General features: G+C 43.9%; 2 protein-coding genes across 3 annotated transcripts; both read right to left on the bottom strand.

The window, feature by feature from the left end:
* Positions 1 to 7,518: 7,518 nt before the first annotated feature.
* On the bottom strand, positions 7,519 to 84,549 carry PLB1 (phospholipase B1). The gene is made up of 59 exons (XM_058802287.1): positions 84,501 to 84,549; positions 81,106 to 81,143; positions 79,944 to 80,007; positions 79,408 to 79,466; positions 77,975 to 78,006; positions 77,045 to 77,088; positions 75,994 to 76,078; positions 75,465 to 75,516; positions 74,237 to 74,323; positions 73,684 to 73,746; positions 72,313 to 72,395; positions 71,446 to 71,455; positions 69,870 to 69,926; positions 69,101 to 69,205; positions 67,579 to 67,668; positions 63,887 to 63,949; positions 63,004 to 63,084; positions 61,464 to 61,530; positions 60,717 to 60,775; positions 59,562 to 59,635; positions 58,022 to 58,065; positions 57,080 to 57,188; positions 56,153 to 56,204; positions 54,241 to 54,321; positions 52,686 to 52,751; positions 51,891 to 51,991; positions 49,106 to 49,187; positions 48,405 to 48,509; positions 47,693 to 47,788; positions 47,137 to 47,208; positions 46,427 to 46,486; positions 45,976 to 46,036; positions 45,194 to 45,252; positions 43,335 to 43,402; positions 42,343 to 42,386; positions 41,000 to 41,108; positions 37,102 to 37,153; positions 36,883 to 36,963; positions 35,741 to 35,806; positions 35,185 to 35,285; positions 34,290 to 34,371; positions 33,716 to 33,820; positions 32,202 to 32,297; positions 31,042 to 31,113; positions 29,369 to 29,440; positions 27,123 to 27,183; positions 26,364 to 26,422; positions 23,856 to 23,914; positions 22,618 to 22,661; positions 21,283 to 21,382; positions 19,877 to 19,928; positions 17,654 to 17,734; positions 16,568 to 16,633; positions 15,908 to 16,002; positions 14,665 to 14,746; positions 13,280 to 13,384; positions 12,123 to 12,218; positions 8,595 to 8,669; positions 7,519 to 8,105 (listed from the first exon to the last, which is right to left on the bottom strand). The coding sequence occupies exons 1-59, from the start codon at positions 84,547 to 84,549 to the stop codon at positions 7,884 to 7,886; spliced, it is 4,395 nt and encodes a 1,464-aa protein (XP_058658270.1). The 3' UTR covers positions 7,519 to 7,883.
* Positions 84,550 to 101,317: 16,768 nt separating this feature from the next.
* On the bottom strand, positions 101,318 to 118,259 carry FOSL2 (FOS like 2, AP-1 transcription factor subunit). 2 transcript variants are annotated; one of them, XM_058801836.1, is made up of 5 exons: positions 118,100 to 118,259; positions 112,019 to 112,273; positions 111,389 to 111,436; positions 108,382 to 108,489; positions 101,318 to 106,907 (listed from the first exon to the last, which is right to left on the bottom strand). In XM_058801836.1, exons 1-5 carry the CDS (start codon positions 118,196 to 118,198, stop codon positions 106,398 to 106,400), a joined length of 1,020 nt encoding a protein of 339 aa, XP_058657819.1. In that variant the 5' UTR covers positions 118,199 to 118,259; the 3' UTR covers positions 101,318 to 106,397. The 2 variants fall into 2 exon arrangements, with proteins under 2 accessions (XP_058657819.1, XP_058657820.1); XM_058801837.1 differs by lacking the exon at positions 111,389 to 111,436.
* Positions 118,260 to 144,179: the final 25,920 nt, after the last annotated feature.

Genomic DNA, 144,179 nt, shown 5'->3' on the forward strand with positions numbered 1-144,179 from the left:
GAGTCAGTGGGAAAAGCTTACCCAATCACTATGGTCACACACATGCTCCAACTGCTCCAACAAGTACACTGCAGGGTTTCTTGCTGAAGATGGCTGCTGATAATTTGGTTTTAGAGCTACACACTGCTACTGTCGGGCAGCAGGGATGATGATTGTGCACAACAGTGGTTTTGGTCTGTGGTCACTCTCATAGCTAGCAAAATTACTTGGTACAGACAGATCATGTTGATAAATACAGGAGTAGCTTAGCAGTGAAGCTGCCTCTTAAGCACTTTAAATAATAGCTTTGCATTTACTGGAACTACTCAAAAGAAACAACTTTTCCTTCTCCTCAGACATGCTGATGATTTAGTGTTGGTTCCCATTCAAAAGTCAGGATGGCAATATAAAAAAAATCAAAAGGTTCCAAATCAGTAATATTTTTCAGCTGAAAAGTAAGTCAAAAGGCAGACGTCCTGTATTGCTGAATATTCTGAAACTAAATAGCCTTTGAAATAACATTCTGAAATGAAAACCTGCACTTCAGGTCCAGTTTTCCCCATCATTTTTCTTTCATCAAGTAAAAAATGAAAGACAGACCAACAGCACAAGAAAAAAAATCTCAGTTTCATCAACCTAATTTCCTCTCAATAGGAACCACTTTTTTCTGTTCTGGAGGACACACCATCAACCATGCAAACAGATCCAGGATCCCTAAAATTCCTGACTCTTCCTACTCTACTCAGTGGGCAAGGATCCCTTCAGAGCTTGGTGCAACCTGCAGCCCTGCACCTTGCAGGCTGGAGGTGGAACCTGCAGCTAATTACTGGGTGTGGGAATGCAAGTGGGAGCACGATGGGAGGGAGGGCAGTGAATTTTCCCTGTCTCCCTTCCCCACCCCTACTGAGTGCCCCGGGTTCCATCACAGGGCTGCCCAGTGTCTGTGTGTGAACATGGAGCATCGGGGCAGACCCCAGCCCCAGGGGAGTTCCCTGCTCTCCATCCCTCTCTCCCCCCGGAACAAACTGCCAATATTTTGCAATATTTGCATTCAATCTGTGGTGAAAAATAGGCGTTAAGCTGGCACAGCCACCAGTCTCTCTGTGTTGGTGATCGAGTGATAAGTTGAACAGCGCTTACACAACTGGGCTGTGTCTGTGCAGCCAGGACTGCTGAGTTTAATCTCCTGCTCAGTCACTGACTCATCACATAGCCTGGAGAACATCATTTCACCTCTCTCCACATAAATGTCATCATCTTTAGTTGGGGAGGTAATAAGGCTATCTCACAGGAACGTTAAGACACACAAATTACCATCATGAATATTTGTAAAATTCTCCAGCTGATGCTTTGACAAAGGCAATACGTTTTTTGTTGTTGAATAAGTAACAGCGAGGGGAATGTCCTAATTGTCAGGCTGGCTTATTTACTTACCTGGTACCAGAGATTTCTGGCAGTTGTGACAAAAGGATGTCTCAGGTAGGGGAAAGGGTGAAGAGATTGTCTGACTCCTGCAGTAGAAGCAGCAGCAGGGAAAGGTCAGCTCAAGCCACAAAAACAAGTACATGATAGATAAATGTTGTGTCAAAGGCTAAGTGGCATTTGTGGCATTTTCAGCTCAGATGCACAAGCAGCTTATGTAGATGACACAGTGATGCAATAGGTATGTCTAATCCTGTTATCAATGTTCCCCACAGTGCCATGTCATTTCTTCAGAGTACATGCTGAACTCTGCTTTTGGACTTTAGAAGCATTTAGATACCTGAAGTTCTGCTTTTGCACCTTCCCACAGGTGCCGTTTCTCTTGCCTACAGTGAGGATCTCAGTGTCTGTCCTCCACCTGGGGCTGTCTGGGAAGCACAGCCTGGCTATGTCAGCACCTCTGATCCCCAGAGGGTCTGGGATGAATCCTCAGGGACAGACATGATTCATGCAGTCACTCAGTTTGGCTGTGGTATGTTTAGTAGCTGCTGCAACCCAGGACCTAGAGGCTGTACTTGCAGACAGACAAGGTTTCTGAGGGTTCCAAAGTCTGTGCTGAAGTAATAAAAGATGGTTGCTGAGAGAGCTAAGGAGAGAGACATCCTGGAAACTTTCAAAAGATGCACCCTTGATCTTTGTTGTCTAATCTATCCCAGCTGTGTTCTCCCCACTCACTCCTAACTCCTGTGTTTTTCTTTGATCTGAAAACCGATTCAGAGGATACCTGTGGGCAGCCTGGCAAGAGCAGGTAAATCCCTCGTGGGTGGAGCAGAGCTGCTGAACCAGGCAATTCCTGTGTCTTTAACCAGTGCAAGAACACAGATCGTATCTTCTGCCTCATCCACCCACTGTGAAGCCCTTACACAAGGCCCATCTTCCCTGCTGCTGTTGAACTGAACCGCAGCTGAGCAACCCTGCTTCACTTTGGGATTCTCTCCTATCACTACCTAAGCCCATTGGGGCCCTCAGGTGGTGCTTTCCATCACCTAAACAACACCTAAGCCCTAAAGGGCTTTCCTCCATGGCTAGTTTTTAACACCAAAAGAAATTTTTATAAAATCCTTGATGGTTAAGATAGAGATACTTTGAAGGTATCATGCTCCTTTTCTTCAGAGCCATAATAATTTTACAGCAATGAGAAAGCACTCTTGGACATCTGGAAGCAGCTGTCTTCTCCAGCTGAAATAACTTACTCCAGTGGCAGGAATTCCTGACTGCCTCTCACAGAACCATGTCCCTGTAGCACCCCTAGTCCAAAGGGACTATTAAATCCTTCTTGCAAGGAAGCAGAAGGCCTGGAAACTAAAAGCACACTACCACAGAAAAACATTCATGGATCCCATGCTTCATCCAACAGAGAACATTTGCACACTTTCATACCCAACTTCTACAAATCCTGCTGAAGGCCTGCAATTAGAGAAAACCCATGCAGTTCAGCAAATGATGTTTTCTCAGTGAACTTAATGCAGTAATGACTTCATCATGAGTGACAATTTCATAGATCACAGAAATGGAAAGACATAAGGAAACTTCCTATAGCCAATGAGTGGTTCCAACCACCCCTTAAATAAGCTCACCGTGTTAAATAGGATTTATTTTCTAAAACTGCTCAAGTCGTGTGGTTTTTCTGTCTTTTGCATTGGAGTACTGTTCTCTCCAATGGTCAGACCAGATTTTTTTTTTGTTTCTGCTAGAATGGCCATCAAAAGCATCTAAAGTCAACAATTTTCAAAACAAGCATGAGAAATCTACCATTCTCAGAAAGATGGGGAAACATCTGATATCCACCAAAGTTAAGTGGTGGCAAGGACACTTAAATGGAAGATATTCAGCAAGTGCTAAGATAAAACATGCCAGTCTTTCTTCCTCCTTCTTCCACCACCTCCTTTTTCAATACAGACTCCTGGACTCCTGCTGGAGATGCTTCTCAGGTCCATGGTTGAGCAAACCAGGTACTTGGAACAGAATTTGTTTTGACACAATAATTCGCAGGAGCATCCCTCCCTGTGTGCTCAAAGATCTATGATACCTAGAAAATTTGTTTTATTTAAGTAATATAGAAACTACTTTATGAATAAACTTTTTTGTCCTGCTGGCCCCAAAATCCCAGATACCCTCCTTCTGAAAACAGAAGGGGGTGCTTGTGGGGGGAGAAGAGCAAGCATTGTAAATCTATGATCCTCCGATAGCAAATTCTTTAAGTTTTCCAGGAAGCATAAATCACAAATATGAAGAGCTGTAAAAATCCAGAGCTTCTCCTTTCTTTAGGTGGAGTTGTTTCACCTCAGTGATTTAACAAAATATCCCTCAAAGTAACAAAACTCTTGCCCAGCTGTCCCAGGCTATCACATACTGCCTAGTTGTTAAAATGACATAATTTGTCGTTAGCACATCTCACCACCTAGAAGGTGGTGGGAGGAAACATTTAGCAATCTGCAAAGCTGTGCTAAATTCTCTGCAGATGTTTTTTCTGAACTTTCCCTCTCTTCTTTAAGTTCACTGAACACCTAAACTGGATTTTGGGGCAAACTGACCCAAGACCTTACAAAGCAGAATGCAGGCACTGTACCATGATGAGAGGAAGGTCCATCAGCAGCAACAAAGAAGGCCAGAATTTAAACTCCAGAACTGCTGAGGCTGCAGGCAAACGTTTGCCAACACTTGTCAGGCTTCATCTCTTCCCTGTTTGAAGAACAGATTATTTCTCAGGACCAGGGAACAGTGTAATATTTACTCCGAATGTCCTTCTCAACAACCTGAGCTGTTGGCCAGTACCCACAAAGGTCCTTTGGATAGTGACCACTCATGTGGGCTGAGCTGTGGCTCTTCTCCAGGGGAAGCATTTATAAAGCCTGTTTTCTCAGGGTGTTGGAAAATCACAAAGAAGAGGTTCTTTTCAGTGGTGGGCAAGACCACCACTGGCCAAAGCAAAATCCTTGGCTAAAATGGCATCCAATTGATCAATTTTTCCATAAAGATTTAAAGTTTCTTCTAAGCCTCTCCTCTTGAGCTTCAGTAGGCAATCTGTCTATTCAGCATCCACTGAGGCAAACCGCCATGAGGACATTTGAAACCAAGGGCATGTCCTTACAGAAAAAAAAGGAGGAATGGACAACTGACAGATAAGATTACTTCCTGATTTAACATGATACTGAATGCAAAGTATCCAGACCTAATTGGTTGTCATTCATTCCAGATCCATGTTACCTTAATAAGCATGGAAGGAATGTTCAGCAGTAACATCTTCACGGAAATGATTTTGCTTGTGGAACAGCTGCAAACTGCATCTTTCCTGATCTATTTTTTTAATGCCAGTGCATTTCACCACATACTTGAGTCTACAGAAGAAAGATGCCAGAAGATACTTCCACAGACTAAATAAAAACACGCCAGTTCCTCTTCCAGCTCCTACTGTATTTGTGCATTAAAGAGACACCAAAGCTACAGAAAGCAGGGGAAGTCTCCTGTTGCATTATCAGAACAGAGTCAATAAAATTTAAGATTGATGGTTTCCTGGTTTCCAAAAGCATTATTAAAGGCAGCATTCCTTGCAGGGCTAAATACTGCAGGGAACTGCAGCTCACCATTCAAAAGCAGAATCACCCAGGCTCCTGCACAAGAATTATTTCCACTCTAGAATCCTTCAGGACAGAGAATGAGCTAAGAGCCATCTTTCCTCTCACTTCCCAATGGGCTGCCCTTCTTACAATTTAAGTTTTAGAAGCTCAGAACAAAATTTAGCTTTCTAAGTGAGAAAAGCGGACATTTAGTTATTCTAGCAGGGGGCACAAGCATGAAACCCAAGAAGCACTTGTACCCATATCTAGGCAGGACAAGCCTGATGTGAGAGACTGCAGCATTTTGTAACTCTAACTCATGCTCCAGGACTCCCATGCATGCAGACATTATTTGGAAAGGCAAATCAGTTCTGAACTACTGTTCTTGAGTTTCCTTTGAAATACCTAGTACTGATGAAAGGTTCTTTAGAGAACTATTATCTTTTTACTTCTTCCCAAGCCAAGAGTTGTATGAGCAGTGCTATCAAATTTCCCAGTAGGGAAGACAACTCACAAGAACAACATTCAGGGATGAGATATATCCAGCAGCCTTTGGCTATTTGCTCAGCTTCCTCACACATGAGGCTTATATTTTTCTGAGGCATATATTTTTCTGAGGCAATGTGTCTGAGGCATAGATGCTATGGAATACACTGAAGTCTTGTCTCTTGGTTGGAGGTCATGCTTGCTTCCATTTCCCAAGCTAAATAAATTCCAGGTAGGTACTTAATGAGGCACAGTTAAGACAGGGATGGGAAGAGCAGCCTTGTGCTGCACTGGAACAAGATGCAACTGCCCCTGGTTCACATTCTAAATATATTCCCATTTTGCGCTGCATGTAGAGCTCACAGACACTTTTATTTATGCAGGTAAATAAAATTCCTACTATTAACAGCCCTACCTTTGAGAGCAGATCAAAGAACAGGTGACTGCAACTACAGCCCCTGAAACCTGACTATGTAAGTTGTACTCTGCCCACCTCTTTTTATCTTAGCGAGGACACTGACAGAAGTGAAATGGAAGAAGTCTGAACACCTTCTGCATGCAAAATAGTAAATTTAGGAAACCCAGAACACTTTCTTCTGGGAAGCATTATAATTTTCTACTCATTTGCATTTCAGGAGTGGAAACGTAGTACACATCACAAAAAATTGCACCAGTGCAAACCTCACTTTGGCTTCAATAAAATTAAAAAGGTTATGTATTTAACATAGGAAATAAGAAAGATATTGGGAAACAAGATCATGCAGATCTTGTGAAGAACCTTTTGTACTCATAGATTATAAGAATTGGACTGGAGGTTTAAAACAAGGAAAGTCTAATTTCCAAAAAGGATGGTCTCTGAACTCCTGATTAGAATTTAAAAAACAAAACAAAACAAAAGGTGAAAAACAACTTTGCAAACTCTTCTGTGGATAATAAGCATGGAGTCTCCAGCCTGGGAGACCTGAACACAAGAAAAGGTCCTATGAGAAGGGTTAAGCCAAGCTAGTTTGCAGGTACAACATTTTTACTTACTTACTAGATACTAGTTAATAAATCCATCACAAAAAGACTCATTCTGAAACCAGCTCCCATGCAGGGGAGGGCAGGAGGATACAAGACTGTCCCTGGGCTATTTAGCCCTGGAGGAGAAGTGGCAGATACAGCCCAGCTCTGACCCAGTCCCAGATGGAAGGAGCCTGGAGTCAAAGGCAGTGCAGAGTTATTCTATTTGTGCTGCCCAGCACTGCACCAGGGATACCATATGGATCCAAGTCATTCGGAAACCAGTTTAAAGATGTTTCCATGGCATTGTACTTGCCCATGAAGAATCACTACAGCACCTTCAACACAATGGTCTTGCTGGAATATAATATGAGAAATTGCAGCTGCTGTTTATCTCAGTCACATCTCACTATTGGAGAATACCAGGTTGCAATCACAGACTTGTCTCTAACATTTTAAATGGAGGTTTATAAGAGAAAAGGACAGATGCACAATTAAGAAGCAAAGATGCAGGAACAGATGTTCTTGCTTTGTGCAATTGAGTAATATTCATGAAACAGAGAATTGGACCCCAGAATGAAAAATCTTTTAACACTTTGTCCTGGTTTCAGCTGGGATAGAGTTAATGTTTTGCATAATAGCTGGTTCCGTGCTGTGTTTAGTATTTCATATGAGAATAATGTTGATAATAAATCAATATTTTAGTTGTTGCTAAGTAGTGCTTACTCTAAAACAAGGACTTTCCACTTCCCTGTCCTCTGCCAGCACAAGAAGCTGGGAGTGAGCTTGGCCAGGATAGCTGACCTGAGCTGGCCACAGGGATATTCCATGCCGTAGAAAATCATGCTTACTATATAGAGTGGGGGAAGAAGTCCAGGAGGGGCTGATTGCTGTTCAAGGACAGGCTGGGCATCAGTCAGTAGGCAATGAGCAATTGTAGTGTGCAGCACTAGTTTTTCTTGAGTTTTATTCCTCTCTCTTTTTTGTTATTTCCCATTTAATTTCTATTATTATTATAATTATTATTATTATTACATTTTACTTTATTTCAGTTATTAAAACTGTTCTTATCTCAGTCCATGGGTTTTACCTTCTTCCAGTTCTCCTCCTCATCCCCATGGGGGGGACTGAGTGAACAGATGTGTGGTACTCAGTTGCATGGTGGCACAAAACCACAGCATTACTTCGAACTTCATCCTCCACTGACTGGTCCACAGAATATAACTCTAAAATACATTACTGATCGATGTTATTTGACACAAAAATCCCTGGGCAACCAAGAAGCTTCATTCATATCCAAGAGGCTTTTTGTTTTGCCACTCTCTGAGTCACAGCAGAGAGCAGCCTCATCAGAGAAAGATGTTTGTTCCACTTGTGTTACAGAGGGGTTGTTTTCACATTGTTTTCTGTGAGAGCCGTACGTTGGTGCTTCTTGGTTCCTGTTCGTGACACAGCCCAGCCCAGTAAAGAACCCACCAGGACCCCAGCTACTGCAGTCACAATGACAGCCCAGTAGGGGACTGAAGATTCTGTGTTCTCCAAGTTGACATCTGAATTTCCAAATCCACTGTTTCTTCGCGTGAAAAGAAAAGGTTTCTCCTACGAAGGGAGAGCAAAGGCTTCATTGACCACAGATCACTCAACAGGCAGCATTCCAAAAATATGCCACTGTCCCTTCTCAGAGAAGAATGGTGGATCTTTAGACAATCAGCTGGTTTTGCCTTCTCTCTATCTTAGCCCAAACCCTCTCCTGCTCTATTGTCTGAAAATTTCAAGAACACAAAAAAGAAGCCACCTCAGAATCACGAGTGGTGGCATCACTTCCTAATTTGCTTGCTGCAAACAAGCAAATGGAAATACAACAGACTCATTAGAACTAGCTTTAATGAAAGGCTTTCCATTGCAGTGAGGATAAAGCTTTTTGTCTTAAATCTTAAGTAGATTTCCCTGTCTGTAACAAAACAGGAAAATATATTTTAGTTATTTGAAACCTTCACAAAGGTACTCTTTTAAAGAGCTCTAGCAGTGTGAAGAAAGGAGGAAAAAATAGAGGTAAATAATGGAGAGAGCACCTTGACCTTTACTTACAGGGTTTGGACACTTGAGTTTTGATCTGTCATGGGTAAAGTTGTTGTAAGTCTGCTTTTCACCAACTGGCTCCAGCTGAAGAAGAGAAAAGCAATGTTAAACTTAATGATGAATCTTTTCCTTCTCAGACTCTCTTGATTCAGACAGTTATAACTTCTTACCCAATTTTTGTTGCTTGCAGGAACAAAGAAGTGTGGTAGAAGGAGCAGAGGAAAGTTTGCAAACATTTTAACAGTTGTGAACAGAAGACGTTGAGAATCTGATGTACTGGCTGCAGAATAACTCCCTCAGAAGCAAGGAATAGGAAAACTTTTCTTCCTTTTGCATTGCTCTGAATACAATACATTTTAATATTCAGCTAAAGCAAAGTGGTTCACTATTACACCCAGTTCTGCCATGTACTTGTCTCAAACGGCAATGGAAAGGAAAGGAAAAAACCCACATGACAGATGTTAGACATATTACTTAGCACATTACTTACACAAAGGTGCCTAGGTGTCATGGTGATGGGAGTTACTTCAGAAATTACAGAGTTACAGAGAGAGGATGGGACAATTTAACCTTTTCAGTCTGCACTCAGACAAGAAATTCCCTGGGAATTTTAGCTGAGGCTGGCTTCACAATCTTGCAAGAAGTGAGTTACAGAGAGATTTTTATATTATCAGTTGGCATCTAAGTTGCAATAGCTGACCATAAGGCTCACCCTGAGCCCATTTCCAACCCAACATAAAATGCGCCCAGGCTCATAGCAGGCAGTTGTGCTTGGCTAGCAGTGCACATACCACTGGTTGCCATAGTTAAGCTTACAAGTAGAGGCTTGCTCAGTCGTGTTAACTGAAGTGTTTACAACTGTTGTATGGACATGCCTGAAGTAATGACTACAAGATTGGTCCACAGAGAACTGCAAAGTTGTCATCCAGCACTTCTGGGAATACATCACAGAGGACGGCTGTTGCTTCTGCTATTGTCCATACAGGCATTTACTGTCCTCAAGGGATTAAAGTGTCAGCTGCATACTGAAGAGAAACAATAGAGCAACAAGACCCACACGACATGGAAAAAAAAAATTATCGAGAAGATTCTCATATGGAAACACTGAGAATACTTTCTCTCTCTTGTTCATTTTTAATAAAAAAAATTAAAAAACAGAAAGAAGCTTGCAAAGACTGAAAAATAAAAATATACGAGCCACAGAAAATATAACCAGGGAAGAGAAGATTACAAGCAGAACAGTATGCCAAGTTTTGCTGATTGTTGTAGGGTCCTGATGGACTCTTTTATGACTCCTAATCACTTGGCCCACCCACCAGCTAATGCAGTGAAGACTGAATTTGGTAGGTTTTTTTGTACTTAAAGGGAACAGCTCTGTTATTTGTACGATGTGTGGCTCATATCTTGCAGCATTCTGCCTGAGGTGCAACTGGTTATTTGTAGATAATTGTAATTCTTCCCATGCCAGGGCACTTGGTAAGGATTCTGGCACAGAGCCTAGACAAAAGATGATAAAATGCAAAATTCTGTAACCACCCATGCTTACTTATCTCTATGCAATCTGTTCTTCAGGAGCATTAGCTTCTGGGCTTAGAAGATGACACTATCCTCAAGTCCATGAGCATACAGGACAAGTTCTGGAAGAAACCCACAGCTCCTCTAGAACATGTGGCAAGCATGGAGGCAGAACACAAACCAAACCCTCTGCCCACGTCTCTCTTCACCTCGGCCAAACACCTGAGAAGGTGGGTTTGGGACCAGGGGAAACCCCTTAAGACTACAGACTCCTCTGAGCTGAGAGAGCAGGAGCACATTTTGTTTTGCACAAAGCCAAAACAGCAAAGAACATTATGGCAAGGGAGAGACTGTAAGCCATCCCAGCCCCTGCATACCCCCACAGTGGCCAGGCACAGTCTGGCCCTTTATGTGCACTGACAAGAATCCGTGTCATTTGGCCCTACGCCTGCAGCCTGCCGAGCTTTTCAGGGAACAGGGAAACAATACAGCCTTACAGTAAGCCTGCACAGCCTTGCCGTACAAGGACTGCAAGGGAAAAGCAGGGATGTGTTACAAGAACTAGATTTAAATAGTAAACAGTAATGTCTGCAGTTGGCATAGGCCAACAGATCTCTAAGGGAGGGAATAGTTGTGCTTTGCATCAGTAAGAACCTGATCCCTGCCACTCAGTAGAAAGCTTTGTGTCAATATCCATTTATGCGTAGGAAATGAATGACAGTCTGGACAGAATAAAAAACCTCTGGTGGCATAGGAAAAAAGACTGATGGTGATTCAGGAATGAGTAATGGCCAATAGGAATATCACATGGCAACAGAAACCCAATTTAAGACTGCCATATGCCCAGGTACGGTCCCCTTTTTTCTTCTTGAACCCCTCAGCCATGCTCAATTTGAATTTTTCTACATTTGCCTGGGGTTTCTGGCCCACCATTAGCCCAGTTTGAGCTATGAAGCAGAGTGAAGCCTACCAGCCTGCTGTCATCTGGAGTCCCAGACAGGGAAACCTGATGGAAAACAGGCAGATTTGCTGTGTGTGCACAAATCAATTACACCAAGCATGTGCTTGCATTGTACATTCTATAATCCTGGACCTACAGCTCATATGCTATGCTGGGCAGCTGCACAGATTCCTGCCCTGCATTTTCCAGTCCTTATTTTCAAGCTCATTCTGGGGTATCCTCTAAGTTTCTTACCTTGCTCAAACTTATACTTGGACCGAAAAGAAATTCCCCTCCATTTATGTTTCTTACTTGTGCAAACCAGGATGCAGGATTCCTGCCAGCACAATGTATTTGGCTACTGGTGTTTAAAAAACAAGGGGAGGAAATGTTGCTGTGGCATAAAAATGCCATGATCTTCCTTCCAATGTGGGGAAATGTTTCTGAAAGCAACTTTGCCCTTGGAATTATCAAGTCTGGCATGCACCTCTAACACCTTCTTCCAACACTATTCAAAAGCTATTAATTTCCCCCAAAATGACAGATGGAATGTGACTACAAGCATCTCAAGTTTGATTTCAGCCACCCATTAGTTTCAGTGGCTCTACTAAAACTGCCTCAGATACAAGAGTGGGTGGTACAACATGTCCACACTATTAACGGCAGCAAAAATTCACTCACATATAGGTTTCCCTAATAAATATAACAGAATTCAGGGAAGAAGGGCAAGATAATTGAACAGACATTTTCAGAAAACCTACAGAACTGAATGTTTAACTAGGCTGACTTTTTGTTTTAATGCAAGTTATTTACCAAATCAGAAAGGAATTTTTTGTTATACTAAGACTATTGAGAATTCCCATTTTGAATGAGCAAAGACTTACACTGTTTCATGCAATATTATCACTTGAGATTACATTGCTAATCAATGCAGAGTGAGAAGAACCTAGAGTTGAGCAACCCCCTCTTGTTAGGATATCAATTTTATGTCTTGCTTACTCTTTTGTTTCGGACACCTTTCTCATGATCTTTTTAGATACTGCTACCACAAACACATAGGGATCTAAATTGCAGCCTCTTACCATATTGTTCCAGAGAGCCATGGCCATCTCAGCATAGCCTCTTACACTGAAATGAGAGCAGTCTGCAGCAAAGAAACTCATATCTGGCTTGCTAGTCTGCAATAAAAGCAAAAATTATTTCTCAGCAAATTTCAATCTTTGAGATCTGACATATAATATCTAATAGTGTATTGTACTTGATATACCCACTTCACACTTTTGATACCTTCCTAAAGGCAATATGGTCACATTTTCACACTGGGAATAAACTTAGGTGCTCCAAACTACGAGCTGATTACTGCACCTTGAGACCTTCTGTGTAATGCAGCCTGCTCAACTTCACACAAAAATTTTCATAACAAAACTAAACTTATCATTAAGCCAACAGTCACAGCTGCTACACAGACCCTGCCATTGACCCACATTCCATTTTGTACAGAACTGATAGAAAAGTGCTTATTATTGCTTTTTAAACTTCTGTGACTCAGACTTACAACATTTCAAGTGTCGAAATTTCTTTTGAATTTCAGACAACAATAAAAACAGTGGGCTTATCCAACTGTGGTAAATGTCTCTTTAATGTAGGGGGAATTTGCCTCATCACTATCTGTATGGTGACCATTGGTTGACCTTTTCAGTTGACCGAAAAAAAAAGGGGGGCATGGTATGAAAAAAGTATCAATACTATGCAAAACTGGGTTGTTTTGATGAGGATTCATGCTGGATATTTGTATCCTTAACCACACAGCATACATAATGCTAAGGCTGGAGAAAAGAAGGAGAATCAGTGTTTGGTTCAAAGGCTGCTTCCTGTTTCCATGCTTGGATGAGTCAGAGACTCAAGTGCTGGTCTCCATTTGAAGAAAACCTGAACACATTCCATAACCTAAATCGGGAAACTGTGGTGAATGCTAACCAACCTCCTCAACAAGGGAAGCAACATGCAGTTCAGAAGAAGTCAGAGGGTGCCTTGTTTATGGGTGCATGCTATGAATGTTTCCCAAAACCATTTTGATTCACAGGCAGGACTGTGAATCTTCTTGCGAGACTTCCCGTCTTCTCCTCCCTCACTCTTACCACAGATTCCATGCTGTGCCACTAGACTGTGCAGAGAGGAAAAAACAGAGTCTTGTGGCATGAATCTTACTGGCTTAAGAGAAATTAAAAACAGGACTCACACTATCCAGGGGCAGCAAGGTGTTCCGGAAGAACGGCTGGATGACAACAGCGAAGTCTTGCCGCTGTTCGTACCGACCGCTGTTGATCAGCTGCAGGGCTTCAGCCTGCGTGTAGTGTAATCAGCGAAAACACAGGAGTTACTTGCAAGGATCATCCTACATTTGTCAGCTAGCAGCAACATGCAGATTAAACATCTTTCAGTGTAGGAAGCTGTAAATCGTTAGTGTAAATCCAGCTAAATGTTATAAAGCAGTCAAGAAAAGGGCTAAGAAAATAATTTGGTTCATGAGATTTTCAAGAGGAAAATGCACAGAAGCTGCATTAATTCAAACAAAAAAAAAAAGTAAAAAATACGAAGTTACTAATTAAAAAAAAAAATAGTTCAAACCTTACTTATAGAAACCAAAACTGCACAATTGCAATGAGATTAAAATTTGCAGAAAAGTATAAAAATAAGGAACAAGGTCAACATTTTTAGACGTGACAAATGAGTTCAGAATGCCAACATGAGGCTGAAGTGCACTTGGTTTTTCAGGAAGGTGTGCTTGAATGCAAATACTGCTTAAACACTGAAAAATTACCTGCCACTTTCAAAAATTATGGTCACAGCCATTTATACAAATAAAAAACCCATCTTATTGTAACTTGCCATCTTATGGATATAAATGCTAATGATCCTGGTCATATCTCAAAACATTCCTAATCCCTCTCCCTTTGTTAAGGAAAATGACCCCTCTAGTAGGCTTATACAAGCATTACCCAGGGTGAATTTTTTGAGCTTTGTCAGATTCATTGCCAGAGCCAGAGTGGAGAACATTATGTGATCTGATACAGTGATGCCTGTATTCATAAGAACATCGATGGAAAAAGCTTCTGCTCCAATAGCTATTTATAGCCTCTGGTAATTTTGAGTGAATCTTACGCCTGAGGCTATGAAAAGTTACTTTCAGATAGCAAGCTGGCCCATGGTTGATTTAGTTAATTTCTTCTGCTAAGAGTAACCACAAAACAGCTGATGCAAGGTCATTTGTCACTCTTGCAGTGAAAGGTTAATTCACGTGAGCTACTCATTGGACTCATAAACACATATCAACAAAGCAGCCATCATTACTAAATCCTTTTTGGCTGTTGAAACAGCAGCTGGAAACAGAACTGGTCTCCATCTGCATGCAGCTCAGAACCAAGGTCATCAGAAGGCAATGTGGAAAGTCTTGCACTGCTACTAACTGGTTAGCTGGGTATGGTTTTGATTAGGCTGTAGCCAAGTTGTTTTCCAGTTGTCCCTCTCTGTACTGCTGAGAATATGCACGACAGGAAGGGCAGTGAGGGAAGCAATATAACGAGACACAAGTGAAGATGACCATTTACAGAATCAATGCATTACCTGAAAATCTCTGTTAACTCTCTTAATTTCTTGTAATTCAGAAGAATTTTCCTCTGGGTTTAAGAAACATGGGCAAACTTTCCTTCAACAAAAGAAATACTAGAATTAAAAGCCATTCTAGAATAGTTTATTCACAGTTCTTTGGCACTGTGTGTCTGCTTCAAGAAGCTCAGGATAGGTGCTCAAAGCTCACATGCAGAAGGGAGAGCCACCTTGGTGGCTTAGAAATGGACAGATATTTCACAAAAGAAAAAAATTTTACTGAATTACTTTTCAAAATGAACACCTACCACAGGCAGAAAGAGCTGCAGGATCTGTAACTCTTGAGTCAAACATGAAAAAAGTGTTTAGTGTGCCACACATCAGCAGGAAATCACGCGTGTTAAAATAACAAGAAAACCCACCCTATGAATGGGCTTACAGCAGAGTTTCAGACATCTGGGAGTGTAAAGTTAGAAAAGACAAATTTTTATTTAGTCTGAGCCCTTGCACCGCTCTGTCTTATTATGTTACCTTCATAACAAGAGGTAATAACTTGTGCTTCACTGAAATTCATCATCTAAGAATGTGCTTGGAATAAATATGAAGACATTGAGCAAGACCATCAATTCATTATTTTCCCTTCCAGTGTGTTCCTGTAGTTAATCACTTGTATTTTTAAAAATCTGTGCCTAACTTAATTGGAATTCATTTGGCATCACCTTGCAACTACTGGTCTTTGTTATACCTTTCTCTGCAAGACTAAAGAGCCTTTTCACATCCATTCTGATGCCTTTAAAGACACTGCTGCTTTCTAAAACAAGTCTCTCAACCTTTTTTGAGTTAAGATTTTGGTCCCCTTCATTAGGTGTGAGAAGCAGTTCCTGGCTATGCTCTGCTGTATGCATCCCAGCCTGCACCAGAGGTAATGCAGCACTGGATGCAAAGACAGGAATCAGGGATGTCAGCCTGTGCTGCTGACCAGCAGACAGCTGGGTAAAAAAAGCCTTCAAAGTTCAGCAATCATATGTTGACTTGTGCTATGCCATGCTGCTTTACAGGTGAGAAGTGAGAACTCTGCTATCTACAGGTGCAGGTTTTTAGTTGAAGTATTGCAAGAAGTAATAGAAAGTTGAGAGGTGCATCAGGTAAAGGAAGCAATGCACGTAGCTTGGAAAGCTCAGTGGGGATGTCCTGCTGTAGAAATTGAGACCGAGCCAAAAAAATATCACTTTATAGGCAAAGAGCTGTTTTGCTCACTTACTTTGCTGCCAAGGCACACTCTGAAGAGCTTGCTGCGATTTGACGCAGTCCAGAGAACTCCAGCATCTCCACCATGTTGATAAAGACTCTTGGGAGCTGTGAGGATTATAATAACCAGACATACAGACATGTTACAAATAACAGAACATGATACCACTACAAAGAGCAAGGAGTGCCATCCGTGGGTCAGGGAGTCAGTGCAAACTGCACTGCCTGAAGCCAATGGCATGTGCAAGGATGATGGATAAAAGGAGGGGGAGGGAGGGAGGGAGACATACACTGGATGTCAGCCAAAAGAATTCCAGCAGCTAGTACAAACTAGCTGAAATGCTGCTTCACTCCCTGGGACATTTCCATTGGCTCTAGGGTAAATGAAACTGTTCATGGCTGGTTTAGCCAAAAAAAGTGGCTGTAGGGTCATGGTATGCTTGGCCCACAGCATAAATATTGTCAAACACACAGTTTTTCTGAAACTGCAGCTCTCTTTCTCAGGGCATTAGCTAGTACAGTCATTGAAATGCAGCACTGGAGAACAGTCTGACTCCAGCTATTTGAAAGATGACCTTGTATGAAACATAATCACTGACAGTCCATCAGAGGTGAGAAAAACATCAGTATACTTGCCAGGAACATAGCTTGCTAGGGTATCTTAAAAGCTTACCTCCTCATAGAAAATATCCAGGGTGTCCTGAAGGTGCTTTATATACTTTTGCACTGAATAGGTTTCCTATTAAAAATAAAAAAAAAAAAAAAAATTAGAAATTGAGTCATTCTTTTTCAGGAACCAACAAGGTGATCTCTGAGAATCTATACCAACTTGGTGCTCCTTTTTTCTTTTGTTGGCAGATATATTTCCAGATCAAGAAGTTTACTGGAACATGTACAGAGGTTATATAGTGCTCATGTTTTTATACCATTAATATATTCCTCTGATCTCTGTAGAAAATCCTGAGGTATCTTGGCAGAGCCTTTCCTTGATAATGACTATATTGACCACATTTTTGGATTTTGGGTTGTTTTTTATGGGACCCATAGCAGACTGATTTGCCTTATGAACAGAAGATTTTTTTTCAAACTGCCTATCTGGAGAAACTGATATGAAGGCAGTCAGACCTCACAAAGCCCATAAGCAAAACAACTTTGTGACTGTAGCTATAGAGGGGTAGCTGTGGGGAAAAAGGCTCTAGGCAGCAGCCTGTAAAGGAAAGAGCAAAACAGAGAACAGTGCCTGGTCATTTCAACAAGCTGGGGTACAGACCCCCAGTCTGTGCCACACAAACAGTTTCAGAGGGAATGACCACTGGCAGCTAAAGAAAAGACATGTTTTTCAATATAAACTGATGTTATTATTTTGGGTGTCATTTTGAAGCAAGAATTGGGCATCCCCAGTAATTATTGTGTGGGTATGTTTTCCAGAAGACTTCACTTGTGTCCCCTCGCATGCCTGAGACACCACACTGATTACTTTGTCTAGTTAAGCAGGGAGAACTCTTCAGCCTAATCTTTGTGTTTTGTTCAATATGAGCAGGTTCCTAGTACTCAAATAATGCATTTCTCCAGAGCTGCAGTGCTCCTGCATTAAAAGCTGTGCACTTGTTTCTGATACAATGAAGATGAAAGGGGCAGGACTTCTTAGTGCTTCTTAAACAAAGAGGAACTTGGGCTCCCTGAGAGAGAAAGGCTATGTTTCCAGGGCTGGTCACCTGCCAAATGCCTGGATGAGCATGCCTAATTCAGAGATACAAACCTTGTCCAAGCAGTACTGGCATAGGTCAGTGCCTCCAACAAGGATGGTAATCAGTTTCCAGTCTTCCTTGAAGTTAATTTTCTAGTGGCACATAAAATAAACAGATTGCAGCATTTGTTGCTTAGGCATGTAGAGGTAACATTCACAAATGGGGCTAAATGGGCACAGACAGTAGGGCAGAACAAAGGAGGTATGCTGAGTTAAGCTGGCAAAAGAAAAGCATCTCTCCAGGGGGAAAATCTCAACTGTTTGCTAGTCTACTGCAATTCACCTTGGCTTCTGTAAGGAAATTCCCTTCAGCAGACAAGCTCTGTCAGGGCAACCAAGCACAGCAATGTGTCTGTGGCAGCAAGCATCCCTAAATGAATGTCAGCTCCAGAACAGGGGTGGACAGCAGAGATTTGCCAGCCGTGGCTGCACACTGCAGGCAGCGTGGGGATAAAGCCATGTGGGAATGGAGGCTGGAGTGACTCATGTGGCTGTGGAACTGGAGATGCTGGGGATCCCTGCCAGCTGGGCAAGAATTACCCCGGGCCAGGAGGGGCAAGGGGTGCCCCAGGGAACAGACAGCTGGATTAAAATAGAAGAGTCCAGGAGGCTGGTGACTTCACTGAGCTCATATAAGGGCAGCTGCAGCATCCACGTCACCACAAGCTAACAATAGGCGCTGCTGAGAGCTGGATCTCATCAAAACATTTTGTAACATTCAGTACAAAGAAAGGAATCAAAGGCAACTATTTTTAGTGTAGTGCATTTACATAACAAACATCTGCGAAAGGATCCCACAAATAGAGGGAGGGCCTGGGAATCACCCAGGTCTGAATTCTCCTCTTTAACCAGCAATTTGCTCAGAAAGACTTTCATGAAGAGGCAATGTTATGGCAGGGATACACCCCTCTCCCTTTTAAAAAAAAAAAAGCATAAAAAGCTGTGAACAAAACAAAGCAGACAGCCTCTCCTCTTCTATTCTATTGAAAAGCCAAGCCAGCTCTCTTCACTTTGCCAAACAATTGGCAATGCAGAGTAACTGACAGTGGGGTGAGCATGCAGCATCCATCAAGAGTTCTGGCATGGAGAGCCACATGCTTTGACAAATCCTGCTTATTCAGTGCCTTCCTTTTCCATTCAGTCTGAGCCAAGGAGCACCTGACACTCCCGTTCCCTTAGAGGGAATGCTCTCCCTGCACCAACAGCTCACACCCAGACAGTCATCCACTCAAATTCAGCCAGCCCTCAGAGCAGGGCAGCCTTGGGTTTCTCAGATTTCTTCCCCTTCCTGCTTTTGATGCCCTTTGTTGCCCTCAGTGTAGCTGGCACAGCAGACTGGTCCACAATGCTAGATCCCCTACTAATTCTCTAAAAGATTGCGGTATGTCACAGACATCTTTTATGGAAAATCCTTTCCTTAGGATTTTTCCTCCTGAGAAGCTGAAAGACCTCAGGAACAAAATGTAAACATTGATATCTGCTGCTGTGGAATGCAACAGGTGGATCTTTGATTGGCCCATGTTGGTTGTTTCTAATTAATGGCCAATCACAGTCCAGCTAGCTCAGACAGTGAGTCCAAGACAGCTGCCTTTGTTATCATTCTTTCTTATTCTATTCTTAGCTAGCCTTCTGTTGAAAACCTTTCTTCTATTCTTTTAGTATAGTTTTAATGTAATATGTATCATAAAATAATAAATCAAGCCTTCTGAAACATGGAGTCAAATCCTCATCTCTTCCCTCAACCTAAGACCCCTGTGAACACCGTCACAGTGGTGTGACAGAGACTCATCCATTCCTGAGGTTTCTGGTCACCAATTAATTACTTGCCTGCTCAAAACCAGACTTTGAGAGGGCTTTTTCTCTGCAAAGACTTCATAGTCCTTCTTCCCAGTGTTGTGAATATTGTGACTCACATTGGTCTGCAGACCTACCTGCTTCAGCAATTTTACACTCAGCCTTTATGACCTTCACTTTGAAGGCTGCTGCTCAACAAAGCAATCCTGTGATCTTACCAGAGCCTTCAGATTTCTTCTCTTCCTCACTACCATCCTTACATCTCTAGGCTGCACTGCAGCCTACATTAGGGGTAATTCATCTGGCACATTCATCTTGGAAAGCACAGCAAGGACTTTTCTTTCATCAGTAAAGCACTCTTCATGACTGAAGCATCCCATTAATTACAGACATCTCCCAGAGACCCTGGCAGCATGGAGGTGTGGCCCAAATCCCACTCACCGAGCTGCTTCTCATCAGCTCCACCAATGCACGTGCCTGGGCTGGCATATCACTAGGAGAGAGAACAGAAGGTTTCAGATGTGTGCTCCAAAAGCACGTCACCTTCTCATTGCAGGGGATCTCAGGATCAGCAGAAATCAGAATAAGGAAAGTGATCCCTCAAAAAGCTGAGCAAACACTGAAGGACCAAGTTGCACAAGTGAATAATCTGATCTGAAAAGGCTTCAGTTGGGATGGCTGCCAAGTGGCAGGCAATTGGTATGAGTTCTTCCCATCTCAGACTTGGCCTTGGTACATTTTGTTTGGGAAAAAACTCTAATGCCCGGATGCACAGAGACATTGAGTTACATAACTTGCTTCAAAAATCTAGTGGGGGAGTTTGGTGCTGACACAAAAGCTGGGCACCTAACCAGCCTTCCTGATCCAGCTTGTCTTATGGCTGGAAGAGAGTGCTTGTATTGTGGGACTGCCAGCCTTGAGAGTCCCAGTCCAGCTCTGGACAGGATGCAACATCCACGGGCCAAAGCACAAACCATGCTGAGACACCAGCTGGAAATGAGCTCCTGATATAGTAGAAGACGACTGTGCTTGAGCTAATAAGCCCTGCCTCTCTCCAGCAACTACACAAATGCAGTTACATTATTTGGATTCCTAGAACCATATTGATCACGCTGAGTCAGCTTTGCTCAGGGAACCTATGAAATATTTAGCAGCTATACAGGCTTTGATAGTTATCCTAAATCTCTTTTCCAGCAGATTTAATGGTTGTTAAAGGTGTCACAAAAAGCTTTGGAAACAATTTTGTGAGTATTCATGGAGCAGGCACAGTGTAACCCATAAAAATCCTTACATGTTTTGGTTGTTAACAGACTAGAAGATTTTTTTCTTCAGGAACAGAAAAGAGTTATTTCCCAGCTGCCTTTTTTTTTTTCCCTTTGCACTGCAAACAGGGATAATATTTTTAATGCTATTAAGGTAGAAGTGGGCTTCTATTTGTTAGTTTCAGACACATTCTCTAGAATTCAAGGATTAAAAGAGATGCTCATGAATTTTTTCCTCATTGAAGATATTGCCTGACAGTGAATTAGGAAGCTGTACACTGAACACTGGGCAGAAAAAGGTACTGCTTCAATTAGAAGCATAACTAAGGAATTGGCTCAAAAATTATGGGCAGAAATAAAATAAAGAAAGGAAGCTTGAGTCAAATTTAGAAAAAGATAACAAATAAATCCCCCAAATACCAAGTTGAATTAAAAAACCAAGACCCCGAAACTCACAATTGAAAACATCAGATCACAGAAACATGCTGAGTACCAGCAGGTCACCAGCATTACCTCAACCCTGTCATGCATCTCAAAGGTAACCTGCCAGCCCATCACTTCTCACTCCTTTGGGATTGTCCTTACCGTGCTGCAGCATTTCTCTCTGCAACGTTGAATCCAGCTGTTTCCTTAGAGCTGCCAGTGGAGAAGCCAAAGATGTTTGGATTGAATTTCTTCAAGATGTCTTAAAAGGAAAACCACAGTGTTTAACCATTCACAATACAGCCAGCAGTGTTGCCTCCCTGCAGAAGCAGGAGCCAACTGAGTGGTGAGAATACAGAGCTGTGTTTTCCCCTCATTCACTGTGACTTACAGGAACTAGAGACACACCTGCTTTGGAGACTCTAGTTACTGTCCAAATTTCATCACTGCCATTATTTCTCTCCATGGGCCTGAGGAACCAGGGCCTGGTGGCCCAGGAGATGCATTTGCCCAGGTGGATCTTGGGCAAATCTCCAGTCTTGAATTTATCAGACTATTCGTGGTTACTTTCTTTCTCGTACCAGAAGCAGATGCCCTGAATATGGCCCTGTACCTCTCCCTCCCCCAGCTAGATAATAATATTTGTGGCAGAGAAGTGAATTTTTTTCATTTTCTAGATTTCACTGAAACTTTCAGTGGGAAAGCATGATGTCTGAAAACTGTGGTTGTTACTGTGTCCATAGTACTGCTGTCTGAAACCTCTTTACAGAATCTCATTTATAATGCATAAATGAATTGTGCCTTCTATTTTTCTTCAAACACAGTGAAATGCCTGGTACAAGGCAAAGGCAAAACACATCAGATTTTTTACTGACAATGTCAGGTATTGTCAAAGTGTTCCACAGCACGGATCACGTACAAATAGAGCAGCCATTGTAAACCAAGTGCCTTCCAATTTATTGTCACATTGATCACTTAATGGTTTCTATGGCAACTACAGGCCCAATTACACAGAACACTAGGGCAAAAATTTATAGTACTTCTAGATTTTTTTTTTGCCACTGCTATGTAGCAACTTGAAATCATCTGGAAGAACCACAACTTTGTCAACAATCCTGGCTAGATGGACTAGTAATTGTTTCATAACCCCTCATATGTCCACAGACCTTACAGTCAGTCACTGGAAAGCACAAAACAAAACATGAGAGGAACAGGTCTGCCATGAACTTTGGTCACCTTCAGCACACTTACTCCTAATTTTTTGCCCAAAAGGATGATACAATCACATGCAGATCCTGTGATGTGGAGGGGCTGAAGCAACTGTACAGGTAATCAGGTCAGTCTGGATCTCAGCTCTCACTCCCATGAACTGCTTATACCCACACCAGATGGACATCCCTACCATTTTCAAGGAATTACCATTTCCAGATGTTTCCTAGCATCTACTTAAACCACTTTCAGTGTAATACCCAACTTTTGCTTTTCTAGGATACTCACTGGGTAAAGTAGCCTGGATCTCCAGAGTGTCATCACCCCCAATACTACAAAGGGAAAGAACAAAATCACCCACTAGGGTTAATCCTGCAGCCATCTGTCTTATTGTCACCACATGTGGTTGTAGCAGCCCAAGAAAGAAAAAACAACCTCCCCCCTCCCTTCCCAAAAATACTTGCTTCAAACAGGAATAAGGAGATAAACCACAGGAATTCAGGGAAAGTAGTGAAGGGATAACTCACATTAAATAAAGCAAGGCAGTGCTAAGATAGAAGCTATGCCTTCAGGCTGGGAACAGACCATATTGGGAGAACTGATTTTTCATCTGGACATGCTGGGATACCTACCACAGAAAGGCATATTTCCTCACTAAAGCTGCTCCACGTTACCTCACTGAAACTACATTTGCACACAGTTAAGCATAGGAGAGACTGCATTAAATATTCATTAACTACCTATTTGCAAAGCTGCAATGCTGATTACATAGAGCCTCTGCCTCACCATTCAAAACTTGTCTGTGTGCAGAGCCAACACACTCTTACACCATTTGTAAGCCCCTCCTGAAAGTATCCATGCCTGCAGACACATGCAAGGGGATGAAGAAAGAGCAAAGAGGACAATGTATACATGCACACACTTATCAACCATATGTGTGTCCATAGGGAGCAGGCAGTTTCCTTCCACTCTAGCATGGATATTGAGCTCCACATCCTCTGACATGCATTGTTTGCCCACTTTGCAATAGCAAAGGTGTTTGGAACATCTTCACTGAGTATGTATGCACTGCTCTTGCCATGTTCATGCCAACTCACACTCACTCAGACCTTCCAGCATTACATACTGCAGTAGAAAAATCACAGCAACATTTTAAAAAAGCTCCAGACAGACTGACAAAAGGCTAAAAGGTACTGTGTCACAGGACCACGCTTGTAGCAATCAGGCTGGGTTAACACATACACACACAAAAAAAAAAAAAAAAAAAAAAAAGGAAAAGAAAAGAAAAGAAAAATAGAAGCAAGAAAAAGCCCACAAAAACAAATACAACCCACCCACCGTCCCAGGAATCCCTCCTATCTATTCTCTTCCAGCCCTGACTCTTCCAATCCTTACCAAGCAATACTTGCTGTCAGCATCCTTCCCCTGAATTTACATATACAAAGATGTAATTACACAGCCAGGTGACCCACAGTTTTAACTGCGTGGACAAAAACAGATTTTAAAAAAAGAGCATTTTCACTCACCTCCAGGAGAGTCCCCTCCAGTCTGTTTGTAGGTCTGGTACTTTGGCTCCTACTGCAGTCTGGGAAAGATGGAAATAACAATTGATAAAATACTAAAAGAAAAAAAGCCCTATGAGTTTAGGTAAGATAGACATCATGTTTTGAAAGTGCTGAAACATTCTTTTAGCATTACTCTGCATTCAGCCAAGCTTTTGCAACATCCCAGCTTTAGCATAAGTGGTCTGTGTCCTTATTCACCACCACACTCTGGCCTGTGGGCAGCCCTGCATCTCCCATACTCCAGTTTTCTGTACTTCCCCTCATATCTAGATAACAGATCATGGAGCACCAGAGATGTAGTCCAGCCAGAGGATGTCAGATTGTAAAGTCAAGGACATAAGGCTTTAAAGCTGCTAATCACACTGTTTTAGCAACCCAATGGGACCATGACTAACATCAACGGCTTTGTATTTGTTTGGATTTTTTTCTGATGGAAAATGTTTCATCCTGGCATTTCCTGAAGAAAGATGACTTTGAGAGACTTACTAATCCAGGAAAAAAGCCCCAAACACTGATGAAAAATCCCCATCCAGTTTTAGCTGTACATAAATCAGAGAAGCTGCTTTTTAATCTGCCAAGAAAACAAATCTTTGGTGTACAATCCATTTTTCCTCTCCTGGATCCAGTCTGCTACTTAACACACAGACTCGATGAGGTGTAGACAGGATTTTTTTTTGCCACTAGAGATAAGCATGTTGGTGTATCTACTCCTTGGTTCTAGAGAAGACAGACAGATGAATTCTAACCAGTAACATTAATAAATTGTTCAATGTTTCATTAATCTCCAACCATATCTAGATTGAGACAGCCTTTCTTCCTGTACTGTGAACTTTCATGTCCTTCAAAATTAAATAAATACATAAGACCTCTGTGCTGAATTTGGGTTGCTCACAGGATGGGGACAGACCTCTAGCAAGGTCAGTACCGTGACACTCATTCAGGGCAGCAAACATGAGAAGGGGCTCTTCTGCAGCTTTAGAGTTTTTTAGTGGTCTCACCAACTTCTGTATTCTTCAAAAAGCCATGGCACCAGTTCAGCCATAAACACTGGCTGCATTCAGGGATCTTGTGAGGAGTACCAGGAGGACAATCCATGCCTTTGGGGGACCTTGCTGCTGCAGTCCCCCTGTGCCAAGGATGGTTACCCCGCACAAAGTGCATGAGGCTGCTGTGGGAGGTGTGAGTGTGTGCACACATGTGGGAAACACTCTGCCACTTTTTCTGGCCCCCCCAAATAAATCACTCAATAAAACTCCCAAACACACCTTGCTGTGGCAGTGGCAACTGGTAGGAGCTGCATGAATAACGGCATCATGAGAACCTGCCTTGCTCAGCTCTTGAGACAGACACCTCAAGCATCATAACCTGGCCCCTATGACTAGGGCTTTCAGAGATATTTCATATATTAAAAGAACTAATATTTTAAAAATAAGATATATGTGCTAGTGCACAGGGGAGGAAATAAAACTATTAATTTTAAGAGTCATGGCAATGGACAGGAGGGAGACTTGTAGGGCTTTACTGATTTCTTCTAAGAAAAGCTCAAAGCTTGGCAGCAGAGGGAAAGCCAGGATTACATCAGGTCAAGCAAAATCAGGTTCAGAGCTAATGAGAAGGTGCATGATGCATAATGAAGACACGCACACCTGCTTGCAAGATAAGCCTGATCATTTAAGGGCTTCAGACCCTTCAAGTCCCTCTGAACTCAACAGGAACAGAAGCTGCTAGAATGAGCACTGGTTTAGTTCAGGAGTTAAAATTCATGGAAACTGTTGACGCAAATGTTTGCTTTCATCCCATGCCAGAACAATTCTGCAGGGCTGTGTAATTCTAGAACTTTTTCTCAGAAAACTTCAGTGCAGATCTGCAGTATTCCCTGCTATTCCTCTCTGGGGCCTTTCTGGGGTTTTTTTGTGCCTACTTTTTGTTTTAAACCTCCATTTCTTAGTACTTGAAATACATCAGAGCTGTAACTGGAAGATATCTAGGAAGGCAACCCAAGAAGCAAAATCTGAAAGCAAAACTCTGAAATACAGAAGTATCAGAATTATCTCAAGTGGGAAGCACTTCATTTTGCAGTCAATTATTTCCATGGGAGTTTTCAGCAAAATGTCTTCTTGCTTCAAAAATATCAACTGCTTTCACTTCTTTTTTTTTCATGTCAGATGAGACTAATCCTATAAGACAGACACTTCCCTTTTCAAAAACACTTGGATAAACTGTATAGAATAGAGAATGGGATCCCATTTCAGTTCTGGCCTGAACTATTCATTACTGGATTACACAATTGCCAGTGCCACTCATATCCCTTCAGGCTATTTCTTTGCAAAGGGAACCAGGTAGATGAGTTTTGCTTGGCCAAGCCAAAGCAATTTGCTTTCTATCTGATGATGCCTGATGTGACAAAGTCTGGGTAGAAATTGAGAACTGCTCTTCTCATTGTAAACATGTGAATCCAGCCATACTCACAGTCAGGGAATCTCCAAGTGCTGCTATGGCTTTGATGTCAGCAGGCCGTAGCTCATGGACTAAAAAGCAGTAGGAGAATAAAAGCAGGATTACCAACAACTGACAAAATACTGTCTAATAGAATAAATATGCAAGTCTTAGGTTCCAATCTGATGGCATTTTTGCAGACTTTTAAGGTAGAAAAAGCTTCAGGTTCTGTGTGTCACCTAGGCAAAAATGTGTAACTTCTTGCCTTTGCTTGCAACAGTGCATTACACTAACATGGAAAGAAATGGAACTTCAAACAGCTTAGTAAAAAATGAAAACAGACTAGATATGTTTACAGATGCATGCATTCAACCTCTCTTAATTGACTTACAGGTCTGAGTCATAGATCAATATTTCCTATTAAATATCTCCCAATAAAATCATCAAACTGCACACAGCACTTGCAGTGCGCTGCTTATCAGAGCACATTCCAGCTTGCTAAGTCACTAACCCTCCTGGGCAATTTTAACCTGCCACGTTGCTGTATGATGAATGATGTATAAGATACATGCATACAATAAATGTGATCACATTTATCCACAGAGACATACCTGCTGTCATGCAGAACTCACTGAGAATGGCAAGACTGACTTCTTCCCTTTGCTGCTAAATATATCAGCTTTTATTGTTTACTTTCCATCTAGGATGTGCAATTTCAACATCTTACTGCTTTTAGAAACAAAAGATTAAGTTTTTCCTATGTATGATTTTAGGTTAGGAGTTCTTTCTCACCTGATGTTGGGACAGGACTGGATGGAGTATGACCAGGACACGACAGTTCACTGCCCCAATTCTGAAATGAGAAGTTACAAAATGGTTTCATCTTGTAGCTAAAAGATAATGTGGAATTCATATATGGTTTAGTTGTACAGTGTAGGGCAAAACCAAGTTAAAACACAGATCCTAGTTTGGTGCCCGTGTAGCTCAACAGTCTTTTACACCTCTTCGTGGAACACTATCCAAACAATCATTACTTCTGGTGACATTTTCTAGCCAAAGCATAAAACTCTTCCAAAAGCAAAACATTGCATCTTATATTTCCTATATTTCCCTCTCCACTGCATACAAATTTTGTCCATGACCTGCAAGGTGGGGTCTCCAGGTTTGAAATCTTGCTCTATCTCAAAACATATCAGATGTAAAAGCAAATAAAGATCAACAATAAAATCCCCTACAAAGTTATCATGTTATACTAATGTATTATATTATTAATGCATTATTATATTAGCTGGTAAAAAGTTTGAACATAAGTCCTAAGAAGAGGAGTTGAGGGAACTGGGGTTGTTTGGCCTGGAAAAAAGGAGGCTCAGGGGAGACCTTATCACTCTCCCACTGTGTGAAAGGAGGCGGGACAATGCAGGAGTCTGTCTCTTCTCCCAGGCAACCAGTGAAGGAACAAGGGCAAATGGACTCAAGTTGCACCAGGAAAGGTTCAGGTTGTATATTAGAAAAAATTTCTTCATGAAAGAGTGGTCAAGCATTGGAAGAACCTTATCTATTCTATTATTACATTATTGTTCCCCATGTACTTTGCCAGGAACCTATTCTTTCCCTAGAAACTTTCAAAAATTGCTTGCTTTTACTGAATATAAAATTTGAAAAAACTTCAAAGCTTTAAAAGTTCCAGTAAAGAAAACTGTTAGGCTCTAAATAATTGTACCTTACCATATGTTTTTAGGTGACATAATAGTTATTATGTCACCTAAACTCCACCAATTGAAGATATTGAATCAAACACACATTGCAGAACACCTTAGTTCACCAGCAGAGAGAGCTGATGAATGTCTCTCCTTGCTTTTTGGTAACAAGCAACCATATTAGCCAAGAAGGCAGCAAGGGAAAAACTAGAATTGCTCCAGTGGCCAGCCCTTGCAGGAGCAATGACAGCTGTGTACACAGATCAAAAGGCCTGCCCTGCTAGAAGCAGATCAGGATTGGGATGTCCTGAGGTCCCCTCCAACCTCAATTATTCTGTGACTGCACAATTCTACCAGAGTAAAACTACATAGACCAGTGGTCTTCAGAAAGCATGGCTGCTGTTAAAAAACATCATGACAAATTCATCTGTTCCTGTTATAAAGATGCTGGAATATGCTCCACTGTCAACCACTAAAGTCTGGTTGCAGAGGCTAGAAAGGACAGATAGGCTTATTTTTAGATCAGAAAGTGTTGCTTTACTCTCTCTCTACTTCTTTCCTTTATCACTTCAAAAGCTGCTGCTGTTAAGATTCAGTGGAATTACCTATTAAAGCATAACTCTAGCTTTACCGATAAAAATCCCATATCAGTCCTGCAATCCATGACTTGCTAAGACAATACCTGCTGTTCTTTGTGACCATCATGGCACACAAAGACTTTGGTAATTGGGTTAGTCATGAGCTCCCCAAGTATGTCAAACTAACCCAGTCCATTCTGACTGCCAAGCAAATAACTGCTCCATTTCTTCGAGTCCTACACACAATATCTGTTTCTGCAGTTCATTGAACATGCCTCATGACAGTTGCTCAATCATGGTGGAAATGAAGCCCCTTTGAAAATGGGACTCCTACCACCTTTGTATAGGGTCACACATCCAATATGTAAAGGTGACTGCCCTCTACAGGTTAAGCTTACTTGAATGTAACAAAGAACAGTGCCTCCAGAGGAGAACATCTAAACATTCCTTAGATTATTTGGGGGTCAGGATTCTAAAACAGCTTCTCCATACTGTGAGAAACTTGCTATCTGAATTAATTATGCATTCCAGCTTACTTACTTTGGTTTCAGTTTTGATATAATTGCACCATTAATATAATTAATTTTGTTTGGTTTTTAGGAAAACATTTGTTTACACAATAAAAAGTGCAATGCAAGACAGAATTCTCTTTCCAAAAAATGGTAATAGTTTATATAATCTATAAATTCAGGATTATGTGTTAAGAGATGAGATGCAACTTTACACAGTTTGCCTAAAATGCAGCAAAATGTGCAACAATTACCTCTATTGGCTCTCTAGTGGGCTCCACAGGTGTGTAGTTGCTATTCCTGTACGTTCCCAGGAAGGGACTGTTCTGGAGAAAGAGGAAACAACACAAGAGAAATAAGAGAAATTGGGCAATAAGCATATGGCACAAACTATAGCAAGTGATATCAAGGTATCATATAACCAAGAAAGTAATTGCCTAAAATATAAAATTGGAATCTGCATTTTGAAACCATGCTTCTTCCTTAAAATTAATAAACTTTGTGTTTAGTACCTTAGCACAAAAATTACATGTACTAGATGCCAATTGCAGTTTAATATTTTCCTCTCCTAACATTCCAGATTAGACTTTATTACAAGTTTAGTCCATTCCATTCAGAAGGTGCTGATGTAGAATCTAGACAAACCTGGGCAGATCTTCTGTGTCAGCAGCAGGGAGATGAAAGATTGCTTACTGAAAAGCTCATTCTTCCCTCCAATGGAGGCTGTAGAGATTTCATTGTTATTTTTGTCCTCTACTAATGCAGCATGCATTCAGGAAGACATGCACATCATACAGGCTAAAAAAATTCACCTGGAGGCTCACTTACCTCAATCAAGAGAAACTCCAGCATTTGCATAAAGAAGTCTTTAAAAGCACTAAAATTAGAAGGCAGGTTTTTATGGTACTTAAGTTTGCCTCAAAACAAATAATTTTCCATGGCTACTGGCACTTTTATCAATGACCTTTTCATTGCATTTAGATTTACTAAAGGCTTGCCATTTCTGCAAAACAAAATGGCCATATATCTTTTCAAGGGATATAAAACTTTTCTTTGCCTACTTCTGAAAAGCAACGTCTTTGAATAAGAGTAAAGGAAGGGAAAGAAGTACAAAATCCACATTATTTGGCAGTGAAGTTGTTGCTGAGTTCATTTAAGCTGCTTGGAAAGAATGCTGGGTAAATGAAATAGGATCATTTTGAGCAAATCAGAGGACTTCTGAAATATGCTAGTTAATAACTCAGAAGATTTTCCTTGTCTGACAGGATGGACACAATATGGACAAAAGCCTCCTGCATAACTTGAATGTCTGCCTCCAGACCTAAGAGAAATCAGAACTCAGCTCCCTGATCTGTTCAATTCTTTGGCCTTCTTGTTGAAACTGCTGAAGAAAGGGAGCCAGTGACTGCTGCTTGCAGCAGTCATTTCCACGTGCTGGTACCTAGCAACTGTCCTGCAAGTTCAGCAGCTTGTTGTGTAACTGCAGGAGCAGCTTCCAAAGAGTCTGAAGTATTCCTCTTATGGATCAGGCCAGGAAAGCCAACTTGACACTAATCCAAGACATGACAGATTCTGAGTTTTCAAAGCTGCTGTGGTGCCCAAACCTCATTGATTCTGATGGGAAAATTAATGCAGCATGTTCTGTTGTTTGCTGCTTGAGCTGTCTCTGTACTTCACAAACAACAAAAGACAACATCTGCTGTAGCTGCAAACACACCAATCAGCACATTGTCAATCAGTATTCACTGCACAGCAAAGTGGCCATGGGACACCAGTGCAGGTATATGAGAACACCTGCTCTCTCAGAGGTAAACGGAACAAAGCTTGAAGTAAGCTTATTCCAGATAGACCAAATCCCTGCTCTCTGCAGCAAGCACAAGCAATACAGCCTCCTGACAGCCAACTTCCAAAATGTGGGTATGTTTACCTGAGCTGGACAGCCAAGGACGATGTCAGCTGAGAAATCAAATGAGTCAGCTTTCTGGCCCACAGGCTGTAACTGGAAACAAAGACAAAAGAATCTATTTTTTAACCCTGTCAGCTCATCTTAAATTTGTAAAACAATTCTAATTAAAAAACTCCAACATAAATATACCTTTCAAATCTATATAAAGGTGCCTGTATTTACAGACCTAGATTTACAGCCAAGGTTGAAATGCATCTACTTCTCAGAAAGAACATGGCAACCGCAAAACAAAAGAGCAGTTCTAGAAAGAAGCTTAAAATGGGAAGTGGAAAGCTACAGTGGTTCAGTTTAAACTCCTGGAGGATTTTGGCAGGCACATGAAGTACCTTGGAATTTTGCCAGACAGCAAGGTCAATAACTTTCTTCTCTTGCACAAAAGACATTAAGAGTCCCTCCATTTTTTATAGCTAAGCTGCATGATGGCATCTCCAACAAAAGGTTGTTTATGTGTAGAAGATAATACCAAATCTAATTAGAGGTACTGCTTGATGATTGCAAGCAATCATGTCAGCTGTTAAAATATTAATGCAAAGTATATGGAAGTTACTATTCAGGATCCAAGATACTGCTGCTGACTGCTGGGTACTCCTGCACTGCATTGCTAAGTAAAATGAGTTTGCTTAAGCAATCTTTAGTGACTCATCTTTATTGAGCTTAACTCATTTCCAAAAGTAGTAAAACTGAACTGAATTAAAGCCACTTTAATTCCTAATGAGACATTAACAACACAGGGATTTAAAACAAACGTCTCAGTAATCAGTTTAAATTGACAGATGCAGTTACAATTCTTTATTTGGTGGTTTCCCATAGCAGCCCATAGAAACATCATCCTTATTAAGAGCCATTCTGCCTTGCATAAAAACAGATGAAGAGGACTTGAAGTCACAAAATGACTGTGATCATGCTCTTGGAGCACCCCTCTCCTCACCACACACTTTAAGAAACAAGAGGTTCTAGGCAGAGAGCAGTGCCAAAGCCAGAGGGTATTTAACTAGTTAAGGAGAGACAAACCCAAGGTCCAGAGTTATTCAGGCCTTAATTGCAATGCTTATTTCAGAGATATTTTAATGGCAGTCAGGTCTAGGTGAAGATCTCACTGTATGCAGAACCTGTCAGCTTACCACAGCATTCCACAGAGCCCTGGCAAGCTGAGAATGGCCTTTCTGGCTCGGATGGAAGCAGTCAGGAGAAAAGTAGGAGACATCTGGTTTCTCTTTCTACAAATAAAAGCATAAAGGACATATGAGTGTAGAAAATCCCCACACTTCCAATTTGGAGTTGCTGAGGCCAAATCAGAACTAGCAAAGAGAGATCCATGCTACTTGCTCTCCCTGCTCTATTGCAGAAAGGCTTTCATTATCTGGCAACACAAACTGTACTTCAGCACACCCATGAACTACCAGAAACACTTAGCTAGAGATGATTAACCACCTCCATGGGCAGATCCATCCAGAAGCAGTAAAACCACAATTTTCAATTATGGGTACAGTTCCTCTTCAAGTTCTGCAATGAGTTCCTCTCCCTTGTTGTCATTAGAACTGGAACTGCATGCAACATTATGCTCTACAGCACCTCCTGCAAAGCTGTGAGTTTTGAAAGGATCAAGAAGCAAGTAAGTGTTTGGTGGAAAGCACACCAGAGTAGTCTCCTTTCTAAAAAAAACCTGTACTTTAATACAGGGTTAATACAGGTACTGGAGGATCTGGAGGAAATGGAGTTTGGAAATTTGTCTGTCACATGAAAACTGAGATTAGGGTCATGCATGACTGAAACAAGTATTTTTGGTCAGAGCAGTTCTTCCTCAAAACTTGACAGGTTTTTTTTCAGTGTGTTTGGACTTGCTTTTTAGAGGACTGCTACCAAAATTTGCATCATATATTTTGCCATATTTAGAGACAGAGTTTTCAGTTCAGGAACATCTGAATGTTGTGTGAGATAAGAAATTGAAAGAACATCCTGAACTTCTTAAAATCTGAACTAATGCTTGTGAGACTACAAAAAATGTTCAGAAATATTTTGCTTAATAATCGCTGCTCAGTATTTTGCTCCAACTCCTCTCAGCTCCAGGTACATATGAAAACGTTTCACCTCTAGTGAAAGTTTGAGTCTTTTCCTAGATTTACAGTTACTGGAACTTGCCATTCAAGGAACTGAGATATACATCAACATATGAACTACATAAAACTTCTATGAGATCATAGGTAAGGTTCCCTTTCTGTTAGACACAGAAAAAATTAGTTATGTGGCACAAAGGGGAGCTGATGCCATAGTCCTCACCGAGCAATGTGGCTATGTTGCTTTAAGAAGTGCAACTTAATAACTTGGTCTTTTGTTAATCATGTTTTATTTTCAGGAAGAAAAATATTTTTGTTATTTTTGTACTTCAAAGAACATACTCAAACACAACTCTTAAATCAAGTTTTGACTCATTTTCCAAAACAGCTATTGATATTGACAGAACAATACATAAAACTAAGAACTGCTTACTATATGAAGAAATCTGTTGTACTACACCAAAACCCAGCAATTTCTCATAAGAAAAGCAGAACAAAATGAAACTATTTTGAATACAGTCTCTGTAGGTAAGATACCCATCCTTAGTCCTTTAAATGCAGAAATCACCTTTAGATCGTACCTGATCAAGAGGAACCTTCAGATTTTGAAGGAAAGGCTGGATGACAACTGTGAAATTTTCATGAGTATCATATCTGCCAGACTCTATCAGTCTCTGAATGCCAAGCTGCAAGAAACAAAAACCCACCAGCAATACTTCAACTACAGCTCTGCATCAAAAACCACCAGCAATACTTCAACATCTCTGCATCATAACTATTTTCTTTGTTTGCATTTTCTGAGAGCACTGGAATCAAAAGGAAGTTTTACTCATGAACTTAAATAGCCACAGCCATTGACAAAAGAAGGCTGAGATGCTGCAAAGGGGCTGAGAAGGTTGGAACACAATGCTGAAACTGTTTGTCAGGGACAGGGTTTTGGTGACTAAACTCCCACCAATTAACCTCTACTAGGAAACATCATTTTTCTGAAGACCTCTGCTGCTAGTTTTGGTCACATGATAGGTTTTGATAGCATCAAATGAGCTCTTGCTGAGTTCATAGTTTGGGTAAAAAACAGATATGATATATTGCTAGGTAATCAAGAGCTCACCTCTACTGGAAATAAAGTAACTGCACCACTTTTAATAGTCATACCTGGTAAGCTTTGATGGCGTCTCTCACCATTGTGAAATTTTCTGAGTTTTCTTCTCCTGTGAGAACACAGCTACACAGATAACTGTGGGGGAGGTCAGAGGAGAAAACAGGAACAAAGAGAGTCAACCATCTGATAATGCAGAGACCACCCTTTGTCATGCAATGCCCTCATGACATGGATGTAATAAGGGAATCTGTACAATCGCGTTTCTGTGAAAACATCTTATTGTCCTTGCTATTGTAATTTCAAGCCTTAATCTTATTTTCTACTGCACATGAATGATACTACTTTAAGTAATTTTGGTTTCACACCCAGATATATCAAAGTCGTGCACACTGTGTAGTTTGTTTCATTAATTTCACCCTGGCATCCAACGGCCCTGCAGACTGGCAAAGGTGCACACCAGAGCCCCTGGGGAACTAGAAAATAGTATTTTGAAATGTACTGCCTGTTTTACTTCTGAGCTGACACCTTTCCAATCAACAATTCCTTTTGCATTCCCAAGACAGAGAATTTGTCTCTGTCTAAAAGGTCAGCAAAGAATGCAAATTACCCATTGCGCTAAAGCCTCTGAAACAGGGGAAACCTGTCTACTCCTCAAAAACATCACAAAAAAAGGCTTGCAAATCTAAATGTTTGTGCACTTCAACCCCATCTTGAAGAACCCTGTCTCATTAACTTTAACCCTAACCTCTGAGGTGTACATTATGTCCAGTTCTAGACATGGAAAACAGGTCAAAGCCAAGAGAAGGAAATGCCATCAGGCAGGGTGATATCAGCACTGCATGGGAAGGAAGTCCACAGGACTGTGCTGCTACCTTTAAACAACAGTTCAAATTATGAGAGAAGCACAAAATTAGAACACAAACAGGACAAAAAGAAGTCAAGCCTTACTCTGCCAAGTAAGTGGGGCACTGAACTGAAGGGTCCACAAATAACTGTCTCAGAACGGTGATGTCCTCCACATCAACCAGATTCACTAGAGCTTTTGGAACCTGAAAGATAAGGTTTGGTTTAGAAGAAAATGACGGGTTACACAGCCCAGAGTGCATTTATTTTACCCCAAAGTCCAGTTATTTGACACCACTTCCCTTTCTTCACCACTGGAAGGATAAAAAATTTAAAAGATTGAAAAAGCAATAAACTCCCCCAAATCAGCTTTTGATTTTTTTTTCCCCACACCATAGCTCAATTTTACTATCTGTCATTTCAGACTGCATCTCACTACTGCAGATAGATAAGACAAAAGAAATTTTTTTTTGTACAAGTCAACAGCATATGTTTTGTACCAGAATGCAAAAAAAAAAAAAACAAAAAACAAAAAACAAAACAAAAACAAAACAAAAAAAACACAAAAAAACCCAAAAAAATCAAACAAACAGAAGAGCTAGCATCAGTCAGTCATGTCTCAGTGTGAGCTAGAATGCTGGGATAATTTCACAGTACTTGCCTCCTTGTGCAGAATATCAAGAGTTTCTTGAATCCTTTTGATGTAATTCCCAGCTGAGTAGTGATCCTGATAGAAACAGAAGAGATTACTGTCAAATGGAGACACAAGGAATTTAGGTTGGGAGGCTGGAGAATCACATTAATTCACTTCCTTTTCTGCCCTACCACACTGTGGTCAGTAGAATGTTCTTGCTTCTTTCTACAGACTGGGGACTCTAACATAGCAATTAATCCAAAACATAGGGAGGCTCGGTGAAATTTTGGATTTAAAGTAAATCTTGTTGAGTAGCAGCATATTTAACCCAAATCCACTGGGCCCTTCATGTAAAAATGCAGGAAGGAACCCAATCTGAATGCATGCTGAACAGCATAAACCAAGCAGCCACAAGCATGCTCACAGCCAGCTGATAAGCTCTCATAAAATTACGTGAAATCATTGCTAGTCAAGGTCATAGCTATAAATAAGGCTATAAAACTTGGCAGCAGCAGCAAAGAAGCCTAGCAAGGCTCCTGCAGAAGAAGCACATTTCTCAAGCACAAGGGGTTGCAGGAGAATTGAAAATGCTCATAAGAAGTGAGCATATTAAGGGCAAGAGAGTGAAAGGTGGCCTCTCCCTGCCGCCTGCCCACTCAGCTCCCATGACCTCCTTATGGCAGCCCTAAAGGCTTCTCCACAATCCAGAGAAGCATAACATTCAAATAAGACTGCAGCAACTCCCCTCACATATACACCTCAGCAGTCCTAGCACCTCCCCACACTGTGAGTTATGGTGTGATGACAATTGCAGGGTGGCACCCCTTTGAACTACCACTGCCATTCTTGGATGCCTAAAGAGGCCAAGCTAGAGCAGAGCAGTTACCACATCAGAGGAGTGAGGCATTTCTTTCCTTCCCTTTTTTGCTTACGGTCACAAAACAGTAGCCAAAGCAGTGGTTCTCATCCTGGAGTAAGCCAGAGAAAACAAAACCATCCTACTCTGCTGCTGGTAACTTTTTATATCAGGGTATTGCCAGCAACAACCCCTGTCAAAACACACAGCAGCCCACGTATAACTCATGTTATCTCTGTGAAGGCTTTATGATTTCCCTTGAGGTGTTTCTGCAGTGACAGCACAGCTGGAGATAACCAGTGTCACTACTCACAGGGTCTTTGCAATAGATGCACAGGTCGTTGGCTCCAATGTGCACTGTTATGAGCTTCCAGTCAGCATTGAAGTCAATTCTCTGTGCAATAAAGAAGAAAATAACGAGTCTGAATTTCTTTACCTTTGTGAGATGCACATGGTGTCATTGCAGGTGCATCTGCTGTGTGAAGCAACGCCTATTCATGCTGTAAATTTGAAGGCGTCCCAGACTACTTACCTGATCAGTTTTCATAAGACTCACAAGACTTCTTGCTTGGGCTGGCAAGTGCCTGGAAAGAAGGAGAACTAGTGAGTGAAAGTAACACCCGCATTGAGAGATCAACATGGCCATGCTTCAGACATCTTAAATCAAGTTGACAGATATCAGAAAGGCTGAGTGAGGACACAGTACAATACTCATGTTGCTGTGATCAGATTACAGGTTCACATCTTGGAAATAAAATCAACATCAAATCAAACTTGATTATATTATATTATTGACGAATACAGATTTCACTCAAGTTCAGCAATTAATCTGGAACTGTAAGTTTAGCTCCCATAACAGTGCTTAGCACCTAAAACAGCTGAAAAGCCAAATATGGCAACAGTTGTAAGCTGAGGGCCTCTGTAGAGCCAGGCTGCTATTAACCTATTCCTTGTAGACTAAAACACAGGAATCCCCAGTCCCAAGCCTTAGCTGACCTCTTGAGCAACATATCCCTGAAAAATGTAGGTTTCAGAGCTCACTGTGCACACCCTCCTCATTTTTGGAGCTTGCACCTACAGCACATAACTGTACACTATGTGTACACAACTTTTCCAGGGTAATTAAAAATCCAAGAAACCTTCAAGGTTACTCAGACAAATTAAGATGACAACCTTGCTGTTTTCCAAAAGCCATGTGAGTACTCTCTTTCTCTTTTTTCTCTACACACACATATATATATATATACACACAGACAGATAGGATAGATAGATAGGATGGATTAGATAGATAGATAGATAGACAGACAGATAGATATCTAAAGTGCAATAAGTTTTGTGCTACCTAGGTTGAGTGCTTCAGCTTTATTTGCCCTGACAGACTGGTCTTCAAATATGCAAAAAAAAAAAAAAAAAAAAAAAAAAACAAAAAAAAACCAACAAACCCCAAAAAAATCAAACAAACAGAAGAGCTAGCATCAGTCAGTCATGTCTCAGTGTTAGCTAGAATGAGAAGAGAATGGGGTCAGAATGGGGTCAGAAAGCAGTGACCTTCCAGGCAGGTCTGTGGTTCAGAATGAGCTGCATCTCCCTCCAGGCTCTTGTTAGAGACACTGGCTGTCTGTCATTTTTGGGAGCATATCATCTGATATTAATAAGCATGACACTTGCTTTGTATGGCAACCAGAGTTTAGGTCCCCTTTGCAAGGCTTTGTTTACTGTAGGAAAAAGAGAGGTCTCTCACCACCCCTGTCCAGCTGAATATTGATCTAACACTGGCATGGGAGCAGCTGCTGAGGAATGAGCCCTGTCATACATCTGCTTGTGCACTGCGTGCATGTAGTAGTTCTTATCACCATTACCCTTGTCCAATGTCATAACCTACTTATTTATATCTATCACAACCCACAAGTGGTCACAGTTTCCTTCTGCTCTTACTGTGGAAACCCCTTAGCTAGACATCATCTGCAATATTGACACAGAGGAAAACTCCACTTATTGATCTGATGGTCCACAACATATTTGATTTCTCATACAGTCAGTGAGGTGCTGATGCATCCTGAGCCAATGCAGTCAGCAAGATCCAATAACATCTTGAATGAAGTAGTGCCAGCAATGATCCATTCTTGAACTGCAGTTTCAACCAAATTTAGATCTTGACCAATGGAAACAGTTTGCTAATGGGAAATACAGATATTCACAATTCCTGTCACCTGTTTTCTCCTCTTACTCTTAAATTCTTAACCTCCTTTTTTGTTTCCACATGAAATTAGAGACCTCAGCCAGGCTCTGCTTCAGCAACATTACTCAGATCTATCCTTAACTCTATCATGTTGGCAATTAATGCAGATAGGTTTAGGAACATTTTGCTGTATGAGATCTACATTACTACATTTTCATCTAGTTCAATAAAGAGCTCTTCAAAGCAGCCATGAATTTAAGTTTAAGAAACCCTTACACCTGGTTTCTATAAGCTGGTAAGGCTGCAAAAAAATCTGATTTCAGAAATGTCCCAGCACCTCTGGAACGCACTTTCCAGATAACCATAAAGCAAGGCAGACCAGGTAACAATTCTTAAATACCAGCATTAGCTAGTGGACGTTTTTTGCCCTGTGAATCACTGAAAAATGGATGGTTTTGGCTGATGAAGAATAAATGTTGAATTGCATCATCATTCCAGGTCAAATATCTAAAGCAGGAGAAACGTTTCCTTATGTTGCAATACATTTCAGTTCTTGACTAGGAAGAATTCATCTTCTCAGCTACATCAAGAACCAAAACATTATAGGACATAGCCCCAAAAGAAGTGTTTGAGAGCTCAAGAATAGTATTTTACAGGACTTTACTTTTGCACAACTTTCTGCAGAGAGGTATGAGACAGAGAAACAACAGAAGACAAGCAGAAATCTGGCATGATTGTTGTCTGTGTCTCCTTGCTGAACATTTACAAAACATGGTTACAAAACAAAGACAGCTCAATTTCATCATGCTTATCCAGCCCAGTCACTTGCAGGGGAAGAGAGAAGACTAATTGGTATCGATGAAATAGGCAATTTTCATTAGACTAGCATCCATCAACTCATTTCAGACAGCTAACAAATAGCTGTTTAATAGCAATGCCTCAGCTGCTGATACAAGCTGCCCTAAGTCATAATGGTGACTTAAGTGGTTGTGTATCCTGCTTCAAGTCCTCCCACTAAACCTTTTTGGGATTTAGCTGATAAAGAATATGAGACAGGCACCTCTCTCATACTTTCATGCAACAAGCAAAAACTGGAGGTAATGTGGATACATGCTGCATGGAGTATGTTAATAAATTCTCACTGATGGCTGAAGCACATTTCACTGACATACACAGTTACATTCGTTCATCACCAGATAAAAAATGCCTTCTTTCAGTTCTGTGGGGGCTGTAGGATATAGCAGGGGACCTAGCAACCTATTTCTGCTAGGAAATCCAAGTATTTACTGAGATTACCAGAATGAATCAGAAGTTACACAGGGCCTACAGGAGCGCAATAAAATAACCTGATAAATCCTAATAATCTTTGCTTAGATACAGCAAACACAAACACCTCTCTTGGCTTCTGAAGTTCACTTCCAAGACTCCTTTGGGAAGCAAGATGACTTTTTCTTTAAACAAACAAATTAAGGTCTGTGTAATAGCAACTCACAATGTCAAATCCAGGCATGGTCTGCCAGATTCTGTGCCCAAAGTATGACTGAATTCAAGCAGCCATCTGCTTTGTTAATTAAACAGCACTGACTTTGAATAAGTATCCAGGGATTTCTAGGATAAGCAATATAGCAAAGCTCAACTCATGCAGCTTCCCAGGTGTGACTAAAAGCAAAGAGCCAAATTCAGGTGACTGCAATGCATTACAATCCCTATTACATTGGCAGAACTGCCTCCAACTGCACCAGGTCTGCAATGCACCAAAACCCATGGATGACCATTAGTAATCCTCTTTTCTTAAGATTCTAGACTGGTTTTTTCCCCATCTCTCTCCTGTCCTTTCCTGCTTGCTTATCCAGAAATCTGAGGCCAGAATTACATAAGACTTCATCTGTTTTACTCCCAGTTTCTCTTATCAATTCATTACATGCTTAATTTATAAAATCATTCACTTTCTCAGAGATTTACTGACTGATAAATAGAAAAATGAATAGATGTTGAACAGGAAGAGTAGAAACCTCCCAACTGTTTCTGCCAGTTTCTTGTTTCTGGATTTCATAAGGAGGACAGTTAGTTTCATTTGAAAGCTCAGCTATGAAATAAACCCATACGTTTAACATGTTTTGAGCCAATTTCCACTCTAACTCAACTGGTTCTGCTTGCTCTTCAGAGCAAGTTGTGACAGCACATGAGACAGTTGAAAGGCAATTAGATGAAGCATCCATCACCTACAAATGTAAAACAAAAAGCTACATACTCAGCCAGTGCTCCAGGAACTGCCTGGTTAAGGAATGCATTGGAATCATTCTCATTCCCGATACCGGTTGAGTAGCCCGTGATCATAACATTGAACTCTCGAAAGATGTCTGAAAAACAGAGGTGGCTATGAAGGCAAAAAGATTCCAGCTGTTCCCTGCCTGCAGGGACTAGAAAAACACACCAGCACTGACACAGTTTTGCTCTCTGACAGGACAGCTGCTGCCGGTCAACTTTGATGGATTCACCAAGCGGTGGGGAGAGGGGTCACCACTGCAGTGACTCAGACAGCAGCGTGCTTGCAGTGCCCTGCACTGGCACCAGCAGATAAGATGAGCAGAATTAGGGAGTACAGTGTACAGTTCTCTCTCATTTTGTAGTGGTTAAAGCCTAAAACAAAATTATCAGTCACATGATGTTGACTTTGTGAAGTGAGTGTGAAGGGTCCTTCCGCCCAGCTGGAGCTGGTTTTCAGCTGAAGCATCTGGGTCTGCTTCACTGCTGTGCAAAATCTCATACTACTGACAAATGTAAAGAACAAAGCTTCAGGTGCATGGCTCTGATGAAGTTACACCACGTTCTCCATAGTAGTTTCCAAAAGGAAGTTGGCAGAGTAACTTACAGCTGAGAGTGAACATGGCCACATTGTAAATTATAAAATCTACTTCAATCTCAAAGACCGAGTTTAACCACATTTTAGTGAGGGCTTTTATCAAATGTAATGGGACTCAATTAATCAATTAATTGCTTATTCCAATTATATTCCTGTTACATTCTGCTTAAAATAATGGTCAACACACAAAAGAACAGTTTACTGGCCCTCTTCGAATGGAAGTTTATTACTACAGCTGATCCAAACTGAAAGTCATGTGGCTCTACATTAGCAATAGCCTGAGCTATGTAAAGTTGCAAGTTTCAGTGAAGAGAAATTTAAAATTATTCCCTTCAGGTTACATGTATGAGTAGGCAGCTTTATTTACCAAAGAGGCCTACCCTATGCAAATATTTATTTTGGAAAATTGTGATACAATATTTATTAAAAGCAAATGTAAAGTACATCATGACCAAGGACATAGCAAGGTTATTTAAAAATTCAAATAATACTCACCAAAGAATTGAAAAGGGAGAGGGAAAAGAAAGTAAGGGAATTTCTATCTGTTCTCATCTTCACTGATGAAGGCAACCTTTTATTTTTTAATTGTAGCATACTGTTTCTTGTAAAGGTTCTTGTTAATTACATTAAGCAGCTTTGAGATACTTATAAGCTCTCTATAAATCTATCAGAAATTAGTCCCCTGCATCTCGTCAATCTTGCCATTTATATCTAGCAAAGCATTTACTTACTAGGTAGAGTAGTCACATTCTCCAACGATTCATCTCCTCCGATACTAAAATGAGAAAGAAAAATCCCAGTCACTCACCTCTTATCTGGACACAAGCAACAAACAAAGTGAAAACCTGCCACACATCATGGGGAAAAGCAAAGGGTTATTAATTTGGTAACTATCATTCTATCAGAATCCATGGAGACAGCAGAAGTGGAAGTGCTATTGGGGAGAACAGGTAAGGTTTCAGTGGTGAAGATACTTGTCAGAAAGATTTACTGCTCTTGCAGATGTACAGGGATACAGTCAATCTTTTATCAAGTGGCAGAAAAATGTCTGACATAGCTTCATACTCAAATGCTTAATTCATACTTAAGTACTGCAGACTAGAAGGTCACCTTTGAGGCCTACCCCAGCCTCATGAAGCCCCTCTAAGGCAACACCAAACACAGACAACCCTTGAGTGACAAGAGAACTTCAGCAGTAGCTCCTCACTCCTCCTGCTTTCTGCACAGGGATATATTTCTCCAGGTTCTGTGCTGACAGGACATACTGAGGCCATGCTCCAGCTTACACAGAACTGCTTCAGTCAATATCAACAGAACTACACCACAACAGCAAAACAATTTAGTCTTTTATGACTGTGTGCTGCTATATGTGGCAAAAGCTCTCTGGCCAAACAAACTATTTTCCATGACACTACAAAAGTTCAGAAATAGAAAACTTTGAGAAGAAGTCCTAAAACCAACCAGTTCTGACTTGTTTTGTAGATTTCCAACCTGACATCCCAACATATAAATACAAACTGTTGCAGGCAGCCAAAAATGAAAGCATGAGAGAGATCAAAAAGATTGCTTAAATTGTTGAAAACATTTTCTGTAAAGCTCCCCTTATGACAAAATCTTGATACACCTTCAAGAAGTGCTACCCTGAGAAGTAACCTTTTTTTCAGCTTTCTGACAGCTGAAAGACCCAAAACACATCTCTTCATCACCTTGGCTGAGGACTTACCTCCAAGACAGTCCCCGGTATTGAGTGACCACATCCTGGAGGGTATCTGAGGCAATTCCTGAACCAGCCTGGACATAGTTTTTCATTAACCAGATGAAATTAAAGCACAATTACTAATGCAATAGTAACTAGTAGTACAAGTACATAAACAAATACAATTTACTAATTTAAATAGAATTACATAGTTTTTTAATTTACTTTTTAATTGAGTGGATGTCTTCCAAAGCTTTAAAACGTGCCTGACTTTTTCCAAACCTTTATCCTGAAGGATACAACAATACCTTTCAAAATTATTTAAAAGAATCACATTGTATACATGACACAAAATGTATGATGGAGCTGTGGAACATAGACATGGGTCTACATGAGCCAAATAACTCTTTTACAGTTGCATTAGTCAACAGTGATGAAAACATCTCAATCAAACACACAAAATGGCTAATGATATGAAACACTACATGAACTCAGCAGAGAAAAGAAGCATGTATCAGAACGGAGCACCATAATTCATACATACCAGTTTGAAAACCATTGTGCTAAATTGAAAGATTTACAGCAGAACAGGAGCAAGGAGGAAGCACTCTCTACACTTACCCCAAAGAAAGAGGCAAGCTAGCAACTACACCCCTCATAAAATAGAATTCATCAGCAGAGTTCCTGACAGCTGTGATTGTATAATTTCATTCTAAACCTAAGTGCATGTTAGTACTTGAGTACAGTACTAAGCAGCCTATTTGCTGCTACCTTAGATTAAACCACAACACTACATTTCCTTCTATGTATAAACTTCCTTGAAATAAATGGAGATTGGTGCTCAGAATAACTATGTACAAGCCAAGTGCAGCTCTAAGACAGCAATACACCACTGCATGTTCTACGAAAGCAGATTCTATTCCCAGCTCCTACAGTCTATACTTAGAAGAAGAAACACTGCAGGGCCCTAGATATTACAATGCAGCAACCATGACCATATACAGAATGTATTTCTTTTATTAATACTGCAGGTTTACATCAAAATGCTTCTATTTATTTCAGTAGCCTCCTGTGTGTAGGAGTTGTAGCACCATGTCTGCCAGAGAGTTGTAAAGGGCTCACGGTTTGTACACACAATGTGTTTGTTGTTAAGGCTCAGATTCAGAGAAACCTATGCTCCCATTACATCCTTCTGTCTAGTGTTTCCTTTGACTAGTTGTAGGATTTCAATCTTTGACCAATATGAAAGTCATAACTGTAATATAGGATGTCTGGATTTTGAAACACATTCCTTCTTGACCACCAAAAATAATCATCAGCAGCAAGAATTGTATCATGATCAAGAAGCCAGTTAAGAGTTAAAACAGGCACAATAAAATGACTGAATATCTTTTGAAGGGCATTTAGTCAGAGGGCTCTCACACCATACTTCCTTATTTCACTAATGCTAAAATTATTAAAATGCTATTATCCAAAACCATTTAGCTGCATTCTGTTCCTGAAAGAACTGAGGCTGAAAAACAGGCTCATCAGTTGATTCTTATGCAGAAAAAAACTTTGAAAAGCACAGTAACCTAAGCCTTGCGCTATATCCCATTAATTTCAACAATATCTGATCTCTTCTGCCTCCAAGCCAGCAGAATACCTAGGCACCTCTTTAAAGTTGCCTGTGTTTTTGCTCAAGTTCAAAAGCATGTGAATAGATGTGTGGAGGAAATGGAGCATTGGAAGACTGACACCTACTTTCTTAATCTGGCTGCTAGATCTATTATAATCCATGAATCAACAGATCTTTGGTTCTGGGTACCACAGCTATTTCCCCTCCACCTGAGCAGGCACATGTTTATAGTTTTACCAGGAGAACAGTAAAAACACTTTCTTCTCACCGTCAAAGAATCCCCAAGGGCTGCTACAACTTTCACATCAGCTGGCTTTAGGGAGTGCACTGCAAAGGAAACAGGTACAGTAGAACCTGGTTAGGAAATAGGTATTTTTTTTCCTCTATTGTGTATGTGAAATATTCCATTGTCATTGTGATGCTCTGTCACATTGTTTTTGCAATACCCAAGTGATAAGTTAGAAGTTCTTTCCAGCTCATCTCCTGTGATTGTAGCACCAACAAATGCATATTATTCAGTACTTCAATGGTTAACATTGCTACCAAAAAGACAGGAGAGCAAGGAGCAAATAACAATAGGTGGCAAACAATATCCAGCACCAAAGTGAAGGTAAAACAATGCAGAATTACACAAAGCAGGAGCAGCACACTAAAGACTTCAAAAGACTAAGGAAAAGACAATATGAAGTTATTTGAAAAATCGAATATTGCTAAATTCCAGACTAACATGAATGAAGCTGTGTTTCCAGTTTCTTTCCATGACATTTAGGTGGAATAGCTTATAAGCTATGTCAGCACTCAAATCTGGATTTCATCATAAGTTATGTTGAAGTCCTCCACTGTCAGTTAGTTCAGTGAAGCTACTTATTCAGGATGCTACCTTGCAGGACAGTGTGGCATTGTATCTGTTAAGCATCTGCTGAAAAACATGACATCCTCTCTGGGCAATGTTTTTCACAGTCCAGCAACCATTTCAACCAAAAATTAACATCCATCTTGAAGGACAGCTGAAGGTAATTCAATCTCTTAACATAAAGCAGGCAAGACTACCTGAAGTTGCAGGAGGGGAGGATGGAGACCTATCCTCACACGGCAGATGGCTTCCATAATTCTAAAGAGAAAAAAGAAAGGTGAAGAGCACTTGGCTAGCAAATACAGTCAGCAGAAACTAGGATCTTCCCAGCAGAGGCCAGGTGGATAAACCAGAGCCTCTTCAGCCTCTAATTAACTAGACAGGTCTTGGTTGCTCAACTCAATAGTCATGTTCAGTATTGCTCAGAAGAGTGCAGCACCCTGTACTGATAGCAGTGCTGTTTGAGCACGTGTTCTTACAGGTGTTTTCTGATGCATTTTGTCTAACTCAGGGAGTACTTCACTGCTCTGTGCCATGCACTCAGCACCCCAAGCCCCTCTGGCCAAAGACTGATTTCCCCTGTGCTGCAGAACATAACTCATTTGGTTACCATACAGGAACATATGGGATGGTGATGCTGACACTTACTGCAGTTTGGTTAGGGTATGTGTAATTACTGTTCTTGTATGTCCTCAGGAATGGCTCAGCCTACAAAACAAGGCAATCTGAATCAATGCAAAGCAACAGAGGAACACATGGAGATTTCCATTCCCCAAACTTTGGCTCTCAGATGTCTGTAGATGATTAGCAGCTTGATAAAAATAAAACAGAGGGATTCAAAATAAATAAATTAATAAGTGAATAAATAAATAAATGAAAGGCCTTTTAAAAATCTGTATAGCAACAGTGTAAATCTGGGTTATATTTTTAAAACAGAAGTTAGAGAATACTCTCAGGACCCCATTGTGTGTGTCTCACAAGAAGCTTGTGGCCCCCCCACAAGGTATTCCCAGTTAATCCTGCAGAGCTATCCTGACTGGTACCAACACTGCTCTGTTTCCCTCCACTGAAGCTCTGCCATTCAGTGTGGATACTTGATGATCTCAGGTAGGCCAAACACCCTTCCCTTGTGTTCTGGCCAGCTGTGATGTGTGACTCTGAGGAAGCTGACTCCTGTTTGCCCTCCATCCTCTCCTGGGTGAGCTCTCATGTTGCTCTTGGTGGCACTGGCACAAAGTGTGGGAGGAGGAGCAGATCACCCTCACAGAGCCAGAGCTCCAGGCACTGGGTAAAGGCTCCCACAGACCCCCAGCCACTCCCAGCACCTCCACAAAAACACAGACAGCCTTGTAACTTACCTCAGATGGACATTTGAGGACAAGCTCATCATCTATCTTCTGACTCTCTGTCTTCTGCCCTACAGGCTCCAGCTGGGGGGAAAAGGGGATGCACAGAGGAAAAGCAGATGAGTACCAGAGAGAAATGGGTGATGCTGTGCTGCCAGTTATTGGAAACCACCTCTGCAGCACAGCAGGACAACTGCAGGGCACAGCAAGACAACTGCAGGGCACAGCACCACTGCTGGCAGCTGCCCATGCACTGTTTCCTTGTGTGCTGAAGAGGCTACTTCCCACACACCTGGAATGTGGCCTGCTGGTCATTGTGCCTGACAGGTGTCATCTTCCCAGGAGACACAGCCTGAACATACCCAGCTTTAACACACCCCGAGATTTACTGGTTTGATATGACTGGGCTAACAGTTCAGGTGGTCTTTCTTCATATGATCACTCTTTTCCTTTGTAAACACAATTCAGAAGAGATATGGCTACCTAGTAGATCTGTGGGGCATTTTTGCTGCCAAGGGCAGGATGAAGTGAACAAGGAGAGAGCAACACAACCTCTAAAAAATCTTACCATGTTGTTCCACAAAGCACGTGCAGCCTGGGAATGAGTCTTTTGGCTGAAGTGGAAACAATCTGGGGCAAAATATGATTCATCTGGCCACCCCTCCTAGAAAACAAGATCGGTGCTTTTACAGAGGCAGCAAATACGCAACAAGCTATGTGTTTTGTCTTCTCTCCTCCAGTGAGATAACAAGGCCTCTGAGGCAAACAGAATTAAACCAGGCCAGGGAAAGTTAGTAACTCAGAACTAAGAAGCCTTTTAAAACTCTTTAATACACTATTCCCAAAGTAATAAGGAATACACTGTGACTCTGAGTACAGAATATCTGGGCAGAGATATCAATTTCTTTATTTCCCCTGACATTTATACATTACAGTGCTTTGAAACATATGGGTTTTCTTACCAAAGGTCATTTACCAAAGTACTGTAAAGGACTTGATGTATAGGGAATGTAGAGCAAGTGCTTCCTGATGAAGATTTTGACCTAAAATATCTACTTCATGGCTGTCCAATTGCAGTGCCCCAAATCAAGGTCTGTACTCCTGTTGCCCAGTATCTCATATTCCATAAACATTTCTTGCAATTTTGGATGGTAACTGAATATAATAATTAATTACTATGTCAGGAAACTGCTAGCTACATTTACAACTAAAACAATTTTGACAAGTCAGTGGCATTGCACCAGGATTTGATGTAGGTGTGGTTTTCTTGTTAGTTTTACCTGTGTTTTTGGCATTTCAATATTAGTCAGAAATGGCTGCATAACCACAGTGAAATCATCCTTTGTGTCATACCTTCCACTCTCCACTAACCGGCGGGTGCCCTCCTAAAGAGTAAAAGAAAAGTTGTCATGGTTCCTTCTTCTGTGTTCAGCTCATCAAGATGAACACCTCACCCAGGGGCTGCCCCTCCCTCCTTCCCAGCTTGTGCCAGGCAGCCAATGCAGACCCTTTTTGAAACACCCATCCCGGGCTTCTTTACAGAGAGGCAGCCTGGGGATGCCTGCCTGACTGACAAGGACTGGCAGCCTGCTCAGGGATTAGGTTTTCTGTCAAAAAGATGTCCTTCCAGAACTACCAAAGTGTTTTTGGTTTGGCTGACACACTGTGCCTGAAAACTTGTTCCTGAGTTAACATGTTTTTTGACTTAACCTGATTTTCAATAACATAACTGATCAAAAAACTCCTGTCTCCCTGACATATTCTACTTTCTATGGCTCTGTAACAATTATTCTTCTCATCTGTTTTGTTGGTTTAATGAAAAAGAATTTTAAAGATCCTGATCCTACTTTTTATAATCACAACTACAAATACATCATTAAAATAAGTGGAAACTGTCTCCCACTTTCAAATTAGCCCACCTGTGGTCCCTTGATCAACAGAAGGATGATATTAAACTTCTAACAAATGCAATGTGCCTTACCTGATACATTCTGTTAAAGTAGATCAACTTCTTTAGCTCATTGGAATTGTTCTTAGGGTTTATGACACAAGGGCACAGCATCCTGTGGGATAAGAGCATTGCACTGAGATTTGCTCTTCCTTTTCCCCCCTTGCTTCCAAGCTGATAAGCAGCAGGATTAAAAGCTCTGAGAGGGATTTCTTTGAAAGGCCATTGAATGAGAGCATTACCTCTCACCTCTGAGTTTCTTCATAGCCCCAATTCTTGAGCAGAAACACATTTATTAGGGATGAATTAATGAACAGAAAGCGAGGAAAAGCTTCCATGCTAGCAAAAGCCACACTGTGTGCCCATGGCAAGGCTTCAGCACCAGGAATGATCTCTGTGAGGAGGGGCCAGGGCTGCCTGTTCTGGACACAGCTCCAGCAAATCAACCACAGGGTATGGCTGAGCCCCTCAGCCAGACTGGTGCAGTCTGTGAAAATCTACCTAAGAATGGGCAGAAAACACCAGAGAGAGAGAGAGAGGAGAGAACAACAGCAGGAACAAGCAAGAGGTGCTCCATGGCAGAACAGGCATCCTGGAAGCACAGCCAGGATGCCCATGTGTGTAGGACTCATGTGGGAGTACAGGATAAGAGTGAGCAGGAAGGAGGGCAGAGAGAGACCAGATCCAGAGCCCAAGCCATGCCTGACTGAAGGGGCTGAGTGTACCCTGCAGCAGTAACAAGGGTGGGGGGAGAGATGCTTGGAGAAAGGTTGAACCTGAGAAGGAGGGAGGACAGGTGCTTTAACTGTTCAACTTCTTTGTTCATTCATTTTTCCAATACCAGAATCAATAATTAAATGTTTATGCTCATGGACAACAAATACAATTAAGTTCCCCAAATCAGGTCTGTTTTGCCTGCAACAATACTTGGCAGGTGGCTTCCTGGTCTTTATTTTGATCCATGAATTTTCCTGCTCATAGTCCTTGTTTTCTCCCCATTGCTGGGGTGGGGTGAATGAGCAGCTGTGGGAGTGCTTGGCTGGCACCTGGGCCAACCCACCCCAAAAAACTGTTCACAAGAACACTTGTGCAACATGCTTTGCTTCAGCAGAACTGTGCAAGCATCCTTCAAGATGGAAGATTTGTTGCCACAGATTCATTCTAATCAGCTGAGAGTCAGAGGTTATAGTGTGTACCACAGCAAGGCTGGTAGAACACCAAAACAATCACCAGGACTGATGCAGAATTCTCCATGCTTAGAGAGCCATTCTAACCTGAGACATTTTAAGATTCTGTGAACTCATGTTGGCCACCTTTATCCCTCCCCTGAGGTTTTGATCTTTCTAGCACATGGATATTTTTGGGATGTTCCATCTTCCTGGGCATGCCTCATCACTACTTCAGAAATCCAAATTAGAAGAAGGACTCTTTTCAAATATCCTGACAGTGTGACCACAGTAAAGCATCCCTGAGAGAGCTCTTAGAGAAATACCTCCTATAGAGATGCAGTTGATATATGTAAAATATGCACAGATCTCTACTGTGTCCCAACTTGTCTTAATGGAGACCAGCTAACAAAAGCTTTTACTTCCACAATGCATCAATATGAGAACAATACAAATCTAAAAAGTGTTTTCAGAAGTTCCACAAACACATGTTAGGCAACATTAGTAGACACATATTCTCTTTAGGTTGTTTGCTACTCTCAGAATAAAAAGAAAAGACTTTCAAGATCAAAATCCTCCTTAGGGTGGTTCTTCTACTCAGTAGAATGGCATTTGTTGTCCCACATGGGCTCTGCTTATCACCCTGTAAACTTGGCTTGCTGCCAGACAGGCAAATGTGAAATTTAGCATGGCACCTGAAATAATGTGGAAAGATCACAGCTATTGTGAGACAATCTAATCTTAAAGGCTTTGCTAACTATCCTTGTCCTATGATTAGGGCCTTGAGATACCTGTGGTACCTGTGTACTCTATCCAGTAACCTTTGTAAAAATAAATAAATAAAAATTTCAAAAGAACTACAACTGGGAGTACCAGCACCCTGAGTTTCAAACCCAATTTTCCACTGATAGCCACAAGGAAGGCACAGCAAGAGGGTTGCATCTCTTCTCTCCTGCAAAACCAGTGGCTGCCTATATCCACAGGACAAAGTTATTCTCCTCATCTGTCCAGAAAAGCAGAGACTTGCTTTTCTGAAAACAAGCAAGTCTTTCCAGAAGCAACTCCAGGGGACAATGCTGTATCCCATCTGAGTCACCAGAAGTCCACTCAGGGTGCAGGCCTGACACCTCAGTAGTGGACTAACACTGATCTGGAAAGGATTGTTGAGCCACAAAGCAATAGGTGGCGCAATGAAGCATCCAAAACATCTGCTTAAGACACTAATTAGAGATAAAACTAATCATCAGCAATGAGATTACAGAGACTGAAAACTGCAGAAGGGACAGGGAGAGTTTTAAGTGCAGAAAAGTAAACCTGTAAACACAACCAGAAAACCTTGTATCTTAGTGTCTTCTCTATGGTCACCAAAGAGTGCCCAGCTGAGCTTTCTCTTCTCTGGCTTGAGCTCACTTGCATGGTAAGTGTGGAGCCAAAAGTGGCACCTTCATAAGAAACAATAACAGCAGGGCTCAGATACAGAGACAGCTTCTTCTAAGTGCTGTGCTGAAACCAAAATGTAGGGACAAGCACAGGGAAAGATGTTTGGTAGTCTGAAATATGAGATCCTTTTCCCTTTAAGAAAAAACTGCAACAAAGATGTTGCAGCCCTCTGTGAGCAGCAATGAGAGCTGTAACATAAATGATCTGCAGACCTCATGATCAGCTTTGGGCAGCTATTGTTCTTCGATTGATGCAGCTCCCGGAGCTTTGGAATGTAAAGCATCGTCACCAGGTTCACATATGCCCGTGGAACCTGCAAAGAGGACAAACAAATCCTTAGCAAACTCCTGCAGCACAACAGAGTGTTGGTTTTGTCCCTACACAGCCACAGCAGGCCTTGGTAGCAGCCTGCTGATTCAAGCCTTGTGTATTATTTATGACAGAGGTATTCAAAGTACTTTCTCAATAATTAATTCCCAACACAAGCAATACTAAATTACAGCCCCTGCATGCACTGCCTAGTTCTGTTCTAAAGGTTGAGAGCTGGTCACTTGAAAATGATGGCTTCAAAAAGGTCCAAACAAATTGTTATAGGTCTCAGCAACACCCAGACACCTGCTAACTCTTCAAGTACTCTCATCATTCTTCATGAGGAATATCAGAATCTCTCTCTTAATGACCACAAAAATATACTTATTTGCAGTTTAAAGACAAGCAAAGCATTTTCCAATCAGTTAATAATGTTTGCTCCACATTGTTATAATGTTTTTTGATATTATTTGTCCACAGCACATCAGCTAGATCTGTGAACATCCTTATTCCTTTGGTAAAAAGCTTCACCAGTTCTTTTTGCCTTTCACAAAGATTTTCCTGTAAGCAAACACTTCTGGATACAGCAGTACTCTGCAGATGAATGCAAGGAAATAAATTCTTAATCAATTATGAGTGACTGCTTAGAAACAGAACAGAAAATCCCTGCTCCAACATACTAGAAAAGTTTGTTTTACCTCTTTGTGAAGTAAGTCCAAAGCTATTTGTATATTGTAGGTGTAATTTTCAGGAGAATAGCGTACCTGTTAAAGCAAGAGGGTTGTATTTTATTATTAGTTTACTCAGGCAGGGACAAGAATGACTAGCTGGAGTCTCTCACAGTAGTGTTTATGTTTCTAACTCTTGAGTCAAAAGTAACAGAGTCATAGGCAAAATGATCCTGTCTCTGCTTTTCTTCCTTCCCATCATAGCTATCTCACTAGCAAGAAAAGAACTAGCAGCCACTGGATATCAATGAGGATGAAAATTCACAGGGTTTTATCAAACATCACAACATCCTCAATTCCTAGGCTTGCTTGGGCTGGTCTTAAAAGCTCAGCTAACAACTCATTAACAGGGGCCATATATATGGGAGAGAATAGTTGGTGTAAAAGCAAGTTAATTTTTGCTGTATGGAATATTAGAACATGTCTCCCATATGCTCCTTGCCTGCCACAAATAATGACTGGCAAAACTTATGTGTTTAGCTGGGAATGAAATCACTTCATATACTTGTCTTTCAGTGCTAAAATTTCCTTGATCCATTTTAATGGTGTAAACACTCTAACTTCATTGTCTTAAGTAATCCAGCACTTATTTTTTCACTTGTGGGACTACAACAGTCACATAAACTTTCTTATGAGAAATGCCTTATTTTCAGCCTTTTTTCTGTCTCATTTAATTTCACGCAGAAGTTGATTGAGAGCCCCACTTGCCTACTCTATAGAAGCAGACAGCTCAGATCCCTTATTCATTTCCTAAGTCACAGCTCAGCAAGAGTTCTGTGGTTGGCACTATTTGTACTTGTGCCACACAAAGATTGTTGTGATCCTTGGATGCACACACGCTCTCCTTGCCACCCACCCATCATGTGAACAAGCACTTTGTGTTTGGGTTGACAGCAGAAGGTAGGAATGCTTAATTTCCTCCTTCCTTGTTTTATAACCATCTTACTGTGCTGCTTTGCTGTTCTTCCTCATCCAAAATTAATCATGAAGGATGACAAGTATGTGCTCAACTGCCTGTGAGTAGGTAATCCTCACCACTAAGTGAGGAGTCTGCCACAGCCTTTCACCTCCCCTACAATCACACATACCAAAGGCTAGATGTATGCATGTTTTTTAAATATATATATATATATATATATATACTACATTATATATCATAGAATTAGCATGAGCTGGCATTTCCCATAGCACTGAAAATATTGAGAGTACCAAGTAAGACTAAGGAGTGTGACAAGGCAAAGAGGAGTAAAAAACACTTGGCATTTTATCTACAGGAGGTAAAGTCACTATGCAACAAAAAGTTATCCTAGCTAGCAGCAAAACAAGGTCTCAACAATTATGTCATTTACAGGTGTTCTAAAGGCATCTCTAACACTATGCTGAGGAACCTGAAGGTCTCAGCACAGTTGCATTCCAGAGCTGCACAAGTTTTTGGTCTCACCCCCCGAGCTCCTCCCTCTCACCCCCAGCAATGCATAAAGACCTCGTGGCTTGACTGGCCCAGCTCCTGCTGCAGGGAACTTACTGGATTCTCGCAGACACTGCAGAGGTCATTTCCTCCTATGAAAAGTGTTATGAGCTTCCAGTCATTCTGAAAATCTATTCTCTACACAGAGAAAGAGATGGAACAGAAGTGTTTAATTAAAAAAAGAAAAGGAGGGAGATGCCAGCAACATACTAAATACAAATTTCCCATTTTCAGAGTACGTGGCTATCGTTCCCTAGGCATCCACAACAGAAACAAGTTTGTAGTCATGACTGAAGATGTAGAAACTGCTGTGATCTAAACCAAAATTACAATATCAATGGCATCAAATTATTTGCTTCAGTAAGGTGTTGCTCAAAACCTATATGTATGCTTTTCTTAGTAATATCTTGTGCATACAGAGTGACTCTTCCTGCAGTCCTAGAAATATATCTTCATACAAAAATTATGGTATGTGTTTTACTGTGTGATAAATAATGCAGCTTTCCTGCTGGTAAACTCTGGGGGACAACATATTTCAGACTTGCTCACAGATAAACTGCAAAGAACAGTGGGACAATATTAACTCAATCTAACAATAATGGCAAAATATTGCAGCACTTCTTGAGAAACAAGGACTTTGCAAAGGGATAGCTAGCTAAATCAAGGTAATTATGCTACAGTAAATAAACCCCTTCTTAGCTTTGAGGAAAGGCTCAAATATGCTTAGTAGCATGTTGTGGATGTTGTGCTCAATATTCTAATGCTTTAATTTCAGTGCAAAGCACCAGTAAGAAAAGCACCAATAGTGCATCAGCCTCCTTTTTCAAAGGCTGGAGTCAACGTATCTCTGCTAGTAAACACACTGTTCAGTAGTTTAAGTCTCAGAACCAAATAGAGGGAGAAACTGCCTTCTGCACTCAACAAGTGTTTTCAAAAGTGACAGTAAAAAAGATCTCTTAAATCAAAGATATATGATCTCCACCACAAGCAGGCTTTCTCATCAGAAGGAACTTCACTAGTTATATAAAAGCAATTATTACATAAATAAAAGATATTTCCATACGTTTCTGTTAACATTCTCAGGGCAATAAATTTGGCAGAGTAGTGTTTAGAAACTTTGACTGAAAACCATCCAACCGTTCATCGTTAGTTGGTGCTCCTTTTAATCTCATATCAGATGGAAATCTTGTTTACAAGAAAGTGAACCAAGAAGGAAGGTACTGCAAATATTTTTGCCAATATGTACACACCAGAGTATTTACACTAAACATGCACATAGATATCTTGAAGGCTTTTTGGCTGCTTTCCAGCTACACCATTGGAAAGCCAAACTATTATAGTGTAACTTAGGTCACTAATTGCATAGCATATTTGTCAAATTACAAATAGCAAACATTCAAAGTACGAGCTGAGGTGAGAAATATGCAAGCAATTCTCAACCTAATGTGTATTTTACAATGTGTATTAATCAAATAATTTGTAACAATGAATGTGTACCTCAAAAATCAGCTGCTGACTAGATGAAAGAAGGGACTAATTTGTTTTTTTAGAAAACAAGTCCCTTCCTAACTTCACATGCTCACTCCACACAATTTGCTACTTGAAAAGCTTGCCCTCAACATCCTAGCATGTATCATTTTTTCTGGAAAAACCACTTGCTTACAGGATAATTAACAGCACCACAGCAAAATCCTCACAGAGAAAGGGTTCTGTTATCTTACAGGGTGACACAGGTTGGAAGCAGAAGCAACAGCCCTGCATTTACAGCCACTTCCAGTAAAAATGATGGAAAGGTTACAATTACCTGGGCTTGATAGTAGCTATCATATACTGGCAGAAATTCATTTAAGACTAAGCTATAGATTATTTTGTGCTGAACTCACACTCTGCACTGGGAAGTTTTATGCTGTAGAAACTAATGATGCTATGTCACTTCATTCTAAAGATATTCATGACATGTTGAACTCACAGAATCATTCATCATGAGGTCCACCAGTCTCCTAACCTGTGCAGGAACATCCCTAAAAATAAAAGAAAAATAAAATCATAAAATGCATTAATAAAAATTTAAAGAAAGAATCCTGCATAGGTAACAAGGCAAAGAGGAAAGCTGACTAATGGACATCAAAAACCAAAAAACTCCAAAGAAAGTCCAATTTTCATTGAATGGAATATATGACATAGCAAACAAAGGCTATGTTTTGAGACAGTGATGGAAAAAATAAAATAATTAGCATCCGACAGGCATTGGGCTACTTTGCAAATGCTGCATAGTTACTCTTTTACCACGTATACAGAAAATGCACTCTTCCCACCATCAGACAGATGCTATCAACAGATATAGCTCTGAAGTGTCTGTGCTCATACCAATGTTATTATACAGCCTCAAGGCACCGAAGTAGGTCTTATAAGAACAGTTACCAGTGGGAAAAAAATAGGATATGAATTGCACTGAAGAGGTTGCATGGTGATCTCTAGTTAATTCCCAGCTCTGGCGGACCAGGAATTAAACAATCCACAACTTTCTCATTCTCTACACAAACTCTTGGTCCTGATGACAAGAGGGTTTGAATATACTTCCTATAAAGTGGAGATATCTTTTGTCTGACTCACAACAGGACAGCTTTCTGAGTAGTGCCTGTAAAATGCTGTGGCTTTCTTGGCTGAAAATGTCAGAGAAAGTATTGCTTTTGTTGCTAATTTATTTGCAGTGTTTCTAGTCCTTGTCAAATTCCTCATCACGTATCTTGGACTTCATGCTATTGTTAGGATTAAAAATATTTGCCTATTAGACTTACTGTGCTTCTGCCAAATTCCAGGATTTGGGCCATTTTAGTAACAAGGAATTTTATAGAAAAAATCAAATTCCTATTAAAATTAAAAGTTTTCCTCTTACTCTGCATGAGCTCCAGCCACAGCTTGGTTTAATGAGGCATTTTTTGAATTCTGTGTTCCAGTGCCAATGGAATACCCTACCAAGGATGGGTTGAACTCACGGAGAATATCTGCAGAAAGAGACAGCACCCTGAAATATTGTTTTTTGCAGCAAGTAACAAATGAGGCAATAAAGGTTAGATTTTAGTAAAAGACCATTAAAAAGCTTTAGAAGATAGCTATTAAAAAAAATTCAACATTTAAATATAATAAACATGGAGATTCATCACCATACAACCATTTCCCTGCCTTCAAGATTTCAGAATTTCATGAACTCAGATATCTCATGACCTAACACAACCATCTTGGCTAGCAATGCCATTTTGCCTGGCAAGCAAGGCTGGGTAACCATATACTCAGGCAGGAGAACCTCATGTCATCATGCTCTAACTGCAGACAGGTTGGAATCAAATCCTTTAGCCTGATGGTCCCAGATGTATTAACCCCAAAGACCCCAGATTCCCTTCTAGATCTTAGGTTACAAACCAGCCTTACAAACACCTCAGATCTAAAATATCCTGACCTTTGAAAAGCATGTAAAATCTGATCTTGTAATGTGATTCTGCTCCTGCCTAAAACAACTTTCCCATATAGTCAAAATAGTTTCTTTAGGCTATGAGCGAAGACCTTTGATTCATCTGTGACCAAACACATTTTAGACAGAAGTATAACCAACAGAAGAATACTGAAACAACCAAAACCTAGGAATTACAAAACACATAGTTAAGTCATGCACAGCATATTACAGCCTGGCTGCTAAACAACTTTTACTCAGTGGACATTAAACACAAAGGGATTGCTTGTGTCACACTACAAATTTTAACCCTTTTCTCCTGTCTCCTTTTAGGTGTTTGAATAATAAACAGCACCACATATGTATCAAATTTGCAGAAAAGGCACTTACTTGGTAGTGTCGTAACTGTGCTTATGTTTTCATTTCCCCCAACACTGTTAAGAAGAAAGAAGAGGGGAAAAAGGGTTGGTTAAGGTCCGATGGGCTCGGCAAGGCAAGGGACACGGCAGGAGAGTGCCCCCTTTTGGGGTTACTGCACAGGTACAGAGCGTGCTGCGGGCTGTGCTGAGCCCACCGCGCCCTGGGTGCCCAGGGGGGCACCACATCAGAGCTCCACACTCAGCTCCAGCAGAACAGTCATACTAGAAGCCCTGAACAGCAGCTCTCCTTTCAGCTCTTTCACGTGTTTTGGCATATTTTTTAACCCAGCTGAAAGAAATGTGATTTTTTCAAGGCTGCCACCTTTGCTACAGTTGCACCTATTAAAATGTTCATAGCCTCCATTTTTAGTTAACACATCTAACCAAAATAGAAAGTTCTAAAAGCATATATTTCAGAGTGATAAGTAAAATCAATACCTTTGCCTTCCCGCCACTCACATTTCACTCAACTGGAAGAATACTTCTAGACTGGTGAAATTCACCATTATGTTCACGTGCTCTTTATTCTCCTTCATGCTGAAAAAAATTACTTGCATACTTGTTGCAAAAAAAAAAATCTCAATGGATTTCTATTAAAGATCAAAATATAAAATGTTTGACTTAGAACATCTCTATAGTGACCCTTTAATTGGGAACAGATTTGAAGTGCAAATGGAAGTGCTTGAGGCCAAGCTGGATGGTGGCACCATGGTCTAGTGAAAAGTGGCACTGCCCATGGCATGGGGGTTGGAACCAGATGATCTTTAAGGTACCTTCCAACCCAAATCATCCTATGATTCTGTGAATGTGTTTGAACTTCTTCTAAAGTTGCAGTGATTGGTAAAAAATGATGAACAGAAGATCAGCCTGACAAGTTTGGTATTAAATGATACAGTTGCAGATTCACAAGTGAGCATGACTGCCTTTCTCCAGTCTTTTTGATGTGTCTAACAACATGCTGCATATGTAAAAGCCTGTATTGATCATAATTGATAAACTGTTCTCCATGATGTAAGCAATACTGGGAAAGGATCAAGGAAAGAGATACTGCATATGAAACAACAGCAGAAATTTTTTTTTGTTGACTACCAATTTTAAATAAGACAAATGGGTGATGTGGGCCACACTGGGCAAGAGCAGACAGGGTACAGAAAGAGCAGGGACAGAAATGCAGAATGAGCAAGTGTTGCAATGGCAATGGAGTTTAGAAGACCATGTTCCAGGGTCTCCTACAATCATGAGACTGAAAAAGAACTTAACAAGGACCCCATTTTTCAATGTACCCAGGTCTGTTCCAGCCATGCTAGATAACTCTCTAGACACCACTGGTACTCTAGATAACCACTAGTTGGAGTATTTTCTTTAACAAGAGTACAGCCATGTCCTGTCATGCAAAACGTGACATCAAATCCAGTTTCCACAAGCCTTCATTTGCTACAAAACCAACTATATTGATCAAAACTGGAGAAAATGGATTCTCTCCCACTGAGGAGAAGATTTCTGGGACTCACCTCCAAGACAGACCTCGGTACTGAGTCAGGACATCCAGAACATCATGGGGTCTGGATCCTGCCCCATTACCTGCCTGGAGGAAAAAGAGTTCACCTTCAGAAAATAAGCATTGCTACAGTAACTAGTTCTCTGAGTGATCCTACTGAGAGTAACTTAAAAGCATATTAATGAAGCAAGCTATGTCATCTTCCCAAAACAGAACAAATTCCTGTTCTCAAGAAGTTCAAGGCTTTTAACTAGGTAGGTATTTTAACTCTACTCCAGTGAATTACCCTCTTCTATCAACTTCATTATTAGATCAAGTGGGGGAAAATTACTTGAGAATGTTCAAAATACTAATATAATTCTAAATTTACATAAGGAATAAATATGACCGCAGTTGTTCTGAATTAATAATTTATTATAATGTTCCTCACATTAAAAAGTTGTACAGTGATTTTATGTCTTTCCCAGTTTCTCCAAGGAAACTGACTACAATGTGATAATCAGCACAGAACATGTAGGAAACATGAATTATTATATGAGCAGTAAAGCAGTCACCACTGATTGGAGAATCACAACCAGTCTAGGGGTAATGAGCTTACATAGTACAAGGAATAGTGTTAAAATAAAAAAAATCTCCAGGCAAGTTCCACTCAACACACCTGATGTTCTATTGCAATTTTAATCATATATTTTGTTAGTATGAATCACTATGGCTTTACAGGCTTTGGTCTTATCATATACATATTGTTCATATTATATAGATATATAGATACACAGATATACACAATCAGATGCAGAATTTTTTCTTCCTCAAGCTGCTCACTAATAGCTTTCAGGGCCAATACTTTGGGAGCTGCCAAAAATCAAAAGAAATTGTAAAGAAAAGCAAATGTTTCAAGTCCACTCCAGCAAAATAGTTTTGCTGCTACATAATCTAATCTTACATTTCTTCCTTGTGTGACACTCTTGTGGACTTCAAATGGGAACTTTGCACTCAGATTAGATTCATGATCTGATTATCAATCAGCCAAGGTGGAGTATGGAAAAAAAATGTGAAAAACGCGTTTGGCTCAATAGGGCATGGTATGTATACCATTTCCCAGGTTCTGAAATCAGAAATTTCATTGCAAGTTCTTCGTTGCAATGGCTATCTAGTGATCTTTACTTACTGTGATTGAATCTCCCACAGCAGCAATCACTTGAATATCCGCTGGTTTCAAATTATGAACTAAAAATAAAAGGTAGTGTAAGGGAAAGAACCAAAGAAAACTACAAATTGTGTTGGTTATTAAAAGTTTTCCTCAGAATAAGCATAATAAATCATTGCAAAAAATTTTTAATACTCATAACAGCATCAGTTGAGAATGACAGAGACTGATAGGCATCAAACCACAAATTATTCTTGGTACCATAGCTGGGCAGTAGCTACAGTGACAAAGGAGGCAGCAAGATTCCAGTCTTGCATTTGTTCTTCCTCAAATTTCTTTTAACTGGTGAAAATGACTGAAAAGCAGGCATAGCTCTGGTGGATATTTAGAACCATCACAGGTTCTGAGGAATGAAAAATCTACCCAAGGAACTCCACATGGGTTTTTGCACCTCATACTGCATTAACAAGAGCCTCCTACAGTATTTTCCCCCCTGGAAATGAAGGACCTGGCTGCCTCCTATCTTTTCCACTGTCACTTTGTTTGTACATGGTAGACGCAGCTGCATAAACTTTCATCACCCTTGAGGTAGTGAACTCGCATCTTGCTATACAACCACTCACATTGTTCCAAAAAAACTCTTAAAAACCTCTGTCAAGAAAGTGCACTTCTGCAAAGAAAAGAGTTCCTCCCCTGAGTAAACCCAGTTCTGTTCTCCTTCTGTCATCAAATGAAGTAGCTCTATGACAAAAAGGCATAGTACTATACCTGAAACTGGAACCGTATCAGAGGGATCCCGGTCAGGACAGGGAATATTTGTTCCATAACTCCTCTCCTGCAAAGACAGGGCAAGACTTCACATCAGTCTCGTTCTACTCTGGTCATGGTAAACTATTTACATCTCAGAGCATTAGATTAATGGAATCCCCACATACTTTGTATAAACTAGCCAGCTCAGCCTGCCCTCAGTCTGTGCCTTCCTTTTGAAGGCAGACACAAACTCAGCCTGCTCAGAAGTCGTGCAGCCTTATGAGTGCAGCACAACTCTTGCCTACTGGTGGGGCCAGTTGTTTTAGACTCTGAGCCATGTTGCTCTCATTTGGTGCGCCCATACCCTGAACATCTTTTGCAAGAAAATGTTTGAACATCCCTGAAATATCTTAGCACAAAACCATAACTCTGTCAGCAGGCCATGAGCCTGCCTTCTGTGTATGCAGTCCTGTGTGTGCAGCCAGAGCTTTGCCCTCCTGGCTCTTTTGGGTTGCAGCCTACTGACAGAAATACCCCCAAAGTCTACTGTTGGTGAAGGGCTGACCATCAATATACCAGGGCAAACCATCACACAAGACTCAAAGATGTGCTTTGGCTCCAAATCTCCCTGCAATATTCCTTAAGTAGGCTAACTTGCCTAAGGAAATGATACTTGTATGTCTTCTCCCATTTTTCTGGATTGGGTTTTTAATTTTTAATTTAAAGACCCAACAAAACAACCACAAATATAACATAGTATTGCTCCTTACGTCCTTAACACCTCCTACACTACAGCTATTTCCAAAAATCAGAGTGGTAGGTACCATTGCCTCATGGCAAGGTCTGTACACCCCAAGTAACTGACAAAACAGATGGCACTATATAAAAATGTGAACAGAAATGCATCTTACAACTCCAGTTACAAACAGGCCATTTTGTCTAAATGGTCTAGGCATTGTGCTCTGAGGCATGAAAATGAACATTATCAACTCACTCTGTTCCTGCTTGGGAACACCAAGTTCTGCTCAAAATCAGAGTACTCTGACTTAAAAGACACAATCATGGGTCTTTTTCTCCACACATTTAATCTAAAACTATTTCACAAAAATAAAAAAAAAATTTAAAAAACACCACAAAAAAACCCATATCCTTCAGTTTTATCATGGCAATGAACAAGACTGAAGCAGACCCACACAGTGGTTGGATCTGATCTAATTTCTTCCATAGTAGGACTAAATAGCCCATTTTCACTATCTTCTTATCCCAGTGAAAATAACATTTTTATCCAGATGTTTAACATAGGCTCTTACCATTGAAAGCAAGACTCACTTTAGGCTAGCTGAACACACCTACCTTACCCACACTCTACAGAACACACCAAGGAGACAATTTGCTATTAAACATCTGACTATTTAGTCAAGCACAGAAGTAAAGAGCTGGAGCTTTGCATTTAGTTTCCCCAGGTAGCATTGTTTATTTAGGCTACAACACACTCTTACCCACCTGCCCCATTCCCTGGAATACACCCAGTCCATTGATGCAAACAGTCCTACTGTACCTGAAGTGTTTCTCTGTGGTTTGATGTCCTCAGGGAAGATGAGTAGTTACTATTTCTATATGTAAACATGTATGGATTTTCCTGCAGAGTGAAGAGAGTATGTTTACAAAGCTAGTGGAAACAGATCAGCTGACGTTAAAGTCTTCTGGCTACAATTTCCGAGAGAAAAAAATCTTGACAGTATTAATTTCTGAATGAACATTGCATTAGTGAAGTAAACCAGGTTAGACTTGAAAGTTAAGTCCTGGTCTGAAGCCATGTCCTAGGTATGCTCTAGGCACAGCAGCACCTCCTGCCTTAAACCTAACATCAAACAAACCATAAAATTCTATGTCTTTGATATTTTAATTGCTGCTCAGAAGCTTTTGGATGCCAGTAATATTTTATCACTATCAAATTATTGAAGTCAGAGCTTAAACGCAAAAGCATACAAGAACCTGTTCTTTGAACATGAGATGCTCCAATCCTGACTACTGACAGCTCCAGGGACTAAATTAGTAAAACGTGGCAGCAGAGGCAAATCACAGAAAAGCTAGATTATATAAAATACATGGATTCAATTTTATTGGTGACACAAATTTGAATATTGATAATGCACAACATACCTGCAATTAATAAATTCAGATTAGCTATATATATTTTTGGACAAAAAAAACCTGACAGAGATGATTTAACTAAATTTTGCCAACAGTTCTGTTTTTCAGAGTTTCATCTATAGAAAAGAAAGACTCCATGTCACTGAACTTTAGAAACACTCAGTTTTTAACAGCGCAGCAACTTGAGAAAGCACACATTCCCAAAAACTTCAGAAAACAACAGTGTTTGAAAATCTGGAAATTCTGCAAAAAATAAATATCACAGAATAACAAAGAAGCCCTTTTACCTGAGATGGACACTGTACAATTTTTGTGGCACCATAAGGCTGCTTCTGTCCAACTGGCTGCATCTGGAAAGGGAGAGAACAGAGGAATTGTACACATGCTGTGTGTGGGAAGGAAGAGAGAGCAGCAGCAATGCAAAGGCTCTAGTGCCTGAAGTTTTCCTTCAGGAAATATATATATTTTAAAATTTCTTTTGCTTATGATAAATATTTATCTATGCATAATATACCACATGTATACTTACAAAAGCAAGGAACTGAAAACAAGTCTTTTCACGTGAGCAGACTGCCTTCCCATCATGACTAAAACCTCCATCCAAACATTTTGGCTTTTGGGAATGCTGACTCTAAGTGTTGATTGTTTATCCTACCTTTCAGAACTGTTTCATTATCTACACTCTCACACATGGTAGGCAACACCAAAAGGTGCTTTCCTATTCCATACAGAGACTTAATAATGTTTATGTTTGTTGGCCTTCTTGAAACAAGATGGAGAAGAGTTTATTGTAAGGAAAAATTATGAAATTATTCAGAAAATAGTGACAGCACAAAGGGACCAATACCAATAATAATCACTTCACCTGTTAAGGCAGCTTGCTGAGTGCTAATTAAATTGCAATCACACACAGAGGAATTGGCTGAGGGTTTAGATCCCTCAGTGCATGTCTGCTCAGCTTGGCACCAGCAGCTGCCAGGACCAGCAGCCTGCACAAGAAACAGGATGCAAGGGACTGGAAAATACAACAGCAGCAGGCTTGATGTCACCAATACACTCTGTGCAGGAATGCTACATTCTATTTTGATTCTTCCATCAATAAAAATAATGAGAAAATTCAGAGAAATAGAGAAGAGGCTTACAGGGTTTATATTCTTTGAGAGAAACATTTGAAGAAACAGTCTGCTTTTTTGGGGGGACAGGGGCAGGCAGGGGGCAATAAAACTAATTTCCCCGAAATGTGCAAAACAATTTACACGTCAAAATAAAAAAATGAAGCTTGTAGAAAAGATACATTAGGATACTTTCCCATCCTCCTAGGAAGAAACAAAGTAGCTATTTAGTCCTATTCTTAAAAGAAAATACACTACCAACACAGAATCATCCCACAAAACATGGGATACATACAATACACTATTTCTTGACTAGAAATTAAGTTCAAACAGGTATTAGACACTTGCACGTGTAGGGAGTTGGGTGACAAGAACAAATTTCTCCAGAAGGCAGTAAGTTCCAGCTGGCTCAGGCACACTGCTCTCCCAGCAAAGGCTGACAGCTCCCATGCAGCTCAGCTGCACGGTCCTGGTCAGGGAATGGGGCACCAGGGCTGTATTGTGGCCACCAACCCTCCCCTGAATTCTGGCACATCTGCCATGCAGGCACTCAGTGTGTGGGTCTGCTCTGGTACTCAGAAGGTTCTCACAAACCCCTGAACAGAGAACAGAGAGGCACGGGCAGCCTCCTGCAGTGCTGTTCACTTTTGGGCTCTTGCCTGGTTTACTTTCTCTTTTGGCTGCAGGATAGGCTTGGGTTTTGTTTCCATAACACAAAAAAGTGCCAAAAGTCAAGAAGCTCTTACTCCTATGAAGTTCTTTACATACGTGAATGGAGCTTTGCCCTCAGATATATGTCCAGAGGTAAAATTGAATAATTTTGGCAATGCCTACAATCAGGGTCTCTGTGGTAAACATCAAAGCTGTCCAACTACACAGCCAACCTCTCTCAGCTTTTCCAATGTCATTTATCTGACTGTTCTCTAGTGTGCTCAGCATATGAATTGCACTGGTCCGAGAGAGTTAGAACAGTTTTGGTCAAATATCCAGCCCTGCCTAGGACCAAGCCCTTAAAACATGATGGCTCAGCTTCTCCTCAGTCAGGCTGAAGTGCAGCCCTTAGGCCAATTGCCACTAGATTTTCAAGGTTTTGCCCTTTGGCCAACAAGCAGGTAATTATTCCAGGAAAGAGGCTGGTACCAAGCCTCAAAACAAGGTCCTGACAGCCTGGCAGAAAGTAGAAGGCAAACCTCTGAATGCAGTTCCATTCTGCTATGTTTCCAGGTCCACAAGTCACAATTCTTGATTTTCTATCAGCTCCCAAGGGTGTGTTATGGGGTTTTTAAAAACTTTTAAAGAAGTCAGCCTAAACTGTTGGCTAGATTTCCCAACAGAACCGGAGAGACCTTTATCAGGCGAGGACACCTGCTAGTGCTTTTTATGCTGAACACATCTTTCATATCTTCTTTTACATCATGGCAAAATACAGGCAGACAAGGCAATCACAGGCAGACAAAGAAGCAACCCTGAAAGGCTCCTTTCTGATGATTGCTACTGTACTCTGAAAAGTCCACTTAATCAAAGAGAAGTCAGGAAAAGAGATGGCAAAATAAGTTGAGGGAATTGTTACCACACAGTCTTCCTTCAAACCAGGGGCAAAATGTGACTTTGCTACATTTTGCTCCTCCTCCAGCTCAACTAGACTGTCCCCTCACTAGAGGAATCATCTCACACTGAGAAAAAACACTGAAATAAGGCAGAGCAGGTATTTGTCTCCCTTATGACAATGTTTTGGTTCTGGTGGCTCCACAGCATGCTCACTGCCCAAGTCTGGGTAACTGGCCCTGATGCAGCCAGCCTTAAAAGCACAGCTTCGTTTTGCTTATGGTTTTTCATCTCTGCTATTTTCACAAAATGCTCCTGGGCAATCAGAGTGACAAGAACAGAGCAACATGCCAGAGAATGGCTTGCTAAAGGACAGAGCAGAGGAGGACAAAGTCTGTGCAGAAAAGGATTAGAGACAGAAAAATGAAACAGAGGGCATCTATTTTATGATGGAAGAACTGAGGTAGAAACTGTGGCGTCATCACAAGGAATATCACAGATAACAGCAAAGGAGATAAACAGACCCAGCATGGCTGTTCCAAGGTTACCACTGCAACAGGTTATCAGCTTTTGACTCCCTGGCTCCTACTGACTTTAACTAAAAGATAACATATTTTATCAAAAGTGACTGTACTATTCTTGTAGATACATCACCTGATGATCATAGAAGCCTCTAATAGAAGCCTCTTCCTGCAAATTCTGCTTCTTTAAATGATTTGGGCTACAACAGCATTATTACTGCTTGAAGTAGCATAAAAGAAAACAGCTGAATAGGACATCCAACTCTAGAGGACATAACAAGAGCTCCTCAAGGTTGTCTATCACCTTTTCCCTATGAGCAACAGCAGCACAAAGATGATGGTGAAGGAGGAGACAGCAGTATAAGACTCACCAGTACAGCATGGTGGGGGATGCAGGATAGAGGAGAGTAGACAGCAGTATAATTGCTATAATCTCAGGTTAGGACAAACCTCAGTCATCCTGTGCTGTGCTGTCAAAGTAGTAAGATTAGCAAAACCAAGATCTGTCACAGCTCATTTAGTCCATGAGGCTCCCCAAAGGGCGACTTTGAAAATCTTGCTAAAAAGTTCTTAGTAGAAAGTAGCAGCAGAGTGAGATTTGTCTTGGAAGTGTAGGGCATTTAGCATTATTCAAGAGCTGCCTCCTTGCACAGCTGAGGATAGCAGTCAGGGGATTATTTTTGTAATATTTTAATTCTTCCTTCCCCTGCCTCTTTGCTACTCAAAGCCTGGCTCATGCAGGGTTGCTACTAGTCATCCAGACCAAGTTCAGCAAGAAACAGTCTCTGTAGTACTGCTTACCATGTTGTTCCAGAGACCCACAGCCATGAAAATGCAATCTTCCAGAATTTCCACTTGTGTCTTTGATGTGGTGATCAAATCATCCTTGCCCTGAAAGAGAAAGTACCTTGAGCATCATAAAATAATCAAGAGTATGGAAAGATTAGTTATTCAGTGACAGAAGTCCTCAATCCATAAAACAATATTCATATCCACAACGAAATCAATCTTTGGTACTCTCATGAAGCACTGGCCACTGATCCCAGTTACTACTGGTGTGGCAAGATAGAAAGATGCTGGTTTTGTAAATGATCGTTGCACATCAACAGGACAAGAAGAGCAAAGCAACAACACAACATGATCACAATAGTGACACACAGTAGAGTAGGAAGACATAGATGTGAACACATGAATCATTTGGCATAAACAACACTTCTAGTTTATACATGCCTTTAAAGATTAGAAACATGCAGAATTTGTCTTAAGTGGGCATGCTGAACTTGAAATGAAATGTAACTACTGGAAGAGTTTGGAAGGTTACACATGGTGGCCTGCAGGCACACCACAAATCAGAAGAAACAAAGACTCTACCTAGGACACATGATGGTATTTAAAGAAATAATAGAGCAAGCTACTGACAGAAAAACTAATGGCATGAAAGTTAGAAGTCTGCTATTTGCATAAGGACCAGCCATCTACAAAAAAAGCCTGGCAAAAGATGACTCCAGTAGCAACAAGAAGATTTTGCAAGACAGAAAATCCATTTTTTTTCCTGGAAGAAGAATTTCTTCTCCCAATTCACTTTGTTCTGATACTGATCTGAGGCGAGCAATGGAATTACCTCAAATTCATGAAGCTATTATGATGATGCTCAAAAACCCAGACCATGAGTCATTATCAACCTATTTTACAAAAAAACACCTATTGTGATGGATTTTGATACCACACTCCAAGTGAGCCATTCTCCAGAAAGTAATATTCTCCCTCTTCGTTGCCAGATCTTAGACAACCTTGACCTTTCAACTTCCCTTTAAGGACCACTTATAACAAAACCATGCCTGACATCCTAGGCAATCCCATCTTCATTCCCTACTGCCTACACCTGAAAAAAGTCTGAGTTCCCAGACTCATTGCAGGGAAATAACTGTACTTGCCAACATAGTTTACAAACCTTTCTAAATACATCACATTACCTACTTTTTTTGCCTTTGTTGTCAAACACCTGAGCATAAACAGGGATGAATATGATGGTAACTACAAAGATATGGAAAAATTAGCAGCACTGACAGCTTCAGACACTTGCAGCTTTTGGTGTAAAGCTGCCAAAGCTTGATTTATCCTGAAGCATAACATTCAAAAACACAGGATCTCTGACTGGTGCTGTTTAAATCAAGTTTGGATCAGACACAGAAGTCCTGAGAGTAGGAGCTATTTCTTCCTGTGCCTGACTACCCTTATCTTCCAGATTTACACAGCCTAGGACAGGAAAGCCTGCTGAATATTGCACTCATTCAGAAAGATGGAGCAGCTTGAGTTTACTCACCAGTCTGAGCAGCAGATTTCTTCCTTGGAGAGGAGGCTGAAGAACAACAGTGAAGTCATCCTTTTGATCAAACCTCTCAGACTCCAATAGTTTTTCCACAGCATCCTAAACAGACAACCATTTAATGAGATAAGTATAATTGGGTAGAGAGTGTAATGTATGTGTGATTCATCAGGGCTTAAAGTACATTTAAATTATCCCCATCCCTAATAAACTACAGAAATAAAATTGTGAAATCCAGAACAAACACAGTAATTTAATGAAATCTTGTTACACAACAACTGGAAAATCCTTGTAGCTATAAGAAAAATGGTTTACTATCATTTTCTTTGAAAGGGCAGCAAGCTTAGCAAGGCAATGAAGTGTCATGTGTGTTTCCATCATAGCATCTTTAAAAGAAATTATTTATTTTAAAAGAAAATAAATTTTCTGTTAAGACAAATACAGCACAACTGTCTTTGTCTTAACAGAAAATTTCCCTCTTCTAAATGATGTGGCATTTTACTGGACAAGGTGGATCATTTCTCTGATGGGATATGAAAAATCCTAGGTTGCCAAAAGTTATGTAGACATTAAAAACTTAAAGAGATACTAAGATAGAACTTATTGCCAATATTCCTGAGGTAAGAAATGGGATTGGGATTGCTATGGATATGTGATAGAAAGGCTCACTGCTATTTCTCCCTTATCTCCTTGCTTCAGGCCAATCTGGCAAATGAATAGATATGTCTAGCAATATGAGAGCCAAAAAACACAGAAGATGCCATACCTGATAGGACCACCTCAGTATGTTATCATGTAATGTGGAGTGTTCAACATAATTGCACTGATTCCTGCAGAAAATAATTAACAACATGAAAGACATTATGAACTTTTGATAAACAAGGTGGATATCATGAATTCTTTTAAGCCATTTACAAGCACATACTAAAGAGTAAATTGTTTTATTTCTAGAAAAGGCTACATGGAACACGCTAATTTTTGATATAAACATACAATATATTCCCATATCCAGAGCTTTGTATCTCTTTTTGATTTGAAAGCCTAGTCAGTTGACAAGAATGCCAGACTTAGATTAGCACAGGATCTCACAAGCTAGCAACATGCTCAAGCTTAAAATAACAGTTGCACTGGTTTTCAAACATTTTCCTCCCTGCAGTCACACAGGAAAATTGAACAAACTCAAAATACTTCCACAGGAACTTTTTCTTTAGTATTTGACTTGAAGACCTGCACCTAGAAATGTGGATGGAAGCTGCAGAAGGTTATACATGCTAAAGGATGATTGGCACTGTCAGATTTCTGATCTGCAAGGTGAGATGTGTATACTGCGCATTTTGAAGCTAGCTGGAGAATTCAGAGAGTTCCTCAAGGTGTAGATGGGAACAATATAAGATACACATAAGATTAGTGAGATTCCAGCAAAATACACTCCCTTGAAATTTCCTGGAAGGACTGGAATCTGAAAAAGTTTCTGGGGGTTTGCAGATATAAGCAATAAGTGTGTATCAGATCCTTTTCACAGAGCTCTAGGTAAACCCATAAAATGAGAGTTTTCTGATAAAATGCTATTATCACTGCTGGTGAGTGAAAGAAATGTGAATTCAGGACCAGAATATTACCCAAGCCTAACAGAAGAACCTAATAAAATACATGAAGAGAGTTACATGCCTAAAAATAGAGTTCATGCATTACTTTGAGTGCAGATGTTTCTAGTTAGTAAGAAATTAGTAAAGGAGAGAACTTTAAACCCCATTATCTCCCAAACTTCAGTGCCTAAAGTTAAGGCATGGGACTGAAAGTGTCAACCACTACTATCCTCTTTGACTGTTGAAATTTCCCATTTTGGTATGGATTTGTATTTTTCTCTCAAAGCACAGTTCATAATGAAAACTTAGTAGCCAAATGCTGGAGATCCTTATCTGGGATAGGAACTGGGACTGAGGTCGTCTAACAAACTAGTGGGAACTGTGTTTATCAACCAGATAAACACAGCTACGAGAGCATGCTGACAGTAAGAAAGCAAATTGCCTTAAGTACAAAAGGAAATATAATAATTCCTCAGAGGAAAAAAAAAAATAGATCCATTTCATTTTATTTTTAAGGCCTTCAATACGTGGCAAGGCCCATGTTCCTAAACACATCTTTTCCACATTTTCCACATTTTAGCCCTTCATGTTTGTGCAGGAGAAATAAGCTAGAGTGCCTCATGCAGCCACTTTTGACAAAGAAAGCCTCTCTTCTCCTTGTATTTATTAAGTACATGGTTACATAGCAGCCAGGCCTCTTCCCCCGTTCCATCAGAACATCTCCAAGGTTGTATATTTGCAAAGTTTGTGAAACACTTCAGGATGACTATGCTAGTACATATGGTGTCCCATGCCACGAGCAAAGGGAAAAAAATTACTGTGGAGTAAGACAAAGTGTAATCTCACCAGCTGTAAACTACTCTGTCATAGCTGCTCATGTGCACACTCCTACTCCATACTAAATCGGGACACAAACTACTCGTGCTTTTGTTACAAAGTACTGAGCAAGACAGAGAAATAGATGCAGTTACCATAAGGAACTGACAACTTGGATGTTCTCTACCCTAGCATACCCTAAGCCCAAGCAGAATCTTTCCAATAGCCTAATAATGTAGTTTAAAATCTGTTGCTCATTTTGTGAACATTGATATGTAGAAATATAAACTTTTGAAGCACCTACAGATCTTCTGACTTGAGAGCTGCAGAACAGAAGTATCACTGAATAAAAAACTGGGGATAGCTAGATGATGCAGTTTTGTGACCATAATCTCAGTGCTGGATCTGGCTGGGATGGAGTTAACTTTCTTCAAAACAGCCCATATGGTGCTTTGGTGTTTTGGATTTGTGGCTAAAGCTGTTGATAACAAATCAGTGCTTTGGCTCTTGGTGAACAGTGCTTGTACAGTGTCGAGGCTTTCTCTTTTTCCTTAACTCTGACCCAATATTTAAATATGCTGTCCAATTTGATAGGATTAAAAGCACTAGCTTCCTAATAAAAACATATCTTTCAGGGAGAGCGTATCAGAAACAAAGTGAAGACTTAAAATCTTTTACATACTCTTGTATTAAGGGCAGAAAAACAGTTCAGCAGATTGTATCTCACTCATAAAGTCAGTGCATATACGTAGGTATTTGTTGAACACCAGCAGGACACAGTGACAAAAAGTTAAAGAAACCTGTTACCTGGCATTACTGTAATCTTGGCACGCAAGAGAGGCAGTTGTGAGTTCAGTGGAATCCACTAGATTTACGAAGGCCTTGGGAACCTGCAGTAATAAAGTAGAAATTATTCATGCTAGATTTGCAATTAAAGATCAGCAAGCAGCAATTATAGTAAATTATATCTACAACTTCATGTGTATTACTTCTGGCCTAGGATTCTGCCTACATAAAATCAATTTCCAAAGTCTTTGCCAATTCTGTCCTGAACCCTGATCCTATGCTTGCTATCTAGGATCATCATTTATGAAGTACTTGTGACCATGCTTTCTTGACTGAGACACAGCAATTCATTTTACATAACCAAAATGGCCACCAGCCAACTAAACTGAACTCAAATGAACTTGAGACTACCATTTTTGTGGCAACACAGCAATGCAAAACTGAGGATGAAACATCCTGCATAACAGCACAAGCACTCATGCAACACACCACACTTCTCCCCTGTGCAGAAAGCAGCTTTTCATTTACATAATGATATTTCACTTTCACAAGTGTACATAAACAGATTCTGGAAATAATAGTGGAGAGAATCTGAAGAAAATGTGTGGGTGGAATTTCCCCCATACACAACATTTTTCAAAGTCAGCTGGAGAAAAATGAGTGGTTGTGGTCTGATGCAACCAGACTGTAGCAGGTTTAGAATATGCTGTAGGCCTTCAATGCAGCAAAACAAAATTAATGGAAGATGCTATTGAAATAATTCAGTTAAACAGTTTATAGTCTGCTTTAGTAGAAATCTATCCTCATCTAGTCTACTATCATTAGTAGACCAAGACACAGTGCAGAATGCTTCCCAGAAACCATCTTAGGTAAGCAGATAATTCTTAGCTCAGCCAGCTAGAAGACCTTTAGAAAGGCTGAGATTCTTAAATAACCATAAAGTAGGAAGAAAGGTCTATCATATGCATTTTAATGGATGTTTTCCCTGGTCTATAAAAGTCATCACCAGGGAATTAGCAGCCTAGGTGTTCCACATCAGTAATTAGATACCAGTTACTTTGACCAACAGCCCTGTTAAACATAACTTTCAGACCTAGACGGATGTACTCCAATTTTCACAGAAATCATTTTAAAAATACCCAAAGATGGAGTGGTACATTAGCTTGTGTTGCAAAACAGAGCAGTTACCCATCCATCCTTTCTGTTAGTATGCGTCAGCTTTTTAAAAAAGGGAGTAAAACACTTAGTGAAAACAAACAGAGCCAGTGGGTTGATGTTAACGAGACTGGTGTTCTAAGTCATATGAAGAGTGATACAAATTCTAGCCTAGTAGGGGAGACTGGAAAAATACACAAAGGACTCAGCTATTCAGGGTTGATGAATACATCTTACCTTCTTATACAAAAAATCCAAGACCTCTGTAAGTTTTTCCAGGTTTTCTGATATGCAGTTCTTCTGTAAATGAGATTAGAAAGGCCATCAAAATTAGTAGAAAAAAGTTACTCATTTCCTAAAAGTCACAAACTCTGTGTATTGAGCTGTGTACTGAAGGGTTATTAAGAATCACTCTATTCTAAATTCAGCCTTAGCCAGCAACAAGTAAATAACACGGGAACAAGTCTTGTAATTTAACTGTCTATAAATAGAGAACTTGACATATAGTAAAAAAAAAAAAACATACAGGTATAAGGAAGAAAAGTATCTTTATACTTGAAGGTGGAAAACAACTGTTCTACTAAGACATCTCAGATTAGGGATGGCAAATTAAGTACAGATGTTTATAAATATAAAACACATTGTGTGCCAGGAGCTTACATCATTGGATCAAGGCATCCCAACATTCCAGACCTAACTACACCTTTGGTTCCCTGTGGCAGAGAGCAGAGTATGGGAAAGTGTCTTAACTACCTGCCTTGACTGCTAAACCACCCCACAAAGCACTTACCAGTTCTGTGGAAGCATAGGAGGAACAGGAGGTTTCAGCACTAAAAAACACTGTGATCAGCTTCCAATCATTTTGGAAGTCCATCATCTGGGAGAAAAAAATAAAGGAATCTGATGACAGGTGATCTATTTGCTATTTTCCTCTCTCACACACAATTTGCTGTGGGTTCAAAACCAGCAAGACCAAGCAATAGTCCATGGCCCAATCCTGGCCATCTTGGTCCCTTCCATTTGACAAACCACCCGGCTTTTTCCTCAGAGGACACAGCAAATGGATGGTTAGGCATCAAGTGCTGCAATTAATGTGGAACACAAAGCTCAGGATAGAGCCTGAAATTGCTGCTGCCGTGGGAGACTCTGCTGGAAAAGATGGCCATGGACAGCTTAGCACAGAACTTGATATTGTCTCTTTCCATCATTGCTGCAGCTTGCCAACAGGATTACTGTATATGAACTGCTGAGAAGAGGTCACACTAGTGGGACAAAGACTGGAATAAAAAATCTGAGAGCTAGAGCCCTGCTCAGCTGTGCTATGTTTATTAGGCAATGCTGTACAATCCTGAAGAGCCTTGGTTAGAACCACACAGTTCCACAAACATACATGCAAAATCCCTGTAGAGCAAAGAGACAACAGCAGAATTGCCTTGGCAATTACATTTTCCCATTATTTCAAGACTATTTTATGAAATAACATCATGGTTAAGAATAAAGGAGAAATGAATGCTTAAAGCTCCAGGATGGGACCTATAAAGCACTCAGCCATAAGTGATAATTCAAGCTCTCACCAGCATCTCCAAAGCATATTTAGGTCTTTATTGGCCTTTTTGAAAATATGTTCCTACAAGACCAAAAAGGAACTGAAGAGACAAATAATGAGAATTATTATTTTGGGTTGACTTCTCAGAAACACTGGCACAGTTACAGACTGTAGTTAGCAGAACACTCACATCTTTAGCCAACAGAAAGCAAACATACTGGCTTCCCTACCAAGCTCTTCAGTTGCTTTGACAAAAGTAAAAAACGTAGGATACTTCCAGAACAAAACTCTGCACTTGAAAAGCACAGAATTTATTCTTATTTACAACAGAAATACTGAAGCCCGTTAACCTCAAGAAATGGCATTTTCTGTTTCAAAAGTTTTTTGAGTGCTGTTTAAGTATTAAGCCACTTTTGTACCTTTTTCTGCTTCAACACCACACTTTCTGAATTATTCTGTGCTTTAAACAAACCTGATCCACTTTCATGAGCTCCACTATTTCTTCAGCTTGATGCAGGAGGTCTCTGAAAAGAAGAAAGGAAGAGAAAAATTAGGAAGGCATCAGTGATGTTAAAGCTTTGGCTGATTTTTACCATTGAATCAAAAAACTTTTGTGGGTTCAGGCTGGATTAATCTTTTCTCTCCTAAATGTGTTTAGATTAGACAATTGACTGTGCTACCCAGAGAGGTTTGGGTAATTAGTTCATATTCAGCTACCTGACTTTCAGACGTGCACTTAGATAAAAAGAGCAGCTTAGTAGGCACACCTCAACTTCTATTTGAGCCAAAAATTTGTTTTGCAGCCATAAAAGAGACCTGATGTTAACTCAGGTGATACAGACCCCAAAGCAGGGCTTTGATTCTCCTGATTCTGATGGGTGCCAGTTGAGCCACAATGACAGCCTCTGCCAATACTAAGCGCAGTGAAGTGCTCCAGCATCAAAGATTTCCATCCTTCCCCTTGTACACCAACTGCCCAGCCAAAAGCCCCTCAGACTCACCTGGCTTGACTGTCTGGCATCTCTCCAGCTGTGCCAGGTGGAGGGGACACATGTAGGACCGAGGGGTTGAAGGTGCTAATGAGAGCTGAATGACACACCCAGGTTAGGAGATTTCTGCAGCCAACAGACTGCTACTCTGCTGATTCATTACACACAGCTGAACTAAAACAGCACCAAAACCTGTAAAGTCTGAGGATCTCTTGGCAAGCATGAGAGGTATGCCCAAGCCCCTCTGCAACTGTTTTTCTTGGTTCTGTTCTTCACCTTGTTAAGTGAAGGCTTGATGTCTGAGTTTGCCTCCAGACTCAGCTCAAAAACCTCTGTCCCCATCTCATGTCAGCCACAAGTATTGTAGGTGGACTTAAACAGAGGCAGCTGTAGAAATGAAGCTATGGGAAAGGCTATGCAGGGAGACTCATAAAAGACCAATGAGTTGCCATGTTTTAAACCCCTTTTACAGGGAAATAGATGTCACACCAAGGGGTTAAGATACCAGTAAGATGATGTGGAGGGCAGGACCCTGGAGCTATGTCTTACATAGCATTTCAGTGGGCATGAAACTTTTACTTGCAATACCCTGTAAGCAAGCGAAGGCTGCCTTCAGAGACAGCCAGTAGGCAACAAATTCCCAGATGTGGTACATCTATGGCAGTCCCAGTATAAATTCTAAGCACATGGCAGTTCTGGGCAGGCAAACCCACACAAGATTTCACTGAGCCAGCACAGGTCACAAGCACACACCAGCAGAGACTGTGTAGTGGGTAGAAAAAAGAGGCAAAAAACCCCTGTTGGGCATTTAAGAATCTTGCAGCAGTCTGTCACACTCCTTCTTCACTGCTGTTTGTCTACCCAGACAGTCTCTTTAAAGCCATCATGGACAACCCAAGCTGGCTGAACTCATGTCCCCAGGTGCACCACTCCTCAGGCTTCCCTTACACCCCTGCAGGGTGCCTGTGCTGCACCTGCTCTGCAGCCCAGCAGAGCCCTGGAGCTCCTGCCAGCAAGCTGTTAAATTAATTCGCTGAAGTTTTAGTGTGACAGCAAGACGCACCTGCTAAAGTTGCCACGCTTAGTTCAAGGAAGTTCTTTCCTGTCCTATAGAAAGGGAAGAGAAAACAGGAAGTTCCTGTTATTCCATTTCTCAAAGAAAAATTATATTACAGCACAGCCTCAATTTCTTATTAGTTATGCTGCATCTCAGAGTGAAATTCGTGGCAGCTGTTGCAAGTAAGAATGGGGCCTTTCTTTCCCAAAACTATCGTGTCATCAGCTACTGCTGAGTAAGAACATAGTCTCAGATCTCAATTTTTTGTGTCTCTTTACCCTCTGCATGTTGCAGTACTTGTGCTTGCTTATACATAGGTATAAGTGATGCAGGGGCCTCTGTGTATACTCACATACAAGTGGACACAGATGTTTTTAAGAAAACTTAGTCTTTAAAGTTTATCTGTGCAGTGCTAAATCCTCATCTGGAAGGCAGTGACTCAAAAGATCTGCACAGACCTGCAGCTACAAGGTTTAGCCATATGTTCACTCATTGATTTGGATCTGCTAAAGGGGCATGGGAGAAGGAAATGGCATAAAGGTTATCCATGAAGCGCTGGGAATCAGCCAAGCAGATTAAGTATCAGTAGTCCAGGGTATCTGAACTACTGAGTTCTTTCTTAGCTCTGATAAATCCCTGCTTTCTAATCTTTAACTAGTGCATTATTATATTTACTGCCTAGGATTTATCACACAGCGATGATTCTTAATCAAGGGTATTTTAACCCTAAGGTAATTCTATAGCCTGCATAAGTACAAAAAATTTGTTACCAAAGGACAGGGAAAGTTTCAATGTCCCAAAATCGTTTCTATTTTACATAGGCTTTTTTCGTCCTCTCTATAAAACAATAAAAAATTGCTTGAGCCTAACCCCTGCACTGTGATGCTAGAGAGATTAGGGTAATGAAACTTATAAAAGCTAAGTATTAAGTCTTACCTTTGGAGTAAATCCTCACCAGATCCTGGTGTCTGTGAACAAAGAAGCAATAAGAACAAAATTAATTAAAGTGTAAACTAGACCTAGATATGCTGTTCCCCTACCTGTTAGAGATGGCATTGTTTTCTACATACTTTTCTCCATTGTGTTGTAATCACTCAAAGCTTTAGATTATTTTCCAAAACTTCCCTATTACAATGCATTTTCATGATCTGGTAATCCTTTCTTAGTTACTGCTTTCATTAATGATTCTTTTACATATGGCTTAAAACAGAATTTGTTTCATGAAATCAAATTCCATAAAACAAAATGCTATTCTAGACCAAATTTCTCTGGATCTGTTCCTACTCCTTTTCAACAAAGGACATGACCTGATGTCATTTAGATAATTTACATAGATGGCACTCAGCAGAAGAGTGTCTGTTAAAAAGAAACTACATCAATAGAGGAACTTCACTGATTTCAGAGACTTTAATGAGGAAACAGTGACAGAGATGTTTGCTCTAGGAAAGCAAACATTCCCTAAAAGAAGATCATTTACATGTTTTTCTATGACACCCCCACAAGCAACAAGGACACCAGCACAAAGATGACTTGTTCCAAAGGGCCATGCACGTGATATGGGTGAAGCACCCTTGCATTCAGGACAAAAAATTTTTTCCAAAAGAGAGAGGTACTCACAAGGAGTCCAGAAGTGCTGATTTTGTAAAGGAAAAGTATGATATAGTTATGGATACCATCTCAAATTTGATTGTTGTTTTGTAATGAGGGAGACTCTCCCCCATTTCTCACAGCCTCCCCGGTGGCTATAAATTTTTACTCTACAGTCATTTCTACACTTCCTCAAAGCTTGAGAATTGTGGTTAAATTCTTTTAATTGGGCCTCAAATCAGTTTCAGAGATTCACTTCCAACTATTAAGACAAATAAAGATCATCCAAATCTAACTATATTATTACAGGCAGGAGAACTTTAACTGAAACGTATCTTTGTGATTCTTGGAGACCTTCTGCCTTGTAGGTAGGAAACCAGTTTCCACAGAATACACTTCATGAGGTGGAAAATCTACTGCATTTCTCAACAATTTATATTTGTTCCAGTTTGAATTTTCCCAGCATCTTCTTCCAGTTATTCAATCTGTTATGCTCATTGGTAGGAAAATCCATGCACTCTAATCAAATATCATGGTTCTCTGCAAGAGCACTGTGATCACATTTCCTCCTGCACGAAGTCAGCTGGCTATTTTTAGACACAGGGTACATTGGAACACTGAACAGCAGGTATTTCCAGCCATTTTTTCACCAGAAGTCTTTGATGCTTGTGGAAAGACTGAAGTCTTGAACACCCTGAGACTCCAAACTGCATCATCAGCTGACTTCATCATCACAACAGAGGAAATGGGTCACATTCAGCACATTTCCTGCTTGTACTTACTCTTTGCAAACTTCCTATTGCAGTGACTGCTTTAATGTCAGCTGGCCTTAGAGCATGAACTGCAGAAAAGCAAAAGATTTCAGGTTACAAGAAAACCCAAAACAGTAACCCCAAAAGAAAGTCACATTCACCAGCATATTAAAACAAAGTTGGCTAAAATGGTAACAAGTCTATACTGATTGCTTTGATTGGAGGTTTTAAACTAGTCAGAAAGCATAAGAAACATTACTCAGGTGTTCAGCAAATACTTTGGGTGTTTAGAGGCACTGAAATGCTCAATCATCAAGCAAGAAAAGATCAAAAAACACTGCTGGGAATGATTGAAGTAATAGTGACAGCCTCAACCACCAGCTGAAGAAACAAAAGTAGAAAAGTAATCACAAGAGGAACAAAAAACTAAGGAGTTTATAGAGCCTAGCTCCACTTCAGTCAATCCCATACACAGGCATCCCCACAAACAGCTGATTTCTGCCCCAGCCCATTCTCAAATAATTTTGTGAGGGAAAGCCTCTGCAGAGACAATATAAAACACACACCTGAAGATGAAGGGGTCTCAGGGTACGTTGCCTGCTCACATGAAAACTGCAAGCTTCTTAGAGCCTTAGACATAAAGAAATAAATATGGTTGATTGCTTAGATCTAACAAGGAAATTTGTTGACTGAGGGGTCCTACAGGCTCCATTCTCACACTAACCAAGATTTTACTCATGTAAACAACTTTAAAGAACAATTACCCCTCTGTTAGAAATGCATGGGAACACAGATCTGGACAGCTGCATTTTCAGTTAACTCTTCTACAACTTTACACTTTCTGCTCAGTTTTCTTACTGGCTGCCACAGCACTGGGCCTGAGCAAACAATGAAATGTGCTGAACACATCCTGCCACATCCATTGCTGCAGTGACTGCTTCATCTGGAAGAGGTCATAGGGACAGCTACTGCAGGCATCTCTGTGTGCCAAGGGGGGCACCCAATTGACACAACAAATCATCTCCAATACACAACAGGAAAGGCAGAATGAACCAATTCTGGCTCCTTAACAACACCTGGCCAGGTGATCAGAGAAGGCAAGGATGTGAGTGATGTTATTCACTCAGCATGAGAGACAGCTCAGTACCAGCAGGAACATTGTTTAATGCCATCCTATATCCTTATGGCAGGCACAGCCCAACATCAAGGGCTTTAAAGGGACATGAAAGGCAATCCTTGCCTCCCCAGGTGACTTGGCAAGGGCTTCCCTCATCACAATGACTATCCCTAATACCCAAAGGTGAAATCTATATAGTGACAAGGGCCACCAAGATACCCACACGCTCCCTTGTGCCCAGCTGGAGGACTCTAATGGTGCAGACACTATGCACTGTTGTAAAGCAAATAAAAGTTTAATTCTGTGTTTCTAAAAGAGCAACAGAGCATCTAGGAACAAGTGCTAACCACAAACAACCTACGTACAGGATATGCAACCTAATAACAAACATTGCTCGGAGAAAACCTCATTTCCTGATTGTGTTCTGTAATCTTGCAGCTGCACTATCACATTGCTGACTCACTGGCTTTGCATTTCTTCTTTGCAGAAGCAGTTTACAGCAACAAGCTGTATTCTTTCTTCTTCTGCCTGCCTCAAAGGAAGCAACAGCTTGACAGGTAATGATAGGTATTAAAAACAGAAAAAAAAAGAAAGTTGTACTCATACTTTACCTCTAGCTTCTCATATTCTTCCTGATCATCTGCATTACCTTTAAAACATTAAAGAAAGGGTTACGCTATATTTTTTTTACCTTAGGAAAAAAAAGCTTCACAAGACTTAATATACCCAAAAGCATAAAATCTGGAGAGAAGGCACCTTCCTCATCTGCCCTACTTTTCAAAGATGAGGCTCATCCCAACAACCAGACATATTTTCTTTGATTTTGTATACTGGAAAAAGCTTTTAGCTATTGTAAGCAGGTGAGATCTCTTGAAATTAGTGGAATGCGATGAATTTATAGCAACAGGTGTTGAACTGCTTGTGGAATGCCTCAAACAATCCCATCCTCCACAGGCCTTCCCTACCTGTTTTCCTCTTCAGCACATTTCATACACTGCCGTAGTTTCATTCTGTCCAAATTTAGAGTAGTTTGAACATGCACAAGGTGAAACTCCTTAGAAAGGAGCAATTCAAATTAATCTACATCTTCCACAGTCAGGGAGCAGCATAACACTGTTGTGAGTTTGCCATAGTGATACAGAAACAGCTGCAATTTCTTCTCTTAGTGGAGTGTTGGCAGATAAAATAGCCTGTGGAGCCAGGAGTCAGGCCTGTAGATGTTTCAGTAAACATTATTCTCTTTCCTTGAGCATACACTAGGATTTATGCAAATAGAATTTGGTTTATTCTAAAATTTCCACAAAGATAGCCACAAAGCCTAGATCAGCTGAACTTCAAAGCATGCTCTCAGCTGTTCTTGCTTGCCCTACTGAAGCCATCAGCATCCAGCAAGTCCTACACAGAATTAGAATAACTGTCCTTTAATAGTCAGGAGCTATTTTTGGAATATCTAGCCCTGCTGAGTACTTCTGGCTTGTACACCTTTCTTTCCCTGTCAATGACAGAGTAAGAGCTGAGCCAGCTCAGTCCAGCAGGTGAGACATCCTCAGGTGTAGGGTAGCCAGTGGCGCTCAGGCATGACCTCAGCATGAGCTATTTGCAAATTTATATTGTTTTTACACTACTTTGTAGAAGGTTGAGAGAGTTTCCTGACTGCTGTGTGACATATTTTTAACATTTCTGCCTGTTCAGTCTGTGGGTTTTGATGATGCTTTACTCAGGGCAATAACCAGAACTCCAACTCTGTTTGGGATACTGGAGGCAAAAGCAATTTAACTTGTCTGCATCACACAAATCTACTGCAGGAACTCAGTATCTGAAAATTTTAACACTAATTTCAACTACATTTGAGAATAGTTCCTTAGGTTATATTGAGAGAGAAAGAGGATCCAGTCCCAGTTTCCAGAACTCAGGGAGTTGGAGGAACAGTTTTAGAACAAAACCCCATACCTAGTCAGGGATTTTGCCTCAGACAATATCCAAATGCAGATGCTTAGGCAAAGAATAAGGAAAATACAGGTATATTTCCATTTTCTTGTGCTCCCCGAGCAAGCAATTACTTAATGTTGATGAACTCCCTGACATCGTTCTTCCACAGATTTGCCTATTCGTTTGTCTAATACTTTCACACTTTTGGCCTCCCCCAAGAACTCTGGCAAAAGATGCTTCAGCACTCAATTACATGTTGGAATAAAGTACTTCTCATTTGTTAATAATCTGATTCTTTCCTTGTTGCTCTTGTAGTTATTCCCTTGCTTCTGCAAAATTTGCCATTTTGCATGCACCTGTATGTCTTTGTCATATACCTATCCCTTCTTCTCCAGGCTGAAGAGTCAGTTTCTCTGATCTCATGTTGAATTTTTTTCCTAAGTCTGACCACTCTCCCCCTTTATTCCCCTCCTAGGTTTTACTACATCTTTTCTGAGATGAAAAATCCAGACCACTGTCAAGATGCAGGTGAACCACGGCTCTGTACACAGCAGCAGCAATGTGGTTTTTATGCTGTTCACTTGCTCCTTATCCAGATCCCTTATCCAGATCACTTCTGAACACGTGCAGAGCCCACATCCCAACAGAGATCAATATGAGCATCACAGTTAATAAAATGGACATGTTCATGTTTCTGCTTGGCTCACTCCCTTGGGTGGATATCATCTAATCCTGGCAGTTCTTTTACTATTTGTCATCAGTTTGTTCAAGGATTTGGTTGGTACTCCTCTTGTCCCCTGTGCAGAAAGCCTTGGAGGGCAAGGCCTTTTTTAAGCTGTTATGCAAGGACACCAAAGACAAAAAGAATTTGTCATGCTTTAGCCTTCTTTTATGCATCAGTCAGTCCTACAGACTCCGTGTTTCAGAAGAATTTGGAAAATGATTTATTGGTTTTCATTCCTTTAAAAATGATTCATTATTTCTCTTCAGATTAATTTTTGTCTTAGCTGATTACATTTTAACCTCTTCAGTTTTCTTAGTTTGTTTTGGATTTACACTTTCCATAGGATGACTTTTTAAACTCCTGCTACTCCCAGTATTATAGTTACTCCCTTACTATACCATTGAATAATTCTAACTTGTATTTTCAATTTTCTTGACATAAAAAGGAAGTATTTTTCAGACAATTCTCCCAAAATTTGGTAGAAGGATTCTAACTCCTTTCTCCCTTACTCTTACAGTTAATATGTTTCAACAAACAATTCTTATAGGCTGCTATCAATCAACAACTTTTTTCCTGGATATAGTTTTCAGAGGAACTGCAGCCACCGTGCATATTTTTCACAAAATTAAAAAGCTCAAATGTTATAATTTATTCTGATTACTTCAGGAACCAAAATCTCCTAACAGTTTATTATTTATCAGAGCACCTTATAATCCTCTGAAGATAGTGATCATCACAGTCTATTGCTAAGGTAAATTACCAGTTATCTTTATTTTCTTACAGGAAGACACCTGAAGCACAGAGCCAGTAAAGCCAAAGCATACACAGCATTTTCAGTCTTAAGCACCTACAAAACCATCACTGGCACCAAACATGGGCTTCAGAGACCCAGTATAGGGAATAAGGGCTCCCCCCTACCATGAGTATTACAGAAATCTGAACAATGCCTGGAATGCCAGGATGCAGACTAACCTTTCACTTCATCTTCTATCACTGAAAAGAAGATGATCATAGCTATGAATTCAGAGAAAGCCTCTGTTCCTTGCTTGAATTTCTGCACCATTTTGGCACAGATCTCACTGCTAGTTTAATTGTTTGGGGAGTTTTCTCTCACCAGAATGCTTCAGTGCCTAAGACACAGTCTATCACCAGAACAGTGGAAACCAATGAACACATCTTCATCAAAAAATGATCAAACATACCCAAAACTGCATTTAAGATCACAGTTTTACTCACAGATTTTCTTCATACCGCTTCTAAAACTCCTGCTATACACCCACCTTGCAACAACTAAAAATAGAGGTTCCCAAATACTGTGCAATGCTAATTTTCAAAGGGCCTTCCAAAACTTACCTTCTGAGGAGAGCAACCAAAGGAACAGCACACCTAACAATAGCTTCATGGTAACCACCTCTATCAATGATAATCCTGGAGTGCGCTGTGTTAGATGTTAAGGTTGAAAAGAAAGAAATTCTCTTCCTTTTTCTCCTTTATACCTTAAAAGCTGATAACTCAGCAGCCATAAAACTTATTAGCTTCTACCTTTGGAAAGCAAAGTGATGATGATATCTCATTTCATTGCCCATCCAAGGGTCAAAGAAGGGGACAGCTCCTCTCACTTTGTTCAGACAGAGCTGGCCATTTTTCAGGAAAATTCTCAGCAAATCTAAGGACCAAGATCACATGAGTCAGCTTCCAGCAGGGTCAAGGCTCTTTCAGGCAATATATAACATATTAGTTTGGTATAGCCTGCCTCTGCCAGGGAGGGAAGGAGCTTCTGCTCCTGAGGTGACAAGGACAACTGAACCCTGTGCAGCAGCCCACACCCACCCAAAGAGGAAGGCTGTGCTCTTCCTTTTGTCTCCTTCCCTACCTGTGCTTTCTTGCCTTCAACCAGACTCATGCTGGGCCTGTTTCTCTTCCCTAGTTCCTCTTCTGGCAGATTCTCCTTCACTGGGTTGTGCCTCAGCAGTGTTTGCCATGACAGAGCAGTGCCAGACAAGCAGCATCAGTAACTCTGCCCTCACACTGCACAGGTCTCCAAGCCCCTTGCGGTGACACTGTCACAGTGGCAGTCACTTCAGCAGAGTCAAAGAGTGTGCAGAAATGCCAGCTAGGCTGTGATACAACAAACACTCCCCAGTGAGACAACCACTGTGCCTCAACTACAGCACCAGGTCAGACCTCTGAAGGGCAGCCTGCTGGCCTCACACAAAACACCAGAGTGACCTCTGGCCTCTTCTGAGCCCACAGACACCCAGAGGGAGCTCCTACAGGAATAATGGGAGTCTGCTTAAGTAAAGAGCTTTAAATGCTTAAATAAGCCACTAGCACACCCAACTCAGGCAGTCTAACCCATCCTTCAAAGGGGTTTTTGTTTATTCTGGCTTTCTGTTCTTTCATGATAAAAATTTGACATTCTTTGAAGGAACATGCTAGAGGTAGACCTTGTGCTCATTTCTTTTCAAAAACCAGGAATGCTATACTAATTCTGAACATGAACAGCTATTATTCAGAGCAACATGCAAGAAGAAATGTATATAGACAGGAGAAAGCATTCCTCCACCCCCTGAATCTCCACCCTTAACTCAGCAAAAACATACCAGCACAAGGGGCTTCTCACCTCAGACATATCTGCATGTTCAAGTCACAGAGGGATGAGCTCATTCTGCTTGGGGGTCCCACACCTGAAACAATCTGACACCCAAACTCCTCTAACCAGCAAGATAATGAAAAGTTAAAGTTTTACTCACTGTCAGGGCACAACACCACACCAGCAAGCCCTGCCTGGGCTGAGCTGCAGTGGAAGTCCCAAGCAGCTGGTCAGAGTGAGGGAGGTTCAGGTCAGGCTGCTCAGCACCATTATCACCTCTCAGCCAAGGTGGCATTGCACAGCCATCATGGATGGGAGTTACCTTTGGTGGGTTTTGTCATTACATCCAAGGGTCTGTGGCTGCTTCACTCCTCAAGGGAAAGCTCCCACTATCAAAAGTCTGAGAAACGGACTTCTGGAAGACCTGGAAGTGTTTAAAACCCAGAGAGCCTCTTCCTCATTGTACACCAAGAAAAACATGAAAAGGAAGACAGCAATAATTCATTCATTTGCCATAAACCACAGATCCAAGAGTAAGTTTAGCCTTTATACACTGACATGTTCCAGAAGCAAAACAGCATTAACTTCAAGGCTTGCAAATCTCTTGTAAACACTCCTTCCCACCACCAAAGGATCAAAATAGCTCCTAGACTGAATAGCAAATAACAAGTGGCAGCAAAGATCAAAAAAGTTTGCAAAAGGGAGAAGAGAGAGTTTTCTATTAGATATATAGAAGGTGTTAGAGACAAATTAAGGCTTTTACATTACTGCAAGGACAAAGCTAGATGCAGCTACAGAAGGCAAGGAGAGTTCCAGACTATAAACCAATCCTCAGCTGATGGTATTTAGGGAATTGCACCCATGTTTGATTGCCCAATGATCAACACAGAACATCTTGTGTCTTCCCTAAAGTGCCTGCTGCTGCTCAGGTGGGACAAGGAGCAGGCTAGGCCTGGTAGTTAACCCTGCCTGAATTGTATGAGTCTTCTTGCTGCTTGCCCTGGATGGAGAGAGCTCACAACTGAACTGGCACAGAAGAGTTTTGAGTGAGATTTGGTGGTGAAAAGCAGAAGTTTTGTGCCTTGGCATGTTCTCAAGCAAAGAACCTGTTTCACAGGACTACACCCAACCTTTTGTGGTGGAAAACACCACAAAAAAAAAAAAAAAAAGTCGAGTCCCAGTTACACTTTTAAAGCCAGCAACACCCAAACAGATACTCAAACACAGGTGCTAAAGCATATTAGCCAAACTCTTTGGTTCATTGCTGCATTTTTAGGTGGCTTATAATATACCTAAAGCATCCTGGTATGGGAGCCACAGCTGGGAAAGCCATGGGATTTTTTTTAGCTTGTCTTTAAGCTTTTCCTTACCTCCTCTGTTAAACAGATCTTTTTCAGGCATTTCTTTTATTCATACAGAGTACCCAAAACCTCTTTCAACCTATCTATAGGTCCTCACCTATAAGACCGCTGTTTTAAAATACAAATAATGAAAGTATGGCTGCACATTAAAAGAAGAAAAACCCCAACAATAAAAACAAACAGACAAAAAACTCCATAACACTTGAGCACTCATAATTAAACCCAAGATGTTTGTACTTGTAGTGAGTAAGTTAGGGAGGTATCTTACTCAATTGCTAATAAGCAAAGGTCATATATCAGTGGACGATATTCTTGCATCCACAAAACTATCACATTACACTGGCATAGCAGAGGACTTCTTGTGGAAGTACACAGCAGACTGAGTTTCCATTTCATTTGAAGATAGAGCCCGTTTGCAACCTGTCACTGCTTCAGCTAATACTACTGCCTTGGCATTAGATCTTGAATTTTGTATTTAGGAAGCATATCCCTGAATTATTTAATCTATGAGGCACCCATCTGTGATGGGTAGGACACGACAGTGCTTACAAAAACATTAAGAATAAATCATATACAAAAGCAAGACATGTCATGTGTCCTTGTGATGTTGTGCCGTTGCCTCCTCCTGCTGTGATTCACACTGCTGGTAAATTTAGTGCATACTCTGGAGCTAAAGAGAAGATCTTCCTCCTCAGGGAAGTTCAGACATGCAGCAGAGGGTGAGGAGATCAAGTGAGGCCAGGGGCAGGCAGGGACATGAATCATTGGGCAGCAGTTCTGCGGGAGAGCTGCACAGCCTGAAGGAGGCTGCTACCACCTGCTGGAGGGAGCGCAAATCCCCCGAGGAACGAGGAACACAAACGTGAATGCGGAACTGGAGAGCGCTGATCTGCATACGGCCAGATTACTGACAGCGGGCAAAAGGCTTTGTAATGCTTACTGCACTCCTCTAAAAAACTCAGGCTTTTGGAGTCGCAAGTGAGAAGCATATAAATTATTTCTGAAATGGCTTTAGAAAAGAAATCTTGGGGAAAAAAGAAAAAATGCAAACACAAGGCCTCAAATACACTTCCCTATATTTTTCTAAGCTCAGCGCATGGTTGGACTCTGACTTTTATAGCTAGGATCTGCAGAGCTGCTATAAAGACGTGAGCTGTGGCATCAAGTACATAAATAAGCAAGGTCACCACTGCAATTATACCCATTTTTGGATGAGCTATGAAGCAGTGCTCTCCTGCAAGCACCTACCAGCAGCTGAAGGCAGAAACATCACAACAAAAACTCTGATCCGATGTTAATAATTGAATGAAACTTGAAATTTCCTCCTTGTGCCTTAAGCAGGGCACAGGGCACAACCTCCCACACAGATTGATTGATTGCTTGCTGAGGGCACAAGCCCTTTAGCCACTCGTGTGTGGCTGGCACCAAAGTACAGCCTAAAGTCCATCTCCACAGACTGCCCTGTGCTGCTGAGGCTGGTGGTGTCCAGCCTGTCTTTGCAGCTTCTGTATCTGCCACAGGTCCCTCACTCCCCACTGCCTGTCACAAAAACACGGCGTGCCCTCTGCAGCAAAAGCTGGAGCTGCTCCTCACTGCCTATTCTAGCAGCTGCTGGGCCTTTGATACAGGCAAGCAGCAGATCATGCCACAGGCTGAAATCCTCCCAGCTCCTTGGTGCAGGAGCCCCTGAAACTTGATGATAGCTGCAAGGCTGCTGAGGACTCTGAACAGCAGAAGCCAAGATTTAAAGATCCTCTGCTAAAGAGCCTTTTTACTGACTTTACTGTGTTGTGAGGATTCGCTTCAGTCTGTAAGCAGCAAGAAGCTGGGGACCAGATACTTCCTGTGGCCTCCTCAGTTGGCCCCTTGGTTATCAAATCAGGAGATAAAGCTCATTTCTGGGGAGCCCTGTTTACAGCCACAGACTTTGGAGGGTTCACCAGAGCTGCCACAACCTTGAGAAAGCAGTGCTGGCAGGAAGGCAGATAGAAAAGGGAAGCAGTCTGCCTGCCTCTGATAGACAGTGTGTTCCCTTCCTATGTCTCTGGGTGAGTTTGTGGCTGCTCACATGCAAAGTACCTCATTCTCAAACATTTGCATGGAAATCAGGCACCTAAATAAACACCACTGTAAGTTGAAGGAGTATCTCAAAGTGCTGTGTTTCTCTGTGAAATAAAAACATGAGTATTCCCTTCCTCCTGTTCTTTTCCATTAAGCTATAAAATTCCCAAAGCAGTGCCAGCTTTTGGCTGTTTGTATTCACACCACAAAGGGGCTCTGTTGTCAGCCAGGGCTGTAATTGCAGCAGCCAGTGTGGGAAGCTCCTGACTCTCCTGTGCTCTCTGAAGCTCTTCCCACATGAAGGCGCAACGTATAAATTCTGTGGGGTCAGCCTGTCTGGGTGCCACAGTGTCCCAGACCTGCCAGTCCACCTATGCACATCCTAAAAATCCTCTGTTTACCTGACTCGTCTGCAGAAGTTTGTTTCTCAGCCTGTCTTTATGCATCAAAAAATGTATTCCTTTGACCTCAGTGAGCCAGCCCCAGATGTGCTATATTCCTTTTGCATCATTAATACTTGTGCTGCTCTTGAAAAAGGAAAAAGAGAAGACTGTCAAGGGGTAGTATAGCAATTGAAACGGGGAGAGGAGGTAAGGCTGCTTTTCCCCATATGGGATAAGACTGTTTGACTTTTCTGGCTGCATTTGCACCAAACTCTTAGAGAATTTTACACTCCACAGCCCTCAGGGAGTTGCTCAGTTTTTGTCCATTAGCAGCAGCAGCGCCCGGAGCCAGGAGCATGTGGCTTGGTGTGCTCCCTTCATGTACTTCACACAAAACAAATTGTGCCAAACACCTCCTCCCATCATAGTGCTCACCATCTATGCAATGCTCTGATCTGCTCTCACCTGTTTTGTGGCCAAAAGAGCCAAACATGGTCTGTCCAGGTGCTCTGTGTCTGTCTTTCACCTGATGAGTGGAGCTGCATTGAGGCAAGCGTGTGGGTAACAGAGTCAGTGCTTAGAGAAGTGGGCTGAAAGGCCTTTGGACACAGACACATTTATTTTACTAAGGGACTGTGCAAGGCCAAGCAGCTTACACTTCTGTAAGTGTGAAGATGTGCTTACAGAAACTAAATTTTCCTTTTGTGAGGCAAAGAAATCACAGGAGAACAGCAAGCAAACACCATCAAGTCAATCTTAAACCCAAAGTCACACAGAGTTCAGCAATCCAGAAAGGGAAGCAAGTAAATGAGCATAAAACAAACAGGAGGGGTGAGCATACAGAAACTACGGGAGCCAGACTGGACTAGAAATATTTACAGTGCAGGGCAGAAACGAGCATCAGCGCTCTGGCTGGAGCACACGGCCAGCTGGCCTGAGTGACAAACTGCGTGAGGAGGGTCACGCCTGCTTTTGCCAGCTGTAAACTCTCGCAGTTGCCGCCAGAGGACACCAAATTCCCACATTTCCACTCCTGAACACAACAAGTATCCTGACCCTTCGGCTGAGAGTGGGGAGGAGCTGTACCTCCAGTCCTCAGGATGAGAAGTCCAGGCCAGAGGATTCTTGATGTGACCTGCATTTGTCCGGGTATACCACCACATCCCCCCTCAAAGTCAGAAACCAATTCCCAGCTTGCATGTTTTCAGTGACTGCATGCTTTGAAGACCAGAAATAATACAGAAAATAACAGTGATTCAAACCAACACTAGATGAGAGACCAAAAGCCACTGCCAGCTGAACAGATGCTCTTATCCCATATTTCCATTGAAGGAGTCTTCCAAAATTCACAGCTCTGCCAGGCTTCATCCTGACATTTCAGCAGAATATTGCAAGAATGCCATCAAGTGCTAGAGGCCTTTGTTTTTAAGATGGAAAGGCTGGGCTCTGGAACCAGCTATAGGTGCAGGCATGGGCCTGTCCATAGGATTTTCTGAACAATTAATGTGCACGTTATTGTTTCAAGTGATCTTGATAAATTGCAAAAGCTGCTCAGAATCAACTGGATAAAATTCAATAAAAACACAGCAAAGTACTACGATTGGGAAGGAGAAATTAAGTGCACAAATGGATGACTTGGAATAATTGGTTAAGCAGTAGTACTACAAATAAGGATCTGGAGGCATTAGAGTGGATCATATAATGAGTCAACAGTACACTGCAGCTGCAACAAAAACATTTCTTTTGGGATATATTAATGGAGTGTCATAAGTATGCCACAGAAAGTCATTATTCTGTTTTACTCCAAAACAGTGCTCACTAATGTGCCAAATTTGGGGAACTAGCAGTTTGAGAAAGATGGAGTTAGAACAGACCAGCCAGCCCAACAGAAAGCTTAAGAAACCTTAAGGAAAGCTGGGTGGACTGGGGGAGAAAGAGAAGAGTGAGGATGGCTGCTCTGATCACTGTTCCAGCCAGCAGCAATTACCATGCATGTTTTCCCTGGCAGCCCAGAAAAAAGATGGGCAGAGGGGTTCCAGAGCAGTGTGGAATGAAGTCAGACACCAAACCTGGGACTAGTTTGGGTTTCATCCCAACAGGCATCTCTGTTTTTCTTACATAAGAGGGAAGGTATGCAGGTGGGGGGTGGGAGGGGTCACGAGTTTTGACGTGACTGTCAGTGACAACCTGGAAACTTGCTTTCAGGTGAGGAATGGTCCTTTTAACACAACAAAGTGGCACACCCACGAGTGCATACACAGACCACACCTACAGGAGCCTGCTTCCACAGGGTTGTTTGGACTGCAAGCAAAGGAGAAAATAAAGATTGGAGACAAAGCTTGCTTTTTGCCCATTCCTCCCCCCTTGAGGTCAACCCGTGCCGATGAATAGTACAGCAAGGCTGCTCACATATTGCTGCTTTCTATAGCTCCTGGGGACCTTCGAGGCCCTGCTAATATCACTGCTGTAAGATTCCCAGCCCTTACACCTGGTTTCCACCAAACATCTAAATAAATTTGGGCATGTCCCTATTCAGAAAAGCTTTAAGCTTATGCCTACATTTAAGCACAAGCTTCAGAGCGTGGGTTCCATGGCTTCTGCAAATAAGGCCTTTACCTTAAAAAAAAATAGATAAAGCAACTTTTCATTTAGCTAAGCTCAAATGCTTCCCTCCTTGAATCTACCTCCTCTCTGACACTGAAAGAGATGCCTTGCATAAGAAGACTCCCTTGCTTCCTCTCTGCTGTAATTCACCAGCTCTTCCCTGCTGCAGGGCACGTACCTCTAGGGACAGATGAAATCTGTTCCTGTTTGTTACTGTGCAAAGCTAGATCCCAACAACAGTGATAAAGGCCCTTGCACATCCTAGCTTGCTTTCTGATACTTCCCTTTTCTCTGGAATTCATACTCCTCACCCGCCCTTGTCCCTTCCCCCTTCGCTGTTAGCTCATACTTCTGGAAAGATGACTGAAGGCTAACCAGTGAGTAAGACACTGCTGCACGTCATCGCCTGTCTGCTGCAAGAAGGGGTGAACAAGTTCGTTTGTCCACAGGTTAAAGTGAGGTTGCCATCCTAACAAGGAGCATGTAATTGGGAGACCAAGCAGTGGGAAACCTGCCCTCTCTTCTCTCTCGTCTGGAGCTTTTAATTTCTCTTGTTTTTTTCATTGCGTACAGCACTTTATGCCTGCACAGCATCTTTCAAGTGAGGATCTCAAAGGGCTTCACAGACCTTAATTAAACCTCATAAATCCCTAATTGATAGATGAAAATTCTGAGTGAATTGATGTGCTCATGATGAAACAGTGAGTCAGTTGCAGAGCTTGGAGCAGGGCTATGGCGATCCCATTTCAGTACTCAGCATCTTCCTCGCTTGCCAGACTTCACGGAAGACTTGGAGAGTGAGTTCAGCAGCTGCCTGATGCAGCTCCCAGTGGCCATTCAGCCACTGGTGGAGAACAGCTATCAATGGCATTAGGTGCTGTGGCACCAAACTGGGTGGAGGCTGGGTTGCAGGAGTACTGCATTATCTGGGAACAGCCCCAACCACCCCAGTCCCCACCCACTGTGACCCTGAAGCCAGCCTGGAGCTCACGGCTCAGTTAAGGGCTATTTCTAAATCCCAAGCGGGCGACCACCAGTCCCTTCAGGCTCCCCACATGGTGGCCTGGCAGGGGAAGGGCCTTCATGCCCTGATACATGCCTGTGGAAGCAATGCTATTATCCGTGCCATGGACCCACAGGGACACAGTGCCGCCTGCACCCAGGGAGCCAGGCAGGCACCCAGCCAGCTCCTGGCTGTCAGCTGGCCTTGGGCAAGTCCCTTATTTTCTCCTTTGTTCCCCTCCCAAGCCTTTGTTTCACATCCACAGCATGCAGGCCCGGCAGGGCCGGGGCCCTCCCGGCTGGGCGTTTGCACGGAGCGGCCGCGTCCGGGTCTGGCTGGGCTGCCAGGACAGCACAGCCCTGCCCGCCCATCCCTCCTCGGTGCCGGGGAGCCGGTCCCCCTTGGTGGACATGGTCCCAGTCAGCTTTCCAATTATAGCATTGCAGGGCTGCCACTGTGTTTAATTGTCTGCGTTTTATAAACACCAAACTGCCTTGGCTGACGCCCGAGTTAATGATCCCCTCCAGAAGCGACTTTGGCCGGCCGGCTCCCAGCTGGGCCCTCACCACGCCCACCAGAAAGGTTCAATTAAGAAAAGATGGGAGAGGATAAAAACACAGAAACACGACTTAAAAGCTGATGATGCACCTGAGGAAATGACACATTCCCCCCTCTTGTCTGCCAGCGAGGTGTGATGCCGCTGCTGAGTTGGGTTTTCCTGACGGCACCAAACAGCGGTGCCCTGTGCTCCTCAAACCCACCTGCCTGCTGCGGCCAGAGCCAGCTGCCCGCACCTCAGCGCCCCTTCTCAACCATCCCAGTCTGCCCGCACCTCAGCGCCCCTTCTCAGCCATCCCAGTGACCGCCTCACTCAGGGGCTGACAACAGCAGAAGCCCTGTAGCAGGACAAACAGATCAGTTCACCTACCAAGTCAAACCTACCTCTTTCCTCCAGGTTTTCGCCTCGCTTTAATATTAGCAAAGGGAAAAAACCAAACACAACTCACCTTAAAAATGCAAACAGAATGAAAACCCCCAGAGTAAATAGCCAAGGCTTTTATGTTAATGCAAGAGTCGTTGACAGCATCAAAACAAAGGGAAAATCTCTAGGTCAAATTTGCAAATGATGTAAATAAGCCTATTGAGTTTCAGCGAGGGGCTGAAACAGACTGTCATACACTATGTATATAGGTGTATGTATATATAGGTATATGTGCTGCCCTCATTCCCCTCTGCTACCGCATCCCAACTCAATGGCACAATGGACACTGGAAGGGGAGCAGATGACACTTCAGTAGGAGTCATACATATCACTGCTAAAGCTCAGCATTTCTATTTTAAAAAGAAAGGGAAAAAAAAAAAAAAAAACTATGAAAAACCCAAACAGGGCGAGTGCACAGCTGCAAGGCGGCTTGGGTAATTGTGCAATGCTGGGAACTCTTAGGTAGTTAATAATTATACTCAACCTTCGGTCTAGTTCCTAACAACACCCCTAGGCGTGTCGCTCTTACAGAATAAGGGCACACGCCCTGCTGTGTCTCCTTGCTTAACAGGAACACAAAGTACAGTAGTAGGAGGTGTTTCCTTGAACTCTGAACAATTGGACATTTAAGGATTAATTACTGTTAAGGAGCTTTGGACTGGCAAACACACTAACTCAGCTCTTGGCTGCGTCTCCCAGCCAAGTTCTCTCAGTCATCCTAATTAGACATTCTGATACCATCTTTAATTATATGATCTCACATGCTATTTTTTTTTCTTCTTTTTTTCTTCTTCTTTCCCTGAACCCCTGTCTCCTGCAGCACGCCGAGCGGGCAGAGCACAGAGGGGTGAACTGGCGGTGAGGAAGGCGCCGGGCTGGGAGTCCCTCCTCTGCAGTTCTCTTGGTGCAGCAGCAGCACCATGGACTGTTGGGACCCGAGGCGATCGGGACCCGAGCTCCCCACACTGCTGAAAACACCCCAGGTCTTTCACAAGAGGGAGGAAAGCACTGAGCCTGCCGCAGCTCCCTCAGTGCTGTGGGCAAGACGGGACGTATACTGTATTTGTCAGTATTGACTGCAGCCTGGCTGGAAGAATCCTGCGCCGAGCGATATCCCGCACCAGCCGCAGCGAGTGCATGTGTGCGTGCATGTAGATATACACATTTGCTCTCCTGTACACACCTTGATCTTATTGAAACAACAGGAGGAGCATATTGCACGTTGTTAAGTTTTTCACCTTTGTAAACATTGCATTGCTGGGGCGCTGCTCCTGCGCCCCAACACGCAGCACCCAGTGGCACTGTGGGCCTGGCACCCTCCCATCCTCCTCTGACCCAGGGCCTGCCAAAAGCTGCTGAAGCTGCTTCGCGTTCAAGCTGATCCTGTTGGACGGCAACATCCTTCCTAGGAAGGGGTCTGGCTACCCAAGAGAGTCAGTCACCGACAGCACCTTTTTTCTGTGTGCTGTCATTCGGTGCCCATGCTTCGGCAGCTCCCCCTTCGCCAGATGCAACGAGGGAAGTTTAGGGCTGCGTGCTTTCCACCGAAACGCTGCTCTGCTGAGCTGGAAACTCGGTATACCCTGAGGTCAGCCGAGGTTCACTAAGCTGGGGAACTCCTTAAATGGTATCGTCTAAAAAGCCGTCGCCCTTTGTTTTCGCAAGCAGCACAGGGAGAGATGGGCGACCGTTTCCCAAATCCTGGACTCTCAGCCTTGTGTGAATGTGGGGGCAAAGAGGCAGCTGCCCCCTGCTTTTCCCTGCTCCCTGGAAATAGCTCCAGGGTCCAGCCCAGCCCCTACCGGCCAGAAGAACTGGTTGGCCTCAGCCGGGAGGGTGCACGGCTCCCGTGCTCGCCCCGTGCTCCCGGGGCGGGAGAGCCTGGCACAGCTGGTCCTGGCACACCTGGTCCTGGCAGGGTCTCTGCCCTGCCCGTCCTATGGGCTCGGGGCTAGCCTGTGGGCATAAGCAACCACTGAGCACTCCGTGGCCTCTTCCAAACTCAGGGGGGAGGAAAGGAGGCCCTGACTGTCCCACAAGCAGGCAGCAGTACCCCACACAGGGAGGAGCCCTCTCCTCCCGGCTCCTAGGCGTTCCTTGCTGATTCAGAGTCAACATAATGGGGCTGAGATGGCGCCATTGATCCTGCTGGGCAGGCGGAGCCGCTATATGGTAGGGATTAGTAATGGCTTTCTTCCCCCATGGCACTGGGTCACAGGATCTAGCCCTTTGTACAGCCCCACAGCAGACACAGCCTGCCTCCTCCCTGCCACCAGAAACGTGCCCGTGGAGCTGCCACTGCTCCTAGGGAACACAGAAATGGCAACAGCTGCACAAAAAAATTAAGAGTTGTTGCCATGTGACAAAAGAAAACCAGAATTGGAACCAGTCACCAGGGGTGGAGGATAGACCTACCCTACTAAGGCAGCCAGCCATACTATCAGGAAGTCCTTCCTTCAGTCCTCTAGGACAGGCAGCCCTGTGCAATCAGGGATCTCCTCCAGCCAGGTGCACCTTGGAGGACCTCGAGTTGCCAAGACTTTCACTATACAGCTCCTACTCTGTGCCACCACAGGACAGCCTTGATCCTTGTAGCTGCTTGGGAGCAGCCTGGCCACAGGTGAATACAGTTCTAGCAAACCCTTCAGTCCACCAGGATAACAAGAGCACAGGGAGGAGGATCATCACTCCAGGATGAGCACCCATCCCAGCTGCAGGTGCTGACAGAAGAGGACACCCGAGGTCAAGGGAAGCACCTGAAGCTGATGTTTTGAAGGCATCACTGTACTTTCCTATTCCCTCCCTTTTACCACAGGCAGTGTCACAGGCAGATCTTCATTTCCTCAGCTGCCAGGAGCAGAGAATGTAATTAGATACCAGTATGGCCTCAGAACACTGCTCAGAGCAGAGATTTAATCTCAGTCCTTGTGGCTCACAAACTCGGTGTTCAGTCAGAGGCTACAAAAGGCAGCCAAGATCTCCCATCACCCCTGTGACCTGCAGCAGCCAAGGAGGAGTGAAGGGTTGCAGCCTTTCAAGTCAGCATCAGCCTAGAACAAAGGCAGTGGCAACCAATTCCTGAGGCACGGGCTGTGGTGCTGCTCACTGCTGCTCCTGATGGGCTGCCCAAAGCTCTGGCCTTGAGGGGTCACAGCAGGGCTGTGCCTTGCTAGACCATAGGGCAATCTTAGACCTGAAGGGCTCATGAGCTCACCTTTCCCCTAGATTATTCATGGGCCTCTGGCATGTGGGCCTTTAAAGCCCACAGGATGGTGTCTGTTGCTCTGCCCTCATTAACATGAAACAAAGGTTTCAAAACTAAGTACATTTCAGAGTTGTAATATGATATAAGCAACTCAAACAGGAATTAGTAAATTAGAGCACCCAGTGCTTGAATAGCTTGAGCTACCCAAAGGAAAGGAACTGACCTATTTCCTCCCTTTGCCCAAACTCAGCATCTCCTGCTGTGGTGGCTCACATCAGTGATCATCAGCAGGAGTGTGTCATCATTAGGAGCCACTGATGAATTTCCCTGGGTCTGGGAGCCCAACCAGGACTACAGAAAGGGGATGGGGGGCCAGAGGGAACTCCTTGCTTAGTAAATGGATTGTGCCTGACCAACGAGCTCACCTTGGATCATCACCTGTACATTCTTATTTACCTTTCCAGAGAACTTGAAAAACTGCTTTTGTCTGAGAGGTGAAAAGCAGTAGGAGAGCCTGCAAAAGGCAGATAGGCAACAGTTCCTGGCACTGCCTGCAGACTTACAGAGAGCCATTTGTGGGATGCAGGATCTAGATCACAGCCATGTAAGGCCTGTCTCCCTCTCTTCCCCCACACTAGTCTGTGGAATGGAGCATGCAAAATTAAAAAGGAAATCTGACACTCACACTGCAACAAGCTGAACAGTTTACATTCTTGTCTGCCATGATAGTCTCCTCCCAGCTTAGTCTTTATCTGTTTGACCTTGCACAGCCAGCATCAAAAGGCTGATATTTAGTACAGAGGAATTCTGGGGTTCAGATGAGATAGCACTGCAAGGGGGAAAGAAATATGCTCACAATATGCTCCTTCAGGACTATGTGGAATGAAAAGCAGAAACACAGAGTGGTTGAGGTTGGAAGGCATCACAAGAGAGTGTCCAGCCCACCCTTTTACTCAGGCAGGGTCAATTAGAGCAGATTGCTGAGAGCCATCTCCAGTCTAGTTTTGAATGTCTCCAAGGATGGAGACTCCACAAACTTCCCTGGTCAACCTATGCCAGTGTTTGACCACTTTCACAGTGAAAAAGTTACTTTTGTGTCCTCTGTTAAAATTGTGACCATTGCCTCTCATCTTTTCACTTGGTACTACTGGGAAGAGTATGATTGCATCTCCTTTGCTCCCTACCCCCATCAGGTATTGACACACTTTGGTAAGATCCTCCCTTAGCCTTATTTTCTCATGGCCAAATATTCTCAGCTGTCTTGGCCTCTCCTCCCAGCCTTGTCCTGTCTTCACCAAGGAATATCTTCCTGAGGTGTACTGGATCTCACTACACTGGACACACATGGAAACACTGGAACAAACACTTTTATTTAAACCTCAGCCCTGTGAGAGGATGCCAGCAGCTTCCACCCATCTGATAATCCATCTGCACTGTTCATTGTCCTGACACTGGCCAGGCACTGCTGAATGGGGGCCTCACTAGTGCCATGTGAGACTGAGCAGAAAACACTTGGATGAAATTTCAGGACATGGAGCCATCAGTAGAATAAGACCATATAGTGAAGTGCTTTGGTTTTTTTTTTTTTTTTTTTTTTTTTTTAATGCATCATTTTTTCCACTTTGGGGTATCTGATGCAATAACCATGTCATGTTTTTCTCTGTCACATCCTTCCCACATGGCAGTGGAAACATCACTTCAAACCAGTACTCTGGATGCCCTCCTTTCCCCTACACTCCCACTCCAGCTCTGCTTGCCATTAGGCTTTCTTCAGATTTAACATGTGCTTATTCTTTCCATTGGCTGCAGAATTTCTGCAGTGTTCCTGTAGCTGCTCCTCCAGGTTCTAGATAAAACTGTAAAATTGAAAAAAAGAAAAAAAATCACCAAAAGCCTTCATCTGACAACTTGAGATCCTCTGGCATGATATATTCAGGCAACTCCTCTCAGCTTTCTCTTGGCACTAAAGCTCTGTTCTAGGTGGGGTCTCCACTCCATGTGAGAAGACCAAGCTACCCACACATGCTGCTTGGAGAGAGGAGCCAGTGCTTTGGTCAAAAAGAAATATGACCAAAAGGAGAACTCCAGAGATGAGTCTCACATTCTGGGAAGGGGAAAGGCAAAAGAGAACAGGGAGCCTCTTTTCATTCTTGTATGCACTGAAAACATCATTGGGATGTATGCTGATCCTGATGGGAGAGTTTTTCATGCAGATGTCCCTCACAACCTTTCGTGCAAAAGAAATGGGTGATCTCTCTTCCAGTACAACTCTGCCTACCCTGTGGTGAGATACAGATCACTCCCTCTCATCACAGGATTAGGGCATTGCAGGGCAGAGGGAGGATGAGCCTGTTTCAGAAGGAGGGAAAATTCCCTATGTAAAGTGATCTAAACCAAGATGAGGATGTTGGGAAAAACATAATTTCCATGTCAAGGTGGTAGAGTTTGGCCTCCCACAGCTAGAAGACTGGTGGAAAAGAGTTTGCTGTGCTGTGCAATTTCATCCTTCAAAAAACAAGTTAGAGTAACTGCTGTGGACACCACAACAAATGATGATCAAAGGAGTCACAGCCAGCCACTGCTGGGAGAAAATCAGGCTGAAGATTTGCAGTCAAGCAGCATTAGGCCTTTCTGAAGGGCACTGTCAGCAAACAGGAGCTTAGGGAGCAAGAGCACATCCTCCTGTTAGTGTCTTTTTGGGAGGGGGCAGAGGAGGTTAAACGCTGCCAAAGGAGCTGGTCTGACAGAGTCGAGGCTGGATGCCTCTGTGCAGCAGCGTAATGGGAAAGCCCTTGGAGAGGCAGGAGATCCTGGAAGCACTCCCGTTGGAGAAGGCTTGTGTGCAGTAGGAGATCAAATGGGGACTTCCCCGTGCCCGAGGCCCAATGCAGACAGACATTAAGAGATGATGCTCCTTTGGCGTATTTGCTTGTAGTTGCCATGCCCCCCCTTTCCTTTAGCCATACCAAGACAAGTGCGTTTAGAAAATCTTCCCATAGACTCTCCCTTACCCCTGTGTCATCCTTGACCCTGCAGAGAACCCTAAGGCTGGGTCCTGCTCTAAAGCTCAAACCCTCCTACGCTGATTTCGTGTCAACTTTCCTACAGTATGGATTCCTGAGAGCTGAGCTCATTTCACACAGGCATGTGCATGTATTCCCTCTTCTGGTGACTGATACCTCCAGCATTCCCTATAACTTCACAAACAGTTTCCATACACTTCATAGCTTAATCCAACATCTCTCATCTCCTTCCCCACATCTCTCCCCTGTGAGAACACAGGGGTTAAAAAAAGAAAAAAAAGTGAAAAAGAGAGTGAAAAACCAAGGGACAGGGACCAACAGGAAACCAGAGCAGACATTACTCCTAAAGGAAGTCCATGAGTAAGGAGAAGCTTGGTCTGGTGCCAGCTTGGCAGGCCATGATTCACCCAACTCCTCCCCACTGATGTTTCATTTTGAACTTGAATATGACATCCTCCACTCCTAACCTGATGTATTTCAGTTCCTTCCACTCCAGAGGCTGAAGTTTTCCCCAGGCATGTAAGGGAATTCCATCTTAACCTCCTCCTTGCTGCCAATGAAGCAACCATGCTGCTCCCCACCCCAAGTTTTCAGAGCAGAAGCTTTGACTCCTTCTGGTTGAGGATTTAAAACAAACAACAAAAAGTCAGCACACATTTTTTACCTCTATCCCTTTCCTTTTTGAAGCTAAGATGAAAGGATTAGTGCTTTATTTGCCTTTTAGCCCAGGTGGGCTGCTCTGCTAGCCTCTGCCCCATCTACCATTGTTACAGGTAGCAGCTGTGGGGATTGCAGCTGCTCTTGTGAAAGAAGCCTTGAACTGTGCTGCAGCCAGGCACCTGGCAATGCTGGACCCATTTGTTCACAGTGAACGAACATGCGAGCTTGTCATTGTTCATTGCAAAGGGAGCTTTTTAATGACTTCAATTAACAGAGAGAACTCCAGTTAGTTCTTGCTATACAAAAGTGTCCACAATGTCATTAAAACAAGATTTACAAGTGTCATAACTCTCAGCAGCATAGTCAACAATACAGCCAATCATTACAACTGAGCACCAAAAGAGAAGGGGGGGAACATCATACCACTGAGGAATTGGATGAAAAGACAGGAATGTGGGGGGAGAAGGTGCAGAGGAAAAAAGAAAAGTCATTTTTTCTTTTCAGTCTAGATTGATTTTATTCTACAAAATGCTACTCAGTTAAAATTGTAAAAGCAAAACCATTTTAATACGTTCTTTCTTTTGTAGCAGCAAGCTTTCTCTAAACAAGCTTTTTGTTTTAGTGCAAATACTGTAGGCCTGTAATTCAGTAAAATAACAAGAACAGAAAAGAGACAACACCAGAGAGAATGCCTCAGGGCTGAAATTCCCCAGGACTGCAAGAACAACATCAAGACCACTACGAGCAAAGAAAGGTCCCACTTCAGCAGTCATCTTTAAGAACCTCTGTGGCAGAAACTCTTTCACTGCAGACAGACAGTAAAAAAGAAAACCCATGATCTAAAACTTCTGAGGAAAAAAAGATAATGGCGCCCCCCAAACCTTCAACAATCCTCATGGTCACCTGTTAGTCACTGAGACTTCATTTCACTACTGACACCTGCCTCACAGCAGCAAAAAGCTGCTGATGCTTTCAGTTTGTCCCACGTGAGTGGAATCAGAACCAGGCCCTTTCTGTATCTGAGGATCTTAAAGCAGACTTTAGTGACACTAGTAACTTATCTCTCTAATAAAGATGCACTATCCCTTACTGATGTTACTTTGAACTACACAGGATATCAAGATATATACAACAGTTTATCCTCTCACTGAGCAAAAACAATTGGATACCTATTTCCTACACATTTTAATATGGTTTTAACATCAAGTAACCACAAACAAGAAAGTGGAATAACCCTTTAATCATACAGGATAGGAGGGGAACAATTAAGTAAAACAGGATTGGGTTTTATTATTATCTTGTACTCTGAGATTTGTCCTGAACTCCACCTACTGTTCACAGAGGAATGATAATGCATCTTTAAAAACATATCTCTTTTTACATTTTATACAGACAACAACAAAACTCAGATTATTTTATTTAAGGAATCAAAAAAAAAATTATTAGCCTTAAAAAAAAAAGAAGATTGTAGTATTTTTAATGCTTTCTTTATTATATCCAAGTCTTGAACAGAAAAACAAAAGATGTAAACATGATAAATAAATAAGAAATAAATGAATATTGTTCCCCCCACCTCTTAAAATGTTTGACTTGGCCTTCCTAATGAAAATTATCTTGTGTCATGACAGTAAGATTTCTTACATTTCAGAAGTCTGTTTTAAAATGAAAAAAGCAACAACCAAAAGGGGAAAAAAATAAGCAACAACCAAACACCAGGAATGTGATTTGGGTGGATGTTAAATTAATGGCTGGCAGATCTGCTGGAGCAGGCACAAGATGGCTGCCTGCCAATAAATAATAAGAGACCAGGGAGAAGGGAGGTGTCTTAGGTTAGTTTTCATTTTGTTCTTTTCTTTTCATTTAGGATGAAGGCCAGGTGGATCCTACATACAGTAAGCAGCAAAATTAAAGGTTCAGATGAACTAAATAGATCATTTAAATAATAATTATAAAAACAAAACAGAGAGCTACTGTCCCCAGCATGTTGGTCCCAAATCCCATCACACCACAAGTGGATTGAGACTTACTCAGTCTCCACATCAACAGGAAAGGAATATATAAAGGCAATGCCACAATTGGGAAAAGAGAAGGAGGAATGAGGGCAAAACTGGAACGGCAAACATTACCTAGAAGCTGAATGTTTCCTTCAATGCAGCTGTTACTACTCCTCCCAGTTTGGCATTGATTAATTTAGGATGTTAGGAGAGGCTTTGTTGGGCCAGTCACCAGGAGGCTGACCCAATACCAGCTGAAATTCCCTGGGCCTTTTTCCATTGACTTCAACTCTGTCAGCACTAGGTACAACAGCTCCCATATCCACACTACATGCAGAACATGGAGACACTACATTTAGGAATCAGCAGGGAAGGTACTCATGGAAAATAACATTTGGGCATGGGAAGGACAATCAGTTCCCAAAGAGCACACCAGAAAACATTAAAAGAACAATGCAGGGGCCAGACCAAAATGGGAATGAAGTTGTACCTGCCTGCCAGAAACTAAACAAAAGTTAAGGCTGATCCACAAAACACAAAAGGCTGGAGATCAGCAATCCCAACAGAGACATTCTTTGAGAGACTTGAGGGGGAAAACAGACAGGCACAAGTTATCTGGGGCTTTTTCCAAACAGTGGAAAATAATCCTCTTTTTTGAGGAGTTTCACATGGCTCCCATCAGTATCACAGGTCAGGAAAGGGAAGCATCTTGTTCTGTCTCTGAGCAGGTCAATAACCAGGCAGGAGGGCAGTGGACAAGGACCAGCTGCAGCTCCTTTTGGCAATGATTCAGTGACCAGAAGCAAAGGTAGGTTTTTGTTGTTCCACCAGTTAGATCTGAGGAGACAGCTGACTTCTTGAAACCCCTACAAGAGGTGGATGTTCCTGATCTCACAGGAGACAGCAGTCCCGGTCAGCTAGCCTCAAAAGTAGCTGCATCATTTTAAAACTCACCCACCACTTGTCAGAGTTGTTCTCCTCAAAAATGTGTGGAAATGACACACAGAGATGTTTTATTAACAGTTTTAGATTCTCAGTCCAGAGTGGCCCAAACAAGCATTTGGCAAAATGGAAACAGAAGCTGGAGTTTCACCGAAGTGGTATCATCTTTGTAAAACCCTAGGAAAAGTGGATCCTTTGTGCTAACTATGGGAAACTTAAGATCTACTTTATTAGAAAGGAAATTTTGATGTACACGTAAGGACAATCAACTCCTTTACTAATTTTACTTACTGTGTGAGTTCCATTTGAAACCGCTAGCACCAATATCAAATTGGATGTGTTTAAGCAATATAGAAAAAGCCTGAATCCAATCAGCTTTATGAAGCAAAAAGGATCCCTCACATATTTCTGGCAGGTTTGGTAAATACTGGGGTTAAAAATAATAGTTATAATAAAAAAGCCAAAGTCCACCTTTAGAGCCAGAATAGTGTCCCATTGAATGGATTCAAGGAATGGGCAGTGGCCAGAGTTTGAGGGAAGTTAGCCCTGCTGAGTAAAGTCCCAGTTCCACAAGACTGAAACCTATTAATTCCCAGTGGAGTTGCTGGGGACTGCAGCAGTTTTGCATCTCGTATGACTAGCCCTATAATTGTATAATTGTGTGCTGCATTTCTCCAGGTCCAGCCTGAACAAGAAACGCCACAGTTTCAGCTGATTAAAAAAAAATATATCTATCTATATATATATATGTGTGTGTGTGTGTGTGTGTGTGTATAAAAGACAAACTAAATAAAAATAAATAACTGCCACCACAGCTTCAATAGGCAGGACCAAAGAGCTATCTCCTAAGTGGTTTAGCTGGCAAGCTGGGCAGTCCTAGTGTGCACAGGGTCATGGTTTGCCAGTACTTTGATATCAATAGGAATTGAGCTTGGATCCAAGTGGAAATAGATTACACACATTTTCAGTAGTGAACATGAGCACTGGAGAGCTTGTGCTCTCTCTGAGCACTTAGTAGTAGCAGTCAAGCCCACAGGCTAGAGAAGGACCCAAGACTAGGGAAAGAGCCCTTTGGTTTGATTCTTTGTCTTCAGGCCAATCAACCACAACAAAAGATCAATCTGCAAAGAAAATATAAAGAAAAACCAGAGGCCAAAGACCAAGGTGCAAATAATGCTAATCGATTTTCCTCAGCTGTCAATTTGTCATTTGCCAGAGCTTGTCAGAAGCTCTGTTTTAGTTCAAACAGGTCAACACTTTATCCATGCCATTCCTGCCTGGTCAGGAGCTGGGGCCTTGTGGCCTGTGCTGTGCTGGTAGGTATGTGCTGCTTTGTTTCCCAACAATGAAAAAATCAGCAAGGGTACAGCCAGCTAATTTCACTGTCTCAGCTGCTGCCTGTCTCCATCCTAGATTTATAGGCATGTGGTGCCACCTATTTTTTTTGTACCATGTTCTGCAAATATGGCCAAGGGGAGGGGAAGATTTACTAACAGGAAGAGATCAGCCTCTGAGTCAGGAGCCCTGATGGGAAGGAAGATGTAATACTCCCTAGACAGCAGGCAGCCCAGGAAAAGTAAACAAGCAGCAGACTTGATATCCAGCAAACTAGGGTAAAACCCTGCCAGTGACTGGTAAGTGCCAGCCCAGCAGCTTTTCTGACGTTACTTTGGCCCTGAGATGCTAACTTGGTTTTTGGAGGAGCCCAAGGGGATAAATATATCCACATTTTTAAAAAGAAAGGTTTCACCATGAGACTTCTTCTGTCTCTGTGCCTCGGGCTAGAGACTACAAGGTCTGCCCTTGCTGCTGAGCTCTTGGGCTCCTCTTGGTCCCCCTTATCTCCTGGTCCTTCCAGCTGTCATCTTCCTGTCTGGGCAACCCTACGTGTTTCCCACAGCTATTCCCAAGAGCAAAGATCCTAATTAGACTTCAGAGTTCAGAGCAACTGAGTGAAATGTAATGGGATCGACAACATTGGAAATTATATGCAAAGAGAAAGAGAGCGAGCGAGCACGCTAGAGAGAAGTTGTAAGATCAACTACCCAGAATGATTTAAGCACAGAGCACAACCGCTCCAGTCAATCCACAAAGGAAAGGGACGACTAGCAACTGTCTGCAGCTCGCCTTCAGTCCTGACCAGGAGCGCTCCCCAGGTCCACTACGGCCACAAAGAGCTTTCCAAGGCAGTCCCTACAGAGCGGACATCACCCTCTCCAAACAGCCCTGGCGTCAGTCCCACCCTTGCCGTTTCCTGCCTCCAGGGAGCTGGCGTTGGTCCTCACTCTCCTTCCTGGAGCTGTAGCACTTCCCCATCCTTGTTCTTGCTGCCCTTGTGCTTGAACAATCCTGTGCCTGTCTCTAATCCCACGGAGGGGGCTCCCCCCATGGTGCTGTGGGGGATGTAACACACTGGCAAAATGGGGGGCCGCAGGGGGATTACAACGCCAGCAAGGTGGGAGAGTTCAAGGAATCTGAGGACTGGTCCCCACTGCTGCTGCTCCTCCGGTGAGCTTTGGAGCAGGACTCAGAAGGGGAGAGAGGAGACTCCTGATCCAACACGTTGGGGTAGGTGAACACCAAGTTGGAAGAGCCAGGAGTGATGGCTGGTGTTGAGGTCACCACAATGGGAGTGTTGAGTGCCTCCTCCCCATAAAAACCTCCAGCAATGCTGATGGGCTTAATGACAGACCTCTGGGCTTTGTCAAGGACCAAAGAGGAAGATGGGATCTCTTCCTCCACAGGCTCCTGCTTCACCACCACGGCTCCACTTGCTCCAGTCCGAATGCTCTGGAGGCTGCTGGATGGTGGGCTGCGACGTTCCTCGGGGCTGATTTTGCACACAGGGCTGTGAGCCACCAGCATAAACTCCAGCTTCTCCTTCTCCTTCTGGAGCTCAGCGATCTCCTTTTGCAGCACCGACTTCTCCTCCTCCAGTACTTCAGTTTCCTGCAGACAAAAGGGGAATAAATAAATAAAATAGCAAAGGCTCTGAAACTACTCCTCACCTGGAACAGGGCCACCAAGTCCAGATCCCATCTGGCACGGGCAGATACACCCCAGACTCTTCATGAGCCAAGCAGACACCAGGTCACTGCCAGACAAGCATCTTGTGTTTCACGTGCCTATTTGTAGGCTATTCCCAAACATCACCAATCTAAGGTATTATAAATGTTATAAAGAATCTCGTGAACTTGCCTTAATTTTCTGATGGCTAGTTTTTGTTACTCTGTCTTGGCCTGTGACTTCAGTCTTCTCCCTTGCTGTCTGCCTGACAGACACTTTAGCAGAGGACCCAGATCTCCTTCCATTGTTTTTTCATGTTAGACTAGTAAAATTCTTTTCACTTTGACAGTGGTAGTATATAGCAGTCTTTAAACTGTTTCCATTTTATTTCTGTATTGCATATTCCAGTTTAGGTCTGACACTTGTCTAACTCCTGCCCAAAGGACCAACACTGGATCACCCCCTGATGCATCCACTATTAATACATTTATCTTTCCTGTGGTCACATCACGCAGATGGATCACAGTCAGACTGGGAGCAGTTAGGACCTTCCCACGTGAGGAGCTCATAACTTCACAAAACTCACACTCAGCCCTTCAGGACATGACTAACCATTTTGCACACTCCTCTCACTTGTATCACCTTAGTCACAACATCTCTATAGGCCGTCTTGCCTCCCCTCCACTGAGAACACCTCCTAGTTTGAGGCAGCAGCACATTTCACAGGTGTGCTTTCACTGCTGCTGTGCTTGTTAACAAGATCATTGGATAAAGCCAGGCTGGTTCTTGACCAGGAGCACTGGAGCCTTTCCTTCAGCTTATTTCACACAACCCAATCTTGTCTTCTCTTCAACCAGTGCCTTACCCCTTGGTTCTTATGCTCAGCTCTACCTTCTCCAGCTTTACTAATTATTACTTGTACAGCATCAGGGCACACATCTCTGTGCTGCTTCCTTTTTGAAGGAAGTCAGTTACTACCCCACCTCCAAAGGAGGAGTAAGCCTAAAGGGTATAGCTCTGACAGGTACACATAACATCTCCCTTGTCTACAGCTTTCAGGTGATCCTTCCTCTTCAGTGTTCTTGTCCTTAAAACCTGCCTTTAGGAACACAGTGTCTTATGAAAGATGACCAGAGTCAGGGAGACTTGTGCTAGTTGAGAGGCAAGAAGGGAACAGAGCTCCTAGGACATTTTGGGCACTGAGCAAAAGAATTTTAGGGTCCTAAGCTCCAGGACCAAGTCCCCCTCATCAGCAGCTGTTGATGTAGGAGCAGTACCCTTGGGTAGCTTCGGATGAAGAAGGCAGAGTGTGTTTGCAGCATCTTCCTCCAACGTGCTGGTGGAGGAAGAGCAATGCCCTTGGAGCTGGTTGGAAGGGTGTGTGACAAGGAAGAAGAAATGCACGCAGGGCACGTACCGCCTGGAGTTTCTCTGTTAGCTCTCGACGCCTGTTACGACACTTTGCAGCTGCCAGCTTGTTCCTCTCTCTCCGGATCCTTCGCTTCTCTTCTTCCTCAGGCGACAGCTGTGGGCAAGTGCCAAGAAAATCCAATCAGATCTGAGCAAGGCATTCCTTTAAGTTTGTGAGTATTTAACCACAATGCAAAGGAAAAAAGCCTGATCCAGCAGGATGCTGAGCACTCCCCCTTGTCACTGATGTCAGCAGAAGATGAAAGCACACAGTATCTCTGCCTGCACCAGGTCTTAGCAGAAGGGAGAGGAGAAGGAGCAGGGCACAGGGAGAAGATTGTGTAAGAGGACAGTGAATCTGCACCAAGGCCAAACAGATAAAAGATGCTCTGATTGTTTCACAACTTGGGTGGTACGTTAAGCAAAACCAGAGCACGATGTTGTAAGTGCCTCTTTCTTGAAAGAAAATATCTGCTCCTTCCCACACAAAAATAGTTGATCTCTTGAAGGTCGGGATGGTGTATAGGGGGAGACAGGGAAATCAGCAGAGCTCCCATGAAGTCCGTGAAGCAACAATGATTTATACCACCCAAAAATCTGACCTCAGATTTTTGAGCACTCAGCGAGATAACACACTGCTTCTTGCATCAGCAGGCAAGGCTCCAGTGATATCAAGGGCTTCCTGAGGCCAGCTGACATCCTCACTGATGTAAATCAGGAGCAATTCCATAGAAACTCATCCAGCTACACTCTTGCGAAACCAGAGGAAGTGAAGGGGAGCTCACAAGACCTGGTCAAAGCTATGCCTGGTTCTGGGGGTTTGAGACAAGGCTTTACAAACCCCAGCAGCAGCAGATAGGTTTAGGCCATGGCCATAGCCAAGGAGCCAGTTCAGCAGGGCACAGAGCGAGTGGATGTTGCACCCAATGTGCAGGATCCATGCAGACAGAGCAGCACGCGGATCCAGCGGGAGCCACGGGGATCCAGGGCACGTGCCAAGCCCTTGACTCCAACCTTGTGCCCTACACTTCAGCCTCACCCAGCCCATGTGTGCTGCAGGGACTCTGGCCTGGTGACTGTAAATGAAAGCAAAACCTTGACACCTGGCAAAGCACATGTCACATCTCACAGAGTGCCAGCAGAGAATGGTAAGAAACATTACCTAGCTCCTCCTCTTCAGAGGAACTTCAATTTTAATATCTTCACGGATTGTCAATATCACAAATGAGACATTCACAATTTTACTATCTTTTCTTTTTAGTGTTAGTTTTACTCCAACCTCAGCCTAGTTTGTTTTGGCTTGCTCTATCTCCCTAATTTTGATGTTTGCAGTTTCAGTAAGTTAACTTCAGCCTCTGGGTATTCAGCTCGTTCATATCTCCTTTTTTTCAGTATCTGATCTGTGCCTGTGATTTCACCTGCATGTAACATGAGCCCCTGGATGCTCACTGAGCAACACAAGCAATTCTAGAACTGCAGAACACAGAATTTAGGCGCAAAAGCTTTTTCCATCAGCAGCTCACAATGTCCATCCTAAGGCTGGTGGTAGCTCCATTCAGCTGGGCAGAATACTTCCCCCAGGAAGGAGCCCCTGCAGGCACTGCTGTCCCTGCTACAGCTCTGCCCACCACACAAATATCTACAGTATGGAAAAGCACTGAGCATGCACACAGAAGCTATGCTGACTTGGGGCCCCTGTGTAGAATTTTCAAGAGCCTTTTCATGCTTTGGAAGCACAGATCTCATTGAAATATGTTTGGAGTAAATTTTCTGCTACAAAGACCTTCAGTAATTGAAAAATTATCTGTTTCAAAGACTGCTTTGCAAAAATTGCACAGGCAGGGCAGTAGCCCCTAATCTGGATGTTCTTAACATTTTACCAGGTCTAAAAAGGAATATTCCATCAGTGGTTGCTGGATTTGTTTGAAAGTGGTTGGATTTGGCACTCTTTGTGCCCCTGCTGTATGCGTTATTCGTAGCTTGTCCAAGCCCAATACGTGCATTCGCTGTCAGGAACATTCATCAAAACAGGCTCCTTTCATAAAGTGTTACACAGGGTTTTCCAAAAAGGCACTCCGATGTGGTGTTCAAAGCACCAGCCCTGGAAACCTGAGCCAAAGGGCCACAGCAAAGAGCCCGGGTACTGCCTTAGCACGTGTCTAATCAAAAGGACTTGGCTCTGAATGACCCACAATGAACGGCTTGCAAACAAGCCACAGGCCAGGAATTGCTTGGCAGGCATCCTTCAGCAAATAACTCTGAACAACAAATAAAGCAGAGAATATGGTGATCTCTTCACGGCCAATTTGTGAACACAGAGGCAGCATTTGTCAAACAAATTAGTTGTTGCTAATTATTCCTCCAGCTCTGTGAGACTTTCTTTGCCTTTGGACACCAGCCCTGCATGCAGGGAACAGGGAAGTAGCTCCAGCTGGTGGAAAAGGCTGGCACGTACCGAACCACCACGGCTACTCCATCCTTCCTCCCAGAAATGGGACCTCACTGCAGCCATACCAGCTCCCCACACAGAGGTACTGCTAAACTCTGACTTTAACCTCCTGGGCCTAAACCAGACAGCAACTTCACATAAAATAATCAGAATGCGAATCAAAACAGATGACGTAGAAGTAAAAGTAGGGCTGGTGAGTCTTATTAGAAACAGACCTCATGCAACAGCTCGCGCTCGTGTCTGAAGGGTGCGCCGTGTGTCTCACTGCGCTGCTCCACAGCGACCCACACAAATGCTGCTTGGGAACAACTTGGGGAGATTAAAAAAAAAAACAGATCTGACTAAACTCAAAGAGAAATCAGCCTAGCACTGTGAATAGCTGTTCACCAGACAGCCCTGGAGAAGGCTGATTCTTACTAAGAGGAGAACAACAGTGCTGATTTCCAGAAGATAAGATGCCTGCACCTAGTCCACCAGATCCAGGGTCCCAGCCTGATAATCCCATTAGGAGGCTAAGCACAGGGCAGCAGTGGTACAAGCCACCTCATGCCAGTTACAAACATACCTCTGGGTTTGGAGCAGAAAAATCTCTTATGGGATCCCCATCAAACTGCTGCAAAAAGATCAAGCAATTACAGGTTTGTAGTGGGAAGGTGGATTTAGACTCCAGTCCTCCAGAAGGCTCTTCATACTAGAGCTGAGGTGCTCTAGGGAAGCTGTTCCTCCCTGCATGCTGCTGGCTGGGACTGGAGGCATCACACAAATGGAGACTGGAGCTGTGCTAGCAGCTACAGAGCTGACAGAAAACACTAGCTGATGTAATTTGGTGGCAGATTTGTAAAGGACCTACATGAAAGCTGCTCTGCTTTCTTGGAGGTTTCCTTCTGCCTGGAGCGGCAGAGACACTCAAACTGAAACCCAGGGCTCAACTTCAGAGTTTCACCTGCTTTTGAAACCAAGCCACAATGCGGGCTGGCAGTGCGAAGTGTTGGATGAAGACTGGGTAAATCTCACCATATGATGAGGAGGCAGCAATAAAAGTCACCCTCCAGCTTACACCCTCCACCACCCTAAGAAAGCCCAGCATGTGAACAGCACCAGCGATGGACCTCAGTGCTCCCCTGCAGTGCCGGGAGATCTCGTGAGGGAGCGGGGGCAAGTCTCTGTACGTCTGTTTCCAAGGCACTGCAGTTACCTGCTCATCTCTCCGTCTCCGTCCCACGGTGGTCCCGATGGTTTTGATGACCCCAGGACGCTGCAGAGCCGTGTGTCCGGCCACCGAGGACAGCGGGGGCAGTGGGTGGCTGTAGGGGTGCGAGCGGGAGTAAGGGCTTGACATGGAGGTGATGACGGTGGGCTGCACCATCCACTGCAGGTCTTGGCTGGTTGTGATGGCGTTGATCGTAGGGATAAAAGCACTGCCTGATCCTGGCATATCTACTCGAAATTTCTAGGAGGAAAGGCAGAGGAGAAAAGGGACAGAGAGCACAGAAGAAACCGTCAATGAGAGCAGAACATAAGTGGTTACTCCAAAACCAGCTAGGCCCTCAGGAGCAGCACCGGTGAGGATCAAAGCGGCACTTGAAGCAAGAGCACCAGTAGCTGCAGCTGCAGCTCTGCAGCATCTTAAGCTGCCCCTGCCTGCCACAACCCCTGAGGAAGGCACTGGGCTCAGGCACTTCCCCTCCAGAGCAGCCCTGCCCTCTCCCAATCCCTTTCCTCTTCCCCCCCACAGCTCCCCAGCATACCCTAACCCAGCCTCCCCTCCCCACCACCATGCCCACTGCTGCCACCTCCTGCCAGTGCCCACCACTCCTTCCGGCAGGGAGCAAAAGGGGAATTAAGGAGTTTCTAGAGAAACACTTCTCTTCAAGCCCAAAGAAAAGGAAGAGAAACTTCAGTTCTGAAATGCCATTACCAAGCAGAACAAAGCCTCCTTTCACCAAAGGATTGCCCTGAAATTTGGGCTTGGTCCACGTAGGGCTTGGTAGGGCAAGAACAGCAGCCTGCTTCTCCTTCAGTAGCTCTGTGCTCACCGAGGAGCCCAGCCCTGAGATGGTTACGTGCGAGGATATGTATTTTAATAGCAGCCTATAAAGTAGGTCTTAGGATTCAGATCGGACAAGTTCCCTGCAGCTCTCTGCACTGTCTAGACAAAACAAGGCAGCAGTAAAACCAAGGCAGCAGGTAATGATCGCCTCCAAAATACATGTACACCTTCTTTCAGACAGAGGTAAATCCATCTGGATAATATGCTGGCACTAAATTGCAAGGAAAACAATCACTTGTCCCCGGAGGGGGAAGCAGGAGAGAAAGAATGTTTTTGTCTATGCTGAGCTCCTTCAGGAGGCTTTCAATGGTTAGACTGGAATTAACTCACAGACAGGCCTTGCTCCAGCAATCACTGAGCAAGGGACAGGGCTTGTAGGACCCACAGCTGTTACCACCACTGGTCTGTAAGCCTTGAAATGACTCCATGAGAAAGGCACATTCTTGGGTCAACAACCTGGCTTCCCAGAGGAGCGAGAGCCCTTGCATCAACCTGACCTCAGCTCAGGTAAGCGTCCCAGATAAGGGACACCAACATAGATTTCCTTTGCAGGGTGTGCCTAGTCAAGCACCTTAAGAGCTTTGTTAAACCAAGGCTACTGCAAATAGTATTTCACATGCTGATAGCTGCAGCACTTCAGGCCAGCACTAGCGAGCTGCCAAGACCTGAAGACCAGGAGAGCCAGTCTGAATACTGCCAACTGCTGACTTACACCTCTGAACAGCTCAAAATCTAGCAAGGAAGGAGTGAGTCAAGTTAAGCAGGCGGGGAAATTACACAGAGAGGATGACAATGGTACCAAGACCTTTGGCAAAACCCCCAACAGCACCTCAGAGATTCACTTGGAGCTTGAGTCCAACACAGCCTCAGTTCATCCCACATTTCAGAGTCCATGTCACCTCCTCCAATTAGTTAAAGAGGCTCTAAGCCACAAACTGTCAACGCTGCATCAGAATTTATGAGTGCAAATCCCCTCCTTTGCTCTGCATGGTGTAGGCTGTGACCACATGGCACAGAAGAGGATGTGTTGGTGCCTCCATAACCAGAACACAAGAGGACCTAAACCTCATCAGAAGGGAGGAAGTGCGAGCCCAATTGAACCACGAACCAAACTCAAGGGATGTGAGCCCTACTTCCAGATCCGCAAGCGGCTCCTACCACGACCATTGCCTATCTGTGCCACCACCCTCCCTTTCATGTCCAAAAAGCAGAGAGGAAATGTCCTGTCTTCCCTGCACGGACACTACAAAGCAATGACTGTGAAACATCCAGAGAGCTTCTGGTGCTTTGCCATAGAGACACCACTGGCATTCCAGAGCTAACCTTTGCCTCCAACACCCAACAACATGCTAAAAATTCCTAATAGAGGTTGTGAGAGTCAGTTCCACCACTAAATCAACCACATGAAATACCAGAATCTGACATAAAAATCAGGCTCCGAGTATTGACTAAGCAAGTGCTCTTTCTATTCACTCCTGTATTCAACCTAGGACCCTTCTGTAAAACTAGCAGAGGTCTCCAGGACAGCAAAGGGGAGTCGCTCAGTTCAGCCACATCCCTCTGCAACTCCACAATGCTTGCCTGCAGACCTGGGGGGGAAGAGACCAGTTCCTCTCTGCCGTGCCCCATCTCTGTCACCAGCTTCCCTTCTAATAACTCAAAATATTTTAGAAATAAAAAACCCTAAACCTGTATTCTGTACTTTCCAAAGGCAGTATTTTTCCTGGATAACTAAGGGACACATTTTCCTGGATAATTAAGGGACACACTGCTGTGGCAGCTTGAGTCTTCAGACAGTGTGCTCAGTCCAACACCAGGTTTTACAAGCAATTCTTCCTGACTGATCAGGCTTTCCCCACCTACCTTGCTTTCCCTGCTAGGACACTGCACCAGATCAGCTCTGCCATGCCAAAATGCTGCTGGGCCCCACATTCTGCCCAGTGCCGTCAGCTCTGACCCCTGGGATGCTGCTGGTGGCAGTGGCAGGCCCTGAATTTCCTGTCCCTCCCCTGCATGGCCCCTTTGAGCACCAGCCTCCTCACACAGAAGTGCCAGAACTTCCCCCAAACTGCAGCCCCTTCTTTGCTCTCCTCATCCCTCCTCCTCTCAGAGAGGGGCAATGCCCCTGCCAGGCTGAGAGCACTGCCTGCCCTCACCCACCTCCCCACTTTCCAGACCCCCTGTTGCCTTCTCCTCTCAGGACATGCACAGCTCTCCTCTCCTGACCCACGAGAGGCTCCTGGAAGCAGCTCTGTGCCAGCTTTCAGTTGTTCCTCTCTGCAAGAGTTCAGTGCACTAGAGAGAGATGAGGCGATAGGCAGATTGCAGGGCTACACACGCAGCACGCGCTCAGCCACGAACCCACCGCTCCCCTCCTGACCCAAGCAAACACACATGAAGGTATCATTAAAAAACCCCAACAACTAAACAGCAAACAGAAAGAGTCCTGTTATTAAGTGTGCCAAGAACTGAGGTCAGTCTCTGCTCTGCCTTAAAAATATGGGGTTGGATGAGAGCCTTCTCAGATCCACACAGGGGAAGGCTCCAGCGAGTCCTGCCACAAGCAGGGGCAGACTACGTTAGCAGCTCACAACTCAGCAGCACAGACAGCACGGGGACATTTCAAGCTTTGGCTTTGTGTTTCTTTTCTCCACCTTAAGATTTATATAAAAGGTTTCTATAGAGCACCCTGCTGTGTTCTTTGGTCCACTCTGGACCTTCACTGCCATCTGTAACTGTGCTGGCCAGCACTAGAAACCAGTCGAGAAATGGATATAATGGCTGGGAAAAAAAAAATCAAACCCAACAACAAAGCAACTGAGAAAAATCCTAGAGCATCTTCAACATTACTCAGTTACCAAATACAGGGTATATGTGATAGATCTTACAATAAATACAAGACCCTTGTGGCTCTCCTATGCTGAACATCTCCCCGAAGAAAAAGTGGACACAATGCTATAAAATCTCAGGGGAAACTTGACCACTCTGAAAGAGTACACAAACTCTTCCCATTAAAGTCCATGTTTACCACATGGCAAGTCAGTGATTAGGAAAATAGCATGACATGCAACTTAAAAGAAAAATGTTCCAGTGCTGTCCTGTATGGGAAAAAAATAATTAAAAAGCATCAAAGTTTTGGCTCAGAAACACAGTTTCCATTTAAGCATGTGACTGATGCATCTTTTCTTGCTTTTGGGGGAAAAAAAAGAGAACATAATAAAGAAAAAATTTCAGCAATGCATATTTTCTGTAGTGATAAAACTGCAGATCTCCATAGACCAGAATCAGCAGAACAGCCCAACTGCTAGGGTAAAGGCAACGCTAACATTTGATCCTAATCTACAACATCTGTAAGGATCAAGGGAAAAACGGAGCACAAGGCCTTGAGAAATCTCCCGGATTCTTAAAGAAAACATTTATGTTCTCGCTAAGCCAACGTCCTGCTCAAAGCCCTGTTTCAGATAGTAACCCTAGAAACGGGGCTCTGCTCCCCGGATCAGACGGCACGCACACCAGCTGCCTGGGGAAGACGTGGAGCCCCAGAAAAAGGGGAAAACCCAGTTATTGCTCGGACTGTGACAGCTCAAACGTGAAGCGGCGACGGAGTTTCTCGACCTCCTGCAGCAAGTGCTTGAAGCCAGAGCAGCTGTTCAATCACAGCAGGAAAGGGAGAGTGAGAATTTGCAGTTTCGCCGGGCGTTCCCAGCTTGTCAGGCCCCTTTCCCGCTCCCCCACCCTGTCCTAGCGTTTACTGTAAACCAGGGAATAAGCTTTATCGGAGCTAGAATCCCTGGAAACCCCAGCCTGCAGCCCGCAGAGGGCACCAGCGAGATGCGTTTGGAGCAGGCGGGGAGCGGCAGCGAGTCATTTCTGGTAAAACTTCTTTAATGTGAGGAATGTCACGGGCTGGTACGGCTGGCAGAGTTTAAGACTGGACTTTTTTCCTTTTTTTATTTTTTTTCTCTTTTAATTATCCTATGACTCCTTGATGCGAAGGCCACACTGTGCTCACACGGCCAGTTCGCTCGTACAAGCCACACAAGAAATAATATTGTGAGAAAAAGGGGGATGGGGGGGTCAGAAGCCCAACTCTGAAAAGGCAAAAAAAGAGTGAGGCTGGGCCAGCTGATGTAAACAAGTTATGAAATAACCCAGGTTTGTATAACTGGTCCGATTGTGTAATGCCTTCCCCAGAAGTGGTAGATTTAGTCGATCTAGGCATATAAGTAATTTCGAGGTATTTTCTTAGGAAAATGAAAGGGAAAAAACCCAAACCACAAGACTGGGCTTTCAGGTCCGTGAATTCACGCCACTTCCACAGAAAATATTCCCCATCCTCGAAGCGCCGCCCGGTAGTGGGGCTTGAGTAGGGAGCGGGGCCGGGGAGCGCGGGGAGTGCTCCGGCGAGCCCCTGGAAACTCCGGCTCGGAAAGAGCCGCGGCCGGCCGGAGAGCGGCGGCGGAACCAAGGAGCGGGCGGGCAGAGCGCTGAGCACGGCGGCACGCCGCCGGCCCAGGGCTGCCAGCGGGGGCCCCGTGGCAAAGCAAGGAGACTGTCAGCGCCTCGGAGACAAAGTTTAACGGGGGAGAAGCGGGCAGACAACCGCAGGCGCTGGAAAGACTCAGAGCCCACTTCCAGCCATCCCGCCGTGTTCCACGGCGGCTGCGACAGCTCCGTGAATAACTCGGGCGGCACCTCCCAAAGTCCCAGCGAAGCCGCCCAAAGTGCTGCGGGCGAACCCCGGGCACCATCCGGGCAGGCGCGATGAACGTGGACAGCGAGAAGCTCCCAATGAGAACAAAAGCAGGAAGGAGGAAGAGTTCGGTGCGCCCCTATATTCGCGTTACCGACCTCGCAGAGAAGTCGCCCGTAGGAGCCCTTTGATTGCCGAGCGGGTCCCGGCCCGGCGCTGCGCGGGTGCCCGGCCGACAGGCGGGGGCTCAGCACCGGCACCCGGCCACGCCGCTCCTCCGGGGCGGGCGGACACGGAGGGAAGGAAAGCGAAGCGCCCCGCTAAGGGCGGCGGGACGGAGCGGCGGCTGCGGGCAGCCCCGCGCCCCGGCACCGCCTGCGCCACCGCCACCGGCGCCTCTCCGCCGGGCGCCCGTGCCTCCGCCGCGGAGGAAGCGCCGGCCGCTCCCCGGGCGTGGCGGTGAACTCCCGTCCCGGGAGCGCTCGGAGCCGCCCCCGGAGGCACCGGGGGAGAGGGGCAGCGCCCGGCCCTACCTGCTGGGCTGCGCCGCTCGAGTAGGTCTCGGGATGTCCTGGTGAGCCGCTGCTGCCTCTGGAGGAGGTGTCGAAGTTCCCGGGGTAGTCCTGGTACATGGTCCGAGGTCGGGCCGGGGGAGCCGCGTCCCCGCCTTCCCACACCGACACCCGCCGCTCCCTCGTCGTCTCCCCGCCCCCTTCTCCCTCCCGACCTCTTCGGCTCTTGCCTTTCGCCTCCCAACGCTCGCCGCGGAGAGAGACAAAAATAATAAAAACGGCTTTGGAGACGAGGAAGAAAGTGGAGGGGGGAAAGGTAAAAAAAAAAATTTAAAAAAAGAAAAATATAAAAATAAAGAGATAACAAAAATAAAAATAATAACAATGATGATAAAAGTGGCTCAAGTGGCAGCCGAGCGCCTGCGGGACGGGACGGGAAGGCAGGACTCGGCGGCGCGGCGGGAGCAGAGCCGTGCGCGTAAGCGGGCGCTCGCTGATGTCCTCTCTCCGCGCTGTCCGGCGAAACTCGCCCCGCCGGCGGAGCGGCTCCGGGCCCGGGGGCTGCAGGCGGAGCAGTTCTCCTCCGCCCCCCCAACCTCCTCCTCCTCCACCACCACCACCACACACCGGCCGCCCCTTTTCCCGGCGCGGGGTGACTCAGCCGGGTCTTGCGCCCCGCGGCTCGGCGGCGCTGCGAGCGGGAGCTCCGCGCGCCCGCGGTGACTCAGAGCAATGGCATCGCCCCGGCCGCGCTCGCTTATTATCCGCCCGCCGCCGCCGCCGCACCATGTGCACTCGCACACGTCAAACCCGCGGCGCACCGGCCCCACCTTGGCGCGCGGAGCCTCCCACCTGCCGCCGCGGCGGGGGGGGCGGGCCGCCCGCGGGGGGAGGGCGCCCGCTCGGCCGCGCCCGCCGCACCACCCGCCCCGCCGCGCCCGCCCCTCCCCGGCCCGCGGTCCGGGCGGCTCAGGCGGGCCGGGCGCAGCGGCGGGGGCAGCGCGGAGCCCGTTCCCGGCAGGCCCCGCCTCCCCCCGCCCCGCTTGGTGCCGTCCGCTGTCGCACGTTGCCAAAAATGGTCATTTGCGTCGCACGACGCGAGCGCGGGTTTCCTTGCCGCGGATGACGCGCTGCGAGAGGGATTCCCTGCCCGGCCGCCGGGATTTAAAGGGGCAGCGCACCGCCGGCACAAGGACGCGGGGGTGGCTGCGGGAAACGGCGCAGAGCTGCCGGCCCCACGGACCGGCCCGCTCCGCCACGGGGCTCGGGGGGAGCTCGATCCAGCCCTTCTTCCTGCACCAGGGTTGCCCCAGGGCTCGGTCCGTTTTTCAGTGCATCAATAAACCAAGCATTGGACTCGTCTAGATTTTATACCATTCTTAAACTAGTATTATTTTATTTTTATTTATTTTGTTTTTATTATATTTGTATTATATTTTGTATGTTCGTAGTTATTACTTCTATAATTTTAAATTTCTTTTCATTAACGACATTTTTCTTTTATTTACTAATAGTGTGCTATTATTTTTAATTTTTTTAATTTAAATTTTTTTTCCTATTATATTTTATTATTTTAATTCTTATTCAAATTTGACAACTATTCTTACTTCCCCTCCCCCTTATTTTAATTTTTAATTATTTAATCTTTACCTTTATTTTTAGTTTTTAAGTGGACTCCTCCATCCTCCTAGGATCAGCAGAGCCACTCTAGGTCTCCAAACCAGAGTATGTCACAGGAACATCAGGTGACAGCCCTGGGCTCCCCTGCAACAGGAACTGGTGGGACAAGGACTGTACCAGCCCGCCACGGGAGGCTCAGGCATTGCCAGGTCACTGACAAGCACAGGCTGGAAGGTGGCAGAAGCAGATAGAGCAGAGCCATGCACACAGAGAACGCTGGCTCTGAGGTGATCTGCAGCCAATACAGCAGTGATGCTACTGCACAGATTGTTTAAATGCTGCTCCTACACACCAAGTGTCTCATTTCCACCCTCCCTGGAGGATTTGCCCAGCGCTGGGCAAGTCCATTTTCGCTGGTAGGGAGGGAGAAGTCATCTAAGTTCAAGGTATAAAATCCCATTTAAGCTGTCTCACGGACAAAGTCATTTCCCACAGGAGCCCATCTGAAAGCAGTGGGCTTTCCTCCACTCACACTGTGCTCCTTGGAAGGCAGAAGCAGCACCCATCTCAACCCTGGAGCCTTCAGGGAACTCTGAAATGAAGCACTCCGTGGGGGCTAAGTCTTCAGATCTCTGTTATTTTTTAGCACTGACCCAGGGATTTGGGACTAAAATTCCTGCTGATGCAGTTTAGTTTTCAGCACCTTCATTATTCAGGCAATTGAAATTCCCTCTCCAAATTAGCTGGCCTATTTCAGGCAGCACCTGACTTCGGGGGAGGTGGGGAAAGGGCTGTAAAAATATACCCGTGTTTCCAACTCAAACTGCACTAGGAGTGAGGGTGGGGAGGGGGAGAGGTGCTCTAGCAGGCACAGTGAGGCGGTGATGTGTTTTTCCCCTTGGGTGGCAGGTGATCAGCACATGCTGCTTTCTGCTGGAAAGAGAATTAGCTCAAGATGTGAGAGGAATCATGCTGCAGTTGTCAAGAGATGAAGAGAGAAAGGGTAAAACAAGCAACAAAATAAATAAACTTAACAAAAGCCGTGGCTGGGTTTTGGCTGGTCACCACCCTCTGCTCTGCCTCCCCCTCAGGTGAAGGATGCTGCTGGCTCTGAGGCTTACCAGATGTTAGGAACCACTGCCATCACCTGAGCTCATCAACCCTGGCTCTGGTCCTGTTTCACATCAGGCTGGTGGGCTTGTAGAATCCAGTCTGCTGAGCAGCAAGAAATGCAAAAAAGTATTTGTTGTAGGGAAAGAGTGACAACCAGAAACAGGGAAGCAAGATGGGGGTGCTGGAGCATTAGTGTTGCAGCATTTTGCAAGAGGAAAAGAGAGGTGCTTTACATCCCTCCTCCTAGAATTGTTTCTATACTTCATCTTCAGCAGTTCATTAACCCTAAACTACCTGCCCTCCTCATGTTTCAGCTCATGCTCATTTTGAACGTTGTTTTCAAACCTTATCCAAACATAATTTTGGCACATCTATCTGTCCCGTCGAATTTGCATGAGACCTAGTCTGGGAACAGCTCGTTTGAAATAACATTCAAGGGCTGTTTTAATATTTGGCTGCAGCTAATGTGGATGCAATTAGTTGACACTTGTAAATCCTGAGGTTAAAAGCCCTGTAAGAAATGCAGGAAGCTGAACGCACACCTGAGGCCAAGCCCTCAGCTCCTGAAGGGTGATGAACCTCCCTCCACAGCTGGACGGCACCACCTTGCCCTCCGAAAGCTCCTGACCCACACCCATCAGATGTGATGCTGAAGCTTTACCAAAATACACATGTAAATATATATTTACATTGACTTCACTGGAGCGCCTTCTGCCCTGGGAGCACAAAACCCTGCTGGCTAAGGCAGGCTCACACGTACAGAAGGGATTGGTACACCCCATTGGGAAAAAATATTCCATCGGATTGAGTCTCCTCATTCCCGAATCAGGCCCTTTGTAATACTTTTTATTGTTTTGGACTGAAGGAACTCAGACTAGCCTGGCTCTCAGTACCCTAGACACATGCATTTTTAATACTCATCCAGACCAAGCCGCATTGTGCAATAGGCTCCCTGCTTCCAAAAAAACAAGAGATAACATGTACGCCTGCCTAGTCCATTCTTGCCTGAACCAAAGACAAATTAAGACCAGCCCAGGTTCCAGGGCAGGAGAGGATTATTGTAAGGCAAATGAGACCTTGGCTCCTCACACTTCTCGATTTCGGCAGCAATTAGGAGCCTGAAACCCAGACCTGGGAATGCTTTTCACGGTGTTTTTACGGGAACAGTGGATAAGGGCACTTCGCAGCAGCTTAGCTTTACTTAGCCCTCGGCAAGCACGTGGCGAGCCGTCAGCACCTCCTCTCCAGCATCCCCAGCCACACCGTGCCACCTGCCTGAAGGCAAGATCATTGGTTTTCAATTTGAAATATATGCAGCCATGATTCTCCTTCTCCTTGCTCTTCTTCCAACACTTAAGACATCTCCTGAAGAAGCCTGCAGTAGTCACTTCACCTTAAATGTGTATTGCCACCGGTGTCAGAGAGCTTGGATGTGTTGTGGCTGTTCCTGCAGTGGAGCAGGGAAGCTTCTGGACCGAGGGGTGGCTGCAGGAGAGGTGGGACTGAAGCACACTGCTGGGGTGTGGGGAGCTGCAGGACAACCTAAGACAAATCATACACCTCTTCTTCCCATACAATTCCTCATGTCCTGTTTTAAAATTCACTCCCACCTCCCTGCAAATTGGTGTTTTCTCCGTCACTGTTAATTATTACACAAGTAACTCTTTTGTTTCCCGAGACCTTTTCCTCGAGCTCTCTGGAAAAGCACATATCCAGGGCTCTCCAGCCCTTCCTGACAATTCTACTTTCATCTGTGCGTGAAGTCTGCTTTCATATTGTCTCTTTAAGCGCTAAGAGCAAGTGTTTTGATGTTAACTCCTGGGAACGAGCTCTTAAGCTACCACCTCACGCTTAATTACAGTTATTTATTAACTACTCCAGCATATCCAAGGAAGAACGGAGGTTTTCTCCTTCAAAGGGCTTCTGGATGTGGTTCCTCAAGTACTTTTTGTCAAGCACAAAGCTTTTCCTACCCATGTCCTCTTGGACCACGGAGCCCTCTCCCCTGCTGATAACCCCGCGGCTCGGGGCCATGGGGCCCCCTCCAGCAGCACAGCTATCTTTAGGGCAGGGAGGCACTCCCCTCAATTGTTTTTAGGCGACTGCAGCCACGCTGTCCCTGTGTTCAAGCACACAGCTGGCTCTGCCCCACATTCCCAGCAGGATGAGTGCTGCCATACTGTCCAGTTCAGGGTAATGACACCAGTGCTGCCACTCTTACTGCTGCCAGGTGATGTGGTGGGCATCATTTAACTCTGTTCCAGTCCTGGTGCAAATAAAAGCCCAGGACAAAGCCAGATGCTGTGATGCTCTTCCCTTTTCTGAAGCAGGGTTGGGTGATGCCAAGGGCCTGGGATACAGGTGGGGAAGCAGCAAGGCAGTCCTGCAGCAGGATGGGCACCAGACGCCCCTGGCACTGCCTAGTCAGGCTGGTGGTGTGGCCATGGTCTGGGAGCAGCAGCCAGAGGGGCCAGAGGTCCTGCTGGCTCCCACACACCAACAAGGCCAAACTATTTCAAAGCAGAAATGGCTTCAGCCTTCTTAACACGTTCCAGGACAAAGATCCTACCAACCCACAGAGCAGCAGGTGCAAGGCATGGATTGGGAACAAGGGCTCATTAGGGGTGACCACAAGGCACCGTTTACAGCACTTTGCTTCTGTAGGGAAGCAGAAAACAGCTTCGGGAGATCCCTGCCTAGGGACGAACAAGCTTACTCCGAGCCCCAGAGTACGCAGGATGTGAGAGATGGGAACAGAGATCCCATGAGTCTAGCTCTAAGATACCTCTTGGCACAAGATGAACAGTCTTATCTCGATACTTGCCCAGCTCCAAACCTGTTTCAGCAGCGTGAGAGCCTGCCTTGCCCCGCTCCTGCCTCCTGCAGAGACACCACCTCTGGTACCAGAAGCCAAACGGCCAAACGAGCCTCATCCACTCTGCAGCCCTGGGACTTCCCCAAAAGATCCCAGGCAGTGCTGCCAGCACAGTCCCAGCAGGACTTTTATGGGTCTTTTTAGTCTTAGGACTTTTATGGGATGGGAGCCCTGCCCTGTGGAGCTTGAACCTGGATCTTCCCCCATTGCCCTGTCTGGTAAGAGATTTGAATATTTTCTTGCTGTATTTAGCGAACAGGGCCTCACAATCGCATTTTCTTGTGTCAGAGCAGTGGAAAGGACTGAAAAACTACCTTAGGAGCAGAAAATCCCACCCCTGCAGTGCCCCCACAGCTCAGCTAAACAGATGCTGAGGACTTCTCACCTGAAGTGCCCATGCTCAGGGGCAAACACGACCAGGTCACAGCCACGCTGAAGAGGGGCTCCGAGCCCTGTGCGATGGGCCCCGGCCAGTATCCATGCTCTGAGGGGTTCCGAGGTTATTCCCTGAAACGTGTGGTGCAGTGGATCACCCAGCTGAGCTTATCAGACAGCTCATTGTTCCTGCCTGAGTGATTCAGCCCCGCCAAAGTGCTCCCTGGAAGCACAGCACCCAGGAGGAGGATGAGGAGGAGGAGGGAGGTGTGCAGTGCACACAGATAGTTCTCCTGATAGTGGGAGTCAGATAAGCACACGGGAGTTAATGGCTGAGCTCAGATCTAGTTGAGGCAGTCTGACCTTTCTGCTGGTGAGCCTGCCTTCAGCTGACATGACAGACTTTGACACAAGCACTCAGGGGAATTTGTGGCCAATAAGTGAGACTTACTTTCCCCACCAAGTACTATTGATTAGCGCAGCGCCTGCAGACACGGCTCGAGGCGGTGGCGGGATTTCAGGGAGGGAGCAGAAGAGACAGCTGAAACGCAAAGGTAAAATGATTTGTTGACTGAACCTGCAAAGTGTCCTTTCTGCCTCCTACCATGGTGACCTGTGCACTGCTGAAAACCTTGGAAGGAGGGAGAGTCCTTCCAGTCTGGGCAGTGACACTGGAGCTGGCTGGTGTCCCTGCATGGCCTGGCTCGTCTCCATCGCGTGGGTGTCCGAGCAATCCAGGACCTCCCTCCATCTTCCTGAGCCACTTTGTCCTCTGGCATCCCTGGAAAAGAAACATCCCTTAGGAGCACCGATGGTTCCTGAGAATGTGGGCATTTAGAACTGAAAACGGACCGAGGATGCATCTGAGCACCTGGGAGGGGCTTCTTTCTCTCTTGGCATTCAGGAGAGGCTCGGCTCCAGCAATCCATCTGTAAAGGTGGCACAGGACTGTGCCAGTACGTGACACCAAAGCCAGATGTGTGCAGCCTCACTCCGGGAAGCAGTGGGGCAGCATTCCCGTTTGGCTGAGGTCCCCATCCCCTGCAGACCCGTGGTCACTGGTCTCCGTGAGCCTGGTGATTCCAAGCTGGCTACAAGGTTATAAGCCACTGTGGAGCATGGAGTGGTTGGATTTCAGCTTCTTGCTGCCTTGGACATCTTGTCGGTGACATCACGAAGCTGAAGCGGTGCTCCCGCTGCAAGTGGCTGCCTGGAGTCTGATAACACTTAAGTACCAGCAGTACTCCCCATATTCTCTGGGATGTGAGGTGGAGATTGCTATTATGCAGTTACCTTAAAGTTCTAAACATCTCCTGTAATCAACTCCCGGTGTGCTCAGAAATGCAGAATGGGGTTTTTGAAAGCAGCAGAATGTCAGGAAAATCCACAAACGCCGGAGGTTTATGTCCAAAAAGGAGACAGAGTCCTTCAATTTTATTCGAATAAAGGGAGAGGCCACCGGGGTACACGTCCGCAGGGTTTTCTCTCTCGAGGTTTCGGAGGGCGCAGCCTCCTTTTATCCTAATTCCTGGCCGCATGTTGCCCTCTTCCTTTCCCCATTGGCCGAGGTACTAGGAAAGTACAGCCTTCCCAAACCACCTGCCACGTATTTCCCCCCTTGAACCTACTATTTTACCCCAAAATTCAGGAGTTCAGCCTTGTGCAGACCCTTGTTAGTCTCAGGAGCCAAGCTTTTTGGTCCTGGTAACAAACCTGCTGCCCAAAGTCAGTAGAGACATTAAGACCCATTTCAAAGACGTTAACACCCACACCTTCACCCACCAAATTATTTCTAAGGACATTAGCACGCATCTTTCCTCTCAAGAACGACCCAGAAGCTTGAGTTACACGCAGGCTATGTCAAAGTTATTTTAAAGCAATGGATGACATTACATCAACACCGAATCCAGGAAAACCTACCAAGTATTTTTAATGCTGGAGGATTACAAAGATGCTCCCACCCAGGATATTATTGAATCTTTCCACCATGCCCTGCACTTTTCTTTCCTCTGCGTTTTTTCCGCTTGCTACTGTGTACAGAAAGACAAGGAAAAAGCAGATTTTTTTTTCCACCTGAGGTCTCAGGGCAGGGCCAGGAGGTGCTTGCTCTGAACAAGTGCCCACCTACCATCCCTCTGGCTAAGATTTGATCCTGGGGTCATGATAGAAATTCAGGAGCTCCTCAGGAGCTGGGATCAGCAAATGCTGTCCCGGGCTGCAGGGAAAGGGTGTTAGAGAGAGATGCGATACGAGAGAAGAGCACTCCCAAAGCTGTAGGGCGAGGCTGGGGTAAACACACAGGGGAAACTCTTGGGAGACGGCTAAAGGGTGGGGGTCAGCGGTGGGAGTGCTTGGTGGGTGCAGTTTTGATGTATCTGTATGATGTATCTGTGCCCATAAAGCTTCAGGAAGATGCATCCCACCCCCCAGTAACCCTGCTCCCACAGCGGGCCCAATGACACGCGTTAAACACCAGCAGGTCCGGGGCAGGAGGTGCTGCCGGCGGACAGAGCCCGTTCCCAGAGAAACACACCAGCCAGCCAGGCCCGGGCTGGCGCGGACGGGCCCTGGACTGCCAGCGGGCACTGCTGCCGTGCCCCCGGCCGGGCTGGGGCGGGCAGCTTTGTCCTGGCAGCCCCTCTGCCCGGCAGAGTCAGCCCTGCAGCCTTTCGGGCACGGGGAGGAGTTCGGGGCCATTCCCGGCCTGGCTGGGTCAGACCGGGCCCTGCGGGCGCATCCAGCCCTGAGGGCTGCGGAGCCCCGAGGCGGAGGAGGCCCGGCCCTGCTCGGGGCCCTCCTCTGTCAGATCATGCTGTGCTGGCGGTTTGCAAAGCTGTCTATTATCAGCACGTTAACAACCTTTCACAACGTTTAATTACTTGGAAAGGTAATCAGTCTTGTGGTAGTTCTTTAGAAAGCATGCCCATTTCACTTGCTCTTGGCAGAGGACTCTGCTTTTCTGTCTTTCATTCTCGCAATAAGTATGTTAGAACTGATCCTGCTCCCAAAGGCAATACCCATTTGTAAAACAGAGAAGAAGATTGCTCCCTGGCTTTGTGTACCAGCCCTGCAGCCGGGTGCCATGCCACAGATCTCTCCTACCAACACCATCGTGCACAGATTCAGGGAGACTCCCTCTGTTTGGGGTTTTTTTAATGGATTCTCATTTTGACACGCACAACCAGGTACTCAGCGCCAATCTCTCCACTTCGCTGCCAGAGCTGGCCCCGGTGCTGGCTGCACATGAAATGACAGCCAAGAAGAAGCTGTACGGGCCAGGTCCCCTGTGCTCAGGCACTGCTGCCCTTCGGCATCCAGCAGCAGCGCCGGCACAGGCTGCGACAAGCCGCGATGCCCGAGGCTGGGGCTGGGAGGAGGAAGCAGAAAGACCCAGCAGCTGCAGGAAAAGGACAGGCAGAGATAACCCAGGTGGGTGCAAGGGCCACCAGGCTGTCTCCAAGGACAGCTGACTGTGACATTGTGAGGTGTCCAAGACCACCACCAGCCACATCTCTGCTGCATCCAGCACCCCAGAGAAGTGGTAGGTTGCTCTCCTTCCATGCAAGGATGCCACCACTCATGACAGGAGGCACGTTGCCTTTGGGCTTGTGACCCTGTGTGGGAAACTGTAGCAACCACGGAGGTTTGGTCCTCACCAGCTGATGGCTGCATCCTCCTGAGGCAGCTTGGGACCACTGCAGAGGCACTGTCAGTTTTCCCATGGCTGCTCCTTGCCAGCCTGGTGCAGCCCTGGGACCAAGAAACCAACTGCACAGGGGATCTGCCTTGACACAAACACCTTGTGGGACTTGTGTTGAGGGCACAAGCATGCACACACATGCATGTGCACACCTGCATGCACACCTACATGCACATGTGCCCACCTGTGGGCTCATGGGGACCTGGTGTTTGAGAACCTGCTCAGTCCATGCCAGGGGCCAGTCCTGGGCAGGAGGCACAGGACATCAGACTCAGGTTCCCACCAGCCATGGCCACTGCTTGCAGGCAGGAGTGTAAAGTATTACATTAGATAGATTAAACATGTCCTTTTTCACCTTTCCACAGAACTCTGTCCTGTGAGCCAACATTTTCCACTTCAGACATTGGGGTACTCACTTTTGGGGAGAAAAGCAGAAAATGGTATCAGAAATAAACATTATTCAGGAGGGTAGCAAAAGCCCTCTGGTAGTTTCTTCCTTTCTCCTTAAGTACAAACTTGTGTAAGGACTGAACAAAAAGCTCACGGGAGCTTTTCACAAAGCCTCACAGCCTGCAAGTACCCCTCTGAGGAGACACTGGTGAAAGCCTGGTCCCATTCTTGCAGCCCATCCATGCTGGTGTTTTTCTAATATTCTTGGAAGTCTTGACAGGTTTGTTTTCTTTTTTTTTTTTTTTTTTTCTTTTAAAAAGCGCAGCTTTTAACAGCCCTGGGGCAGAAGGCTCTTGCTTGCTAAATCACAAGGTTTGCCACACTGAAATGTAGGGACGTGCCCGCAAATGGGAACTGGCTGTCTTAGCTTTTGTTCTTGACTGTTTGCCAGAATCCTTAAAACAGCAGGAGGAGGTTCAGCCACCTAAACATCCCTGCACTTGCTGGCCCGGGGAGCCTGTAAACACGGGCATTAGCATATCAGACACATGGATGTGTTTGCCAGCAGAGCAAGCAGTCCCGCTGCCGGTGGCTGGGTGGCTGTGGGTCAAGAAGTAGCAGGAACACCTGGCAGTGCCAATGGTGTGTCCCTCCTGGCATGTCCTTGCAGGGCTTGGTGATTGCAGACAGGAGAAAAGTGTCAGGGAACACCACTGAGTGCTGTAATGTTAGAAATATTATAATCTAGGTTATCCTAGATTTTAGAGACAGGTAAAAGGTGATCCCCATGCTGCTCCACCAGAGACATGCTGACAATAATTGGATTTGTATCAGTGTAATGAATGGTCACATTTTTCCCCTGCCAGCTTGTTTGAAGATCAGTGATGAGAAGGGACAGCAATGGATGAAAACTTGTAGATCAGAAGAAATAATTTGCAAAATGCTACCCCTAAGAGCCAAAATGCAATCTCTAGTGCAGCCAGTGGTGGTAAATGCTTCCTCAGCAAAGACCTAACTCATGCCATTCCAGAGCTGTGTATTTTTACTTAACTTGGACAGCACACCTCAGTCCTCAGCTGCAGATATACCAAGACTTCTATTTCAGTCACAGACTCAGAGAGACACCAGGTGCACACCTGAGACCTTGCCTACAGTCATTCCTCGGCCACCTCACTGTTATGGTAATGTTTATTTAGCCTGGTGGGGGGGGAGATGACCTAGCAAGGGGTTGAGAAGCCCTCCTGAGGTCCATCCCTCAGCTGGGCTCACAGCAGCCACCTTCCTGACATTTGAACCTGGGAGGTCTGGGCAGCACTGCATCTGCCTCCAGGCTCAACCCCAAGGTGCTCAAGATCTTTCAACTGCCTCCAGCTGGTTCCAGGTTCCTTCTTGTGTGTCCCACCCAGGTAACTTCAGAGGAACTTAGGATTTCAACAAACTGCACTGTTCACCTCAAATTCCACAGAGCACAAACTCTGCAGAAAGGGTCCTCCAGTCTTCACCTGCAGCCCTCAGCACCAGCATTCCCTCAGGCTCTCCTCCTTAAGTCCCTGCACTCCTTTGAATCACTGAGGAGTTCGGGAACTCCAAATCATCATTTGCCTGAGCTTTGCACCCTTCCAAGGTCTCTCTTGGTTAAGTAAATGAGATGCAGCTTAACTCATACAGAACCTAGGTTTTTCCTCTGCTCTGCTTGACCCTCTGCTCCTGAATTTTCACCACCCCTTGGCTCAGCCAGCTGGGAGGCAGTGCCCTCACTCCCGGTTCTGCCTCGACCCCATCACTTGGATGAGAGCTAATGAGCACGTGCAGGTGTGTGCCTGTCTCTGAGCCACCTCCTTGGGCTCGCAGGTCCTACGAGGCGGGTGAACCAAACCTCCTTCCCTCACAACGTAACGGCATGAAGTTATAAAGTTCATCGTCAGTAAGTAAGCCAATCCCACCCACGACTTCTTTCCACATAATTATGGTTCACGGATATACCAGGAAAAAAAGGAGAGCCCCTGCCGGAGATGCTGACGTCTTTTTCCTTTCAGGTTCAATGCTGCTTTATTGCGGTCGGGTTTTCTTTCTCCCCGCCACCCGGTCTTTCTCTGACTGGAACTGTTCCCCTCCAAAACCGTGGTGACTTTTGCTGAAAAGCAATTCTGCCACTTGTGTAGCGAGGCAGCGCTCACGAATGGCACAGTGGTAGTTACGGGATGTGTGGTTTACCTCAAGACGTCACATCTCCTCCCCCTGGAGACATCAGAAGGGTTATTGCTCAAATTCAGCTTCGATTCTATAAAGGAAAAAGGCCCTGTGACTTTCACTACTACTTTTAATGTTCTAAGAAACCTTCACATTCCCTTCCCCAGGCTGCTTCAAAGGGCAAAGTGCTGGGGCAGAAGATGCTGCCTTTTGGTAAACACATGCATTTGAAGTGTCCCATGAGTCAAACTGCAGTATTTCCCACCCAGGGAAAGGAACCATTGATTTTGTTTGGGGATTTTTCTCAGGTGAGGGCTGGTCAGAAAGAAGGACTTTGAGTACCTGATTCACACTTTATGTTCTTAAATACTTTTGGAGAGCAACAGGAATGAAATGTCTCCAAAAACCTGCCTTTTAGTGCCTCTTTCTGTGCTCAGCTGGAAGATGTCCCTGAGGACACATTGCTGGGACATCCATGGTGTGTGCAGGAGAAGCAGGCACCATGCTCTGCCATGGCATACACCAGCCCTGCAAAAGCTGTGAAGCAAGAGGCAGGCAGGCTTGGTCGTGCTGGACACAGACAGTGCAAGGCTGTGTTAGTGCACACTGAAGGAGCAGAGAAAGGAAACCAGCAACCAGCCCAGAGACAGAATGACACAGAAGGTAAACAACTGCCATCACCTGTGCAAACACAGCCACTCTCCTCCCCTTCACACAGGCTGCGGGGCATGGGACAGTGCAGTCCAGCCAGGCTGCCGGTGCTGCTGTTAAGGGTGCTGATGCTGACATGGAGATGAGCTGTGAATCAGGGAGCCCAGCTGCTGCCGCCCACCCTGGATTTTGTCCTGTCTGTGGTTGTCCTGGCAAGGGCAGCTCCTCTTTTCTCACAAGTCATCCCAAGGCTTTAATACTTTCTCCCTGTGCAGACCCTTGTTGAGCTGAACTAGTACAAGCACAATGCTGTGACTCCTCCAGCTGTGAGGTTTTGCCCATACAGCAGCTTATGATGAGCTTTCTTAGCCTTACGTGAACCACAGTGAGTGGGGTCTGCAGGCACCAGTCCCGAGTGCTGCCCACCTGAAACTGGGATGATGTGGGGAAGGGCAAAGGTTGCAAAGGGAAACTATGTCATGGCCTTTTGCTCATCTCAGCTTTGAGAGTACAGCCGTGGTGTCTGACCAAAACCATGACTAAGTTCCCCTTTGCTAAAATAATTTCTGATTTCCCATGTGATGCTCAAGGATGGGGTCCCCAAGGGAGGCCCAGAGTTCCCTTATGTTTTATGCAGAGACCCGAGGCCAGGCCTGACGAATGCAGGGTTTACTCATGGGTGCCTCCCTCATGTGTGCCTTACCATGCTGGGACCTGCCCAGGAAATGCAGCTGGCTTCCTGCTGGCAGCACCTCCTTCACTGAGGAGCTCAGCTTGTCCCCCTGCCTGTCACTGCAGCACCAGCCTCGTGGGCTTCTCTGGGAATGTTCTCACCTGTGCATAAAAGTACTTCTCTAGGGGATGAGCTGTGCCCCTCAAGCATGGAAGAAAAGTGACCCAGCCTAGGTCTGGCAGCAGGAACTTGACACCAACCTCCCCACCAGCTGGGATGTGGGATACACACCAGGGAGAGGAAAATGGTTACAACACAACCAGGTGGAAGATGCAATGTGCATGCGTACTTTACAAGGTCATTATCTCCTAAGCAGTATGAATAGGGAAGGAGTTCCTTCAACAAAGCTGCCCAGTGAGGAAAGGCCAGGGATGGGCACCTTCAAACCCAGCACTCTGTCTCTGCTGAGGCCGGCAGGTTCCTGGCATGAGCTAATTAACTCTTCAGTTGCTGAGGAAGCTCAGAGGACCTTAATTTGACAGTCACCATAAAAGCATTTTGTCTGTCAACAGACTCTTTCATCCAAGCATCTCAAAGTGCTTTACAAGTATTAATTAAACTCACCAAAGTAAGTATGAATAATTATTGTCATTGAACAGTGTGGAGGCCAGACTTGCCCAAGAGCAAGTGTCAGGACTCAGGGACAGGCACGGAAGGAGGAATTCTTAGCTGCAGTTGCCAGGCTGGAAACCCTCCTGCAGAGAAAAGCCTCAAACTGCATACTGGTTCAAGGGTGTCCTCTCCTAGGAGATCACATTTGAAGAACGGGAAAAAAAAATTATTTTCATTTTGGAATACAATACAATCTATATCACAGCAAAAAATTTAGGCAAAAATGCCATGAAAGTATAAACTCACCGTATCAGTGTGAAGGTTTTCTAAATAACAGAAAAGGAATGCTGTTTCATTTATCCTGTATCCTCTAGCAGTACCTTCTGCTGTTTTATGTGAGATTAGTAGTTTCTGAAAGCAATGCATAATAAATCACATATTGAGGAATTAGGGACAGAATTGAAACACTATTTGAAACCTCAAATGATCAAACCTTCATTTATAAAAATGTGCTTATTATTTCCTCTTCCTGTTATGAATCTCAGTGCTTGGAACACTTTCCCTTTCCTATGCCTCCAACCATCCGGTATCAAGTAGTCTCAGATCAGGGTTGCTTTGGTAGCAAGTTCAGGTATATTTTTAAAGTAATAAAGACTCACTGTCATAATCTAGTCTGAACCCTTGCACAGCTCAACCCAGAGGAATTTAGCTGTTTACCTTGTAGATAGCCCAACTACTTACATCACGTTATTTTGTTAATTTTCATGGATGTACCTGCAACTGCTGAAAATTTCTCTCATTTCCCCACCTTCCAAACCCTGCTCCATGTTGCATGAAGAGGCTCCAACACTGGGCTTCTTGTATGCAATTTCCTTACCTACAGGAATGTTGTGGGAATTAATATACAAATATTGTGAGATTTGAAGATAACAGAGCAACAGGGAGGGGAGTCATAAATATACCTCACGCAGATAATAGTGGCCATAAATTCTATTGCCTTGATATGGCTTGGCACCAGCACCCTGCAGAACTCCTTGCTGTGCTTGCTCCTTTCTCTGTGGCAGCTTCACTGTTTATTACTGATATAATTACAGCACTATGACGTCTTCTGGACAGTTCTGGATAAAAACAGCCTTTTCACTTTGAAATAAGCACTTTACACAGCAGTGGCAGTTAAACTGAAGAATATCTGTACAAGGTGTGTGATGGTGGTAAACTGATGATTTGTCTTACGCCGGCACAGCTTTTCCATGCAATTGTCTTTTGGACAGCCAGTTGGCCTCAGAGTTCAAACAGAGCCACCACAGCTGAGGCTCTGCGCCATGAACACTGCCCAGAGTGAAGAAACCAAGCGGGTGACTCTTCTTCAACACAGAGCATCCTCAGCATGGCTCCCCCCGAAGCAAAGCCAGGGGTGGTCTCCCAGAAGGGGAGCTGGTGTGGGTGTGCTGCTGTGGGGAGGAAACAGCCTTAGCACAGCAGTGGCACCGCACAGCCTCTGCTCAGGCCTGCGGTTGGAGGAGCCCTTCCTCCTCCTCCTCCTCCTCCTCCTCCTCCTCCCCGTGCAGAGGGCCCTGTGCCTGTGGCTCTGCCAACCCAGGCCCCCTGTCCAGCATGCAGGGGGAGGTGGCCCACAGGAGCCTCCTCAGCCACAGGACTGGAGGGCATGTTCCATTGCTGCAGGATCCCTGGGCAGCTTCAGATAAAATGGCTGGGCAGGACAGTGGCACAGTTATTGACCACTTAATTGGGAAGGGAGAGCCTCTGCTCTAGTTCTAGAAGCCTCATCACCCAAGCCATTGCAAAGCGAGCTCGATCGCGTGTTTCAGATCGGTGCTGCCTGTTTCCAATTACATCTGAGCGTATTGCTGCAGAGAAGAGCCAAGGTCTTGATTTATAGGCTTTTGGGCAAGAGAATGCAGTGTTTTTCATTATCTTTATCTCTAAATCTGCTCTTGTTGCTTACAACAAATTTGCAGAGTCTAATGTAAAGGTCTTTTGTTAAGGTTTCCTACACTCAGATGCTAAAATCTTTCATTAAAGCCCAGGCTAATTGCTTCTGCATCAGATACACAGGCCCATCCATTTCACCTTGCTCAGTGTGCCCTTGGGAAGGGAACACGTTTTGGGATGCATTCCCCCAGAGGTGGGAGAGTTGGAGCCACACCTGGGGTTGAACCTGTGCAGCTGATCCACGCTGCCCTCCCACCCAGCCCAAGGCCAAGCACCTCACAGGCACTGGGGATGGTGGGAGAGGCAGCCAGCCTGCTCCTGCACCACTCGCTCTGCACCAGACATTCCTCTGGCTGGATTTTCTGCTGCATTGGCTTCCCACATATTTATCCTGACATCACATGGGCTGGGGCCCTTCCCGCCTCTGCCCAGCAGGAGTTTGCTAATACAAAAAAAAAATCACTTTTAGAAAACGATGTCTTCCGTGGAAGGAAAAGGCTCAAATGCAGCAGGAAAAGAGTTTTATGAGCTTTGCTTCAATACTTGTTGTGCAACAACCTTATGGGATTTCATTATTTATGATTTTATCTAACTACAGTCTATGCCTAATAGCTCGGAGGTGCTGTTGATTAATTTTTTCCAGGTCTTTGATGTTCCGGCAATAACTTGTCCATGCTGTCCTGTGTCAGTAAAGGGGAATTTGCCATGCCACAGTCAAGGTATCTCGAGGTGGCCAAAGCCAGAATAACTGCCTGGATCCACAGTAGGACCAGGGTGTCCGCCAGCCACGCTCTCCCTGCTGGAATTGGCTGATGGAGCTGTAATGAGTCAACTCACTAAAACAGGATAAAAAAAGAACCCACCCGAAAAATGCTGCTTTGTTTTTTTTTAAGTTTTTTTTCTTTTTTTTTTTTTTTTTGGGTCAGTGAGTTGAACTGACTCCACGTGACCAGGTATGCACTAGAGCCGGCAGGAGGATGAAGGGAGCGATCAGGCAGCAAGGAGTGGCAGGAGGAGGAAGAGGAGGGAGAAGGGCAAGTGGGGGCAGGCTGGAAGATCATCTTTTGATACCACACCCTACGTACGGACACTGTCAGTCTAATTCCTACCGTACTGGTTCCATCCTTGATGTTGTAATCTGTTTCTGTGAATCTTTTCAATTAGGTAGTGATTTATTGGTTACTGGGGTAGGTTTGGACATCCTCCAGCAACAGACACGAAATCCCTTACCATGCTGAGCTCTGTCCTGTTGTCTGCAATGCAAAGGCACAAAGCTTTTTCTCCAGGAAATGATTCTTTTTCAAAATGATTATAAGATTATATGACTAGACTATCGTGTGATGTAAATCTGTCTGTTTCCAAAAGCTTTGGTGTAGTTACAACACTTACAAAAGGATTTGCTTCAAAATTTTTAGCTGTCCCAGCACATTAGTTGCTGGTTTACTGGAGGTCTTCCTGAAAAGAGTGCATTTATCAGCATAAACAGACCTGTTTCTTTCCTTACGTAGAGGTTTACAGTCTGCCCAAGTTAAAGTGCTTGCCAGTTCAAAACTTATTATTTCTTGTCATCACTTCTCTTATAGTTATAACCTTTCTGGTGTTAGTCCAATTCTGTGGATTTGTCAATCACCACCACAAAGAAACCCAGAGCCAAAATAAACCTGGCACCACTTTATTTCTGTATTACAAATGTACTGGCACAAACCTTGTCCACGGAATCTCCTATTTCAGCAAAGTGCTTGAAATCCCATTGACTTCAATTAGTAAGTTAAGCAAGTGCTTAAATGCTGTATTTCAACTGGGGTCTGAAGACCATACTTTGGCCAACTGGATCTGTTGTCTTTTTTTTTTTCTTGATGCTTTTAGAGGAATTTTCACATTTCAGTTCAGTCAAAACATAACAAATTTGGATGAGGTTAAGGAGAGCTGAAAGCTGACACTATGTTGTCTTCTGGCATAGTTCATTTACAAACTGTAGTCCCTTAAGCACTAAGGATTCAAGTAGAGTGAATGAAAAAATGAGATGCCTTCAAAGCTATGGGCTCAAAATTTGGAGGGGAGGAAAAAAGAGGTCTTGCTCAGCAAAATGACACAAGGAAGGGAATTAATGGTGAATCAGAAAAACATGGACCACTGTGAATAGGCTTTGCTTCATGGTAGCTGATGGTGTCTGGCAATTCTACACTACACACTACTCCTGTTCTCCCTGCATGCAATTACATATCAGTGTAATGCATGGTTATTACAAAATAACCACAACATGCTAGGAAGAACATTTCATGCTTCCCAGTTGGACAAGGCTCATCTGGTCTTAATTTTTTTTTAAGGAACAACTTCTATTTTAAGATTTTTTCCCATTTAGCCAATGGAATCTATGTTAATTTGACCTCTATTAAATCAAATTTTTTCCATTATTCTCTCTGATGATCAAAGAGCTCTGGGGCAGTTTCCTGAGAGGCCAGAATACCTTGCTGCTGGAGCAGGCTGGCTGAGCAGCAGCATGCAAGTTCTCCCCCACCTTCCTCCTGTTGGGAGAGAGGCTTCCAGTCTGGCCCTTGCCCTCAGCCCCAGCCCACGAGCTGCCCTCACCCAAACCTGTTTCTCCCAGGCATGCTTGTGCTGCCCTCCAAGAGGTTTTGCAGGAGGTGGAGCCATTGAGCACTGTCCTTCTCCCACTGGGTTTGGGGACCTTGCTGGAGCTGAAGGGAAATCCTTAGGAGTTCTGCTTGCACGGTGGCTCCTCTCAGCCATGTCAGAGTCATGATGGCAGCTTCTTCTTTGCTTCCTTGTTTTTGACAAGACTGGCAAGGACTGCTGCCTCCTGCAGGGCCCATTCCTGCAGGTCACCAAGAGATGGGTGCTGAGCACAACTGGCACCAGCTGGAGCCTCCCAAGAGGCAGGTGAAGAAGCATCCTGGCCCTGGGTGATGCCAGCCAAAGTGGGTGATGGTTGACAGCAAGCCCAGGGGATACCCTGCCTGTTCCCAACCTGTGTCAAGAGCCTTCCAGCTCTTAGCAATAGTCTAAAGGACTGAAATCTCACACCTGGTGACTCAAGGCTTGGCTTTGCTGGTGATGGAGTGGGGTGAAAAGCCTGAGTCTCTCAGGGACGGCATTACCTGCAGCCTTGTGCCATTCCCACTCTGCCCTCCTGGATGGGATGTGCCAGCTCAGGCTCCACAGGCCAGGGGGCCGCAGAGACAGAGCCAGGGCAGCAGGAGCCTCTGCACTGCCCTTCTGGGTCATCTGCTCCCAGGCAATGCCAGTGGGACGTGGCAGGAGAGGCTCAGGCTGAGGATGGAGCCATTTCCCACCCATTTCCCCCTGCCCCAGACAGGGTGGGAGCAGCACTGCTGGCTGCAGCACAGCTGGGCCTGGCTCCTGTCCTGCCACAGAGCGCCTGGACAAATCACATCCTTGCTTTCTGCCTCAGTCCCTTGTTTGTAAAATGGACACAAATACTTCACAAGGGTGTTGTGAAACCTAATTAATTAATTAATACCTGTACTGCACTTTGATGTCCTCACATGAAAAGTCCTATATAACTACAAAGCATTTTTAATGTTATAAAGCAAGAACTACTTGCTGTCTTGCCTTGGCAAAGAGGCTGATTAGATGTTATCAGTTCTGCTGCTCACATACACAGAAACTGCTGCACTGGAGTTTGGATCCTGGTTTGTCTTTAAAGAGTCACATAGTAAAATGATGGGAAGAGTTAATTTGGCAGTCTGTTCCCTGTGACTTCAGGGAGTGGCCAGAACTGGCTTCATATTTTCTGTCAACAAATAAGCTAAATAGCCCTAGAAGAAAAAAAAAAAAGGAAAAAAAAATTCAATCTAACAAAAATCCCCCAAACCCTGACATATCTGTGCATACAGGTGTGTCCTGATCACACCTGCAGTAACTGAACCCAAAGGCTTTCTAGCCCAAGCCTGAGAAAAAGGCTGTACCAAGGAGCACCTAATCCTGCATTAAACAACTGCTCACGTTTCACAGAAGGCAACTGGCTCCTAAGTCTGAGTCCATTTGGGTCAAATCTCATTGCCTGTTTCTGACTGTTCTGCTGTTAGGACAGTCCCCTTTGCAGTTTTACTACTTAAGTGATGGAGACTGAGCCTGGGCAGTTGGGACTGAGGAGCCCTGATTCTGCTTCCATCATGAAATGCGTGGTACTGGGATGCCAGAAGGCACCACTGCAGAGCCTGTGCTTTAATCTGCACTCAAGTGATAACCAATGTTAAGAAGCTGCATAGTATGATCCTTCCTTTAGAGAGCTCAGTTATGACTGTGTGCTGCTGGAAGTGCAGCTTTAAATGTTAAAATTCCCAACAGACCTGTCCTGCACTGCATTTAAAGATGCACTAATAAGTTAATGACAAAATACAAACGCCTTGACTCCTGCAATTTAGAAAACTGGAGCCAAAGGAGTCTTAATAATCCTGTTTTTCTTTCCCAATTAACACTGTTTATTTTCTGCATTTCCTTGACCTTGAAGAGCAATCCTGCACAATTCCAGGTACTGGCCTCCACCTTCAGCCCTTCCAGCACAAACACAAACCCAGCAGTGCAGTTCCAGGCCCACAGCAGCACAGTGCCAGGAAGCCTCTGCTCCCTCCCTCTCTGGCTGCCAGCACCCACTTTCTGTCCCTTCCCTGAAACCCAGAACTTGGCTGTACACCTGCACACCTTGTCATTTGCTGAGATGAACAGGTAAATACACACGAAGCACATTGCAAAGGACTTGGGCTCCTTCACTGGCATTTCCAGAGGCTGCCTCAAAGCTTGGGGATGCTCACAGCTGCCTGCAAGCAATAAGCAATTGCTCACAGGCACTTTCTTAGCTCTTTTTTAATTAAAAGAAAAAAAATAATGACAACTGTGCTCATCTGGACAGCATTTGGAAGACAGAGGGATGCCGTGTGTGTCACTGCATCTGGCAGCACTGTGCCTGAGCTGGTGCTCTCAGCCTGTCCTGCCCAGTGGAGGGAGAGGGGAGGGAGCCAAAGTCCAGCTCAGGTTCGAACAGCTGGAGGCAGGAATAGGCACAATGGGAGGAAACCGGGTACATCGCCTTTGCAAAAACAAATAAACAACGCTTCGAGAAATGAAAAAAAAAAAAAAGCCCCCTCCTGAACCAGCTTGGACAAAATCCTTTCCTTCCCCCAGCAACAGAGGGACGCAGAGGCTGAAGTGTTTTCACACTGAAAGCATGGCATCGTTTGTGAGCTTTTTCTACAGTCTACAAATAAACAAAACCCAGGGAGTGTTTAGCATTCAATAGTTAATCACAGTTGGCTGAGTGTTTTTATTTTTCTTCACTGTAAAGGCATTCTTGGTCCGCCTCCCAAACAGCTTGTTTTGTCTGAGAGATTTAATCTTGAGTGGCAGGACAAGGTGCAAAGACAAACCTCAAAACAATTCTTATTTTTCTATAGCAAGATGTCAGTATGTAAAAGCTAACTACCCTGCAAACACAGGCCCCTCAGATTGGCACGAACAGGGCTTCTTGCCACGATTGCCAGTCTGCCCGGATACCCTTGCCCACAAAGCAGCTCATTTCACTCGGTTTTAACTCTTTCCTGTTTGTGAACTGCTCTTTAAGTGGTCTAAACAACCAGAATTCAACGCAGGTTGGACCAGTTTCCAGCCCTAGCTCCTCCCTGAAGAAGCATCTTGTTTGTATACACGGAGCACTGGCACCAGAGCCCAGCCTACTTTCAATCCAAACACGGCTTTTCTTCAAAGCAACATCAAGGTAGCTTTCATAAAAATGAAGGGATGATGCAATACATTTATAGTGCATCAACAAGTACCTGAGCTGCTTTGCTCAGAATTAGCTAAGGCAGTTACTTAAGAGCATTGTGTTGGACAAATATCAGCCACATTTTTGCAGCCATGCCTACTAACACAAGTGAATTACTAAAAAAGTACTGAATTTATTTAAATTTTATTGTTTGCCCTTCTAAGATCTAAAAATGGTTAGAAGCAATAAACTTATGAATCTCACCACTTATGCTCTTCGTTTTGTTTCCAAGTACTATTGCCTCCGAACAATCTTTAAAGGAGATAGCTTGTGCTTAGATCTGTATCAGAAGCATTAAAAAATTAAGAAAACCACATCCAAGTTGCCTGAAAGATTTGTCTTCAGGTCATTTAGTCCCACATTTTGCTTGAAGCAGGACTATCTCCAGTTGCTGGATAGGACCACCATGGCTTTGCCTGCTCCTGGCTCATCAGTCTCCAGGGAGAAGCCCCAGCCTCTGGGGGGCACCACTTCCACTGTGGGACTGCGTGTTCTCATGGAAATTCTCTCTGCTGAGGGCCTGGTATCCTGGAGATTTGTGCACTTGATGGTGTCACTTCTCAAGGCAGAATTTTTGGTAATTCTTCCCCATAAGTACAATCCAATAGACCTGGCAGGAAGCAGTCGTGAAACTGCCTGCAAATCCATTTTAACAGCTTCTTGTAACTTCCCTAATTCTGTGTATTTAACACTAGACACAGGGAGATACTTCTGATGTTTCTTTAAGGTATATGCTTAAAAATAAGTACAAGGTCTTAGCAAACATGGGGGTCTATACAAAGTGATGCTGGTAACCTACATCACCTTCTAAGTGTTTGCCCTGAATTAACTTCCCTGATTCTTGGACCTGCTCCAAAGTATCTCAGGAGCAGAGAGCATAAACACTTCACACAGTATAGCTAATGTGGGAACCCTTTTGCAACAGTATATCACAGGAGGGAATGCCACATGAATACACCATTCATTTCTGAAAAGAGCCATGACCCATGATCCATTTCTAAAGCACCACAATAAAAATAATGCCCAATTCAACAAAATGGCCATGACAAATGCAGAAGAAATAGTCCTGCCACCCACAAGCATGACAAACCAAGTGATTAGGTTATTTTTGATTCTCTCTTATAAAGTAGTCCTGCAATGGGTAATGCCAGAGACAGGGAATCAGGTTTGCCCAAGCAATGCCCTGACACCACCTCCTCTTCAAACCAGGCACCTCTGAGTGTTCTTTGCAGTCTTGCTTTGAAAAGCCTTTTCCTCACAAGCAGGCATTTACCCTTTTTGTATGAGCTTTGTATGAGCAATCCAGGTTGTTGCTGAACACCCATCCACTGGAGGAGAGGAAGGCAGGATCAATTTGTGGGGGTTTTTTGTGCAACCTGCCCCTAATTAGCCCCAAGCAGCAGCTGAGTCACTCCAAGAGGCCCGGGTGCTATTAGGACCAGACACGCCACGGCCCAGTGTATAATTATATTCCAGCCAGCACCGTGTGGAAATGGCTCCATTTACTATCTGACCCCATTAGACAGAAGCTGTCATTTCTTCTTGGCTCCCAGGGCTGTGGGAGCTCTGAGGAACACAAGCCAAATTCTCACAGTCCAAACTCATTCACCCAAACTCACCTCTTTCTTGCTGAAAGCAGCAGATGCCATTCTCTTTCCTGGCTCACCTGTGAGCTGCCTGAGAGCTCCCCTATAGGCAAGAGGAAAATGGGTGCCTTGAGACACAGCAGCCACTGGATACAAGGGACAGGGAGCTGAGTGCAGGAAGTCTAGGAAACACAGCCTGCCAATAGTGTCTGTTTCAGCAGAGAGCAGGCTCAGATGGCCAAAACACACAAGAAATCACCCCCAGCTGGCAGGGCTGTGCTTGAATTGCAGCTGGATTTTGCAGCTGCCTTTGCCTATCGAGGCAGCAAGAGGAAAGGCCTGGCTTCAGCAGCATCAGCAGGGTGGCATTGCCCCTGGCACAGCTCCTGTGTGGGGCACACAAACGAGCCTGGTCCCTGCTGATGAGCAGCCAAAGCCTGTTACCTCCTGCAGCCGGGATCACACAGCACCTGAGCCAGCAGAGACCCTTTTGCTGCTGCCCTGGGGAAAAGTGAAGAATGGGTCTGGGCTTTTGTCACCCCAGGCTGCCAGGCTGTCACATAAAGCTCAAGTGAGCTTTGCTGGGAGGGCTGTGCAACGCTTGGGCTGCTGCTGATGCTGCAGTTCAGAGGAGAAATGCACAGCTCCAACCTCGAGCTGCTACTCTTGCACCAGTGCTACATCCCCTGTGAAAGACACAAGGAACCTCAACAGCTCTGGTTTTTAAATGAGCACTGAAAAAATTTTGCTGAAAGGGACAGTGGAATAAGGGAAACAGGATGTCAAATTAGGATCAGCTTGAACCATGTCAAACAAACAACGAGGAAATAAAATGTACCCTGATTGCTGGCAGGCTTGAAGGCTCACAAAGTACTCGCCCCACCCAAATCAAGGGCTTGAAATGGAGCAGCAGTGGAACAGAAACCCCTGACAGTGTAAGATTTGCTGCTCCCTAGTACTGCTTTGCCATCCTCAGGGACAGAAAAAGCATCATCAGGGTTTAACTAGAGTTGGATGAAAACATGGGTACCCCAAGGATCAATTTTCACTGTGGGCAGCTGCAGCACGAAGCATTAATTCTTCACCCTTTCTGGTGACAGGAGAAACACAGGGAGCTGTAGACACAAATAATGTTAGACTTGTAATATGTATTTTGCAATGAAATGCTTGCTTTACTTCCTGTTGTTTAGAACTGCATTTATTCTTCAGCACTGCAAGAAAAACCTCCTGTATTTTGTACTCGGTGCACATTTAAAGGCCCATATATTGTAGACTCAGCAAGTGGCAGGGCAGATGCCAAACCTTGCTTCCTTTCTGTTTTCTTGATGATTTAAGACCTATTTTCAGCAGCTGATTCTGGTTTCCCCCCTTGCCTTTTTGCTTGGTAACTACCACTTCAACAAAATGATGTTTGTGCAGTGCCTTGGAACCAAGAACTGAGCTTTGTAACATCAGACAGTGAATAGAATGAGAAAAGCAGGACTAAAATCACCTACATACCAAGCATGTGCCTTTCAAGGCACATGCTTAGAAATACATGGCAGAGCCCTTGAGTTCTTCCAGAATAATAATTTGACTGCTAGATTTTTATTTCCTACATAGCTAAAATGACTTGCATGTTTCTGATATTTGTATTGTTTACCTTCCCCCAGACCAAAGTTTGAAATTATTCTCTGAATCTACAGAAATCGGTAAAATAAAATATTAAAATAAAACCTGCACTGTTTATAGACATTTTTCAGACTTACTGGCTTTCCCTGTAGGGGTAAACCTATTGATGCAAAGTATAAACAGGAAAAGATAGTGTCTGATCAATGCTTTATTTAGGTGCAGGCTTCCTTCAGGAAAGGACAATTCACTTTGCCTCTGCTAACTTGCTAACATGGAAATTAAATGAAGAGTTGGTAAAAAAAAATGTACCCAGTGCCATCAGCATGATTATCCTCTCTGATCTGGTAACAGCCTTTCCTCAGAATTCTTCTCTTGTGGAGAACACAACACTTGGCTTAGTATATAAAAAAACCCTTCCACTTATTTCTTCAGCAAAAAAAAATAATGTAGGCCCACAAGATGTTGGCATATACCTTGTTGCCTTGTTAAAAGAAAGAACTCAAGTTTGCTAAAAATAGCAGTAACTAGTAAGGATGAAGCAAAATTGTTCCAGAGGAGGACAGAGACCAGAAAATAAAAACTGGAAAGGAGACAACTTAAGGGATTTTCAGTAACATGTAAGAAGTAAGAGTAACTTTTAGGTTCAATGAGCGTTACAATGCATCAATTACAGAGACAAAAGTAATTTAAGGGAAGAGTGTTCACTGGCAGTTCAGCTTGGTCACAAGACTTCATTTGCTTTGCAGGGCAAGGAACAGCGCCCCATAATTAACAATTGTGGTCATAAGCTGTGTCCAAAGCTTGCTACCTCCTTGCAGCACATCTCACAAAGCCAGAAAGGTGAGAAACTCCCCTTCTGCACGGACAAAGCACTGCCCCTTCATCCCCACGTCACTGCTGCACAGACACGGCACTAGAAATGAGTTTCACACCTGCTCTGGTGACCCTC

This window comes from Ammospiza caudacuta, chromosome 3 (genome assembly GCF_027887145.1).
Source record: "Ammospiza caudacuta isolate bAmmCau1 chromosome 3, bAmmCau1.pri, whole genome shotgun sequence".
Lineage (NCBI taxonomy): Eukaryota > Metazoa > Chordata > Aves > Passeriformes > Passerellidae > Ammospiza > Ammospiza caudacuta.

What these genes read in the sequence shown, in the direction of transcription:
- FOSL2 (XM_058801836.1), bottom strand. Translation starts at nt 118,198, where the DNA reads ATGTACCAGGACTACCCCGGGAACTTCGACACCTCCTCCAGAGGCAGC. An exon ending in GGAGACGGAGAGATGAGCAG is followed by an intron (nt 111,437 to 112,018) that starts GTAACTGCAGTG and finishes ATCTTTTTGCAG; the next exon opens with CAGTTTGATGGGGATCCCAT. An exon ending in TTTCTGCTCCAAACCCAGAG is followed by an intron (nt 108,490 to 111,388) that starts GTATGTTTGTAA and finishes ACTTGCCCACAG; the next exon opens with CTGTCGCCTGAGGAAGAAGA.
- PLB1 (XM_058802287.1), bottom strand. Translation starts at nt 84,549, where the DNA reads ATGAAGCTATTGTTAGGTGTGCTGTTCCTTTGGTTGCTCTCCTCAGAA. An exon ending in TGATACGGTTCCAGTTTCAG is followed by an intron (nt 60,776 to 61,463) that starts GTATAGTACTAT and finishes TTTTATTTTTAG; the next exon opens with TTCATAATTTGAAACCAGCG. An exon ending in GCAGTGTCTGCGAGAATCCA is followed by an intron (nt 52,752 to 54,240) that starts GTAAGTTCCCTG and finishes TTGCTTTAACAG; the next exon opens with GTACGCTATTCTCCTGAAAA.